This window comes from Chlorocebus sabaeus, chromosome 12 (assembly GCF_047675955.1).
Source record: "Chlorocebus sabaeus isolate Y175 chromosome 12, mChlSab1.0.hap1, whole genome shotgun sequence".
NCBI classification, from domain to species: domain Eukaryota; kingdom Metazoa; phylum Chordata; class Mammalia; order Primates; family Cercopithecidae; genus Chlorocebus; species Chlorocebus sabaeus.
The window spans coordinates 62,068,495-62,210,039 of NC_132915.1; the positions used below are offsets into that span (position 1 = coordinate 62,068,495).

The window sequence follows — 141,545 nt, forward strand, 5'->3', positions numbered from 1 at the left end:
CGTGGTGGTCTTGAACTGAACCCACATCTCTCCAAGGTATACCTGTACAATCATCAATAATGAGTAATTATGGATAGGTTTACCAGTTGATCTGACAAACTAAAGAGAGAATTTATGAATTAGAAAATAAGTCAGAAAAAAAAAACAGAAATAAGTGCAGAGAGACAAAAGTATGGAAAACACAGAAGAGAGGAAATGATTCATAAACAGTGTGATGAGAAGTTCTAACACACATGTAATTCAAGTTCCAGTAAGACAGAAGAGAGATATAATGGGGTAGAAGAAAATCCTGAAGGATTAATGGCTGAAGACTTTCCAAAATAGAAGAAAGATATCAAATCACAGATTCACGAAATCCTAGAAAGCCAGGCAGAATAAATAAAAAGAAGTCTGCACCCGGACACATCATAGTACCTTGGACACATAGTCTACATGGGACGCATCAAAACTGGTGACAAAGAGAAAATCTTGAAAGCAGTCAAAGGAATAAAGATGCATTATCGTCCAAAAAAAAAACCCAACGATTTAATCAATGACTTCTGTTCAGAAATAATGAAAACCAGCAGACAATGGAATTACATATTTAAGGTACTGAAAGAAAATAACTGCCAAATTCGAATTCTACATTCAGCAAAAATACCCTTCAAGAAGAAAGGTAAGATTCTCATTCAAAAAAAACTATAAATAAAAGATGAGAAAAAATCGGAGGATTTTGAATTCTGACTGAATATTTGATATTAAGTAATTTAATTTATTTTAAATTATCATTTTTTTAAAATGAGTACTTATCTTTTAGTGATAGACACTAAAGAATTTACAGATGAATTTTTTTTTTTTTTTTTTTTTTTTGAGACAGACTTTTGCTCTTGTTGCCCAGGCTGTAGCGCAGTGGCACAATCTTGGCTCATTGCAATCTCTGCCTCTCAGGTTGAAGCGATTCTCCTACCTCAGCCTCCCAAAGTGGCTGGATTACAGGTGACCCCCTACAACACCCAGCTAATTTTTTTGTATTTTTAGTTGAGACGGGATTTCACCATTTTGGCCAGGCTAGTCTTGAACTCCTGACTTCAGGCGATCCACCCACTTTGGCCTCCCAAAGTGCTGGGATTACAGGCATAAGCCACCATGCCCGGCCTACAGATGAAATACTATGATGCCAGGGACTTTCTTTAAAATAATCTGGAACTAGGTTGGGACTGTGTGGTGGGAAACAGATTGAATAGGTGATGATAATCATTGAAGTTAAATAATGGATACACAGGTTCATTATACTAGTCTCTCTACTTTTGCATTTGTTTGAAGTTTTCCATTCTAAAAGTTTCTCAAAAAGAATGAAAGTAAAATAAAGACATTTTCAGACAAATGAAAATGAGAAAATCTGTCACTGGTTGAGCCATACTAAAAAAAGTTCTTCAGGTCAAAGGAAAATGATGCCACATAGAAGCTTGCAAATGCAGATAAGAATGAAAAACAACGAAGATGGTAATATGTTTATAAACCTGAATTGATGCTGGCTGTATAAAGCAATAATAATAACATGAGGTTGAAAATGAAATTAAAATGTGTAACAGCAATGACATGAAAGTCAAGACAGTAAATGGAGTAAGTGTTCCAAGGTTCTTGCATTATCTTGGAAGAAGATAAATTCCTATTAGACTTGAATAAGTCAAGGGTGGATATAGTAATCCCTGTAGTATTACTAAAAGAACAGTGAAAGAGTGCATAATTTCCAAGCCAGTAGAGAAAAAATGTAGAAAAGTTGAAAATATATTATGAATTCAAAAGAAGGCAAGAAAGGAGAGAAAAGGGAATATAGAGCACATAAAGACTGCTCTTTCAGCATACAAACGTGATCTGGTTTCTCTCTCAAAATTCTTCCTCGGTCTATATTTCTCTTCGTACTCTACCTCATTTCTCTGCTTTCCTTCACAGCCAAACTTCTAGAAAGAGTTGCCCCCAAAATGCTATTTCTACTCCCTCAATCTGTTCACTCCCACCCTTTTCCAATATGACTTTCATCTCTACCATTCCACAAAGTCTTCTCATGTCAAAGCCACTAATGATGACTGAGGAGACAAATAGAAAGCACTTAGTGCCGGGCGCAGTGGCTCACGCCTGTAATCCCAGCACTTTGAAAGGCCGAGGCAGGTAGATCACAAGGTCAGGAGCTCAAGACCAGCCTAGCCAACATGATGAAACTCCATCTCTACTAAAAATACAAAAATTAGCCGGGCGTGGTGGCATGCGCCTGTAATCCCAGCTACCTTGGGAGGCTGAGGCCAGAGAATAGCTTGAACCTGGGAGGCAGAGGTTGCAGTGAGCCAAGATCACGCCACTGCACTCCAGCCTGGCTCAACAGAGCAAGACTCTGTCGAAAGGAAGGAAGGAAGGAAGGAAAGAAGGAAGGAAGGAAGGAAGGAAGGAAGGAAGGAAGGAAGGAAGGAAGGAAGGAAGGAAGGAAGGGAGGGAGGGAGGGAGGGAGGGAGGGAGGGAGGGAGAGAACGAACTTAATAAAATTATAGATTCAGACTGAAATATACCAATAGTTACAATGAATATAAATGCAAAAGAAATTCTCCAGTTAAAACACAAGGATTAGTGGACAGGATTTAAAAAACAAACAACATGCTATTTACCAGAGACAGAGGTAAGGCATAAGGAGACAGAAAAGATGAAAGTAAGAGGACTGAGAAATATAAAATTGGAAGACTCTAAAAGAAAGCTGATATAGCTATATTATATATATATATCTCTCTCTCATAAAAGTTTGGTTTCCTCCTTCCTTTTAAAGTATATAATTCAATTTTTTTTTAGTATGTTCACAATATTATGCAGCCATCACCACTATATAATTCCTAGAAAAAATTTACTTTAAGGCAAAAATTCTTTTTTTTGAGACCGAGTCTCACTCTGTTGCCTAGGCTGCAGAGCAGTGTCGTGATCTCGGCTCACTGCAACCTCTGCCTCCCAGGTTCAAGCAATTCCCCTGCCTCAGCCTTCCGAGTACCTGGGATTGCAGGTGTGCACCATCATTGCCTGGCTAATTTTTGTAGTTTTAATAGAGACGGGGTTTCACCACATTGGCCAGGCTGGTCTCCTGACCTCAGGTGATCCGCCAGCCTCTGTCTCCCAAAGTGCTAGGATTACAGCCGAGAGCCACTGCGCCCAGTCAAAAAGTCTTAAACCCAGAAGATACAACAATCCTAAATTGCTAAATCTCTAATAACATAGTCTCAAAGCACAAGACGTAAGAATTGATAGAGCTACAAAGACAAATAGAAAAAGCTACAAGCCTAGTGGGAAATTTTCAACAAGCAAAGAGTATAGAAGATTTGATTTCAAAATTCATTAAGGTAGGGCCGGGCATGGTGGCTCACGCCTGTAATTCCAGCACTTTGGGAGGCCGAGGTGGGCGGATCACGAGGTCAGGAGTTCAAGACTATCCTGGCCAACACGGTGAAATCCCGTCTCTACTAGAAATACAAAAAATTAGCCGGGCGTGGTGGCGGGCACCTGTAGTCCCAGCTACTCGGGAGGCTGAGGCAGGAGAATGGCGTGAACCCAGGAGGCGGAGCTTGTGGTGAGCTGAGACTGTGCCACTGCACTCCAGCCTGGGCAACAGAGCAAGACTTCTCAAAAAAAAAATAAAAATATTTGAACAATACAGTTAACAACTTTAACCTAACAGACATACACAGAACACTGTCCCCTAAAATTCTGACTACAGTAGTCCCCTTCTTATCCACAGTACCCTTTTCCATGGTTTCATTAATCCATGGTCAACTGCAATGTGAAAATAGGTGAGCATAGTACAATAAGATATTTGGAGAGAGACACTTTTAGTAGAGACTGGGTTTCACCATGTTGGCCAGGCTGGTCTGGAACTCCTGACCTCAAGTGATCCACTCACCTTCGCCTCCTAAAGTGCTGCGATTACAGGCCTGGGCTACCATTCCCAGCCTTTCTGTTGTTGTTTTTAGACAGGGTCTTCTCATTCTGTCACCCGGGCTGGAGTACAGTCGTGTGATCATGGCTCATTGCAGCCTTAAATTCCTCGGCTCAAATGATCCTCCTGCCTTGGCCTCCCAAAGTGCTGGGATAATAGACATAAGCCAGTGTGCTTGGCCACAAAACTTTTTTCTTTGAACATAATTATGACATTGAAATAAAGAAAAAGACTTTTTCAGAGATGTGAAAATCTAAGGAGGATTATGAGTAAGGAAAATTACCTACTAATTTCACTCATGAACATAGATGTAAAACTCCTGAATAGTAGATTAGCCAACCAAATCTTGCTATACATAAAAAGGTCACTACATAATGAGTAAATTGTTTCTATTCTAGGAATGCAAGTTTGGCTTTACACTTGAAAACCAATCCAAGAAATTTACTCCATTAAAAGAATAAGGGAGAAAAATCATATGATCATTTTAATAGATGCCAAAAAGCATTTAATAAAATTCAACATCCATTCATGATTAAAACAAAACAATACAAAACAAAAAAACTTATCTCTTACTAAACAAGGAATAGAAGGGAATTTTCTTAGTATGATGAAGGTCTACATAAAACTATATCAAATATTCTTAACTATATCAAATACCATTCTTAATGGTGAAACTTTAGTTTTCCTTTAGAGACCTAGACTTAGAATAAATGAAAATACCTCTACTACTTCCATTCAACATTGCAATGAAAGTCCTAGACAGCACAGGAAAGTAAGAAATAAAAGCTTTGAGACTGGAAAGGAAGAAACTTTTTTTTTTTTTTTTTTTATTTTGAGATGGAGTCTTGCTCTATTACCCAGGCTGGAGTGCAGTGGCGCGATCTCTGCTCACCACAAATTCTGCCTCTCAGGTTCAAGCGATTCTCCTGCCTCAGCCTCCCAAGTAGCTGGGATTACAGGCACACGCCACCATGCCCGGCTAATTTTTGTATTTTTAGTAGAGATGGGGTTTCGCCATGTTGCCCAGACTGGTCCCAAACTCCTGAGCTCAAGCGATCTATTCACCTTGGCCTCCCAAAGTGCTGGGATTACAGGTGTGAGCCACCGTGCCCTGCCAGAAGAAACATCATTTAAAGATGACAGGAAATCTTTGTAGAAGATACTTAGAAAATCCAAATGAATGTGGAGAAAATTATTAGAATTAATCATTAAGGTTACTGAATACAAGGTCAATATATGAAAATCGTGCTTACATATATGAGCAACAAAAGAAAAATGTATTTCAAAAGGCTATCATTTATTTAAAAATAGTAAAACTAGACTGGGCACAATGGCTCACGGCTGTAATCCCAGCACTTTTGGAAGTTAAGGCAGGTGGATGACTTGAGCCCAGGAGTTCGAGACCAACCTGAGCAACATGGTGAAAGCCTGTCTCCACAGAAAATAGAAAAAAATAGCCAGGTGTGGTTCCATGCACCTGTAGTTCCAGCTACTCAGGAGGCTGAGGTGAGAGAATCACTTGAGCCTGGGAGGCGGAGGTTGCGGTGAGCCGAGATCATGCCGCTGTACTCCCCACTGGATGACAGAGCAAGATCCTGTCTCAAAAAATAAAAAAATAGTAAAAATATATACAATACCTAGGAAAAAATAATAAAAATGTGTAAGATCCCTGTGAAGAAATGAAAGAAGACCTAAACCAAAAGAGGATTCTATCTTGGTTATAGGTTGAAGGCTCAATGTTTTAAAGATATCAGGTCTCTTATAGTGATCCATAGACTCACTGGCATTTCAATCAATATCTCAAAAAGTTGGGTGATTGTGGTGGGGTTTTTTGGTGGCTCTTGACAGGCTAATTGTAAAGTTCATATGGAAATGCAAGAACCAAGACACTCAATAAAAAAAGAACAACATTCATTAAAAAGGTGTACTAATGAATACAATGTGGTAGCGAGACAACGATAGATAAATGAATCCATGAACTAGAATACAGTCCAGCGACAGACCCTCACAGGAAAGGACACTTGCTTTATGACCAAGGTGGCATTGTAGTACAGTGGGGAAAGGACAACAGCTTTCAATAAATAGTACTGGGTTAATTGTGGATGTCCACAAAAAAGCAATCTGCCTACAGTTCCCCAGTGGCTATGTGGTGAAGCTGTCTTTATTTTTTATTTTTATTTTTTTGTTTGTCTTGAGACAGAGTCCACGCCCGGCTAATTTTTATATTTTTAGTACAGACATGGTTTCAACATGTTGACCAGGCTGGTCTCGAACTCCTGACCTCAGGTGATCTGCCCGCCTCAACCTCCCAAAATGCTGGAATTATAGGCATGAGCCATCATGCCCGGCCTGAAGCCAAGACTTTAAACCCAAATGTAACTGGCTCTAAAGTCCATACTCTTTACATTCAGCCAATCACCATGTCACCTCCCAAAGATGTCGTTAGCAACAAGCCTCCCAAGTTATGGAGGTGTTTTGTGACCCAGAAAATGCTGTGAATACCTGTGGAGGAGATAATTACTGCCTTCCAGGTTAGTAGGGTCTCCTTGGCCCATAGCCCTAAAACTCCTACTGGGTCCCCCTCCTCTCTGGTAAAGTACAGCGGGCACCTGACCACCAAGTCCCCTTGAAAAAGAGTGGCCCTCTGGTTGACTCTGGGAAGGGGGACTTCAGCAGGGGGCTGGCCTTACAGCCAAAGTACTCAGGACTGAATACCCCCAGGGCGCTGTGATAGGCTGATGCTCTGAGGTTCCCTTGGGGTCAGCCTCAGGCCAGGTTTGAGAGGAAACCAGAGCCAGGTCACCAGAGACCCTTGCAACACATTTTGTGTTTTACTTTTTAAGCTGAACTTTGTGTTTTTGTGGCTTTGGTCTGGGGTAGAGGCCAGCTGAAGAAGGAAAAGCAGTAAAGCCTTCCAGGAAAACATGCAGCTGAGGCCTAGTTCCCTTTGGCCTCTTGGCCATGCCCTGGGGGATCCCTGGGAACTAGCAGGGGCTGCCCGTCCTTCCTCACTTCTCTAGTTTCCTGGATTGACAAAGTAGACCTTTGTTTCTGGCTTTGAGGCCTTGAGGGAGGATGGGAGTTCTGTCTTAGCACCCTAGCAGTGACTGTACTCAGGCTGAAGAGTTTTCTTAGAAATACAAAATGGCAGCTTTGAAAGGCCCTCGCAGACTCCTGACCCATGTCCAGATGGGGACTAGAGAGATGATCTTGTTACAGGAAAGGGATCCCAATCCAGACCCCAAGAAAGGGTTCTTGGATCTCGTGCAAGAAGAAATTTGGGGCAAGTCCATGGAGTAAAGTGAAAGCAAGTTTATTAAGACAGCAAAAGAATAAAAGAATGGCTACTCCACTGGCAGAACAGGGTGTGGGCTGCTTGACTGAGTATTATAGTTATTTCTTGATTATATGCTAAACAAGAGGTGAATTATTCATGAGTTTTCTGGGAAAGGGGTGGGGATTTCCCTCAGAACTGAAGGTTCCTCCCCTTTTTAGACCATATAGGGTAACTTCCAGACATTGCCATGGCATTTTTAAACTGTCATGGCACTGATGGGAATGGGAGTGTCTTTTAGCATGCTAACACGTTATAATTAGCGTATAGTGAGCGGAGAGGACACCAGAGGTCACTTTCATTGCCATCTTGGTTTTGGTAGGTTTTGGTGGCTTCTTTACAGCATCCTGTTTTATCAGCAGGGTCTTTGTGACCTGTATCTTTTTTTTTTTTTTTTTTTTTTTTTTTTTTTTTTTTTTTTTTTTTTGAGATGGAGTTTCACTCTTGTTGTCCAGGCTGGAGTGCAGTGGCGCGATCTCGGCTCATTGCAACCTCTGCCTCCCAGGTTCAAGTGATTCTCCTGTCTCAGCCTCCCGAGTAGCTGGGATTACAGGCACCCACCACCACGCCTGGCTGATTTTTGTATTTTTAGTAGAGATGGCATTTCACCATGTTGGCCAGACTGGTCACAAACTCTTGATCTCTGGTGATCCGCCTGCCTTGGCCTCCCAAAGTGCTGGGATTACAGGTGTGAGCCACTGCGCCTGGCCTGTGATCTGTATCCTATGCCAACCTTCAGTCTCATCCTGTGACTAAGAATGCCTAACCTCCTGGGAATGCAGCCCAGTAGGTTTCAGCCTTATTTCACCCAGCCCCAGTTCAAGATGGAGTCACTGTGGTTCAAACTCCTTTGACACTCTGACCTTGGTCATCCAGGAGTCAACCCTAGACTCCCAGTACAGCACTTTCTCAGTTCCCTCAACTAATTGTACTCCCCCAAATTGAGGCATTTCCAGCAGTATGCTAGGATGTGTACTGACCTCAGGATTGGAGAGAGGCCAGGGAAAGGCCTGGCAGGCCTTGTCTCCCACAAATAAAACCCTTGGAACAGTCTCCTGGAGGTTGTGGGCAGTGAACCTGCATGATAGGGTAGACCCAAGACAGGAAGAGTGCCCATAGACCCTGGGAGCCAGCAGGGCCAAGATCTGCCAGCCAGACTCACAGAGGCCACCAAGCCCAGCGCCCCTGAGACACACACAGCGTCTGAGTCAGACACAGAGCATTCCAAGCTGGTAGGAATGGCCCAAGCTGACATCTGAGATGTCTTGCTCAATAGACAAATTGTTCATGGGGGAGATTTCTCCTGTCCTCAGCATGCAATTCTTCTCTCCCTGTTCCATAGTCTCATTGTCACTAGGTCAGCATCTATCCAGAGCAAACCACATGAAACACAAATCATTGAGGCTTGGAGCTGATGAAGTTAAACCCAACAGCCTGCTTTTTAGCACTCCTGATTCAGCTTGTCATCAAAACAAACCACAGCCCCTGGCTTCGCTTAGGAAAATGCCTTTGACTGAGAACTTACAGGGGGTCTTGGAACAGTGTGGCAATTGCCCTCCTTTGGGAAAACGGTGTACAGTCAGGGAGGAAAGTTGCCCAGAAGAGAAAGGGAGAACTGAGCAGGCATCTAGGCCTTATTGGGGAATCCTAGGTCTCCACCTGGCCTTCTGGGTCCCCACAGTCTTGAGACAGACACTGTGCTGAGCCCTCCTGAGCACCAGGTGTTGGCCCAGGCAGGGCAGGTCCAGGAGGATTAGGAAGCTGTGTTGCCCATGAAGCAGGAACTGGTTGTTGCCGCCCAGAGTGATGCTTCAGAGGCAGAAAGTCCCGTGTCTTCAGGTCCACTTGCATCCCCAGCCCCCAGGAGCCTCCCTCCCTCTTCCCCACGCCTCAGGCCTCCTTGAATCCTCATGGATTATTTGAATGTTAACCATTCCTGTACATCTCCCAGACGGTGCTGACACTGACGCCTCTGGTATACGGAACTGCCGTTGTCAAGTTTACTAGGCTCCTAAGTCCTCTAAAACAGTAAAGGGAAAACAAAACAAAACACAATCTCATCCCAAAGGTGCTCTTGGCTCCAACCCTGGATCCCGGTTGTACTTCTCTTAGCAGTGCTGCTGAGGCCACAACTTCCGTGGCTGGGGCAAGACACCTCACAGCCTCCATCCCCCTGCTTCCACACTGTGTGGATGAGGACCTGGGTCATGGTCCAGTGGCCAGAGCCCTGGCCTGGGACTCAGAAGGTCCATGTCAGACCCAAATTCTGTGTGACCTTGTGCAAGTCATGTGAGCTCCCTGAGCCTGAGTTTCCCATGCTGGGATGATGGTAAGGAGCAACACACGGTATGTGGGAAAGCACCAAGTGTGCTCATGGAGGGTGAACACGGGGGAGGGGTTCACGAGTCCCCCTGCGCCCTCCCTGCCCCACAGGCCCACCTTGGAGGAGAGTGGGAACTAAGAGCTGGGCTTTCTCCTGTGCTTCTGTCATTAGGGGAGACCAAAGTCACTGCGGCCACTGCAACGGGACACAGGGAGCGCTCCAAAGGCCCCGGCGACGTTTGATTGTCCAGCATTCCACATCTGTCCCGGAAATGAGTTTCCAACAGCTCCAGGCTCAGGTCTGTGTCAAAATCCAGATGTCAGGGCCTCCCTCTGCAACAGGGCTCCTAGATTCTGGAGTCAAAGATCTACTAGAAAAGGGGTCCCCCTCATGTCCTCCTGGGCTCCCCAGAGGGCTATGATCAGGCACCAGAGGAGAATCTCGCCCCTCCGGAGCCAGGACAGTGTTCCTCTCCTACTCCATTCTTTCTATTCTTTAGTGTCTTGAGGCATGACAGTTCAATTGCACTCACAAAAGAGTGGCAAGAAATGTTGTAACTATTTTTCTGAACTGAGAGAATTGCCAGAAGCTCCCCCAGCCTGTCTTGAGCTCCTCTTCTGCCTTCTCAGACCTTCCTACAGCCATGCCATATCCCACCACCTGTGAACAGGGTTCAGGCCTCCACCATTCCCCCAGGGGAGGAACCCTGCATCACCCTTCCAAGGCTGGGGGACTTGTGGGGAATGCAACTCCTCCCAGAGGACAACCCAGCATGCCCTCTGAACACGGCCAACTCTCTGAACAAAGGCCTCAGCCCGGGGTGGGGGGGCGAGGATCCTCAGAACAGGGGCCTGGCCCCAGGCTCTGTAGAGAAGGAAAATCATCGTCAATTTTTGCTCATGCATCTGCTCCCACAAACAATTACAGAGTAATTTCTGCACTAAATTATTCATACATTTCCCTGCCTCATATGGAAAGACCATTCTGTAGTTTCCTTTGTTTCCTTAGGCCTCTTTCCAATCGATAAATATAGATCCACTTCATCATTCTCAATGGTTGCATAGTACTTGATTGTTTGGATGTACTTCGTTTTACTTAGCACAGTCCCCTGTTGATGGTGGCTTCTCATTTTCCAGGGCTACAAGCAGCAGCAGGGCAAACATTGACGCACATACATCTTGGGGTGTTACTTTGTTTTCTTAGGATGAATTCCTAGAAGCTGACTTGTGAGGTCAAAATATAGGTCCACTTTTAAGATTTATTTCTCTATAGTCCACTCCCAGAATGGGTGTGGTAGTATCCTCGCCAGTACCAAGTCCTTGCCAGTGTCTCGCCTGAGTGTCCTGCCCACCCTCCAATCCAGGGTCTAACACGGAGCTCAGGCTTTCCTTCCTGACACCAGGGGACCCTCCTCTCCCTCTAGACATAACCTACCTAGCTGACTCCATTTTCACCCCCAGGGATAATCCAGCTCCCAGCTTCTCACTTCTTCCTCTAAAAAGCCTCCAGCTCAGCGCCTAGTTTCCACCAACAGTCAGTGGGAACCAAGTGGGCACCCTGGGAGTAAGGGGCTCCTTGCTCTCAGTCCTGAGATCTTGACTGAGTCCAGGCTTCAACTTCTGCACCTAAGCCCCACCTGGCAAAAGGACAGTGGTACCTATGTCATAGCTTTGCCACAGCCTGGACTCCTTAGGGGAGGACAGCATTTGTTTTGAGAGCAGGTAGCTGCTGAAAAGCCAGTCACTGGGGGCAGGGTCCCCAGCCGGATTCAGCAACTAGGCTGAGTCCCTAGGACTGGCCAATCGTCCTCAGGAGGCACAGCTCACATGGCCAGCATGTCTCATGCTCAAATCTCCAGGAGGATGCCGGGACTAACCACCATGCTCTGCCACCTCCAGAGAGGAAGAGACCAGGCGAAGCCCTCACCCCAGGGAGCCTTCTTATTTTCTCATACTGTGGGAAAAAACGCATAACATAAAATGTGTCATTTTACCTTTTTTTTTTCTTTTTCTTTTGAGACAGTCTCACTCTGTTGCCCAGGCTGGAGTGCAGTGGCGTGCTAAGTAAATGAACTGCAACTTCCACCTCTTGGGTTCAAGCAATTCTCCTGCCTCAGCCTCCCGAGTGCCTGGGATTAAAGGCATGGGCCACCACACCCAGCTGATTTTTGTATTTTTAGTAGAGACGGGGTTTCACCATGTTGGCCAGGCTGGTCTCAAACTCCTGACCTCAAGAGATCTGCCAACCTTGGCCTCCCAAAGTGCTGGGATTACTGGCGTGAGTTACTGTGCCCAGCCTCTACATTTTAACCTTTTTTTTTTTTTCAAATGGCCCAATCTTGGCTAACCACAACCTCCGCCTTCCAGGTTCAAGCGATTCTCCTGCCTCAGCCTCCCGAGTAGCTGGGATTACAGGCATGCACCACCATGCCTGGCTAATTTTGTATTTTTAGTAGAGACAGGGTTTCTCCATGTTGATCAGGCTGATCTCGAACTCCCAACCTCAAGTGATCCGCCCACCTCAGCCTCCCAAAGTGCTAGGATTACATACAGACGTGAGCCACCATGCCGGCTCATTTTAGCCATTTTTAAATGGGAACAGGTAGCAACTGAAAAGCCAGTTACTGGGGGCAGAGTGCCAATGTAAAGTTCTGTGGCATTAAGTACATTTATATTGTTGCACTACCACCACCCATTTCCAGAACGTTTTCGTCTTCCTCAACTAAAACTCTGTACTCATTAAACAATAACTCCCCATTCCCCCTCTGTCCCCCTGCCCCTGACAACCAACATTCTGCCTTCTGTCTCTGTGAATTTGACTATTTTAGCTAACTCGTCTAAGTGCAATCATACGATATTTGTCCTTTTGTGACTGACTTATTTCAGTTAGCATAATATCTTCAAGGTTCATCTGAGTTTTAGTACATGTCAGAATTTCCTTCCCTTTTAAGGCTGACTGATATTCCACTGTATGTATATACCACCTTTTGTTTATTCATCCATCAAAGGACTCGTGGGTTGTTTTCTTTTGTCTACTATGAATCATAGTGCTGAATAGTATCTGTTCAGGTTCCTGTTTTTATTTCTTTTGGGTATATCGATAAAAATGGACTTGTTGGATTCTATGGTAATTCCATGTTTAATTTTTGGAGGAATTTCCATACCATTTTCCATAGGGGTTGCACCATTTGACATTCCTACCAGCAATGCATGAGTATTCCAATTTCTTCTTTTTTTCTTTCACCCTGAATCAACAATGGCTAACATTCCAATTTCTGCATATCTCTGCCAACACTTATTTTGTGTTTCTGGTTTTTAAAATAATAACCATCCAAATCTGTGTACCTCTTTGTGGTTTTTATTTGCATTTCCACTGGGAGCCTTCTTAAGGTCAGGAAATCCTAGATCCCTTTGTCAAAGGACAGATGGCCCAGCTGAAAGGAGCCTGGGTAGGGAGGTGGCTCCTATGCTCCTCTTAACCCTATCTCTTACTCCTGGGAGCTGAGCAGAGGCACAGCCGCCCCATTCGCATCCCTGTGCTTCTCCCTCAGGCCCCGGGTACTCTTGACCCTGCTGAGCTTGGTAGGGGATGATCAGGAAGCCTGAGTTTTGGAAGGTTAGGGAAGAGCAGGTGAGAGGGAGGATGGAGACAAAGAAGCACTTCTGAGGGACAGCAATGGAGCGTGGATGGCATTGGGCAGAAGAGGGAGATGTCTCCAACGCCATGCCAGCCCTCCCTCACCAGGTAGAACTTGAACAGCTTACGCCGTGATGCTCCAGGAAGCCCTGGGAGGGAGCAAGGGAGAGAGGAGAGCAGGAAGGGGTGATTCTGCTGTTTTTACAAATGATGACCCAGAAATAAATGGATGTCCCTCAAGAAGAAAGAGAAGGTTAGTCTCAGGGCAAGAGGAAAAGTCAACCCCAGGGCACTTCCTACTGGAGGAAGGGCAGAACTATGGGGAGACCAAGGGTGGATTCTGAGAGCAAGTCATAAAACAAAAGAGCAAACAGAGACACAGAGAGGGGAACCAACTTGCCCAGAGTCACACAGTAAGTGGGGAGTCAGAGACAGCCAGACATAATGGTCATTGTATGGCTTCCTCCTGGCTCCCTGCCTGGTGACCTGGCACTCATTCTCCCCAAATACACCGTGACATCATTGTGCCCTGTCTCTATTCTTGGTGACCCTGGCACACATCTCGCTGCAGGGCAAATGTCCTTGGGGTGCCACGTTCCTCTGGTTTCCGGTCTATTGACTCTATCACTCCTAACAGCCTCCTCTGCACCCGGGGTTCCTCTGCCTCACACCCTGGGTACAGGTCATGAAGCCCAGACAAAGGCAGTAACCACGTTCCCTGCCCGGGGACACTGCCAAAGACAGAAATGAGGCTTGCCTGCCACGACCGGCTCAGCCAGACAAACCTCATTTCCTTTCTGACATGGTAAGAAGTTCCAGCTTTAAGAAGAAACCAGCCCCTAGGAATGTCTGAAATCCCACCTCCTGGAAGAAACAAGGAGCCTGGATATGTGGCAGGAACTTGGTAACCTTCAGAATGTGGTCAATGTGATCATCCTCATCCCCTCCCCTCTCCTCCCACCACCCCCACGCTGCTGGCCTCGGTCGAGAGCAGCAAACATGTCTCGCCCAGGGAGGTGCCACTCATTCACCCCCAGAGGCAGCCGCCTCCTTGGGCCCCTTGGCTCTGCCTCCAAAGAACAGCTGTAGGCCAGTGACTTGGCACCTGGGCCACATTCTCCCATGGAAAAGAGGTGGTATGTGGGGGGTCTGGTGATTACTCTCATGATTACAGGGCTCTGCTTGGCTCAGACTTGGTTCTTCTGGGCCCTGTGTGAGACTAGAAACAAAGCATTTCTTGAGGAAATGGCTGAGCCCAGGAGCCTGTCCTTGGCCCCCTTTCTCCTACCTCCCTCCCTGGTCCCTTGGAGCCCATGGGGAGGGGGTTCCACCTCTCTTCCTCTCCAAGGCTGCCATCCTAAACACCTTCACTCAGGTGGGACATGGAAGGGTGGGGGAAACACTGTTGGTGAAGTCCTGGGTGTCTCCAGAATAGGAACAGTCACTCGCCCTGAGGTTTACTCACCCGGCTGCCCCATAGTAAAGTTCGACATGTGCCCTAAAAGAGGAAAAGGGAAGATTCCCCAGCACCTGAGTGTGTGCATATGTATATCTGTGCAATATGTACATGGCAGTCTGCATGTGTATGTCAACACATGTGCCCACATGCATTTTAAACAATTAAACAAGCATAACACTTGTCATACTTATCATGAGCCAGGCATGTTCTAAGTGCTTATAAGTATGGTATTAACTCATTTAATCTTCATAACAGCGCTATGAAATAGGTTCTGTTATAACTCCCATTACACAGAACAAGAAACTGAGGCAGGATTGCTTAGGCCCAGGAGTTTGAATCCAGCCTGGGCAACATCGTGAGACCCCGTCTCTAAAAACAAACAAATAATAGAAAAACTAGGGGCCAGGTGCAGTGGCTCACACCTGCAATCCCAGCACTTCGGGAGACTGAAGGAAGAGGGTTGCTTGAGACCGGGAGTTTGAGACCAGCCTGGCCAACATATTGAAACTGTGTCTCTTAAAAAAAAAAAAAAAATCTGAAAGGCATTTTGTGAGAAACTGAAGCACAGAGAGGCCAAGTCATTTGCTCATGGTCACAGAATAAGAGGCAGTGGCAGGATTTGAATGCAATCCAGGTATTCTGACCTCTCATAGGCACATGTCAGATGTGTTATGCATGTTAGTGTGCAGGCATGTGTGGAGGCGTGCGTCCGGGTGCAGGCATGCGTCCGGGTGGAGGCGTGCGTCCGGGTGCAGGCATGTGTCCGGGTGGAGGCGTGCGTCTGGGTGGAGGCGTGCGTCTGGGTGGAGGTGTGCGTCCGGGTGGATGCGTGTGTGTGGAGTTGTGCATCTGGGTGGATGCGTGTGTGTGGATGCATGCGTCTGGGTGGATGCGTGTGTCTGTGTGGATGTGTGTGTGTGGATGCGTGCGTCTGTGTGGAGGTGTGCGTCTGTGTGGATGTGTGCATCCAGGTGGATGCATGTGTGTGGATGCGTGCATCTAGGTGGATGCGTGCGTCTGTGTGGAGGTGTGTGTCTGGGTGGATGCGTGCATCTGGGTGGAGGTGTGCGTCTGGCTGGATGCGTGTGTCTGGGTGGATGCGTGCGTCTGGGTGGAGGTGTGAGTCTGGGTGGATGCGTGTGTCTGGGTGGATGCGTGTATCTGTGTGGAGGTGTGTGTCTGGGAGGATGTGTGTGTGTGGATGCATGCATCTGGGTGGATGCGTGTATGTGGATGCGTGCATCTGCGTGGAGGTGTGCATCTGTGTGGATGCATGCGTCTGGGTGGATGCGTGCGTCTGGGTGGATGCATGTGTGTGGAGGTGTGCGTCTGGGTGGATGCGTGCGTCTGGGTGGATGTGTGCATCTGTGTGGAGGTGTGCATCTGGGTGGATGCCTGTGTCTGTGTGGATGCGTGTGCGTGGATGCATGCATCTGGGTGGAGGTGTGCATCTGGGTGGATGCGTGTATTTGGGTGGAGGTGTGCATCTGGGTGGATGCGTGCATCTGGGTGGAGGTGTGCGTCTGGCTGGATGCGTGTGTCTGGGTGGATGCGTGCGTCTGGGTGGAGGTGTGAGTCTGGGTGGATGCGTGTGTCTGGGTGGATGCGTGTATCTGTGTGGAGGTGTGTGTCTGGGAGGATGTGTGTGTGTGGATGCATGCGTCTGGGTGGATGCGTGTATGTGGACACGTGCATCTGCGTGGAGGTGTGCATCTGTGTGGATGCGTGCGTCTGGGTGGATGCGTGCGTCTGGGTGGATGCATGTGTGTAGAGGCGTGCGTCTGGGTGGATGTGTGCATCTGTGTGGAGGTGTGCATCTGGGTGGATGCCTGTGTCTGTGTGGATGCGTGTGCGTGGATGCGTGCATCTGGGTGGATGCGTGCATCTGGGTGGAGGTGTGCATCTGGGTGGATGCGTGTATTTGGGTGGAGGTGTGCATCTGGGTGGATGCGTGCATCTGGGTGGATGCGTGCATCTGGGTGGAGGTGTGCATCTGGGTGGATGCGTGTGTCTGTGTGGAGATGTGCATCTGAGTGGATGCGTGTGTGTGGATGCGTGCATCTGGGTGGATGCGTGTGTCTGTGTGGAGGTGTGCATCTGGGTGGATGCGTGTGTGTGGAGGTGTGCGTCTGGGTGAATGCATGCATCTGGGTGGATGTGTGTCTGTGTGGAGGTGTGCGTCTAGGTGGATGCGTGTGTCTGTGTGGATGCGTGTGTGTGGATGTGTGCGTGTATGTGGATGCATGTGTGTGGATGCGTGTGTCTGGATGCATGCATCTGGGTGGATGCGTGTGTGTGGAGGTGTGCGTCTGGGTGGATGCGTGCGTCTGTGTGGAGGTGTGCGTCTGGGTGGATGCGTGTGTCTGTGTGGATGCGTGTGTCTGTGTGGAGGTGTGTAGCCGGGTGGAAGCATGCGTCTGGGTGGATGTGTCTGGGTGGATGCGTGCATCCGGGTGGATGCCGTGTGTGTGGATGCGTGTGTCTGGAGGTGTGTAGCCGGGTGGAAGCGTGCGTCTGGGTGGATGCGTCTGGGTTGATGCGTGCATCTGGGTGGATGCGTGTGTGTGGATGCGTGCGTCCGGGTGGAGGCGTGTGTCCGGGTGGAGGCAAGTGTCTGTGTGGGTGCGTGTGTCTGTGTGGATATGTGTCTTGGTGAAGCGGAGCACACAGTGAAAGATTAAGTTCACCCTTTGACTGGTGTGCTCCACTTCACCCAGACCTTACAGCTTGCAAAGTCCTGTGTGGCACTGTGATATAATAAAATCTATATATTTGGCCTCTGCCCTGGGTTCCTGATACAGAGCCTCTAAAACTAATAATTTCCTGAGCAATAGGGGTGCTAGGAGAATCATTTGTTCTAATATTTGGTGTTTGACCCTGGTTCCTGATGGAGCTTCTAATCCCTTGGAATGTCCCGGGTGACAGGAACATCTTTTGTTCTAATGAAATGATTCTCTGTGAGCTCCTGGATGGGGACTGGTCACCAGAAAGACCAAGCCATGATGAGAAGCTTGGCACTTTCAGCCCCTCTCCCATCCTTCAGGAAGGGGAGAGGGGCTGAAGGTTGAGCTGACTGACAATGGCCGAAGATGTAATCTATCAGGCCTATGTGATGAAGCTTCTATAAAAACCAGGACAGGGTCAAATGAGCTTCCAGATAGCTGAACACGTGGAGGTGTCTGGAGGGTGGAGCCCCTGGAGAGGGCATGGAAGCTTCTCTCCCCTTCCCCCATGCCTTGCCCTATGCATCTCTCCATCCGGTTCTTCATTGGTATCCTTTCTAACGTCACTTATAATAAGTCCAGTAAACGTTAAGTGTTAGACTGAGTTTTAATTAAACACTAAGTTCTAATTAAGCTGTCCTAGCAAATTAAACCCAAGAAGAGGCTCATGGGAACCCCAATTTATAGCTGGTTGGTCAGAAGTATAGGTCACAACTATAGCTGGGTGAGTGGTATAAGCCTGCAGCCCAACTACTTCTACTTGGTAAGTTATGGCGGGAGGATCGCGTGAGCCCGAGTTTGAGGCCAGGCTGGGTGACACAGCAAGGCCCTGTATCCAAAAAACATTTTTTAAAAGTGTAGGTCACAATCAACTACTTGTGACTGGCATCTGCAGTGGAGGCAGTCTTGTGAGACTGAGCCAACCTGTGTGATGTGACGCTATCTCCAGGCAGACAGTATCAGAATTGAGTTAAATTGTAGGACACCCAGCTAGCGTCCACTGGAAAACTGCTTGTTGGTGGGGAGAAATCCCCACATATCTGGGGGCAGAAGTGAAGTGTTGTGAGTGGTGGTGTGTGAGAAGGAAAAAAAAAACAGTTTTTTTTTTGTTTGACATGAATAGATGGAGACAGCCAGATGGCCCTGGAGTGGCTAGAAGAGGCTGCCCTTCCTGCTCCTGTTTCCCAGCTGATGTCCCACATTCACAGCTTTGTCCTGGCAAGGCCTGCAGCTCCCTCACCCTGGAGGGCAGGGGTGGCTCTCCTGCACACTGGTTTCCTGTGGCCCCCTTCTTCAGGAGTGCTGATTCAATCCAACCAGCCTGACCCAGGGCCACCAAGGAGGAGGCATCTGGGGCATTTACTATCTCAAGCACCTGGGTAACAACTAAGACCCTTTAAAGCTTCTGGTTACATTTCCTGAGACTGACAAGAAACTTCATTTTGGATAATTCCCTTCAAGTTACACTGTGAGCACCTGGTGCAAATGGCCCTGAGATCTACATCTGAACGATCCTGGTATCTGCTGAAAATAGCAGAATGTGGCCTGAGAACTGCTAGGGGAAAAAAATTCTACTTTGAAATGGCACTAGCTAATGTAGTGAGTACTTGTGAGGCATCAGTCATTGTTTTAGAAATATCGTCACTTTTAAGCCTCAAAAAAGTTCCTATGTGTTGTTATTCCCATTTTACAGATAAGAGAATGAAGTTCAGATGGGGAAATGTCTGATTCCAGGGAGCATGTGTATTTGTGTGGGTCACAGGCCGGGGAAAGACCCTGACCCCACCCCATCCCACAGCCATGACACCCCTTACACCTGGCAAAGAGAAACCACCTGCAGTTACAAAGATAGGGTCATTTATTCACGTTATATTATTGAATTTTAAAGGCAAAAATACAGTTCTGTTTTGAACGCCAAGGTCAGACACAGCCCCCTTCACAATGGTAAATACACACATTTGCATACACAGGAAATCAAAATACACAGCACAACAGGTTTCTGGGACATGAAAGCCACCATCCTGGCTATGCGGAGCCCCTGCCACCAGCCTGGCAGTCAGCAGAGACCCTGTCCGGGCTGAGGGCCAGCACAGCATCTCCTTTACCCTCCTGTGCCACCTCTGCCCTCTCTGATCTTTCCCAAAGGCCAGTTCACACAGGGTCACCAGCAATAGCATGCACAGAAACAGAGAAGGGCGCAGTACACGACAACTTCATGGTCATAACTCCCAGGAGAAGGAAATGCTCCCTGAACCCCCAGCCCTGGAATCCCCAGTAAGGAAACAGGACCCGCGGCATCTCACAGACCAGGCAAACGTGTAGGCCTCACTGGGCCCTGGCTGTGCCTTGGGCCCATGTGGGCCCATGGGAGCACTACGTCAGCAAATGGGGGGAGCAGTATTTCCCTTGGTTCTGAGAACGAACCACATACTTGACTACTTGACATAAATGAGAAGGTAACAAAAAAAAAAAGAAAAGGTAGATTTGGTTTTAAGAGTAAAGTAACACAGAAGTTACCACTCAGGGCATTTGTTTGCTTTCTTTTAAGGCACTTTGGAAAAGTCAGGATCTGTGGGCAGAAAGAGAGGCCTTCATTCTTTGTATTTCCCAAAACTCCCTCTCAGTGCAGTCATTTCTAGTTTTAATAACATCCTTGGTATAGAGTGGGGAACTGACAGAGAAATACTTTTTGCATAGTCCAACTGCTTCTGCAATGGAAAATAATTTTTAACCGATACAAAGCTTCTGGAAAAAGAACCAAGTTAGCATCTGAGATGTTCAAAGCAGTAAAGGCACAGATAAGACTGGGGCCAGGCACCAGCACAGCCTCCACACTGAGGGCTGGTACCCAGGAGGGCAGTGGTTTGGGGTCTGCCACGAGCACAAGGCTCAACCCTGGGATTAGGCAGCTGAATCTTGGGAACTGAGCCCAGGCTGGACCTGGCAAAGGCGCTCAGTGGTAGGAAGTGTCTGCGCCATCTCATCCCAGGTCGCTCAATAGCTCCCAGCAGAGGTGGGTTTGTGACAGACAGCCCCGTGGGTGGGAGCCTCAACTGGGGTGGGAGCACCTGCTGAAAACCTGAGGTGGAACAGGAGGCTTTACGCACCAAAGTTCTTGGGAGGGCATCAGGGTGTGGGTTCGGCTGAACTTCTTTCTAGATCACTAATTAAAAGGCACATTCATGCTGGGAAATGGATAGTCTGTTTGACCCTGAGTGCCACAGTCAAGTTTTAGGGGACAGGCAAGAGGCAAAGGAACAAAAAAGGGAGAGAAAGGAAGGAATGAGAAAGGCAGGGGAAAAGAGGAAGGAGGAAGAAGGAGAACTGGTAACATAGGGTGGGCCAGAGAGTGTGGCTAGCAGAGCCTCTGAGGGAGGTGGCCCCCACCAAACAGAGGCTCCCTCCGCCTGGGGAGTATAAAGGGCTGGTAAACAACCTGACTGCTGTTATTTACAACCCCCCAGCCTAGGGGCCTGAGGGTCAGTCTAAGGAGGCTGAGGCTCCCTCCGCCCTGCCCACCTGGGGAGGGTTGGGGAAGTGGGGAGCTGCACAGTAGGGGCAGAGGCTCCTGTCTGCCAGGTATCCGCCCTGAGCTCTGGCGGGATAATGCTGACCGCGAGGCCTTGCCTGCCAAGGGGCCAGAGGGTGATTTCGCTCTTGAGAAGACCTGGCCTGCCAGCTAAATCATAGGCCTATTTGTGGCCACTACAGCATATATTTATTTATTTTTCCCTAAAAAATGCTCAATCCCCTCCCCATATTTAAAACACTACAATAAAAATACATAGGAAATTCAAGTTTACATAGCATGCCAAGAAAAATAAATGTCATGACTTAACATTAAACAGCTATGCAAATTTGGATCAACACAAAATCAAGCTAGATCATAATTAGAACTCGATCTGTTCTTTCTTTAAAATACTACAAACTGCTATTAAAAAAAAAAGAACAAAAAAACTTTACATTCAGAAATCAGACAATCTGGAGATCGGTCACTGAATGTGAGAACACCCAAGGCTTTTGCTCTGATGCTAGAGTTGCCTTGGAATCCACACATTAGTAGGACAAAAGGTCCAAGGCTCAAGTTTTAAAATTCTTTTGCTAAGAAAAGACATATGCACAGTGATTGTAATAGTTGCATACCACTGAAAGAAGTGGGTGAGGGGAGGACGTAACATTAAGAATGGTTGAAATTTTGTGTTTTTCTGTTAGATTACAACTACCAAAAATATCACACCAATTCAATTTTAGCAGCACTCTCCAAATTTTCACGAAGTAATAAGAACCATAATTTAAAGAAAAATTCTAACCTATTTCACAACAATTTAGCAGTTCTATCACCGGGAATGTATTCCACGGCCACCAAATTTTGGGATGTGTACAGTTCTGACTCTGGGGTGACACTGCGAACACACCAAGAAACCCCCAAAGGCACAAACATCTTGCAGAGCTAAGAAGTCACAAGCCGAGCCAAGTTGGGGGCAAAATGTCCCACTCGTCCTGGTCATCTGGAAAGCCATCTGAATGATGAGCGAAGGGGACTTATCACTCAGACTGGTAAAAATGAGAGGGACCAGCCCAGCAGATTGGCAGAGACACACAGCAAAGGTCCCTGGCTAATTTCAGGTCTCTTATCCGTGTACTGAAACGCTAGCTCGGTGTCCCGATGTCCACTGTGATTTGGGTATACAATGGGTATCTCTGTACGTCCAGCACCTGGTAGGTGAGTGAGTTCAAACCATCGGAGAGCATTGTCTCCTTTGTGTGTGCAATTCGGTCAAACCTACAAGGAAAAGAGCACAAGGAGATTGTCTTAAAACAAAAATCTTAAGAAGAAACCATTACACGTACTTCCTCCTCCCTCTCCACTGTAACCTGACCACCTCAATTTCCCTCTAGGCCCAGAGCCCTCTGCAGAGCCTCAGACCTGCAGCCTACCTCATCCTAAAGGGGAAAGGAGTATGAATAAACACAGAACGCACCTCTGAGGATTGGGTTCATTTTTCTTGTCTCTTGAGTGGCGGATCATGCGACACCTCCCGACCACAGCATTTGGGCGAGATATAGACATGCCTCTAAAAACTAATCTGCAAAGAGTAAGGGGAAAGTCATTATCACAGAGCTGCCATACACTTGGCCTGACAGCCCTGGCTGCAAGACTGTTGCTCCATCCACCATCATCCTTGCTGTTCTCACTCAGCCACAACCCAGCATCATGCCAGAACCCAGCCCAGCATGACCCTGGTTAAAACTCACATTCCTACTCCATGGCCTTTTACAACTGGTTCTGCAGTTTGTGGTGTTGACTATCATGTGCCAGACACTGGCGGCGTCTGCCCCACAGAACATACAGGGTGAATGCCTCAAACATAGGGCCTTCAGGACAGGATGGAGGTGAGAAGAGGAAGATGAGGTTGGCGACACAGAGGAAGAAGCACAGAGTTTGTAAACTCTGCCGGAGCAAGCCTAGGCAGAGTCCAGTTGAGGACGAACAGGTGTCTGCCAGAGCATTTTGGGCAGCCAGGATGACACAGGCAAAGGCATGGAAGTGAGAGCAAGCCTAGCGCCCTCAGGGAGCAATATAAGGAGCAATGTAAGCTCCTAGGTGACAAGGGTCTGGGGTAGGATGTGGCAGGTGATGGGCTGAAAAGGGCAAGGCTAAATCACAGAGGTCTTCTCAGAGCATCCCACAAACAGTTGCCAGTATCTGAAAGGGGCCTAATATACAATATTTCCAAAATGTTTTTAGTCATGGGGAAGTCTCTCTGGAAAGTAGTATAAGAATGGAGGGCTTCCGAACATGTGGGAAAAGGCAGAAAAAAACTAATGGAGGGCTGAGAACAAGATTACAGGCAGCCGGAACAGGGTGGAGGATTCTGTGTTGGTCCAAGGAAAAGGAATGAGGACTAAAATGAAAGCCTGGAGAGCAGGAACAGCAAAGTTAGTTAAGGGGCAGAACTGGTTGATTTCAGACCACTTAAACATTCCTGGCCTTGCCTGGCACACAGTAAGTAGGTGCATAATAAGTGTTAGGTCCTTTATCTTTCAAGAAAGTTGCTCCATACACCACCCATCCTTCTAGTGCCACCACCTTAGCATGGGACTAGATGCCTGTGGACGCTCCCTTCCTCCCCCCAGCTGTTCTGACCATCAGCCCTGTGGTATCCTGTCAGCCCTGCACACTGTCATATCGGTCCAGACCGTCTGCCCAGGAGTGCCTCCGTGGAAGCAGGTTTGCTTCTGTCTGGACCCTATGTCCAGGTTTTCAGTGTCCTAGGCCTGCCTGGCACAGTGCTCTGTATGCAGCAGAGATTCAATATGCACACACTTAATACCCCATCTACATACTCTAAAACTGGAGTTTTCTTCAAGGTTTATATTGAAGATGTGGGTCTCTATTAAGTTTGCACACAATGATAACTTGAATGACTTGGGTGTTGCTCTGACAGACACTTTCTGTTAACTGGTACTCCAATTCAGAAAGGCTGCACCAAGGTATATTCTGATATTAAACTCAGTAATGAGTTCAGACTGGCTCCTGGAGGGAGAAGGTGCTCATCGGTGGCTGGTGGGGTTGAAGCCTCTACGGCCAGAGGACTGAGCAGAATGTTCTTTCAAATGCTACTGATAGATGTTTTTTAACACTGTAAATGACAACCCACATCATAAAGATTTATCAGCTTAAAATTCTGTCCCAGGATGTGGATTATACTACAGTATCGCTTTTGTATATGTGAAAAATACTCCAAAATAAAAATATAACACAAAGCTTCTGTGAAGACAGTTAGGATTCTGCTCAAGGAAACTTGTTTCACAGTGAAAGGGGACCACAATGAGATAAGGGATTTTTACAAAGGACATTTGTTTACTCCTTGAGTATAAAACAGCATGTGGCAAGTCAAAGTAAACTTGCCCCGTCACTTGGTTCCCATTTGACATTTTTCCAGGCTGATACAAAAATCTCAGAAACTCATTTTCCTACAGATCCCGTTTAGCACCTACAAGACCTGTAGGAAGCCACACCTAAGAATGTGGGCTGAGTGGGGGTGCATCCCATCTGAGGGTCAGTCCTTGCGGAACAACCAAGCATTGATTCAAAAACTGGAAGTGAAGGATGACAGAGGAGAAAGATATCTAAGTTATGACCATTACCTGTTAAAAATGTCATCATCTTCTCCTCCCCAGCCCCAATAATTATTAGGAAATCCATTGATGGTGAGAAACTGTTGTTTACTTAGAGCAGAGACACCTCCAAAATACTGAACATAAGGTAGGCTGGAGGAAAAACATACACACAGAAGAAGCAGTGGTTAGTTAAGTTCTGACATCCCCAAAATAAAGCTTGCTAAGAACATAAACACTTTTAAAGTTATTCTTTTTGCTTCTGGTTTTTTTTTTTTTTTTTTTTTTTTTGAGATGGTCTAGCTCTGTCGCCAGACTAGAGTGCAGGGACGCGATCTAGGCTCACTTCAACTTCCACCTTCTGGGTTCATCAAGTAATTCTCCTGCCTCAGCCTCCCGAGGAGCTGGGACTACAGGTGCCCACCACCACGCCCAGCTAATTTTTGTATTTTGAGTAGAGACGGGGTTTCACCATGTTGGCCAGGACGGTCTTGATCTCTTAAACTCATGATCCGCCTGCCTTGGCCTCCCAAGTGCTGAGATTACAGTTGTGAGACACCAAGCCGGGTCTTTATTTTATTTTTTTTGAGAGAGAGTGTCTCGCTCTGTAGCCCAGGCTGGCGTGCAATGCCTTGATCTCGGCTCACCGTAACCTCCGCCTCCCAGGTTTTCAAGCGATTCTCCTGTCTCAGCCTCCCAAGTAGCTGGGACTACAGGCATGTGCCACCACGCCTGGCTAATTTTTGTATTTTTAGTAGAGATGGGGTTTCACCATATTGGTCAGGCTGGTCTCCAACTCCTGACCTCAGGTGATCCACCCACCTTAGCCTCCCAAAGCGCTGGGATCACAGGCAGGAGTCACCACGCCCAGCCTCTCTAGAGTTTTTTGGTGGTGGGTGGGGTGGGAGGGAGCAGTTACGAGGGTTTTGTCTGTTTTGCTTTTGTATCAGGGCTCAGATGACCTTATATTAGACACGGATATCAAAAAGTATGATCTTCCTCTTTCCACAACACAGTGCTGTTTCTGTGGTTATGTAGAAAGTCAGTCAGTGACAAAGGCAGGCCTAAGCCCAGTTCTTCCTGAGTGGCTCAGGCATCTGCTTCCCCTGTGCTCTGTTCCTGCACATGAAGTCCTTATCCGGGAGCTCCTGGAATCTGAGATTGTTTTAGAGCCTCCCTGTACCCACCCAGTCACGGCCCCCCTTCCACACCCATCCTATCGACCAATCTAGCTGTCATGCTTGTGAAGGCATACTGACTAGAACACCGACCCTAACAGTTGAGGCAGTGTTTCCGGAAATTTGCTAAAATAAAAATTCTTTGAAACTTTGGACTTTATCCTGATTTGGCAAAATGTATAATGATGAACGTACGTTTTACCATATTTTCAAGTAGTAGAGCATCTGGGCTCTCATCCTTCCAAAACTTTTTGTATTTTAATATTTCAGTGGTTATGAATTGTGAACTCCTAAGGGATACAAAGTCAGCACTGATGAGAAATGTCAAGAATCAGGACGTGCCCCAAAGCCTTCCTGTGGGTTCTCTAAAGGCTGTGGTTTTATGTGACTCTGAGTGCAGCTCCAAACCACACCCAGCTCTTTCTGGAATCCAAAAAGACCAAACCCATCACATAAATCAAGGAAAACTCTAACTCAGACTTTGAGGAGGAAGTCAGCCAAACCATATAGAACATATGAAAATAAAGATGCAATTATTATTTTCAAATATATTCAGGAATTCTGACTGCAAGGATCATCAAGCAAAGGTCCCCAGGGAGTCTGCTTTAATGAACCTATTCATAATTAGGTGTCATCACTTAGGTGCCGAGTCATCCACCTTTGGCACACCTCGTACTACTGTCCACATTATTAATGTGAGGGTTTGAACCAGAGGTGGCCAGGCCAGTAAGGTTTTTTGATAATCAGTGCTTTTATAGAAATGGCTTCTTAGCTATTTCAAGGGGAAGTACATGCCAAGCTGACATGATTTGGTTTCGCTGTCTCTGCTGCTTTCTCTTCCCTATCTGCCCCAGGCTCAAACCTGCCAGGCTCCTTGTGAAACAAACATGGTGCTGTGGCAAAGAATTAGGGCATCACGGGCCCCTTCGTGGTTCACCATCATGCTTCAAGGGAGGAATCAAGAGGGGTCAGGGTATAAATCTGTGTGTTTCAAGAGAAGAAGAGACACACACAGAGAGGGAGGAAGGGTGGAAGCAGGGATGGAAGGGTATAGAAGGACTTCTGAAGAGCCTAAAAGTAAGGTTACATTCAAATTTTCCTCCCTTTAAGAATAAGACAACAAGTTAGGAACTTTGATCTGGGAGAAAGATTTCATACATTCCTATATTCCCATCACAGCTCTCACGTTCCCAGCAAGGGAGGACAGGAAGAAATGATGAGAATAAAATGAGTCTGACAGAAAGCTGTTGCATCTCAGTAGGTGCAGTAGTTCATGCCTGTCATCTCAGCACTTTGGGAGGTCAAGGCAGGAGGACTGCTTGAGCCCCCAGGAGTTCAAGACCAGCCTGGGTAACAGTGAGACATCTCTTAAAAAAAAAAAAAATTTTTTTTTTTAGAGTGAGAGGATCACTTGAGCCAGGGAGCTTATGGCTATAGTGAGCCATGATCATGCCACTGCACTCCAGCCTGGGTGACAAGCAAGACTCTGTCTCAAAAAAATAAAAGAAAAGAAAAAGAAAAAAAGTTGTATCTAAATAAAGGGTCTGCTGTCTACATGGGCCAACCACACTGTACTAGTCAGTCTAAACCAGGGGTACCCAACATAGAGGGTACCTGCAGCACAGCTCCTGGATCTTCAAATTCACTTAAAGCAAGGAAGGCAAGGGTTATGTTATTCAACTGATTAGGTTTTGTTTGTTTGTTTGTTTGTTTCCTGAGACGGAGTCTCGTTCTGTTGCCCAGGTTGGAGTGCAATGGCGTGATCTCGGCTCACTGCAACCTCTGCCTCCCGGGTTCAAGCAACTCTCCTGCCTCAGCTTCCCAAGTAGTTGGGATTACAGGCACCTGCCATCACACCCGGCTAATTTTTGTATTTTTAGTAGAGACAGGATGTCACCATGCTGGCCATGCTGGTCTCGAACTCCCAACCTCAGGTGATCTGCCTGCCTTGGCCTCCCAAAGTGCTGGGATTACAGGAGTGAGCCACTGCGCCCGGCCACTGACAGGCAATTTTTCTTTTTTTTGAGACGGAGTCTCACTCTGTCACCCAGACTGGAGTGCAGTGGCGCGATTTCGGCTCACTGCAAGCTCCGCCTCCCGGGTTCAGGCCATTCTCCTGCCTCAGCCTCCCGAGTAGCTGGGACTACAGGCACCTGCAACCACGCCTGGCTAATTTTTTGTATTTTTAGTAGAGATGGGGTTTCACCGTGTTAGCCAGGATGGTCTCGATCTCCTGACCTCGTGATCCGCCCGCCTCGGCCTCCCAAAGTGCTGGGATTACAGGCGTGAGTCACTGTGCCCAGCACTAACAGGTAATTTATAACACTTTTATGTTAATATAAACACGGAGTTAGGAAACAATATGCAAGTTTATTTATATATTTATTTTTAAGACGAAACAATGGACTATAAAGCCATTTTCCACCAATGACAATATGTTTTGGATAATACCCTAGTCAGGCATCTGGGCTGGCCTCTTCACTAACGGCATTTTGGTAGAAAAATTTGGGCTTTGTATTTAAGCAGAAGTTTGTGCCCTGCTGGAAAACAGAATCACGTTCCTTCTTAAAGGGCCAAGGGCAGGAGCAGTTCACACCTATAATCCCAATGCTTTGGGAGACTGAGGTGGGAGGATCACTTGAGCCCAGCCTAGTCAACATAGCCAGACTTCATCTCTACTAAAAATAAAAAATTAGCTGGACATGCTGGCTCCAACTCAAGGGGCTGAGGCTGCCATGACTGTGTCACTGCACTTTAGCCTGGGTGACAGAGCAAGACCATGTCTTGAAAACAAAACAGGCCAAGGAACATCTGCTGAGGTATACAAGCTAAATAATTCAGCGGGGAAAAACTATTCCAATTTGCTTTCCAAAACTTGTGGGGCAACAGAAAGAAAAAAGCAAGAAAATACAGTATCTGTTTGGAGCCTAAAGATGAGAGCCCCTCCCAGATGCTAAAAACTGTTCTTAGGCCAGGCATGGTGCCACATGCCTGTAATCCAGCACTTCGAGAGGCCGAGGCAGATGGTTTGTTTGAGCTCAGGAGTTTGAGACCAGACTGGGCGATATAGCAAAACCCCGTCTCTATAAAATATACAAAAATTAGCTGGGCATGGTGGCACATGTCTATAGTCCCAGCTACTCGGGAGGCTGAGGTGAGAGGATGGCTTGAACCCTGGGGGCAGAGGTTGCAGTGAGCCAAGATCACGCCACTGCACTCCAGCCTGGGTGACAGAGCCAGATCCTGTCTCAAAAAAAAAAAAAAAAAAAAGAGAGAAAACTTGTTCTTGTCTGGATATGCAGAGACTATAGGCATCTCTGGTCTCCTCTTTCCATCTCAACTAATATAAAACACCCATTTCTCAGAGGAGGCATTCTGCTCCAGAGCTTACAGAGGCCACTCCTGGGCTGCCAGGACTGCATTTCCTAGTCAACACATGACAGAGAAACATGGTTACCACAGACTCCGACTCAGAATTTCTTACCTGAATCCAAACTTATCCATTGCAACGGAAATGTGCCGTGGCTGTGAAAAACACCTGTAGGCATTATGGTCATTCATTGGAATGAGGTCCACATCACTAAACACAAAGCAGGTGTAGTCATAGTCCTTCAAGGCTTCTCGAAAGCCAACATTGAGGAGCTTAGCACGATTGAACATAGTGTCTCCGGCCTGGTGCAGAAATAAAAATAGTGTTATCAAATGCCTTAAAGCCTTTGGGCCAAACACTCACAGGGACTGGTGACTTATCCACTATACATGTCACTAGTAAACCCTTGGGCCTCACTTTTCTGCCCTCACTCTACAATCAACACAGAGTACCAAAACCTCTGCGTCAGCAATTCCCCTCTAGGAATCTATCCTGCAGAAGGACTTGCGTGTGTGTGAATGACTATGAACAACATTGTCACTGTGGAAGGTTCCTCACAACAAAAGACTGCAAAAAACAGAATTAGTAGGGAACTGGTTCAATAAGCCATAGTACATCCACACAATGGAATGGAACTGTTAAAAAGAGGCAGCTCTAAAAGAAAGGTGAAAAAGGTATTTAAACACATACATCATTTATTTATATACACTATAAATAAACTCCAGGACAGGTATCCAGGAAACTGGTGACATTAGTTGGGTACCCATGGGACTTTTCAATTCTACCTTCCTTATATGGTTGACTGAGGTTTGATGACCACATTGTGTGCCTTCCATCTACCCGTCAAGCACAAACCTAGGTACCTGAGAAATACAGCAAACCCAACTCAACCTCTGTCCTCACAGTGCTCACCAGGGAGTGTAGGAGGCCATCCCATACACACCAGGATAGAAGCAAGGTGCGCAAGACAGAAGACGGACACCTGCTTCAGGGTGCCAACCACGAGGTCCCCAGGCACCAAGTGTGCTGGTGCAAAGGGATTGCATATTTTTATTTTTTATTTTTGAGACGGAGTCTTGCTTTGTTGCTGAGGTTGGAGTATAGTGATATGATCTTGGTTCACTGCAACCTCTGCCTCCAGGATTCAAGCAATTCTCCTGCCTTAGCCTCCTGAGCAGCTAGGATTACAGGCAAGTGCCACCACGTCCAGCTAATTTTTTTTTTCTTTAATTTTCAGTAGAGATGGGGTATCACGTTGGCCAGGCTGGTTTCAAACTCCTGACCTCAAGTGATCTGCCCACCTCGGCCTCCCAAAGTGCTGGGATTACACTGTATGTTTTATTTGTTTTCTTTCAGTAAGAATGTAAGCTCAATGAAGGCTGGGATGTTTTGGTTTTTTTATTCGCCCAGTTCCTTGAATACTGCTTCTCACACAATAAGAGCTCAGTAAATAGTTGCTGGTTGGCTGAATGAATGAATGAATGAATGGGGTTCAACATACAATGGTAGATGGTAATCCCTTCTGGGAAGCTCAACCAAAGAGCCCTGTGAGGGGTCACCACAGGGATCACATTGTGGGGTAAAGTTGGGAATCTGGTCTTATCAACTCCCATGGCCCCAGGTTAGTAAGGACAGACCCAGCACTGACATTGCCACCCCTCACTCTCAGCAATTCACAAAGCCGCCTGCACACACGCTGTCATCCTAAGGGAATCCTCACAACACAAACATGAGGAAACGAACCAAGGCCCGATACTTTGGAATTATTCAATGCTCTTTCCCATCTCTTGGGATCAACACAATCAGAGCCCTCTACTTTGGGGAAAAAGTGTGTCATAGGGGCTTCTGACTGGTACACAATCTCAAAAGTGAGATGCTCAAAGTCTTCTCTCCATGCCCTCAAAAGATGACCTGGGCTGGGTGTGATGGCTCACACCTGTAATCCTAACACTTGAGAGGCCAAGGTGGGCAGATCACTTGAGTTCAGGAGTTCGAGATCAGCCTGAGCAACGTGGTGAGACTCTGTCTCTACAAAAAATTACAAAAATTAGCCAGGCATGGTGGTGCACACCTGTAGTCCCTAGTACTCTGGAGGCTGAGGTAGGAGGCTCACCTGATCCCGGGGAAGTTGAGGTTGCAGTGAGCCATGACAGCACCACTGCACTCCAGCCTGGGCGGCAGAGTGAGACCCCCATCACACACACACACAAAACAAAACAAACAAAAAACCAAGACTTGGAAACTGGCACTCCACAAGGTTGCCTGTGTGCGTACAGAATGCACAGATGTGCCACAGCCACCCAGCCTCAGGTGGGGAACTCAGGGAAGCAAACTACTTAGAGAAAGAGAGGCACCAGGAAGAGAATCAAGGAAACATTTCACACACAAGAGCTCCTTTTTTAAAGCCCCTGACAAAGTTTTCTAGCCCCGCATGGTGAGTGAAAAAGGAGCCCAAAGGCACACTGTGTTCTTTGGCTGTCCCACAGGCTGAGTTGATTTGGAATTCTGCGTTCAGCTAATTCTGTGTAAGTCATGGGTTCAAAGAAATTCAAAGTTTGGGCTGGGCATGGTGGCTCCCGCCTGTAACCCCAGCACTTGGGGAGGCTGAGGCGGGCGGATCACTTGAGGTCAGGAGTTCAAGACCAGTCTGGCCAACATGGTGAAACCCCACCTCTACTAAAAATACAAATAATTGTTGGGCACAGTGGCTCACGTCTGTAATCCCAGCACTTTGGGAGACCAAGGCAGTGGATCACCTCAGGTCAGGAGTTTGAGACCAGCCTGGCCAACATGGCAAAACCCCATTTCTACTAAAAATACAAAAATTAGCTGGGCGTGGTGGTGGGCGCCTCTAATCCCAGCTACTTGGGAGGCTGAGGCAGGAGAATCACTTGAACCTGGGAGGCGGAGGTTGCAGTGAGCCGAGATTGCACCATTGCACTCCAGCCTGGGCAACAGAGTGAGACGCTGTCTCAAAAAAAAAAAAAAGTTCAAAGTTTAGAAATTGCATATGAAAATTATGAAGTTGTTGGAATTATTATAATAGAGTATGAATATTCACTGGTGGGGATACCGTACACAAGGCATGGATAAGTGTTTCAAATGGCATTTCATTTAATCATCTTGACAATCTTATAACAACCCTAACCCCAACCCAGACTTACACTGTCAAACACGATTCAGCCCCATTGAGCACTTTCCAACAAGCAAAGGGAGGTATACCAATAGAGCCTTTCTACATCTGTGCACTAGGCCCCCAGGGCTGGCTGCCCAGCTCAGGATAAGGCTCCCTTCTCTTGGTACACTCCCCAATAACTGGGGCAGAGCGCTCTTTGAGGCCAGGTCTCTACCATAGGACTGGGCCTACTGGCCTTGGCAGTTTGATCTAAGCGGGGGCCTAACTGAGACTGAACTAAGCATTTTTCCTCTCCCAGGAACGGGAATTTTGGAACCATGAATGAGCACCTCTAGAGCCAAGGCCCATGAGCAATGGCACCCTGGAGGAGAAGCCCAAGAAGCAGACCTGGTTCCAGCCCCTTTCACTGCGGGGGGTGCCTCGGCCCTTTCAGCGCGGTGAGATGCCCCAGTGTCCGGCCCAGACTTAAAACTGGTCAGGCAGTTTTCCAGAGTAACCTGAACTACATATCCCTCCCTTTCTCCCTCCTCCCAGCCTGGCCTCATCTGTGGGATGCAGCAAGACAGAAGGGCCTGGTGCACTTTAGCAGGTGCTCTCACCTATTGGGGGCTGTGGGAATACCAAGCCAGCAGAACAGTGGAGGAGGAAAGTGTCCTCCCCAGGAATGACAGAAAAGTCAAGCATTTTCTAGGCTTCTTTGGGTGAAATGCTGTAACACTGGGGCACACACCTTCTTTGATAAGAAAGACAGGCCCTGGCAAGCTCACCAAGCCCCACCACTCGCAGGAGGTGGGAAGATGCCCAGCCTCACTCCTGCCCGCCTCACTGAGCACAGTCGTCTGGTGCATCTGCCACTCCATTTGCTCAAGTAAACATCGATCAAGCACCAAATACACCACGGTGACAGACACATGCATTTTTAATCCTGGGAATGCTGGCTTCTTTACTTATTAGCTATGTGACTTGGGACATATCACACCTCCAGGCCTCAGTTTCCTCTTTTGTGTCATGGGGACAGCATGTGCATTGTATTAAATGAGACAATGTTGGTAGACAATGCTGTCTACCAACATAAGATTAGGTCCACCCTTTAAAAGCTGGGTTTTTCAGAATTAAGAAGACCCAGCCCGAGGAGGCTGAGGTTGCAGTGAGCCATGACAGCACCACCACACTCCATCGTGGGTGACAGAGTGAGACCCCATCTCAAAAATGGGGCCTGTGGCTGCCCCACTGCCTGGCAACAAATGTCGGCTACTATCATTATTACAGGAAGAGGCTTTCCCATCCGTCTTGAACAGTCAGACCATTCCAAATGTCTCTTAGCTATCCTACCTGGAGACTATGCCTTCTGTAGTGTTTGCTTCAAAATTCCTCCCAAATCCTGCTTCTCTGATGAAGGGGAAATTACTAAAAACATTTAAGGTTCAAAGGAATTAGCCTGTGGCTTATATGAATAGAGTTTCTCACAGCAGAAGAGAGTCAGGGGGACCTCTGGAGGCCTGTGAAATGCGTAGGAAGTCACACTTGGTGAAGAGGAGCCAGCATGCTGGGTGCAGGTGTCCCTTTGAAAGACCCAGCTTTTAAAGGGCGGGCCTAATCTTATGTTGGTAGACAAGAGTTACAGTTATCCCTTCCTTCTAGGTCAACTGGCTGCTTTTAAAGGGAGAAGACAGGCCCCCTAAAGAAAGGCCAGAAAACATATAAAATCTCCAAATGGTTGAGCAGAGACTGATACAGGACAGGGACTGGAGACAGCAGACAGAAGACACTCCAGAGACATAGACTCTGGAGGCGGTGGTGGGAGAGAAGGCAACTGTAGGAGTAGAGAAAAGCATGCATGGTGAGAGCATTTGTAAAGGCTGTTAAGGAAAAGAGAACAGTCAAGGAACTAGAAGAAATTCCGAATGAGTGAAGCCAGAATGAGACACGAAGGCAGACATGAGCCAAATCACAGAGGCCAGGGAGGAGGGTTAGGTGCTTGTTAAGATACTTAAGCTTTATCTTTACTTAGGTCACAGGGAGCCTTAAACCATGGTTTGTATGTCAAGGAGGGATCTGTGCCCCAATCCAACTGAAGGCGAGGAGACCAGTTACAAAGCTGTTGTATGATTCCTGTGAGGCAACAACCCTGGGTAAGTAGATAGTGCCTCCCCCAAGGGCTAAAGGCAGGGGCTCCACTTCCACTTCCCCTTCCACGCCTCACCTGCTCCCTGTGTACGTACACTACACTTGCAAGCAGCCTTTGTAGGGGCAGGGCAAGGTTCAGGACAGGTGCTAGAATCTGGTCTAATCCCCAAGAAAATCCTAACTGTGGTTAAGGAAGGCAAGTGTGGCCTTTCCCTGATTGCAACAGGGGACAGATGACCAACTACAGAAAGTCACGGGCCCCTCTTGTCCAAGTCCCAACAGTTTCTGGAAGAACTGTTCTGTCCAATCACCCTGCCTTCCTTGGATGTCAGGTCCATGTGTGTACATCAGCAGACACATCCCTTGTCCATAACAGCTGAGGGATCAACTGCACCCAGCCTCTCCTGCACCAAAAGACACAGCAGCAATGTGGTTGGAACCATCAACCCAAAGCCAAGACTCAGAATGAGTCAGAATTTCTACATGATAAGAGAGACACTGTTGCTCCCATACACATGCCCTGGCTCTTCACAGAGACACACCCCTCTCCGCCATGCAAGAATATAGCACTAAGCTCTCAACATGACAGATCCAACAGATCCGGGGGCAGGTCTGCAACCAGTGGCAATGTTTGCTGAAACACCCTCTGTACGCTTTTCTGTGCCCACTGAGACAGTAAGAGGAAGGAACTAGGCCGAGTGGGTTGCATGAAACAGTGACAGATCAGCGGCAGCAGAAGCTCTGACTGGGCATTCCTACAGGCCTAAGTGTGGATCCTGGAACAGTGGACAGCCTGGGAGGTGATCCCCAGAGAATTACTGGAAAGAGCCTGGGATTATACAAATGCTGAGTTTGTGGAGGGCTAATAATATCTACTCACCCATGAGTTCACAGTAGTTGGGCTCTAGTTTTGCTTTTGTTGTTGTTGGTTTTTTGCAGGGGATACAGGATCTCGCTATGTTGCCCAGGCTGGCCTTGAGCTCCTGGGCTCCAGCAATCTTCTCACCTCAGCCTCTAGAGAAGCTGGGACTGTCAGCACATGCCACCATGCCCGGCTGGGCTCTAGTTGTTAACCATAACAATATGGTAGCTCAGAGTTCTCAACAAAACTTGGATCTGAGATTTAAACTCTTCACCCCAGTAAGTGAGAGAAATGGGCCTTCGAGGGTTAGGGACCAGGCTATGGGAGTGGTTCTCAGTCAACCAAAGTCACCACTCTCAAGAGTGAGCATACCCTTGGCCCCTGCCACACAGGAACACAGACTGGACTGAGGCTATAAAGTTGCTTTCAGAGAGAACTGAGCTCCTTGAAGAGCCCAACAGGGATTCTGGGTGAAGTGAGCACAAAGGAGACTTTCTTTTTTTAAAAGGAGTCTCGCTCTGTCACCCAGGCTGCAGTGCAGTGGCGCGATCTCGGCTCACTGCAAGCTCCGCCTCCCGGGTTCACACCATTCTCCTGCCTCAGCCCCGCGAGGAGCTGGGATTTTCAAGCGCCCACCACCACGTCCGACTAACCTTTTGTATTTTTAGTAGAGACAGGGTTTCACCATGTTAGCCAGGATGGTCTTGATCTCCTGATCTTGTGATCCACCCACCTCGGCCTCCCAAAGTACTGGGACTACAGGTGTGAGTCACCGTGCCCGGCCAGAGGAGACAGTTTTACACCAAGCTCCAAGAAGCCAGCACAGGATGCCTGCCTCTCCCAGGGCCTGACACACTGAAAACTGGAGACATGGCTTTCCGCAGATACATCAAGACAGTGGTGCTAAGCACGTTCAGGATGTTTAAGACACAAGTTGAAGAAAAATACTTAAGAAAAGCTTCTCTTTCAGAAAGCAATTTGGCCATCTGTATTAAAACTATAAAAATGTGTAAACCATATCTGAACCCATAATCCCACATCTGAAAATCTAGCCTGGGAAAATGATCCTAAATGTGGAACAAACCAACACAGAACAAACTTCAGACTCCAAGATGTTCATTATGGTATTATTTACGCTCATGGAAAATTGGACATTATCTAAAGGACTTCTAAGAGAAAAGACAAGTTAATTATGATGGAATTCTATGATCAACTACTATGAAGGTATGGAAAGTGATGATGATGAAGATGATGAAATAACATGGGAAGATGCTGATGATAAAGAATTTAAGGAAAAAGCAGGATACAAAAGTTTATACACACACAGCATGAGCTCAACTGTAGTTTAATTTAAAAGAAGTTAAACTCTCAGACCCTGTACGACAGGCTGGCTTCCAGTAACCTCGGCATTTCCAAGAGAGCCTATAGAGGCCCTGGTCTTGCCTAGGAGACCCCAGGGCCTGAGGATGACACACTCATGGGATTATTTACATAGCCTCCCCCTGACCAGTAGGGCCCTGGCTCTGGGTTGATTTGAGGACATGTGAACATTACCAGGGACTGGTGGTGGCAGCGGTGGTGGCAGCAGCAGTGGCAGCGGTAGTTAGGTCAGCATTCCTTTCTCTCTCTCTCTCTAGGAGGCGGAGAGTACGGAAGAGAAGGTAGGTGGAGCATAAGAAGCAGATCAGAGAGGAACTCCTCCTTCCACTTGTGTTTTTACAAACAGGATTAACAAGTAAAGGCAAAAGGCCCCTGCTAGAAGGAAAACAAAAAAGAAGAAAAAGAGAAAAGGGTGGATGCAAGGGAGAGAGGTGAGGAAAAGAGAAGCAAACGTCAAAGCTGCAAAGGAAAAGGGGCCCATTCTGATGACCAGTGTTCCAATGCAAAAGCAAATTCCTAATAAGCTGTCACTCCTTGTCACAGAGTCATGGGTGAGCAGAAAAAATGGTGTTTCCCAGAACAATATCCATGGAAGCAATTCACCAGCAAATCGAGTTCCCAGGAGAAGAGAGAGACACACATACTAGGTGGGGCACATAGCAAAGGGACAACACTCAAACAGTGATGGCACAGAGACACTCCCTGGCCTTCCCACTCCCACTCCTCACCCCTGGCAGGCTCCAAAGGGTCCAAGTGCCAGAAGGAAGGGGAGGCTGCAGGACAGGACCAACTCTACCCCACTCCTCCCGAGCCCCGTTCCCACACACATCAATCTGCGCACTGACAGCTCAGGTAGAAAATGGAAGGCAGGGATGGGGGGATGGTAGAGATGATCAAGATAGAAACCAAACCAATGGGGCCATAAGCCCAGGCAGCTGTCCTCACTAATGGGACAGACCCAGGGGTCTGCTTCTCCCCAGTTGATCTTGACCTTGTATAGGAATCAGCTGCTTGGACCAGTGACAGAGACAACTGCTGAGGTAGGGTGACAGATGCTCTTACTCACTGAGGGTACAAAGGACTATCTCCAAATCCATCCTCAACCAGCCTGGAACTATCACCCCATCATCCTAAAACAGTGCATAGAAGAAAAGGAAACAGGAGAAAACTTCAAAGCCAGACAGAGTCCTCCGGGCAGCTGGCTGAGCCCCCACTCCATTTCTCCACAGCCTTTCAGGCAGGCTCCGGCTCTGCTTCCGAGCCATCACCTTTGGAGCCTTCCCTCCGCAGGCACAATCAGAAGACCATTTGCCTCACTAGGGCGGGGGCGGGGGCGGGGGCGGGGGGGCGGGTGTGTGTGTCAAAATTCAAAGTGAGACCCTAAAGGTGCTGAGTCCAAAGACCCTAAAGGAGTTTTGTGACCATTAACAATCACAAGGCTAAGGTATTAATAGGTTTTCTGCATTTTTCCTGATAAGGGAGGTCACCCCAAGGACTGTCACAGGCAGCCTGTGCTCTGGTCAGCATTGAGCCGGAAGCTTCAGGGGAGAAGTTTAAGGGAGGGGCCCTGCAAATTCCCAAGGGTGATGACCTGGCCCCACTGGGAACGGAGGCTTCACTTCCAAGAGGCACAGATCTAGGTAGAAGACCAGGAGTAGGGCTCCTGAGACTAGGTATAAACAAAGAGGCAGGAATCCCAGGAAAAAGCCCCGTGCTCCACTCACTGACTACATCTGTACTGACTATGCACCAGCTATGTGGTCAGGGAGAAAGAAGGGAGGCAGACATGAGGGACTGGGAGTCTGGGGGCTGGGTTGAGGCTGGAACTTAGATAATCATCCATTTCCAGAAAGTTCTGAACAGCCTGGGAGCAGCAGGGAGGGAGAAGTCAGCTCTATTCCAGGGACTCCACAGAGCTAATGAGGTTGGGGAGGGAAGCTTAAAAGATGGCCAGAGACACACCAGGAACAGAAGGGACAGCATAAGCAAAGGCACAAGGAGGGGAGAAGAGAGGTATCTGGCTGGAGAGGGGGAGTCCAGTGAAGTGGAGAGGAGGAAGAAGTGGCTGGAGGTAGGTCGGGGTCTCAGAGGCTAAGCTTGGGCCTTCCGACCATTTAGACCCTTGCCTGTGGGTAGTCATGAAATGCTAACATGTTTAAAAGAGTAAGTAACATGGTCAGAACTAGAAAAATCCTGGGCAGCTGAGGAAGAACAGAAGTGCCAGAAGATACGCAATCAGAATTGGAGAGACCAGTTCCGTGTACTGGCTGTGGGGCAAAGGGCTGCCATGGTTGTGACAAACACACCTGGCCAGCTGTGCCTGCATTCCTTACTCATTTTGTAATTTTTATGATGGGCAACCCACAAACATCCTGCATTCCTTAATTTAAGGCTAGTGCTGCCAGGTGGCGAACTGCCCTCCCTTCACCTTGAGTGGCTTTACAGTCTCATTTCCGGGTTCGAGTATTAGGAAATGCAGTATACATCCCTGTTTGCTATGATATCTTCTCCTCCTCCTTCTTTTCTCGCTGCCGTTGAAGTTGGAATGCTGTATCTTGACATCCACATCTCAGAGTACAAGGAGCCAAATAGTATTTTCCCATGCTGGTGAGCTAAGGTCAGGGATGGGAGGAGAGGCCTTGAGGACAAAGAGAAACTCTTGCTCTTCTCTATCTCAACCAGGAAAGCCTCTCTCCACTCATTCCTTCAATATCCTTATTTTGAGATATAAGTTATTACGGTAATTACAGAGGCATAAGCCAAATGGGAGGGGTTAACAGCTTACTAAAGACAGAGTATGAGTCATAACAACTTGTGAAAGTTCATGCCTGTGTGTGGAGCCAGATAAGTGGCCCCACTCTGAAGAGGCCTACAGGCCCAGGATGGCCTCTGAGTCCTCTGAGATTCTGCCACCTGGCTCATTCCACTATCTGTTATCCTCTGACTCCAAGGAGTCCAAACCAATAGAAGGAAGGGTCCTGATGCCGGCCCTGAGTGGGGGTGCAGCAGGAGGTGGTGGGAGTCATGAAGAACTCACCACCACAGAAGCAAGCAGAGGAAACAGGCAGGACGAATGGAGAGTGCAGAGGCAGGAGTGGACCCTCCCAGTAACGGCTGGTATTTACTGAAGGTTTACCATGAGAAGAATGCCTCACAGCCCTCCCCACCAAGGAGGAAACTGAGGCCTGCAGAGCTTAAGTAGCCTGCCTGAGGTCACTGACTGGAAAATGGCAGTGCCAGGGCTGAACCCAGGCAGTCTGAGCACACAACACACTCTTGGCCCTGGATACTGGACTGTGAGCAACACTGAGGGCACCCTGGCCATGAGGAGCATCACTGATGCCCTGAGAAGGCACTAACCTGGAATCAGATGCTGGGGTTTGAGCCGCAGCCCTGCTGTTGTCTATGAGACTTTCAGAGCCTGTCCCTCTCTGAGACTGTTTTCTCACCTGTGACATGGAGCAGAAGTTTCTACATTGTCTGGCCTCAGGGGTCTGGGCAAATCCTAGAAGAGACTGAATGGGAAGCTAAGGAAGTGGAAATGGGACATGGCCCCTACTTCAAGTAGAATGAAACCCTTGTGACCTGCTATAAGCGGAAGGTTGTGTAGCATTTCAATGGGCAGAAAGAAATTCGATACTGAAAAGCCTACTTGGGAACCCCTGTACTAAATGTCTTAGAAGCCACTGCTATTTTGAGCATTCTTTCTGTCTAATCTTAAATGGTGTGTGTGTGAGTGTGTGTGCATATGTATGTGTGCGTGTGTGTGTGTGTGTGTGTGAATGAAGAGTCAAAATGACAGCAGGGTGTCTGGGCCAGGGAGCAGCTGAGAGGCTATAAAGAGGGCTAACAGCCCATAAGGTTTATTTGCTCAACAAACAGGGCAGAAAGGTCAAAACCAGGTGCTACAAGATCCCTTTCTTCTTCTAGAATATAACCATAAAACGGAGAACACAGGCAGTTCCTAATTTGTAGACAGGATGTGCTCCAAATGTTTCTCCTTCCACCTCTTTTTTTTCAGGGCTCAGGTTTCCCATTACCATTTTATTATTTATTAGGTAATATTCTTTACTGGAAAGGTAGGGCAAAGTTTAAGCATTTCTTGACTTAGTCATCTGGACTCTGATCATATTTTCCCAAAATGATCAATTAGGGTGAGATTGGAGCAGATGATAAGAGAGTAGCTGGGGAAGTGGGAGAAAAAGAGGAAAAGATTCTCCTAAGGTAGAAAGTTAACCCTTGGAGGAGAAGGAAAGGATGAAGAGAAAAAAAAAGTATGAGGAAAAGAAAAGAAAAAGAAAAGATGATAGTGACAAGATAAGAAAAAAGGAGGTATATATGTTTGAAAAACCAAAACTAAAATATTCCTGATGCTAAGTTGTGAAGTGGAAAGAGGAGGGAGGATGGGCAGTTCCTAGTGTTCCAGGGAAAGCAGAGAGGCAGTTGGGAGGAGACGCTAACTTAGGCCCGCTTTCCCCAAAGTGTGACTCACAAAACACTCATCACTTGAGACAGTTCTTGGAAAAGTTTTCTAGTCAGGCAAGCTCAGGAAACACTTCTGGGGTTACAGTGTACACCAGGGTACTGAAGGCTCTGCAGAAATGAGACCTGCTTTACATGGTTCAACCCAGCAATCCTCAAGCGTATTTGGCTCCATTTGGGGAAGCATACTTTTAGAGGAGCACTCTCTTAGATGGTGTCCAGTGTTAGCCAGCACAGCTGTGCCACCAGTCTGAGCTGGCTTGGTTAGTTGTTCCGTCTACTTGGATTGAGGAGGGCAGGAGCATGTAGCTGGTAGAGGACATTCAGAAATCTACTGTGTTGAGCCTGAGGAGTATGTAAATTGTATCACAGGAATTTAAGCTGGTGGCCAGATTTTACTGGTCCAATATTTGTTTTGACTTCAAAATAGGGAAGTCTCACATTCACCTAAACTGCAACATATCTAGATGCAGCATCCCACGCTCCAGTCTTCATTGAAAACAGCTACCTCAGTTCAAAAATTCAGCATCATCACTAACTCTCTTTTACCCTCTTTACCCAAGTATGTATTTTATTTATTTATATATATATATATATATTTTGAAACAGAGTCAGTCTCACTCTGTTGCCCAGGCTGGAGTGCAGTGGCACGATCTCGGTTCACTGCAACCTCTGCCTCCTGGGTTCAAGAGATTCTCCTGCCTCAGCCTCCCGAGTAGTTGAGATTACAGCCGCCCACCACTACGTCCAGCTAATTTTTGTATTTTTAGTAGAGAAGGGGTTTCGCCATGTTGGCCAGGCTGGTCTCAAACTCCTGACTTCAAGTGATCTGCCGGCCTTGGCCTCCCAAAGTGCTGGGATTACAGGCATGAGCCACTGCGCCTAGGCCCAAACATATATTTTAACCTACCTATATGGCACCCAGACCACAGCTGTCTGCCTTCTACTCAGGCAGATTTGTGGGATGCTGTCAGATGCCCTGCTGGATAAGATATGACAGCACTGTATCCACAATACATCCCTCATCTACTGGCATAGCAACTGTCAAGAGAGAGAAACGAGATGCAGCTGGCATGGCTTGTTATTAGTCATCCCTGCTGTCTCCTGGTGATGGTGGCCGCCTCTTCCAGGTGCTCGCTGCCACTGCTTTAGTAATAGGCTCCTGAATCTTGCCGTCACTGGTATGTGTTCACTGGCATCAGACAAATGTTTCTCCATCACAGGGCTTTTCTTAAATGAATACTTGTTGGGTTACAGTGACCTGCACTTTGCAGGACATTTACCTATTCTCTCTTGCATTCTCCAATATTCTTTCAAGGTGACCCATAACTGCGTGGCTGACTTGCTTGCAGGTGTTCATAGGCCCCCGGTCTGTACCTCACTTGGTCAAATAATTCAAACAGCCTCAAGGGGTTTGCCCAACACCTGCTGTCCTGCTTCAGTTTCCTTATAACAGGGCTTGTTCTGCTCTCTCCTGCCTCACAGGCTTAGCTCTGACACCTGGCCTCAGAGCTTCTGGTGCTTTCCTACCTCAGCGGGCATCTCGATTTCCAGGAACATGCAAGGCTCCTTTCTGCCTTGAGGTCCCTGCTCACTGGCCCTAGCTGAGAAGCCCATCTCCCTGCAGACTTTAGAACCTAGTTTATATCCTGGTCCTTCCAAGCCATTGCTCTCTCTCCTTCCTCTGAGCTTCCAAAGCATTTGGCAGTCACCATCCAATTACAGGCTATTTGGGACTGTTAACAAATCATTCCCTGGGAGGGTCCCACTTGCCAGAAGCGGGTTGGAGGCTTCGGGACAGGGCAGGACCAAGACCTTACACTTCTTCAGAATCTCCCTGCAGTGAGTGATGCGGCACAGTGCCACAGCAGTCCTCAAGGGCTTCCCCTGGGGTCCCAGGGAAGGTGCACAGAGTCCCTTGACTTTGATGGAAGCAGTAAACTGCCAACAATCCTCCTACGTAAAGCAGAGTTTATCTCAAAATGAAATGGACATTGGGCTTTGTAGAAATGGGCATACTCAGACTCTTCAAATGAATTTCAATGAAATTGGGTGCCTAGATAAGTTGGATGTGTCATTGCACCTAGGAGGTTACAGTCTAAAGACATGAATTTTAGGGATAATCTTGAAATATCAAAGTTATACTCTTGGAAAAATAATGCTCCTCAAATACACTGAAAAATTCACTTCAATAAAGATGCCTCTTAGATCAATCTGATCCTCCATGCCATCGTGATGAAAGCTGACCTATCCTTAGCATTACTTTCCTAAGCAGGGCTAAAGTCCAACATATATGGATCAGATGAGCAGTGAGAAACTTTTTCTCAGACTCGGCCCAGTCCACATGACTCTCAGATGGCCCACGAATCAGACTTCTCCAGATATTTCACCAGGGGCTGGCATGCAGGCATGCGACCTGAACCAAGGGCACTGTCTCCAGGTGCCCCAGGAGACACAGTCTGACTGACTGGATAAACTTTGAAGTTACCTAAAAGTCTGATATCTAAATGATGGTTTTATTTTTAAAAGGAAAATACACAGCTACACAAACCCAGGGAATAATCAGTGTTTACTTTGGAATAATTAGGGTTGTCTTTTTTCCCAATTTTGCTAGAAGGCTACTTCCAGAAAACAAAAACAGAACAATGAAAACACACCAGCATTTCCCGTGGCTAACAGAGTTGACAGCAATAGGCAAGCACACTGTTTGGCGTTTAGCTCATCTGCACTGGTGGTGGTTGGGGGACTGGCTCCTCGCTGTAAGTGCCAGGTGTCTGTGAAATCACTCCCCTTCCCCTGCCCTCATTACACACACATCTGATACGCAGCTGCACGCACACACACCCTCTCTCGTTCCACCTTCCCCGGCCTCACCTGGTTGATAACATAGATGCCGTAGTCCAGCTGCTGGCGCTGCAGGATGGGGTGCAAGTAATACAGCCAGTACTTGAGGTGCTCCTGCCGGTTGCGGAATGGAATGATGATGGCCACCTTGTGAGGAGAGACGCAGTCCCTGGGGGTGTAGCGGCCACCCATCTTCACATTTGGGTTCTGCTTCGCCACGAGCTCCAGGTCCACAGGCATGTTAAACTCAATCAGCATGGGGCCCACTAGAGAGGTGGAGGGAGGGAGAAGTTAGCAGGCCACAGGACTTGCCACTGCTCCACAGGCTGCATCAGACGGCCAGGCTGCAGCTGCAGAGGAAAAGTCTCCTCCTGGGAGGCAACGTGGCCACGGAGAGGGCCCTCTTGCCCAGCATCAGGCACCACATCCAGCACTAGGTGACCAACCATCCCCAGAAACCCCCTTCAGTGTGGGGCAAACCTAGATGGTTGGTCAATCTGTGAAGCACTCGCCTGCCCAGAACCCTCCCCGCTCCGACTCCACTGTAAAATGGAAATAATTTCTACCCAGAGTTCCTGATAGGCTGTTGTAGAAATCAGTGATCATGGATGAGAAGGCAGTTTCTCAAAACCCCTGAGATTAAGACTTAGCTCTGCCACCTCCCAGCTGCGTGGTCTTGAACAAATGACTGACATCATCTCTCTGATTCTAGCCTAAGAATGGAGAAGGATGTATGTGTGTGTGTGTGTGCACGCACATGTGCACACATGTACGTTGGAGACATCAGTGTGGAGGGAGTTAGCTTCAAAGTGGAAGGTAGCAGGAGTGGCATGAGTGACCATGTCTCAGGAAGGGACTCGATGGAAGGTGAACCAAGCTCTGGGAGGGATGGAGGCAAACAGATCCCAGAGGAGACTGAGGGAAAATAAAAGAAATAGCTGGAAAGAACACAGAAGAATGCTTAGTAACAGAGGGGATAAAGCAACAAAGAGGAAGAAGAAGTAACAAAGAGGGAGGGCTGACTCCCAAGTTTCTGGCCTAGAAGAACATGGATGCAGATGAGGGAAGTAAGTTAGTATGAGAGTGCTTGCCTCCGAAGAAAACTGGATGAGGTGCAGATTGTGGATTGTGAGGTAATGGCAGGTGGGAAGAGGGACGAGGAAAAGGTCACATACAAGGTATGTGGTACGCATGGCACAGTCCAGGCAACACAGGGAACCAAAGCTTTGCTGAGAGTCAAGAGCCAACACTTGAACCCAGGCTCCCCACACTCTCTGCAGACTAGACCTCCTCAAAACGAGTTCCAGAAAACATTAGACGCAGCAAGATGCTTAATGGAAAAACACGTCCTGTGGTCAAATAAGAAAGGGAACGCTGCATTTTAAATCCTGCTTCTGCAAAGTCACGACACACACCAAAGGCTCTGAGAAGTTGTGCAGTCAAAAAAAACCCCTCCGTTATATTTAACCCACCATTTCCCAAACTTATTTGGCTACAGAACCATTTTTCCAGGGAACACACTTTGGGAACTGTTACTCTAGTGTAACCGGCTTCACCTGTGAAGCAAATGAGCCACAAGAACAAAGGAAGGAACCCAGAGAACAGGTAGGAATACCAACCAGAAGCACAGATCAAAACCTGAAACCCGCCCAGGGCCAGTGAGCAGGCCTCAGCCTGCCCTGTTTATCAATAATGTGTGGCTCTCCGAGCACCCCCTACTCCCGGAATCACTCACCCTTCTGAATTGAACAGGCTGAGAAAAAAAGCTGTGGGCCTGGTTCCTCTCACCAGATAGCTGCCTCTTCCATCCCCTTCCCCAGTACACAACTCACATCTTCCCTCCCTCCACAGCTGACCCAGGTCCACCATCACAGGACCTGTTCCCATTAGTCCGTTTTCTTCTGAGATACAGCCCTGACCATGTTACTTTCCCACTAAAACCTCCAATGGCTCTAAGGCTGTGTGACCCTGCACAAGGGAAGGCCAAGGCCCACAGCTGAGCAATAGGCCCTTCAATGTCAGCTCTGTCTGTCTCCCTCCCCATCCCTTAAGCCATGCCTATCCACACTTTTCTCTTTGCCAGAAATGCTCTTCCCCCTCTCCTCTAACCAGCAAACTTTTGCATTGAGAGGCCTCAACCAAGCTTGGTCCTTTTACTCTCTGTGCTATCACAGAGCTCAGGCAGCAGACCCTCTGGGGCAGGGAATAAGATCCTCAGGGCTCCCTCTATGAAGCCCTGCTCCCTCTCTCTGGCCATGCACCTACCTCCTGGAGGGACAGGGGCCTTGAAGCTCAGTCCCCTGTAAGACTGCCTGCTGAGCCAGCTCCCACCTCCCAGGGTGCCCTGAAGTGAGCAGGCATTGTGCTCTTCAGAGAAGACCAGGACTCAGCCAGCGATCACCCTGGACAGGTTTTTCCCAAACCTATCACCAGAATTGCTTGAGGAAGTTAGTACAAATACAGAATCTCAGGCCCTTCCCTTAGAGAGTCTGTGGATTTTGGGAAAGACCTAAATGGCTACCTAACAAGGAGTCCAGATGATTCTCACTGGGCAAGCTGGGTAGTAGGGCTCTGATGGGCCATGTGATGGGCATCTCTGATGTCAAGCTTTAGAGCTTTCGGGCAAAGAGGGCCCTCGGGGATTCTCACCATTCACACCCTTCCCCACAAGGTCGGCCAGGCCTGGGCTGCCCAACACCCAACCCTGGGCAAAGCCCCCTGGGGGGTCCTGCTGCACAGTGAACTTGTGAAAAACATGAAGAAAAGATCTGTCACAGGGCTCTTTTCACTTCAGAGGGCCCCCACAACATCTACAGCCCCCACCCCACCTTTGGTTCTGAGGATGCTGCTAAACATAACCCCATTTTGGGGAACCCAAGAAGCACCTGGGCTGTCACCCTGCCAACTTACTTATATCTTCTGAAACCCACCCAAGAAACAGGAATTCACACGTGGCCTGCCTCGCTTCCGCGGGACAGACACCTGCAGGCTGGAAAGTGTCCTGGTGTTGCCCCATCATGCGTTTCAGAAAGGTGGTCCTGAAGTCAAGAGCCCCGGACAGGAGAAGAGATGCCTGGGCCCTGGTCCAGCTCCACCAGTGACTTTCCAGATGATCTTTGGTATCCTGAGAGTGGAGAGTACAGCCACTCTCAGGGTACTGGTTTCCTCATTTGTAAACTGCAGGGATTGGACTGGATGATCTCTAAGGTCTCAGAACGCCCTGAGGTGCCCAGTGACCCTTGGTAAACCAGGAGGAGTGCAGGTATCCAAAGCGAGACCTTTAGACAAATCCTTGCTCTCACCTTCCCTACCCTCAGCATGAATGTCCAGGCAGACAGGAGACGTAAGTGTCCCGCACAGGAGAGGTAGAAAGAAGCCTTGATCACCAAGCGTCACACTTACCTATGCCTCCTCTTACTTCAATTCCCAGGCTTTCTCAGCCTCTTTCTTGGATGTCCATCTTTGCCCCTTCTCTTCTCACTCTCCCTACACCCAGGTATTTAGTTTAAGCACATGACAGTTCCCAAACCTCTGTTTCCATCTCATGTCTCTCTCCTGACCTCACAGCCAATAGAACATGGCTAGCCATATGCCATGGGCACCTTAAACTCAACCTGCCCCAAATGGACTCTCATGCAACCCCATCACCATCGCCACCTACAGCCAGACCTGCTTCTCCTCAGGATTCCCTCAGCAACTGACACCACCATCTCCCCAGGGCAGAAGCTGCTACCCTGGTGGTCCATCTTCTATTCTTCCTCCTCTCTCCCCAACCCCAACACACACACTAACACTCTCACCCTCGCATACACACACACGCCCACTCACTCCCATGCCGGGGGTGTCCACAGCATGCTGACAATCCACAGAAGCTGATCGAGTACCAAGCCAGAGAGTCTTTACTCTGAAATGTCAGTTAAATGCAAATTTGCCCTGTGATATGTGTCAAGACCACTTTCAATTTGTTTCAATTGACACTTTCTGGGTACCTACTGTGTGCCAGTCCAAGGAGGACTGGGTTGAGGTAGGGAGGGAGGATGAACAAGACAAATCCTGCCTTCCAGGAGCTCCCTGCTGAGTGTGTGGCAGAACCTAAATAAAAATTACCCTGGTTTAAGGATGGTCAAGGAGCTTACTCCTCCAATGGCTCTGTGCAGAGCTTTATCACTGAACAGCCTCTTCTCGCTCTCCTGCTCCCTTCTGAACTCACTGTGCCTCTTGCATAACCCCCATCGTGCTTCCAACACATTGAGACACCTTGACTCCCAATTCTGCCCTTCTTGCCCAATCTGGTAAGTTTTTCTCCACCTTTTCTCTCTGAAGCCTCTACAATTCTAAGGATCTTACAGCTTACACCTCTGAGACAACAGACAGCAGCCCCAGACCTGGAATTGAATGACTAATTGGGTCGAGTGCCAGCCAGGAGGCCCTCTGAGTGAACTGCACACCTCCTGCCACACTGCAGGGGCCATGGTCTGCTACACACCTGGCTCTGTCCCAGTGAGAAACTCCAGAGAGCTGAGACTCCAGGAGGGCAATGACTACCTCTGTTCAGAATCATGCAGACCTGCGACCAGGTTTCAGAGCCACTGCCTGGGGTCGCAAGGAGAGGCTCTGGGAGGAGGCAGAGTGCTGAGGACTTCATGACAGTCCTCAGGATGAGCCAAGGCGCCCTTGCTGTGTGGCGCATGGCGTGTGCTACCACAGGCTCTCAGCCCCGCTGGGCTGGCTTGTGTGTTTTCTTGGCTCTGGAAGCTGGGAGGCAGGGTTACGTAAGCAGATGAGCAGATGTAAGCTGTCCTCGGCTCCCCCAGCTCAAGCCCCGCCACGTGGGCCTCTCGGCTGGGAGTCCAGGTCATGGCCTTGCATGTAAGTCGCTCAATAACTTCAATGTGTGAGCTCAACTCAGACCAATTCCACCGCTCCCCTGCCTGGTACAGCAAACCCAAACACAAATATGCCCCTCCATCAAAGGCCCTGCTAATCTAAGCCAACACCAGCACAGACTCCTGACTGGTTTTCATGCTGGCTGAAGCACTAGTTCAATCCTTTAGCCTCAGCAAAACAGGCTGAAACATCTAGTCACTGCTTGTCAACTGATTGGCCAGTGGGTGGAAAGAAGCATTGGCCTGATGCTTTATTGTGACAATGTTTCACTAGCCCAGGAAAGAAATCATAAAAGTAAAGACCATGTAGGTGTTTTTTCATTAAACTAAAGGTAATAATGTATAGGAATGCCCTTTCTTCCAAGATTAAGTGCTTCTTACTCTTTGAATATTAAAATGTCCTTTCTCTTATGAAATCATCATGGTAGATTTTCATACTGGACTGATTTTTTAAATTTAATTTTTAAAAAATCCTTCTTTGGCAGCCATGGGGTCAGGACTCTAAGTTTCTTTTGAAAATTTCCTGGACAGGAAATTCAAGTATTCAGGAAACATTTGGGAACACGTGGAACTAGGCAGTGCCTAGAGCTCTGTGGTTCTGAAAGCTGGGATGTTGGAATTTCCTCCTGGGTCTCAGACCTGACAGTACACTGCACAGTCCCTCTTCACAAGCCAGCTCCCCCACCAGTGCTGCTCCACAGGCTCACGTGGGTGGGCCGCTTCTCTCTGTACCAATCTTCCAAAGGCCAGGTGCGCACCGCAAGCTGAGCCAGGCATTACCACCAAATTCCCCAGCTTCAGAAAAGATTTGCTTGCAGCATTCTCGTGAAATCACGGTGCCCCTTGAGGCCCCTTGGGCTAGAAATGAGAAGCACCATTTACTGTACGTGGCTCACCCGTCATTCTGGGAAGAGTGCAAGCTCTCTAAGTCTCCAAGGGCTTCAGTATCACCAAATCTAACAGCTGCCTGGCCTTAGTTCAAACATCACCTCCCCTAGGAAGCCTTCCCAGACCTCTCAAGGTTCGTTCTTAAGCACTTCACCCACATCCCCTAAGCATTCACAGCACCACATTCATTCATATTCAAACATGTACCCAGTTAGTATGTATCATGTGCCAGGTGATACAGGGCATGCGGGGCTGGGAGTGGGGGAGCAGGCAGGCGGCCGGGTGAGCAAGTAAAGAAGAGGTCTTTGAGGCTGGGTGTGGTGGCTCACGTTTGTAATCCCAGCACTTTAGGAGGCCGAGACAGGCAGGTCACCTTGAGATCAGGGGTTGGAGATCAGCCTGGCCAACATGGTAAAATCCTATCTCTACTAAACCCCATCTCTACTAAAAATACAAAAATTAACCGGGTGTGGTGTAGCCGTAATCTCAGCTACTTGGGAGGCTGAGGCAGGAGAATCTCTTGAACCTGGGAGGTGACGGCTACAGTGAGCCGAAATCACACCATTGCACTCCAGCCTGGGCGACAGAGCAAGACTGTGTCTCAACAACAACAAAAAAAGGTCTTTGCCCCCAGCAGTCAAGGAGACCAGCAAAGCCAACAGTACTGGGTGAGTGTGACAGGTAACAAACAACAAGCTAAAACTAGCACAGAAGAAGGGGAATTGGCCGGGCGCGGTGGCTCAAGCCTGTAATCCCAGCACTTTGGGAGGCCGAGACGGGCGGATCACGAGGTCAGGAGATCGAGACCATCCTGGTTAACACGGCGAAACCCCGTCTCTACTAAAAAAATACAAAAATCTAGCCGGGCGTGGTGGCGGCGCCTGTAGTCCCAGCTACTCGGGAGGCTGAGGCAGGAGAATGGCGTGAACCCGGGAGGCAGAGCTTGCAGTGAGCTGAGATCCGGCCACTGCACTCCAGCCTGGGCGACAGAGCGAGACTCCGTCTCAAGGAAAAAAAAAAAAAAAAAAAAAAAGAAGGGGAATCAACCAGGGGTCAGGGAAGAGAGTCAAGGAAAGCTTTGCAAAGAAGCAGCCTCCATCAGGGCCCCTAGTCCTCTTGGGAGGATTCATCACGGAGCTGTGTCCACTTGGCTGCCATGCACATGGGAGTACATCAACAAATCCTAGTTGTGTGGGTGACACGCAGCTATCCTCTCCGCTTCTCTGCTACCAGCACAAGTAACAAAGGTTTCCATAAACCTACAAGAAAACTTGACAGAAGAGCAGGGGATGGAGAGTCACCAGAAGGGACTCTCGATTCTCATGTGAAGCATTTCTCACTGAGTTTCAAAATCTAACTCATGAAGGTTTCGAAGGTGCAGGAAATGATTTCTTTTTTTTTTTTTCTTCTTTTTGAGACGGAGTCTCACTCTGTCGCCAGGCTAGAATGCGGTGGCGCAATCTCGGCTCACTGCAACCTCTGCCTCCCGGGTTCAAGCGATTCTCCTGCCACAGCCTCCCGAGTAGCTGGGACTACAGGCATGCACCACCACGCCCAGCTAATTTTTGTATTTTTAGTAGAGACGGGGTTTCACCATGTTGGCCAGGATGGTCTCGATCTCTTGACCTCATGATCCACCTGCCTTGGCCTCCCACAGTGCTGGGATTACTGGCACGAGCCACTGTGCTCGGCTGATTTGTTTCTTAAATCAGATGTTTGTAGTATTTTTCTTTACACATTAGGTTATATCTTTAAACTTGAACAATAAATATTTTAAAATATGACCCACAGATGGGAAAGGTGACCCCCTCCTTAGTCCCATTCCTAATAAGGAAGTATCTTCCAAAATAAGGATGTCAAAACATACAATTCAGTGACTAGAAAACAGAATTAGTTTATTCTTAATGCTGACATGATATCTCTTGGGTACACCACACACAAACACAAGTTCAACACCCCCAACACCCACTGTTCTTTCCACCAACTCACCATCCAAGCCACTATTAGGTCCCAGGGAAAGAAACCCTTTTTCTTCCTTTTTTTTTTTTTTTTTTTTTTTAAGAGACAGTGTCTCGCTCTGTCACCCAGACCGGAGTGCAACGGCATGATTATCGAACTCCTGGGCTCAAGCAATCCTCTCACCTCAGCCTCCCGTGGGACTACAGCACGTGCCACCACACCCAGCTAAGTGAGAAACGCTTTTTCAACAGGAAACAGAACACATCTGTGGTCTCAGTACCCTGCATTTGGGAACAGAGAGAAAAACAAAGAATTTGCTGTAAAAAAAAATAGTCCAGGTGCGGTGGCTCACACCTGTAATCCCAGCATTTTGGGAGGCTGAGGTGGGCAGATCACCTGAGGTCAGGAGTTCGAGACCAGCCTGGACAATATGGTGAAACCAAGTCTCTATTAAAAATACAAAAGTTAGCCGGGCGTGGTGGCACTTGCCTGTAATCCCAGCTACCTGGGAGGCTGAGGCAGGAGAATCGCTGGAACCTGGGAGGTGGAGGCTGCAGTGAGCTGAGATCACACCTCTGCACTCCAGCCTGGGCAACAAAGCAAGACTCCGTCTCAAAAAGAAAAAAATAATAAAAAATAAAAAAAAATTAAAGGAGACTGCCAGACAAGGTCCACACAGCACAGCGTAGGTGGCCAAGTGGGAAGCTGGACCAACTGGGCACAGTGGGGCCAGCTGCTCATCCATTCATCTGTGCTCAGGAACAGTCCTGCCACATGCCTGAACTGCCACACTTGGTAGTTCTTCTAAAACATGACTTAAAAGTGACCTCGTCAGCAATGAACCACTGACTGACCTCAGTGGAACTGCCATTTCTCATGCTTTGCTCTCTCCCTCATTAAAGCCCCACTCAACCTTCAAAGGCCAAGCACTCAAGCTTGCTTTCAAATGGTGGTAGGTTCCCGTCTATTGCAGGGGCTTTCACACTGTGGAGTGCAGGAAGAAACATCTGCAGAAGTATGTGAATTTGCAGATTCTTGGGTCCTACTCACCAGATTGATTTGATAAGCCTGGGGGCAGGGGCCCAGGAATCTGCATTTTAAGAAGCACTCTAGGTAACTGTAATTTTGATGCAATTCCCTGGACTACATTTTGAGAAACACTGGTTTACAGGTTCACTTATTAACTACCACTTCCTTCCCACTCCCATGAAGCTATTTAAGAATGAGGTCAAGAAAAACAATATACACTCAGGAACTACTGTGTATTTTCCTCTCTGACAATGTGTAACATGTTTTGCTTTCAGCTTTTGCAAACGGTCAAATACAGTAACTATGTTGGGACCCATGGTTTGAATATCTTTTTTTTTGAAACTGGGTCTTGTTCAGTAACCCAGGCTGGATTGCAGTAGTACCAGCTCATTGCAGCCTCAAACTGCTGGGCCCAGGCGATCTCCTGGGCTGTGGTCTCAGCCTCCTGAGTAGCTGGATCACAGGCACGAGCCACACAGCTCAGCTAATTTTTAAATTTTTTGTAGAGATAAGGTCTCACTTGAGATGTTGCCAGGCAAGTCTCAAGCTCCTGGTCTCAAGAGATTTTCCTGTCTTGGTCTCCCAAAGTGTTGGGATTACAGGCACGAGCCACCGTGCCTGGCTCAACATCTATCTTTTCACTCTTCCTGTTAATTTTCTAAGTTCCATTTTCTCTTTATTTATTTATTTTTGAGGAGTAGTCTCACTCTGTCACCCAGGCTGGAGCACAGTGGTGTAATCTCGGCTCACTGCAACCTCCGCCTCCCACGTTTCAAGCGATTCTCCTGCCTCAGCCTCCCGAGTAGGTGAGACTACAGGCACATGCCACCACACCTGGCTAATTTTTTGTATTTTTACCAGAGCCGGGGTTTCACCATGTTGGCCAGGATGGTCTTGATCTCCTGACCTCATGATCCACCCACCTTAGCCTCCCAAAGTGCTGGGATTACAGGCATGAGCCACCTTGCCCAGCCCATTTTCTCTTTTTCTGAGTTTAAATTTATATTGGTCCTTTTTATGGTATGTGTTCTTATAAGCCACCTCAAAAACTTTGGGAAAGAGGTAAAGCAACAATTTTTTGAAGTTCAAACCAAATGTCATCCCCTCTTCAAAGCTTTCCCCAGTCCCCTCTTGGGACCAATCAGTCCCCATTCCATAGGCCTGCAAAATCCTTCACAAACCTTGGCTGCAGCCCTGCAGTGATAAGGTACCAGTTGACCTGCCTGCTTCCTCCCTTAGACATCTTGAGGGCAGGAGTTGTGTCCCATTCCTTTCTATGCTGGGACAATTCCTGGCAGCAAGAGCAGCAATCGTGTGTTGAGCCACACTGCACCTGTTCAACTAAGAAATGAGAAGCTGAGCTCACAGAGCTGGGAGCCATCTTGCCTTTGATGCTTTAGAATCTAAGATTTTAGTCCTAAATTACAGTTAAGATCAAGGTGGGGCAAAAACACTGTCATTTCTGCCAGACGAGGTCTTCACAGCAAGCCTAGGTGGCCAAGTGGAAAGCTGGACCAACTGGGCAAAGTGGTGCCAGTTGCTCATCCATTCATCTGTGCTCAGAAACAGTCTGCCACATGAGGCCTTTTGTTTCCAGGTTTAGCACCTGATTCATGAGCTACAGCCACCACCCCCCCCATCAATTTTAAAATAAGTTTTCTCCAGGCTCTAGGCCTAGAATCTGACACTTTGTGGCAATGGATGGCCTAACCTCCTAATAAAACGGGCGGATCACGAGGTCAGGAGATCGAGACCATCCTGGCTAACACGGTGAAACCCCGTCTCTACTAAAAATACAAAAAACTAGTCGGGCGAGGTGGCGGGCGCCTGTAGTCCCAGCTACTCCAGAGGCTGAGGCAGGAGAATGGCGAGAACCCGGGAGGCGGAGCTTGCAGTGAGCTGAGATCCGGCCACTGCACTCCAGTCCGGGCTACAGAGCAAGACTCCGTCTCAAAAAAAAAAAAAAAAAAAAAAAAATGTTGCATTTTTTTGGCTAAGCCTCACATAGCCACAGCAAACAGGTTCTTCACCAAATGTCACTATTTCCTTGAGAGAATAACCCTAAAGCTCAAAGTCTTACATGGGTCACAAAATCACCAGAAAAACCTCAGGTGGTCACTCAGCCCAGGACGCTGTCACCAAGGGTATCAAGGCCTAAATCTAAGGAAACAGGGCCATGATCAGATTCTGCCACCTCGAAGGGCCAGGATCCACCTTGAACCAGACCCTAGAGAATCCTGGCAGACCAGGCCAAAGGAGCCTTGGGAATTATGTGTTGGCCCCACGGTTACACAGGAAAGAAACTGAAGGCCCGAGAGGAAGACAGACTTCCTCAAGAACACTCTTGGATTGGCAAAAAAGCTGTCCTCGCTTCTCCTTGAATAATCTTCCAGGGTTCTGATATTCCTGGACCCACACAGTGGACAGCAAATCACAGCACATGTGACTTTACTGTCCCTGCACTGTACCCATGGGGATTCTGTCTCAGCATCTTTCCCAATTTAGGGGCCTGGGAGGCCTCCAACTGATGAAGGTGACATAAAAGTGAATCTTACTTGACATCACTGATCTAAACCATTCTCAAGCATTACTTCTGTACCATATGTGGTCACAGATCCCCAAGTCTGTAGGGCATTAGAAGCAAGGAGAGGGCATGGGAAAACCTCTGGGAGACCCCAGAACAGGCAGCATGACAGTTCCACTTCTGTCCAGTGGGGAAGCCACGGATTGCAAAGCCTTGGGGTCAAGAAAGAGTGACTGGGGGTCACAAGCTTTTGAAGTCCAGTAAACAGGCTCCTAAGTGTCTGGTCTCCAGAGGAAAAAGTCCCAAGAGGAATTTCTGCTTTCTTTGGTCCTCACTCAAAGGCAGATTCCTCCTTCTCACTACTTCCGCTGGAATTTCTGGAAACTGTGGAAACTGTGCCTGCCCACAGATATCACTACCAGGAAAAGGCTCTGAGGCCTACTTGCCTGCAAACCCCATATTAGCCCCAGGAAGATCTTGCTGTGTATCTGTCCTTTTAGAACTACAGCACTTCCAGCAGGGGTAATTTCAGCTTCTCAGAAAGGATTAGAATAGTATAGTATAGGCATCTGGCATTTTATTTTAAGACTTTCACCTCCAGGCTGGGGCAGCCACCTGCCTCCTCTGGGCTCTCCTCTCCACCTGGAGCCAGTCACTGATAAGTAGCCCGGGGGCTGCCACTGGAGAACTCCAGAGTCACACTTACCACTACTCCCTCCAGGGTCCCATGCCTCACTGCCAACTCAGGATGCTGGTGAGGATGCTTTGCTTTGCACCTCCTTAGGCCATTTGTTAGAAGAGATTTAGACATTTGACACACAGTCTACAGGAACTAAATGCAATTTTTTCTTTTTTGAGACAGAGTCTCGCTCTGTAGCTCAGACTGGAGTGCAGTGGTGTAATCTCAGCTCACTGCAACCTCTACCTCCTGGGTTCAAGCGATTCTCTTGCCTCAGCCTACTGAGTAGCTGGGAACATGGGTGCGTGCCACCACATCCAGCTAATTTTTGTATTTTTAGTAAAGATGGGGTTTCACCATGTTGGCCAGGCTCGTCTTGAACTCCTGACCTCAGGTGATCCACCCGCCTCAGCCTCCCAAAGTGCTGGGATTACAGGCGAGAGCCCCCGCATCTGGCCCCCAAATGCAATTTTCAAGGGAAGGCAACACAGTAGGAAGGAATCACAGGCTAGGTTTCGAATCACTCCTCCACCTCTGAAGAGCTATAGGCAAGTTTTATAACCTCTCTAAACTTCGTTGGTGACAGCATAGTTCCTAACACACAATAGGCCTATGACATACATTTGCTGAATAAATATAAGAATAATATTTGTATGTAGACCTCATACTCTAAGAGGAAGACAAGTCATTCTTTTTTCTCCCCCCCAAGATGGAGTCTGTCACCCAGTCTGGAGTGCAATGGTGCCATCCCAGCTCACTGCAACCTCCCTTTCAGGTTCAAGTGATTCTCCCGCCTCAGCCTCCCAAGTAGCTGGAATTACAGGCACCCGCCATCATGCCCAGCTAATTTTTGTATTTTCATAAAGACGGGGTTTTACCATGTTGGCCAGGCTGGTCTTGAACTCCTGACCTCAGATGATCTGCCCACCTTGGCCTCCCAAAATGCTGCGATTACAGGCGTGAGCCCCCATGCCCAGCCAAGTCATTCTTAATAGACAGAATTCAGTAGAGGATAACGTGTCATAAAAAGAGACTGTTTGCTGAGGAGGGTCGGCAGAGTTCAACTATACCAGCATACCTAACATATGGAAGAACAAGGGGCATTAACATAGTTACAGAAAAAGAAGAGTGCTGGTGAGAGATTGCACAAAACAATGGGGAAAATAGTTTTATGTTCCAACAAAATACAGCATGAGCAAAGTGAACATATATATAATAGATGCAGAAGGCTGAGGTGGAAAGATTGCTTGAGGCCAGGAGTTCAAGATTGACCTAAGCAACATATTAAGATTCCCATCTCTAAAAAATAAAATAAAATTAGCCAAGTCTGGTGATGCACACCTGTAGTCCCAACTACTCAGGAGGCTGAGGTGGGAGGATCACTTAAGCCCAGGATTGTGAGGCCACAATAAGTCATGATCACACCACAGCACTCCAGTCTGGGTGACAGAACAAAACCCCAACTCTTTAAAAGAATTGTAAATAAATAAGTAAATAACAGATTCAGAAGATACCTGCAATGTCTGAGACCAGGAAGGGATTAATATCCAGGATGTATAAGGAATTCCTGCATATCTTCAAGAAAAATATAAGAACTCCAGTGAAAAACAGGCAAAGGATTATAATGAATAAGCAATTTACCTAAGCGGAATCCCAAAGACCATCAAGCATACGAAGAAATGCTCCAGTTCATTAGTAATCAGAGAAAAGCAAGTTAAAACAAAGAGTTATCCTAGCACATCTATTAGTTTGGCAAAAAATAGGAAGCTGGTTAATGCTGATTATTTACGGAGACACAGAGCCTGTTATGCTCTGCTGGTGGAAATGTAAACTGGGGCAGCCATTCTAGAGCTGTGTCTGGCACCCCTGAATCAACATAAACATGCTCACGGGTTGCCCACAAAGGAAATGTCTAAGGATGTTCCTCACAGCAATATTTGCGAAAGTAATGCTGGAGGCAGTCCAGGAGTCCCTCATTACAGAAGGGAAAAAGAAACACTGGGATGGATGACAATCATGAGGTATTATTCAGCAGTTAGAATCAACATGCTGGACATATACACGGCAACGTGGATGGACCTTAAAAACAAAGGTGCACACTTGGCACCCAGTTCTTGTTTTCTAATTATGATTCTCTACTAAAAGGAACTAGAGCTCATTGGAGAAGTAACTGACTCTAGGACTGAGTTGGGGAAAGAATAAGAGGACCATGGAACTTCTTGCTGTGCCTGAAAGTAAAAAAAAAAAAAAAAAAAAAAAAAAAAAAAAAAAGCTCAAAGAATAATAGTGTATGTCAAAAGAAAACAGGAACCAGGAACCTCTAAAGAGGAATCCCAAGGACCGTCCCCCTGAAGGGGACCTTATTGGCTAAATCTGGGATAGTCTGAACATCAGAATACATAATGATAGTAAAGGATTATGATTTAATGAAGAATCCATAGGTCTGCATTAATATATGAATTAATTAATAGGGGAGAAGGGTAAGCTCTTCCTTACAGAAGAATGCCAATTAACAAACATAGAAGGAATAATGGAATCAGAAAACCATCAACTACCATAATAACTGATTCAAGCAAGAATCATTTTAGATGCTAAAACCCAGTGGATATCAAGAAAACAATGAAAGGTAAGAAAAAAAATTTTTTTTAAAGTGGATGAAAGTTTGAGGAATAACAGGATATTTACATAATCTCAAAGTATATGCCCATAAGATACTTTTTAAAGTTTTTTATTTATTTATTTACTTTTTTTTTTTTTTGAGACAGTCTCACTCTGTCACCCAGGCTAGAGTGCAGTGGCACCATCTCAGCTCACTGCAATCTCTGCCTCCCAGGCTCAAGCAAGTCTTGTGCCTCAGCCTCCTGAGTTGTGCACCACCACGTCAGGCTGATTTTTTGGATTTTTTATAGCGATGGCGTTTCACCATGTTATATTGGCCAGGATGGTTTCGAACTTCTGACCTCAAGCAATTCACCCACTTCAGCCTCCTAAAGTGCTGGGATTACAGACATGAGCCACTAGGCCAGGCCAGATAGTTTTAATTTAAAATGGTAAAATAGTAACTATAACGGAGTAAAGGCAAATGCCACTATAATGAAATGCTCAACGTTCACACTGCCAATAAGGAACAAACTGACAGTGTGTGTCTCTAGATCTGGTTACAGTGAGAAGAACTCAGCATCATTTCAGTGGTGTTCCTGTCAAAAGTGAATAACCTGAATCTGATCATGAGGAAACATCAGACAGATCTAAATTGAGAGACCTTCTACAAAATAACTGGCCTGTACTCTTCAACAATATCACTGTCATGAGATCCAAAGGACTTGGGAATTATTCCAGATTACAAGACACTAAGAGACATGACAACTGAATACAATACATGGTTTTCTTCTACAATAAAGGTTATTATTGGGGCACCTGACAAAGTCTTCCTAAGGCCTGTAGTAGAAATGTTTCAATGTTGATTTCCTGATTGTTTATTACACTACGTTTATATATATATTTTAAATTATCTTGTTAGGAAATATATACTGAATATTTAAGGGTAAAAGGATATATATATATGACATCTATATATATCTATCTATAATCATATTAATATCTACCTATCTACAGGTAGATATACACACACACAGAGAGAGTGAGAGAGAGAGAGAGAGAAGGAAAAAGTAAATATAGCAAAATGTTAACATTTAGGGACTCCAGAGGATATCCAGGAACTCTTTGTATTAGTCTAACAATTTTTCTGTAAGTCTGAAGTTACGTCAAACTTTAAAAAAAAACAAAAAACAAAAACAACCGGATGAAAAACATACAATCAAAATGAGCTATAAAATGCCATTTACATGTATTTTAAAAATGTATATATACTGTGTGACTCCATTTATGTGACATCTTCAAAAAGACAAAACAATAGTAATGAAGATTAGATCAGTGGTTGCCTGGGATTAAGAGTGGGAGGAGAATGTGACTACATGAGGGATTCTTTTGGGGTGATGGAACTGTTCTGTATCCTGATTGTGGTGGTGGATACACAAAAATATATATGAGTTAAAATTTACAGACTATATGCCAAAAGGTCAATTTTATTGTAGCTTAATCTAAAAAAAATTTTTTTTTAAGAAGACATCTATATATAAAGCAGTGGCTTCCATTTTGGCAAGAGGAAAAACAGATACACAAACTATAAATATATTAGAATAGTTGCCTATGATATACCTGGGAAATAGAAGTGGGAATAAGGACAAAATAAAACAAATACATAAGGCAAGAGAGTCCATGAGTAGACCCCAATGATGATTATCGGCCATGAAAGGAAGCTTGATGGCTGGATGGAAAGGAAGAAAGAAGGAAATAAGTAAGGGAGAGATGGCAGATGGAGCTGGATATGTCCTTCCAGGGCTGTACAAAGGAGGGGGGAACCCAACCCCTAGTCCAGACAAAGGTCCCTAAAGCAGGTATACAGTATTGTGGGGATGCATTCATCAACCAGACAGCCTGAACTATCTAATGTTAAATTCACTTCCCTGCTCTGACTGCTGACTCACCAGCTGTTAGCTTATCCTGTGGCTTCCCTTGTAGTGCTGCCTTCAGCCAGAGAATTCTAAGCTACTCAACAACAGTTCTAATCTTCCCAGTAAAGCAGCAATTTTGCATTCCAGCATGTAAGTAAGTCTCCTGGGAGTTTTATTACTGAGTCAGCTGCCCCTCTAATCAGTTTTGGAGCCCTGACAGATTTTCTGGAGCTGCAGTGCTGATTAGGAGTACATCCTCCTCTCTCCAGCTAGAACCAGACCTTGGGCTGTGGAGGGCCCACTGCCCCTATGGGCCATCTGGGCACTCAGCCAGCCATGTACTCCTAGCAATACCTCTCTGGTGTCAGGACTACTTTAAATGTAGCCAGCTCCAATTTCCTTCTCTAAGGAGTGGGGATAATTATGCCTTCCTTTCAGATGTAAGTGAGATAATACATATACATACTTATTGCAGTGCTTGGCACTAATAGATGTTCAATAAATGTTACTTTCCCTTCTCCCAACTCCTCAGAACTTCAAAGCTTACAAATTACTACAGCTGCATCAGCACACATGGCTAAATTTTCACATTTCTACTCTTAGCCACTAGAATCAGTGACAGGTTTGGAGGAAAAGTCTGGGACCTTAAAGGGTCCCTGGAGTATTACATAAAGCTTCTTGCAGCATGAGAGTTGAACAGAAATTCTGTTCATCTTTTGCTGTCGAAGCCCAGTTGGTGGCTTTTAAAGAACGAACTTAGAAGAAAACTTAGGAGAAAAATTTTATTTTGGGATGGTGAAGACCTGCTTAAGTATGAAAGCAACCTGAAGTCATAAAGGAAAACATAGATTTAAACACATAAAAATTCAAAACTTCTGGCCGAGCGTGATGGCTCACGCCTGTAACCCCAGCACTTTGGGAGGATCATTTGAAGTCAGGAGTTTAAGACCAGCTTGACCTACATAGTGAAACTCCGTCTCTACTAAAATACAAAATTAGTCAGGCGTGGTGGCAGGTGCCTGTAAACACAGCTTCTCAGGAGGCTGAGGCAGGAGAATCACTCAAACCCAGGAGGCAGAGCTTGCAGTGAGCCGAGATTTCACCACTGCACTCCAGCCTGGGTGATAGAGCAAGACTCCCTCTCCAAAAAATAAAATAAAATAAAATAAAATAAAATAAAATAAAATAAAAACTTCTATATAGCTAAAGATATCAGAAATAAAGAAGAGTGACAGACCATATTTACAAATGATGTATAATAAAAAAGTAAAATCCACAATATAAAAAGCTACTGCAAACATATTTTTAAAACTAATAGAAAAATGGGTTAAAAGAAAAAGGGTGAAAAAAAAGGGGGACAAAAAAAGGGTTAAAAAAAGAAAAAAAAAAAGTCAGCTGGGCACAGTGGCTCATACCTGTATTCCCAGCACTTTGGGAGGCTGAGGCAGGTGAATCACTTGAGGCCAGTTTGAAACCAGCCTGGCCAACATGGCGAAACCCCATCTCTACTAAAAATACAAATATTAGCCAGGTGGTGGCACACACCTGTAGTCCCAGCTACTTGGGAGGCTGAGGTGTGAGAATCGCTTGAATCTGGGAGGCGGCTGTTGCAGTGAGCCAAGATCAGACGACTGCACTCTAGCCTGGGCGACAGAGTGAGGCTCCGTTTAAAAAAGAAAAGAAAATGTATTCACATAAGAAATACAAATGGCCAAGCCAGGCATGGTGGCTCATGCCTGTAGTCCTAGCTACTCAGGAGGCTGAGGTGAGAAGATCATTTGAGTCCAGGAGTTCGAGTCCAGCCTGGGCAACATGGCAAAGACTCCCATTTTGAAAGAAAGAAGGAAAAAAGAAAGCCAGCCAATAAACACATGAAAACTTGCTTAACTTCATCAGTAATCAGAGAAACATATTGAAACAAGATACCATGTCTGAATACGATACTGGCAAATATATAAAGGTTAGTAACATCCAGGGCTGGTATGAGTGTGAGGAATAAGCACTCTTATACACTGCTAATGAGAAAAAGCCAGAGGGCAAACTGACAGTATCTATCAAAATGTTTAAAGTGCATGATCTTTAAATCTCAAATCAATAACCTAACCTTCTACCTTAAGACACCAGAAAAAGCAAACTTAACCAAAAGCAAGCAGAATGATAGAATTAATAAAGATTAGAGAAGTTAATGAAGCAGAAAAATTAGAACAAAGGGAACAAATAATGAACTCAAAGTTGGTCCTTTGAAAAGATCGATAAAAATGACAAGCTTTTGGCTAGACTAAGAAAAAAAGAAAATAATCAGTAATGAAAAGGGGACTATCCCTACACCAACTTTAACAGAAATAAAAAGGATCATAAGGAATCACTATGACATGTATGCCAACAAATTAGATGACTTAGATGAAGCAGACAAACTCCTTGGAAGACACAAACTATCAAAACTGACTTAAGAAAAAATAGAAGGTCTTCATAGACCTATAAGAAGAAACTGAATTAGGAATCAAAAAGTTTCCCATAAAGAAAAGAGCAGGCCCAGATGGCTTTACTGGTGAACTCTACCAGATATTTAAAGAATTAATAAAAACCCACCACAAACTCTCTCAAAATACAAAAGAGGAAGGAACACTTCCCTACTCATTTTTTGAGGTAGTATTACCCTGATACCAAAACCAGACAAAGATCTCACAAGGAAAGAAAACTAACAGACCTTTTCTGACAGTGGTAAACAACTATGAGAGAAGAAAGGGAAGGGGAGGGAAGGGTAGGGGAGGGGAAGGAAAAGAGAGGGAGGGAGGGAAGGAGGGAGGGAGGCAGGCAGGCAGGCAGGCAGGCAGGCAGGCAGGAAGGCAGGCAGGCAGGCAGGCAGGAAGGAAGGCAGGCAGGCAGGCAGGCAGGCAGGCAGGCAGGCAAGAAGGAAGGAAGGCAGGCAGGCAGGCAGGCACCACAGACCACTATCTGTTATGAACAGAAATCAACAAAATACTAGCAAACTCAATTCAGCAACAAATAAGAAGAATTACACACCATGACCAAGTGGGATTTATCCCAGGTATGCAAGATTAATATCTGAAAAATCAATGTATAATATACCATATCAAAAGAATAAATGACACAAAACACACAATCATCTCAAAAGACACAGAAAAGTATTTGACAAAACCCATTATCTTTTCATGATAAAAATACTCAGCCAAACCAGGAATAGAAAGGAACTTCCTCAACCCGATAAAGGGCACCTAGGAAAAACCCACTGCTAACATCATTCTTAATAGTCAAAGACTAGATATTTTCCCCCTAAGAAGACAAGTATGTTGTCTCTCAGCGTATCTATTTAACACTGTACTAGAGGTTCTAATGGGGCATTTAGGAAGAAAAAGAGCTGCTGTGAGAGTTCATGAAAACAATGCATCTGAAGTATTTTTCCCATGGTTGGCAAGTAATAAGTGCTGAACAAGCACTATCTTTTGTAGGGTGATGTAGCTGGTTGTTGATGGAGCCTAGAACCCTGCATCTACAGTGACTCCCGCTGATTACTTTTTCACACTGACCAACTTATCTATTCATCTTGACTTCTGATTTCCTGTTTAGAGACTAGAATTGTTGGAAGGTCTAAAGCAAGCGTGTCCAACCCATGGCCCATGGGCCATATGCGGCCAGGATGGCTTTGAATGCAGCTCAACACAAACTCGTGAACTCTCTTGAAATCTTGAGAATTTTTTTTAAGCTCATTGGCTATCATTAGTGTATTTCACATGTGGCCCAAGACAATTCTTCTTCCAATGTGGCCTAGGGAAGCCAAAAGATTGGACACCCCTGGGTCTTAAGTTTAGGTGGTGTGGATTTCTCCAGTAAGACAAATCCTGGCTCTTAGGGCCCACTGACAGCCACCCCAGCATTACATAGCTGACCCTAATGGAGGCACTCAATGGTCCTACCACAAAGCCATTTAGCGATGCTGAGCAGGAGTACATGGCTACGTCAGAACTCCAGGCAGGAAGAGACTCCGGAGAGCATCCAAGTCAATCCTTCATCTCATTTTATACATGGGCAAACTGAGGCCCAGAGAGAAGACATGTTTTCTCTCGGATTATTCAATAGGTTGGAAAGAGAGCTGGACTTTAGGGTCTGGCATCCTGGATTCCAACACCAGCCCGGAGGGAGAATAAAGTAGGTTATCTACAGGCTTGTGCTTTAGTTTTTCTACCAACACACCAGGCACACAAGACTGAGCCCGCCTACATCCATCATTTTGTTTTAATGACATATTTTCTCACCTAAGACTCAATCAAACATCTAATGCTCCCTCTTCAGCTCCTCTTGCTAATCATTCAGCTGTCTATAGTTTATGATGGCCTCTTGCCCAGGATACTAATGAACAACGTCCACCTGAAGGGAAGAATGTGAGCAGCCATAAAATCCCAGCGTAAATGACACAGGGAAACACACACTCCAAGTTTCCAGTGCTGTGGATTCAACAAGATAGCCGCCTTCTCCTTGTGGCCTGGGGTACTTGTTTTGGGCTATACTCTGTCCCTAAGTTGTGGTCACAGCCTCACGCCTCTCCTTCTTCTTTCTCTTGACTCTGCCCCAAGGCAGATGAAAAATGTGCATTTGGACGAATTTTACTATGTGGCCTAAGGGTGCTGACTGCATGCCTTTTGTGCCCAACAGGATGAGTTAGCACTGATCAAAAGACATTCAGAGTACTGATATTACCATATAACTAATCTCATTCACTCCTCTTACCAACTCCTTGAGGTAAGAAATTATCTCCCTCATTTTAAGTAGTAAGAAAATCTTGCCCTATAGGTCTCTAGGAACAATATACTACTAGCAGCTCTGACTTAATTCAGTGGGCCCAGAGTGCCATATTAAGTCACAACTGACTGCTGCAGAATGCAGTCAAAGGAGAGGACACATGACATAGCTATAAGGTGAAGGGGGTGCCTGTCACAAGTTGAATATGCCCCATCTGCTGGATCTGTAAACTTCTTTTTTTGAGGGGGCAGCCGGGGCGGGGGCTGGGGGGGGCGGTGGGGGAGACAGAGTCTCACTATGTCACCAGGCTAGAGTGCAGTGGCCTGATCTCGGCTCACTGCAACCTCCACCTCCCGGCTTCAAGCCATTCTTCCACCTCAATCCCGAGTAGCTGGGATTCAGGTGTGTGCCACCACACCTGGCTAATTTTTGTATTTTTAGTAGAGACGAGGTTTCACCATATTGGCCAGGCTGGTCTCGAACTCCTTGCCTCAGGTGATCCACCCGCCTTGGCCTCCCAAAATGCTGGGAGGACAGGTGTGAGCCACTGTGCCCGGTCAGGATCTGTAAACTTTTAGTCACGGAAATCACTAACTCTAAAATCATTCCATCATTTATGCAATTCAGTGGGCTTCTGAATCTACAAGAGTCTACAAAAGAGGCAAGTACATGGGAGATGACCACAAGGACAGAACTGGCAATTCATATTTGCAGACTTCGGGCTATTGTAACAACTTATTTTTATCCAACATAATTTAAAAGCCTTTCTTCATTAGGGCCCTGTTTCTTGATCCCATACACCAGGGCTATCACATAGAAGTTCATCCACATGAGTTAAATGATCAGGCGCCCAGGCTAGCCCAACAGAATATAACAGTTTCTATGGACGGCTACCTGCAGTGTTTCCAAAAACCGATCCACAAACTTTTTGATCAACACCATTATTTTTAAGTCAGGTTTTTAAAGCCAGAGCCTGCCTGCCCCATGCTATAGGTTTAGTGCCACATATCAAGGAAGAAGGAAAGAATGATCTTACTTTCAGGTGGGGTGTTGAAAGAGCCACAGTAAGGCTCCTTTTGTGGACACAGAGTGAATTCAACAGGAACTGCCCTGAGGCAATCACTTACAGGAAAACTCTAATGTCCAGAAAGGCCACATGGTATCCAGCATAGGGAACTACAGACACACACACACACACACACACACACACACACACACAGGCTGGAAGTGTCAGTGTGAGGCTCCAGCTAGATCCAACTCGCCCTTAGAATCCACATACTTCAAAAGCCAGGAATTTCCAATTTAGAACCTGTGAATGATTCCAAACCTCTTGGAAAGCAATGCGGCAATGTGAATCGGTATTGTTAAGATGACCATATCCTCTGGCCTAGAAATTCTTCTCCAGGAATTTATCCCAGGAAAGTAATTCAACTGAAGCAAAGAGCTATGCACTACAAAAATGTTCATCTCTAGATTATCTACAGTAGTGAAACCTGGAATAGTGTATACTAATGGAATATCTATAAGGATACTAGACAGCAAGAAAAGATAATTAGGATAATTAAGAACATAACATTTTATAAGATAATGTTGGATAAAAATGGTTGCATGCAAACAGTTTCACTCTACAACTGCATTGGAATATATGCACTGGAATATGTATGCGTTTGAAAAGTAATAGCAAGTTCTGTTACAGGAATGGGAGCATGTTCTGTTACAATGGTAAGTAGAATTTTTTTTTAACATTTAACATGGTAACATTGTATTTTCAACTAAAAAAAAAAAAGGTCCTATAAAGCAAAAGCCAAAATCTTCACAAATAAGTATTATACTACCAATAATAAATAACATATATTCACAACTTATTCTGTGTTAGGCACTGCTTTAAGCCCTTTCGTGGCTACTACCTATGAGGTGGATACTGTTATTGCCATTTTACAAGTGAGAACACCGAGGCACAGAGAGGATAACAACTTTCTTAAATACCATAGCATGATAGAAAGAAACATTCCTTGTGCCATTTCTATGGGTCATCCACCTGCTAAAATTTTTATGTCTGCTTAGACAGACATGAAATCCTTAGCAGAAGCCTCATGGGTAGTGAGCTTCAAAAGGAATTTCAGAGGCCTTTCATGTTGCAGATACAACCAGGTTTTCCCCTCACTCGCCAAACTGGAATCTAGGAGGTAGAGAAAGACAGAAGCTAAAGACCAGCAGGCCCAGCCCACTCAAATTTCAGAAAGACAACAGAGACCAAAGGAGTTAGGATTTGCCTAAAATGATGTAATGAATTAGAAAAATGAAGACCAGAGCTCGGAATCCTCACTCCAGCCGCCTTCAAGGCTTGCTCCTACCCTCTGCAGACCACAAAATTCCTCTCTGCAGCTCTCTTCCCTTTCAACTGCCTCCCTTTGATCCCTCAGTCCAGCTACCCTCAGACTTCCTCTGTCCAGAACAGTCGCAACTGCACCTTCTCTTTCTTTCATCATCTTCAGCTCACTCTGCCTCCACTTCCTTTCCTCTCCTGCCCTGCTGGGTAACGGTATGCAACTTTTGGAATTTCAGCTATAGTGTTCTTCCCATATGACAGCAACGAGAGGAAATTGCAGGTTTCTTTTAGCAGTAGACCCCTGCCCTTCCAATAAGGGAGACTGTTCAAACATACTGAGAGACAGAGATGCTAAAATCAGTGTCTGGAAGAGAAGTCCTTCATTCTGACTCTGGCCCTGGCCCACACCACCCATTTGGCTCCCTGTACCTCCTCAGTACCCTCAAAGCACCCAGGCTTGCTCCCTCTGACCACACCATATTGCCAGAGTCTGTCTACTACTACTAAGGGACTGCCCAAGAGTGGGGGCCTTTCTTGTTCATGTCTATCTCTCGCACTTCACATAGTGTAGTTACCAATAAAAGTTTGCTGAATGAGGAAATGAGTCCCTATTCATTCTCTTCCTGAGGGGTCTCTCCTGACTTTAGTGTGAAGACTCAATTCTACCTATTCTTGGGCAGGCAGAGACTCTGCCCAGAGTACTCCTCTAAATGTCAGGCGCTACCCAACACCTCAATGCCACGTCCCCACACTCCCATAACACAAATACCAGCTTCCCTAAGACACAGCCTTAACTCCACATCCTTTCCCTTTTTTTTTTTTTTTTGTTGTTGTAGTTGATTTTTTTTCAAACTGGCAGTGTCCTGCAACACCAATGATAGCTCTGCGGTTTCAGGATGTCAAAGTCAAAGGCCATTATGCAAAACAGGAAGAAACTTTGAAAGAAAAAAACTTAAGGCATTTTTAGAATATACCCTGTCATGGGGCCAAGCAATGATTGAATCTCCTGCCAGAGACCCTCCCCATGACCTCTAGGCCCCCGTGGTGGGGCAGGAAGGAGCCTGACCTCATACCATATCCGTCACACTGCTGACATAATCCTGCCCCTTCCCTCAGTGCAACCTCGCCCTTCTACTCCAGGCTCTGTGCCAAATGACCCCGGCAGGCAAAACTGCTCCTCAGAGAGAATTTAGCTCCAGTGAGGACATTCTAAAGGGAGTAACTTCAAAGTATACTCCTTGGGAATAGCCTGGCACATTGGCCTGGGGCTTTATTGATCTAACCCACCTGAACCAGCCCCAACTGACACTCAGGCTCTGCCTCTCCCTAAGAGAGCTTCTCCCTAAGAGAATTCCTAGAAACCTGAAGTTGCTCACTATGGTCCCTCCCTAGATCTCAGGACCACCTGGAGGTGGGAGAGCTGTGTGCTGTATGTTTCAGAATCTGATTTGCAAGCTTGCTCCCACCTTCCTGTGCGTCACATCTCAATGATGTCAATAGCACTGGTTTAGCTAGCTGTTGTTCACCCACCACCACAGCCCCAGAGCCATAGTCGTCCACAGAAGTCCAGCACAGGGACTTGGCTGCTAAGGAAACAAATAGAGAAGTTACTGAGAAAGTATCACCCCCACCGATTCTGTTCACAGCAGATTTCTGCTAAGCCAGATCCTAAGAGCCTATCCTGCAGCCTGGCCCTTTGCCCCTGCCCCCAGGCACTTCCTGGACCTAGTTTCTTTTTTAATCAGAATTCTAGACACATCATTCAGCAATAAGCGATACTCATCTGCCAGCACTAAGCAAATCTGGAATTTCCAGTGAGTCTATCCTTTTGTAAGACTGGCTTGAAAACCTAGCCCTTCTCAAAAAACTTCAACACTTTTTTTCCTTTTTTAGAAAGCTCTCCTACAGAAACAATCCAAAAAGTACATAAAGCTTTCTGCACAAGCATCATCACTACATCACTAAGAAAAAGCAAAAACTATATATGTGTGTGTTCGGCAATGGTTGAATGATTTTTTTTTAAGTTATACCATATTCAGGTAACAGAATATGATACTGCCTTTGTGATTTTTAAAGGTATAGGGTCAAGTCTGTGACAGAATCTTAAGTGAAAAATGCTGAACACCAGGTTATCTACATGAATCTATTTCAATCTATCTGTCCATCTATAAAGAAAACAGCTATAACACTGGATGTGGTGACTGACACCTATAATCCCAGTGCTTTGAGAGGCCAAGGCAGGTGAATCACTTGAGCTCAGGAGTTTGAGACCAGCCTAGGCAACATGGCAAAACCCCATCTCTACAAAAAAATACAAAAATTAGTCAGGCATGGTGGTATGGTATGCACCTGTGGTCCCAGCAACTAGGGAGACTGAAGTGGGAGAATCGCTTAGCCCGAGAGGTCGAGGCTGCAGTGAGCTGTGATCACTGCACTCCAGCCTGGGTGACAGAGCAAAAACCCTGTCTCAAAAAGAAAAAAAAAAAAAAAAAAAGATATTAGCTATATTCTTAAACATGAAAAAGACTAGTAGAAAATATGCCAGTATGTTTCTTTTGGGTGATAGGAATTTGGGTGTGCTTTTATGTCTCTTTCAACTTTTCAAATTATTTTCAATGAGCCTGCATTACTTTTTACTTTTAAAAAGAAGGAAGAGATTATCCCCCCTCAAAAGGCAAAGACCCATACCCCTATCCCCAACATCCCTGCGAGGCAAGCTGTTCTCTCTCTCTCTCCCCCCCTGGGCTTTGTGAGGGGCTCTGGAGAAGCAGCAGGTGGGGGGAGTGGATAGAGAAGCAGCTACATAACACACCCAGACCAGACTTTAAAATCACTGCCAAAGAATTCAGCAACAGCCAATTATATAGCCCCTAGCCTTCATTTGTGTAGGGAAGGGGCGGGCTGAGGTTGAGCTACAAAGTGGAACCTGAAACACTGAGAGTGTGACTCACCCCTCCGTCTTCTAAGGACAAATCCCTTTAGGCCACATTCACCCAGAACCAGCTCCCCACTGAACCCTGTCCCCCACCCCCAAGCCCCACTCTCCAACCTGGAAGTCTCTGACTTACAGAACAATGTCCTGAGATCACTCCTTGAGCTAGTGACCGCCTCACCTCACCCTGCAGTGGCCCAGTCAACACAGAGGCCCCTACAACTCAGGTCTCAGGTCTCTACAGTCTCAGTCACAGTCTGGCTCCCAGGAACCCTCACCAAGTTTAGGGACAGGAGTGGACCCTGTGAGTCTAATCCCATGCCTTGTTAATTCCCCTAGGAGCCAGGCTCTGGCTGGTTGGCCTTACAGTGACCTCACTGCCCAGGGACCATACCAGTCTATACCAAAGCCAAATGTAAAATTGTCACCGTGCCAGGCCCTCAAAGGATTTAAGCTTCAAGGGCAGACCATTTGTCCTAAGAACTGGATTGCTGCTCCACTGGATAAGAAAAACTGGAATTTCCAGGTAGATGTGGGTTCAAGCAGAATTCCAGTCTCTGCTTCTTCACAGTAAGAGCAGAGAACAAAGAGTAAGAAACAAGGTACAGGAGGCACTGGGTAAACAGATAGCGGGGAAATCAGCAGGTATAACTATTGAATAACCTCTTTCACAAACACACACACATAGCCCAGCTGAGTGCAAAGGGGATGAGCCTGCCGGCCCTGTTCCCTAAGTCTGGATGGTCCCTAGGGTGGAATCTGTGGAAGGCTCAGACTGCCTTGCCATTAACTGCCCCATCATTCCCAACCCATAAATTAACTTAGTCCCAGCCTCGAAATCCCTACCCTGCTGCTACCCAAAGACCATAATACCCAGTGATATCTCATTATAATCATTATAAAGCAGCAAGTTAAAGATTACCCAGCAGAGCTAATGCATAGCTTCAGAAATTAGAGGGAAATTTTCACAAAACCAAATAAAACCAGGGCTGGAGAATTTTGATATGAACTTGGAGTTTCTGAAAGAAGAAAGGAAGAAATGAAGGAGGGAGGGGAGTGATAGGGAAAGGGATAAACACACACTTTGGTTCCCTTACATGACATCAGCACTGTTTAATTATGCTTTCCCTGCCTAAATTAAGAGTTCCTGAAGAGGAGGCATTTTGTTTTCTTCTTTGTAGCTCTAGTGCCCAGCATAATACAGGAACATTGCTGGAACTGAAGGAATGAAGTTATCAGATGCCTTAGCCATCATGAACATCCATACAAAACCACCATACAAGACCTTCAGAGGGACCCAGAGACACACCTTGCAGGGATCTTCCTCTGAAACTCTAGGGCATATCAGGTCACCTCTGAACCTGTGCACTAGCCAACTACTGAATAGTAACCTCCAGGAAGAGCACTAGAGAATCCCACCATGGGATGCTACAGTTCTAAGAAGCTGCAGTTTGAGACCAATCCCACATTTGGCTCTTGTTCCCCATTCCCCAAGGAGTTTCCACTTGGGCCATCAGAGGCTCCACTGCAGGTGGAGGAGGCTCCTTGTGTTTGCTCGAAGTCTGGAATGAATTACAGCAGCCAGGGATCACTTTTATCGCCATAGGCTGTGTCTAAGAAAGCGACCAAGTTTTACCATGAAAGCAAACCAGATAGTCATGGAGGGTATTTCTCAATCTCAGACTGTTAGACAAGGAATGTCTGTGTGTATGTCAATACATTATTTTCCACGAAAAAAAACAACAGGACAAAACTGGCTTACAAGACTAGTTATCTAAGCCTAAAGCTTCAACCCCCAGGAAGACGCTCCACCCTAAGCCGGAAGGTGATGAGGTTCCAAGGCTCATCCCCAAAGGGGCGAGAGAGAGTCCTTTCCCAAGCCTCAAAGTACACTCTGTCCTGGGCAGCCTGCTTGTGTCCACATGTGTGCGTATGAGGGAGGTGGAAATGTGCTGGTAGAGAAACACCTTAGAGCCCAGCAAAGACCAGCTAGGGCACAAACCCTGGCAGAGGCTCAGCGACAGCCCCCATAAAAGCCAGGGAAACTGGCTCACGGGCAAGTGCTCCTCAGGTGCCCTGGCTACCTGTAGCTGCTGTTTGCTGGTCCAAGTGCCCATCTCTAGATCAGAGTCTTCCCTTTTGAACAAATGAAGAGGATCTCCTCAAAGCATAGGTGGGCAAGAGCGGCCTCTGAGGCTTAAGCAGTCTAACACTCACTCCCCTGCCCCCTGAGGGGACTGCACTATCCATCCCAGGCCCCAGCTGAGCCTCCAGGCCAGCCATGCCTCTCTCACTAGTTCAGCCTCAGGTACTGCCCACCTCCCGCATCACCCAACTCATCTCCGGACTGGCCATGCCATAGCTGGTCAAGTCCCATTGAGCGGCTGCCCAATCTGAGTAGAGATAAACATGACGGGGGAAGAAACCCAAGGCCACTGTTCCTCCCATCTCAGCAGGCAAACACCCAGGTGGCCAGAAAAGAAGGCCTTGCTGCAGGGTTATAAGTAGATGCTGCATGGCCCCCCTGAGGACCTGAGACAGTGTTAGGAAAGGATAGCATAGCACCTGCAGGCCTAAACTGCCTGGGAGAATTCCCTGGAGAAAGCTGCAGAATCCTCAGGAAAGGCCCACCTTCCCACTGCATCACTCACTCCTACAAGCCTCACATTAGCCCACAGCAGGGTGCCCGGTGTGAGGGCAGGGGATACTATGGCTCCAAACCTGCAGCCTGCCCCAGGTCACACTAACCCAAGTCTATCTGAAGACTATTCCAAAGCCTTGACAGCTCCAACAGCAACCCATCAGCAGTCCAATCCGGTGCCTTATGTCCTCCAGGGTAGGGCCTGCCCATAACCCACACCTGTCAGCCGAAAGGAATCTCAGCATCTGGCCCAGACCCCTGGACACCAGAAAGTAAAGCCAAGTCGGGGAAAGGAACTGCAAGTAGTGAAAAGGCCACAGCTCTAAACCCCACGGATGCTTTCTCCCACCAACCTCAAAACCACCCGCAAGGGCTTTGGCTGACACCTGCCCATGAACAGATGGGCTCAACTCCCCCCACCAACAACTCCCAAGGAGACTTTCAGCTTTCTCAAGGCCTCGTAGCCAGGAACCTCCACTCTGAGAACTGTACCTAACCATCCAAACCTACAGGCCCTATTAAAATGAAGAGAAGACCTCTCGACCCCCATTTCTGGGGCTGCCTCAGCAGCAGCCTAAACGTCATGGTCCCTTGCATGTCACACGAAAGCAGCCAAACTAGAGAAGGCACTCTCTCCTCGTCCTCCAAAATGTTCTCTCAGGAGGTCCTTTCAACTAGGCAAATACAGTCCATTTAGAAACACCAGTAACTGGTGACAAGCCGATCACTAGCAACACCATTACAAAACAAAACTAAGCAGAGCTATGGTCACCACCTTGTCTCTTACGCTTCTGAGAGGAAGATGTGATACTCAAATACCAATCTAATCAACTCTGCAGTACTTTTCTTTAATTTGCTAATTATTTTTTCTTTCTGTGCAATATCCAGGCAACAACCAAAAACAAAAGCAAAAAACCTGGCCTTTTTCTGGCCTGGAGACTCGGTCTCTCTCCCACTTCACTCTGCTCTTCAAAGCCATTTCCGTGGAAGTCTGAAAAAATGGAATTTTACAAAGGTCCTAAGCAAATATTATTACTATATTATTATTACGCGGTGCATTGAGTGCCCGTACTTTTTTTTTTTTTTTTTTTTTTTGAGACAGAGTCTTGCTTTGTCGCCCAGGCTGGAGTATACTGGCACCATCTTGACTCACTGCAACCTCTGCCTCCCAGGTTCAAGCAATTCTCCTGCCTCGGCCTCCTGAGTAGCTGGGACTACAGGTGTGCGCCACTACCCCCAGCTAACTTTTTTGTATTTTTGTAGAGATGGTGTTTCATCATATTGGCCAGGCTGGTCTTGAACTCCTAACCTCAAGTGATCCACTCCCCTCAGCCTCCCAAAGTGCTAGGATTACAGGCATCAGCCACCGTGCCCGGCCTGAGTGCCTGTATTTAATGTACACAATCTCATTTAGTCTTAAAAATAACCCTGTAAGAGGCCGGGCGCGGTGGCTCAAGCCTGTAATCCCAGCACTTTGGGAGGCCGAGACGGGCGGATCACGAGGTCAGGAGATCGAGACCATCCTGGCTAACACAGTGAAACCCCATCTCTACTAAAAAATACAAAAAACTAGCCGGGCGAGGTGGCGGGCGCCTGTAGTCCCAGCTACTCGGGAGGCTGAGGCAGGAGAATGGCGTAAACCCGGGAGGCAGAGCTTGCAGTGAGCTGAGATCTGGCCACTGCACTCCAGTCCGGGCTACAGAGCAAGACTCCGTCTCAAAAAAAAAAAAAAAAAAAAAAACCCTGTAAGGTAATCATTGACAATCACATTTTACACATGAGGAAGAGATTTTGAGAAACTTGATAGCATGCCTCAAGTCAGACACTTAGCAGCAAGGCAGAGTCCATTTCATTTTATGGGACTAGTCTGCTTCCCAGAATCATCATCAAATGCAAAGGAATTTAATTATCTGCTTAAAAAAACACGCCCCCATCATTACCACAGTTCATGTCTGACCGATTCCAAGATGTCCTTCCCAAACTTGATATGAACACATTGACGTAATTATTGGCGAAATTGAGCAAGAGTATGTAGTAGCCAGGGCTCTGTGGGAAAGTGACAGAAAACTCCTGTCGACAGGATGTCATCCTGCCTCCCAGGGCCCCTCACTCACAACAATTCTCTAAAACCTAGCATTAGAAATGAGAGAGGACCTGTGTGGTAACCCTGGAAGCAACCTGTGGATGCCTTGGGCCTGTGGGCCTGTAGGTTACAGGTCAAAGAGAAGTCTGGACTAGGCTCAGCCTCCTGCTATGAGGAATGCAAACCCACCTACTCAAGCTATCTGCCTAAGCTGAAACGCAGGCTAGAGGTCAGAGTTCAGATCATCTGGGCAAGATAATTGAGACTCAGGCTGCTGCCGGAAGTACCAGAAATGGGCAACGTGGTGTTGACTGGTTATATTTTAGCCCTCTAGCCCCTGGGGCACACAAGCTCTCTGCCCTTGGGAGAGATTCCTGCTCACCTAGGTTTTGGGTACCCATACTGGGAGGAGGCTAGAGGGAAGGGCCCTCGGTGACGATCCACACAGAGGAAGAAATGAACACACAGTGACAATTTACTGAGGGCTTACCCTCATCAATTAAGCCCTTATTTACATTGTTCACATAATCTTCCAAAACAACTCCTTGAAAGGGTGACCATTTATTATCCCAGAAGAGAAACCTGAGGTTCATAGAGAAGTCACTTGGCACAAACGATCAGGAGAAAACCCCACTCTCAGGAGAGTGGCTCTATGGCAAGACACGTGAACCGAGAGGTCAGTCTCCTTCCCCACCGGGAGCCTCACGTCAGTCTCCAAGAGGGAGTGGATTACTCGAGGTCCCTACCAGAGTTTTTAGTGCAAGGCTGCTCCAAGCCCTAAACAGATCCAAACTCCAAAACTTCCTGAGCCTCGGGCCAGAGCAGGGAAGTCTCCAAGGCCTTCTCTGGTTCTGGGGCTAGAGGGGCCTCGGGACTTCCCTGGGCGGTCCTGGCCCCAAGCCGCCTACATGACTCCCCAGGGACCCACTTCCCAACCCTTCTCTCCCATCGAGTCCCGAGCCTCTGGGATTTAAAACTCTAATCCAGAACAGGGAGGCTGGCTGTCGTAGAAGAGCCAGCCTGAGGGAATGTCTGGGGGATCCTGTTGGGGAAATCCGGGGGAGTCTCAATCCTCGCACTGGCGCCGACCCGAGTCCTTACCGAGCAGCGGGGACTCCTCAGGGCAGGCGGGCAGCGGCAGCGAGGTGGTCTGGGGCACTGGGACCGAGGTCAAGTTGCTCGCGGGGCCGGGGCCAGAAGCCGCGACTGGACTGGAGTCGCCAGCCGGGAGCGGCTGGGAGGAGGCGCCTAGAGGAGGCGGCGGCCGGGCCCCTCTGGTCCCCAGTTCCCCGGAGGGCTGCCCGATGGCGGCGGCACCGATCGAGCCGCCCTGCAGCGATGTGGAGACTCCGACCAGCTGGGGCAGGCGGCTCAGGTCGCGGCCAGCCAGGTAGTAAACTAGGGTGACGCCAAGGTGCAGAGCGCAGACGGCCACGAGCAGGCGGCAGGCCCGCTGCAGCGACGCGCCAGGCATCGCGGCGCTGCCGCCCAGGAGCGGCTCCCGAAACCTCATCTTCCCGCCGCCGCTTTAAGAAGCGTGTGGGCTACAGGAGGGGAGGCGACCCGCCCGCGGGCCGCCCGCCAGGCGCTGCCCCACAGCGGCGACCGGGGGAGGGCCCGGAGGGAGGGCGGGCAAGCACGGCGCCAGGGGGCGAGCGGCTGAGAGCTGAGACTCCTCCGGCCGGCCCGACCTGGGAGCGGCGAGAGGGCGCCCGAGGCGCGGGCGGGGAGGGGCGGGGCCCCGGCGGAGGCGGGGGCGGGGCCGGGCGCGGGGTTTTCGGGACGAGGGCGGGAAGGCGGGGCAGCCCGTGGCGGGACGGGCGCGCTGGGCGGGGCCTCTGGAGGGTGGGCAGCGGGCGGGGCGGCCTCGCTGGGTACCCGGAGTCTGACTCGAGCTCCGACGTTTGGCCGCGCACCGCCCTCTTCCTCCTGAGCCTTTGCGGCGGAGCTTCGGTCGCGTTGAGCCGCGCCTTCTCTTCCTCCTCCACGCTGCCCTTAACAGGCCGCGCCACTTCCTGGGGTGTGAAGGACTCGGGTGCGAGCCTGGGCCTGCAGCGCGGCGGCGGAGAGAACGGAGAGGACAGCTGGCGGGTGGTTGTGTGGGGTGGTTGGGGCCGCGGCGGCGTTCCGGCCAGTGGGCATTGGTGGGCAAGGAAGAGAGGCAGAAAAAGGTTACCCAGGAAACGGGCTTCGACGTCGGGCGAGAGGTGGCACGTTCGAAACCCCCTCCCTAACTCAGCCCGGCTGGACCCCGCTGCTTAACGAGGGGTCGTGCGGCAAAGAAAGTGGACAGGTTGCCACTTCTGTGCCTCCCCATCAGGGAACCTGGGCTATAAGGGGTTCGCAGACCAGACCAGCTTGGTTCCAGGTGTGTGTGTGGTGGGAGCCCTGTATACTTTGAGGAAGCCTCTAACTCCCAGGCCAGCGTGCAGGAGAGCAGCCGGCGTTACAGTCTACACTGGGCTACACACGGTCCCATGAAGTAGGAGTTCTCCCCATGTCATAGAGTGGGGCCCCGGAAGATGAAGAAACTTGCCTAAGAGCCCACAGCTGGCAAGAGGCAGAATTGTGGCTCCAAAACCCGAATTTTTCCACAGGTTTACCCTTTGTTGATTTGCAAGTAAGGGCTGAAGGCTGTGTGGGTCAGAGACTTAAGCACTGAAGCCCCTTGACCTCGATTTGACCCAGAGGCCTCAGACCCTGAGTGAGCAGACTCCTCACCCAGGAGAAAGACTCATGGAGGTGCTGTCAGTAATGTGGATAGGGAAGCTGTGGGCTCTGGCAGCCAACCAGCAGGGAATAACAGTAGCTACCTTATTTTGAGAGTTTACTATGTGCTAGTACTATCCGCCATGAAGTAGGTGGTGTTGTGGTGTCCATTTCACAGATGAGAAAATGAAGGCATATGAGTTGACACTACGGTTGTGATCATACAGAATCAACTTTCCTCACTTGACTTCCTGGACACCAGATCTTTCTGATCTTCCTCACTTCACTGGCCATTTCTGTCTCCTCTCTGGAGTTCTTCCCCAGTTGTTGAAGGCCCTGGCCATAGTCCATGATGTTCTTTTGTGTCTACACTCCCTCGGAGTGATTTATAATATCCATATGCTGATCACTGATCTGTCTCCAGCCCAAATCTCTTCCCTGACCTCCAAATTCAACTGCTTATTTTACTGGCATCTCAAACACAATACATCTTGCCCCCAGCAACCTACTCCTTACACTCCTTACGCTCCACTCCCGTTCTTACCTCCTTCAGAGAGTGATACTCTTGTTCATTCAGTTCCCCAGAATCTAAAAGGTGTCCTTGATGTGCTTCTCTTACTCTCAAATGCCATTTGCAAGCCCTCAGCCAGCCTTGTCTGTGCTACCTTCAAAACATCAAAATTCACCAACTCTGATGTAACCATCCTCAATCAAGCCACCATCATCTTGCCCTGGATTATATAGCAGATACTAATTGGTCACCCTGCTTCCACCGCCTCCATTCCTCTTCCCTAGTCTGTTTTCCACAGAGCATCCAGGAAATCTTTGTAAGCATAAATCAGATCATGCCATTTGTTCAGAACCAAATCCATAGAAGCCCTGTTCAATCTGGTTCCTATCTCCCTCCCCACCCACATCTATCACTACCATGCTGGACCTGCCTTAGCCACACTAGCCTGAGAGCTATTCCTTGAACTTGCCATATTTCTTCCTGCCTCAAGGCCTTTGTACTTGCTATTCACTTTGCCTGAAACACTTGTCCCCAATATTTCATTCAATTCAGGTCTCTTAAATGTCACCTTATGACAGAGACCTTTTAGACTACCTTATGCAGAATGGCCTCCTGCCTGAATCTGCTTAACCTGCTTGTTTTGTTTTTTTGTTTGTTTTGAGACGAAGTCTTGCTCTTGTCCCTCAGGCTGGAGTGCAATGGTGCAATCTTGGCTTACTGAAACCTCTGCCTCCCAGATTCAAGCAATTCTCCTGCCTCAGCCTCCCGAGTAGCTGGGATTACAGGCACCTGCCATCATGCCGGGCTAATCTTTTGTATTTTTAGTAGAGATGGGGTTTCATCGTTGGCCAGGCTGGTCTCGAACTCCTGACCTCAGGTGATCTGCCCGCCTCGGACTCCCAAAGTGCTGGGATTACAGGTTTGAGCCACCGTGCCCAGCCTTAACCTGCTTGATTTTTTTCAGAGTGGGTATCAACTACCCAACATTATGCATTTCTTTTCTGTTGTCTTGCCTCCCTCATTAGAAGATCAGCTTCATGAGAACGGGAAATTTCTGTCTTGTTCACTACTGTATCTTCAGCCCCTAAAACTGAGCCTGGCACGTACTTGGTGCTGAATCGATATTCTTTTGGGTTTTTTTCTTTGTTTGTTTTTTGAGGCAGAGTCTCACTCTGTCGCCCAGGCTGGAGTGCAGTGATGTGATCTCAGCTTACTGTAAGCTCCGCCTCCCAGGTTCAAGCCGTTCTCCTGCCTCAGCCTCCCAAGTAGCTGGGACTACAGGCGCCTGCCACCATGCCCGGCTAATTTTTTTTTATTTTTAGTAAAGATGGGGTTTCACCGTGTTAGCCAGGATGGTCTCGATCTCCTGATCTCGTGATCCACCCGCCTCAGCCTCCCAAAGTGCTGGGATTACAGTTGTGAGCCACCACATCTGGCTGATATTTGTTAAAATACTTTTTAAATACCATGATCATCTTGATGTGGGAAGGGGAGAAGGGAAAAAATATTGCTAACTTAGTTCAGAACATAAAGTGGAGTTCTCCAAGGAGTTGGTAAAGGTGAAGCTGACCCCAGCACCCTGTATTTAGGGGTAAAGTCGGCCTGGCCCATGAGTGAGGGTGGGTCAGATTAGTTCCACAACTGAAAATTAAGTGCAAGGGGAAATGGGGATATCTTCCACTGGTATAGATGATGGCTAGGAAATAGGACTGCAAGGGGTATTAGGAATCACAGACCTGTCCCAGGACACTCTGTGGCCAGAAATCGAGGAAAAGGAACAACACTTGCTGGTTGCCTATCCCTCAGGAACTTGCAGAGTCCATTGAGGCCCGAGCACTAGTCTCAGCAGCCCCTGATCCACAGGCAACTAGAATTAGTAAATTACAAATAATACAGATGGCCCAGAAACCTTTGGGACAACATTGTCTAGCAGTCCAGACATGAACTGGTGCTGGTGAGACAGACCCAGACAACCTTCCTCCCCACTGTCTCCAGCTCTTTTCCACTCTCGACTTCGTCAGGTGAAAAATTAATCCCATCCAGTGAGACAAATGGAGGAGGAAGTTGCAGTGCTGATTGGCCAAAAGCTGGCAAGGGGGCTTGGCTGTTGGCCCATCCATGTGCTCATCTGCCCAGAATCACCAGCTCCCTGCCTCTCCCTGCAGCTGGCCTTCCTCTGCCCTCCCCTGGCGCCCTCTTCTGCACCTGTCAGGTTACATTTCTGTTTTTACCCTCATGGATCAGAAGGGCATCAAATAGTGCCTGGCACATAGTAGACAGTTATTTCAGTCATCTATTGCAGTGTAACACCTACCCCAAAACTTAGTGTTTTAAAACAACACTTTCGGCCGGGCGCGGTGGCTCACGCCTGTAATCCCAGCACTTTGGGAGGCCGAGACGGGCGGATCACGAGGTCAGGAGATCGAGACCATCCTGGCTAACACGGTGAAACCCCATCTTTACTGAAAATACAAAAATTAGCTGGGCGCAGTGGCGGGTGCCTGTAGTCCCAGCTACTTGGGAGGCTGAGGCAGGAGAATGGCGTGAACCCAGGAGGCGGAGCTTGCAGTGAGTGGAGATCAGGCCACTGCACTCTAGCCTGGGTGACAGAGCGAGACTCCGTCTCAAAAAAAAAAAAAAAAAAAAAAAAAAAAACACTTTCTTGCAGTTTTGCAGTTGACTGGGCAGCTTTGGTTCACATGGTGTCAGCTGAGGCACTGGTACAGTTGGAAGTTCCAAAATGGCTTCACTCATGTGCGTGGTAGTTGTTGCTGGCTGGGGGCTGGAAGCTCAGAATGGGTTGGGTCATGGGGCTTTCTTTCTCCACTTGGACCTCTCCACAAAGGACTCTCCATGTGGCTGCGTGGGTTTCCTCACAAACTAGAGGAAGCATTCCAAAAAGGAGCATGTCAAAAACACAGAAGATGCAGATCCCTTAAAGCCCAGCCTTAGCATCACTTCTAGGGCATTCTTTTGCTTAAAACAAGTTTATAGGGCAGTCCAGATTCAAGGGGAGTAAAACTGGCTCTGCCTCTTGTTTTTTCTTTTTTTTAGATTAGATCTTCATTTGTCAACCAGCCTGTAGTACAGTGGTGTGATCATAGCTCACTGTAACCTCAAACTCCTGGGCTCAAGTGATTCTCCTGCCTCAGCCTCCCGAGTATCTGGGACTACAGGGATGCGCCTCCATGTCAAGCTAATTTTTAAATTTTTAGTAGAGATGCGGTGTTGCGATATTGCTCAGGCTAGTCTCGAACTCCTGAGCTCACACAGTCCTCCTGCTTTGGCCTCCCAAAGTGCTGAGATTACCAGCATGAGCCATTTCACCTGACCAACTCCATCTCTTGATGGGAGGAGGGGCAAAGAATTGTCAGGCACCTTTAATCCACAGTAGTTTGCCCAATGGCCACAAATTAGGTAGATTCTTCCCACAGGTAAAATACATTAGTGTCTTCCTAAGATCCCCCCAAAGGTTCAACTAATTAAGACTTCAGGTCCAAAGTATTATCTAAATCAAATCCAGGTGTTACTGACCAAAGAGCAAAAGCACTCACTCACTGCCCACTGTTCTAGAAACCAATACTGTGACACCAGGTTTTTGAGAAAAGAAAAGCTTTGTATTGCAGGTAGGCCAACAGGGAGATAGAAGAGTCCAGCTGAAATCTCCTTGTGGTGACTTTAGGTCTCCCTGGGCTGTCTCAAGTCTCCCTGGGCTGGCTTTAAGGTAGTGTTTTTATCAGAAAAATTTTTGGGGGTGGATTCTGAGATTAATAAGTAACTGGTGGAAGGAAAGGGGAGGTCTGGAAAGTCCTCAGGCATGCACAATTATTTCTTCATGCCTCTTCATGAGTCACATGTGCAATTCGGGGGGATTTAGAATGTAACATGTGGTGGAAATTTGTGACACCAGAAAGCTCTTTCTGTGCAAGAGCCCAGTTGCCCTATTGGTTCCAACTAATTTCAGCCAGTTCTTTTATCTCAAGCAGAGGGAGTTTTGGCATTTCAGCACATTGATTCTTTTCTTATCTGCCATCCTGCAAACTCAGGAATTTCTGTTAGTCATTGGTTTCTTTAACTCTTTGGGACACAGTTTCACAGGTATGTTCCTCAGGTTCAGGGACGGGAGGTATGGATAGCCGGGTGCAGTGGCTCACGCCTGTAATCCCAGCACTTTGGGAGGATGAGGTGGGAGGACCACTTGAGCCCAAGAGTTTGAGACCAGCCTGGGTAACATCTCTAAAAAATAAAGATAAGGCCGGGCGCGGTGGCTCACGCCTGTAATCCCAGCACTTTGGGAGGCCGAGGCAGGCAGATCATGAGGTCAGGAGATCGAGACCATCCTGGCTAACACGGTGAAACCCCGTCTCTACTAAAAATACAAAAAATTAGCCAGGCATGGTGGTGGGCGCCTGTAGTCCCAGCTACTCGGGAGACTGAGGCAGGAGAATGGCGTAAACCCCGGAGGCAGAGCTTGCAGTGAGCCGAGATCATGCCACTGCACTCCAACCTGGGCGACAGAGCGAGACTCTGTCTTAAAAAAAAAAAAAAAAGATAAAAGAGGGACCCGTGGATTATAAAGACAAATTACCTTATTCCTTTTTTTCTCTCTCTCTCCCTTTTCCTGAGAAATTTAGTTAAAAAGTCACTAGGTAGGGTTGAGCAACATAAGAGTCCAAACAGCATAGACAGGGTGTCAAAGCCCAACCAGGATAGGGAGCGGTAAGGGGGTGGCGGGGAGGATAATAGCCCAGCAAAGAGAGTCAAAGCTCAGGAGAGTAAAAAGGTCCTCAGGACCTGAGCATGGTAGGAAGTCTCCTGTGAAGGGCAACTGAGTACAGGGTGTTGAAGCCAAGACGTGATGAAGGGAGTGTTGAACACAGGAACACTGATTAAAAAGTAAGTATATGGCCGGGCATGGTGGCTCACACCTGTAAACCCAGCACTTTGGGAGTCCAAGGCAGACAGATCACCTGAGGTCAGGAGTTAGAAACCAGCCTGGCCAACGTGGTGAAACTCCATCTCTACCAAAAATACAAAAAGTAGCTGGCCTGGGTGGTACATGCCTGTAATCCACAGCTGCTTGGGAGGCTGAGGCAGAAGAATCACTTGAACCTGGGAGGCAGAGGTTGCAGTGAGCCGAGATTGTGCCATCGCACTCCAGCCTAGTCTACAGAATGAGACTCCATCTCAAAAAAAAAAAAAAAAAAAAAAAAAGTAACTATATATAGATGAGAGTTACCCAAGTTTCTGACAGTCAGAGGAGTTACAAATATAGACAGGGAAAAAACTAAACTGAATCCCTTGATACATTATTTAAAGTTGAGAAATTTGTGTGAATTCATGATTTTTGATATAGTGAAAAATGATGAAATAAGAATGGTGTGTGTGTGTGTGTGTGTATTGTCTGGGAGCAGAAATTTCCCAAGGCCATGAGCACATCTAGCAGCCAAGTCTTGGTTTCTAAACACCATTCTCTAATAAAAGGACTTAGGTATTCTTGGAGAAAAGGCTGATTGCTGATTCTAGGGATTGGCTAGGAATATTACAAGATGAACTTGGAAAGTCTTGTATCAGAAAGTGGGGAAGAACTCAAAGAATGATAAGATTATGTCAAAAAGACACAGAAATCAGTTTGAAGGGGCTCCTATTGGCCAAATATAGAAAAATTTGATCATGAAAATAAATATTGATAGATACAATTTATTACCAGTTGAACAAAGTAAACCATGAGTCCATAGTGATATAAATAAATGGAATTTGATGAGTAACAATATATTTACCTAATTTCAAATACTGCCTTAAGAAATACTAATAATTTTAATGGGAAACATTAGAAAAATCCAAATTGTGAGACATTCTAGGAAACAACCATCCTGAAATCTTCCAGAATGTCAAGGTCATGATAGTCAAAGATTGAGAAAATGTTCTCATCACAATTGAAGGAAAATAAAGAGAAATAACAACTAACTATCCTTTTCTTGGGGTTACACTACTGTCCAAAGAGCATGTAGTGAGGGCAGTACTGCCAATGTCTACACAACACACCTGCATCAACTAGAGCTTTGCTTTAGCTTGGTGCAATTTTTGGAAAAATGAAAAACTGAAGGAAAAAAACTAAATGCAACATGTGATTCTAAAGTGGATCCTTCTATTATAAAGAATATTCTCTGGGCATGGTGGCTCACATATGTAATCCTAGCACTTTGAGAGGCCGAGGCAGGCAGATCACCTGAGGTTAGGGGTTCAAGACCAGCCTGGCCAACATGGCGAAACACCATCTCTACTAAAAATACAAAAATTAGCCAGGCGTGGTGGCACATGCCTGTAATCCTAGCTACTCAGGAGGCTGAGGCAGGATAATCACTTGAACCTGGGAGGTGGAGGTTGCAGTGAGCCGAGATCGTGCCACTGCCCTCCAGCCTGGGTGACAGAGTGTGACTCCGTCTCAAAACAAAACAAAACAAAACAAACAAACAAAAATATATATATATATGTATATTATTGGGGGCCAGGAGCAGTGGCTCATGCCTGTAATCCCAACACTTTGGGAGGCCAAGACAGATGGACCACTTGAGGCTAGGAGTTCAAGACCAGCCTGACCAATGTGGTGAAACCCCATCTCTAGTAAAAATACAAAAATTAGCTGGGTGTGGTGGTGTGCACCTGTAATCCCAGCTACTTGGGAAGCTGAGGCAGGAGAATCACTTGAACCTGGGAGGCGGAGGTTGCAGTGAGCCAAGATCATGCCACTGCACTCCAGCCTGGGTGACAGAGCAAGACTCTGTCTAAAAAAAAAAAAAAAATTATAATCTTATGGACCCATAATCCTATATGCTGTCCATTGTTGACTGAAATGTTGTGTGGCACATGATGGCATTTGAGAGTAAATTTCTCATGTATATAATTAGAGTCCTAGTGTGGTTCATAACTCATGCCTATAATCCCAGCTCTTTGGGAGGCCAAGGCAGGAAGATCGCTTGAGGCCAGAAGTTTGAAACTAGCCTGGGTAACATAGCAAGACCCCTGTCTCTACGAAAATTTTTAAAAATTATCTAGACATGGTGGTGCATACCTGTAGTCCTAGCTACTCGGAAGGCTGAGGCAGGGAGATCATTTGAGCCCAGGAGTTTGAAGTTATAGTAAGCTATGATCAAGCCACTGTACTCCAGCCTGGATGACAGTAAGACCCTGTCACTAAAAAATAAAAATTAAGTTAAAAAAAGAATATTATTGGGATGACCAGTGATACTGGGATGGGGACTAAGGATAAAATGATAATAATGTAGCCATGTTAACTTCCTGTTTTGATGATTATATTGTGGTTACACTGGAAATATACACAAAAGGGTTTTGGAGTAATAGGGCATCATATCAGAAATTTACTCACAAGTACCATCATGTGCCAAATAACACTTCAGTCAACAGTGGACAGCATATAGGATGATGGGTCCATAAGATGATAATAAAGCTGCCCTGTACAGGTATACTATTTTTTATATTTTACACTGTATTATTACTGTACCTTTTCTAGGTTTAGATATGTTTAGTTATACACTTACCATTGTGTTACAGTTGCCTACAGTGTTCAGTACAGTAACAAGCTGTGCAGGTTTGTAGCCTAGGAGCAATAGGCCGTACCATATAACCTAGATGTATAGTGGGCTGTACTATCTAGATTTAGGCTCACTCTATGATGTTTGCACAATAACAAAATTGACTAATGACACATTTCTCAGAAAAAAATCCTTATGATTAAGCTGTATATGACTGTAGTCTAAAAAAATTATTTGTACTAAACTTGCAACTTCTCCTTAAGTGACTTTTTCCCCACACATCTAACATATAATGGAAATACAAGGACAAGAAAACCACAACAGACACTCCCATTTAGAATAGGAGATTAATAAGAGGCACATAGCAGTCATTAGCAAATCTGAGAACTAACCATGCACTTGTCACCAACTCCACCTGCTCCAGGGGCAGGGAATGTGATTCTCTGTGGCTCTTATCTCTACCCTTCCTTTGAGTCATTCCTCCTTTTCCAAAAGAAATAGGCTTTGTTCACAGTCGTTAACTTGTTCAAGATGCTTCACTGGGTACCCAGTGTGCTCTTTTCATGTTGAACTATTGTCTGTTTTAGCTCAAGCCACTACTGCTTACACTGGTACAATTCTTGTAGGGGAAAAAACTGGACTTTCCATGAATTTTATTTTTAATCAAACCATACCCCCAAATCTCGAGATAAGCCCTTCCCTCCTTTAGGCTGTGAATTACAGTGCTGTGGACCAAACCTTTAAGACTCTTAGAAGCACTTTAGTCTACATGAGAGGTTTAGAAGGCACTGTTTTAAGTCTTTCTGAGATCTCAACAGTCTTACAACCATAAAAAAGAACAAAATTATGTCCTTTGCAGCAATATGGATGCAGCTGGAGGCCATTATCCTAAGCAAATTAATGCAGGAACAGAAAACCAAATACCACATGTTCTCACCGATAAGTGGGAGCTAAACATTGAGTACACACGACACAAAGGTGGGAACAATAGACTCTGGGGACTCCAACAGAGGTGGGGGGACAAGAGTTGAAAAACTACCTATCGGGTACTACCTACTGGGTGATAGGATCAATAGAAGCCCAAACCTCAGCATCATGCAATATACTCATATAACAAACCTGAACCTGTACCCCTGAATCTAAATTTCTTTTTAAATTGCTACCCATATATTAGTATATGTCAATAATATACTAATAGAGTACAAAAAATAACTAATATAACATTTGAGAAACAACAACAAAAGTCTTACAGCCACATCCTTGACCTTAAGTCCCCATTTTACAGGGAAGGTCTTGGAATTAATATTTCCTCAGGTTTTAATTTACTTTGAGCATTTTTTTTTTTCTGGCTGTAGATAATGCCCTGGACCCTCTATAGTTTCTCAAAATTTTGCTTGAAACAAAATAGTTTCTTCTTCCTGTACTTCTTCACAGGCAGCTAAAAGGAGTAAGTTGGCATTTTGAACATTTTGCCTAGAAATCTCCATACCAAGGCGGCAAGTTCAATTCTTTTATCCGCGTTACTACGTTACCACTATGTCACTTAGGTCCTGAATAACCTCCCAACAACTTCCTCACTGTGCTGTCATCCTCCTTCCTACACTTCAGGATTCTGAAGCTTCCTGATTCCAAAGTCAATGTTATATGTTTTAGTTTTTTGTTATGGAAGCTACCCACTTCTGGGTGTTAATTTGTTTTAATTATCTATTGCAGGGGTTGGGAAACTAGTTTGCATGGCCAAACCTACCCCACCATCTGTTTTGGTAAGTGAAAATGCATTAGAACTCAGCCATGTTCTTTTGTTTGTGTATTTTCTATGGTTGTTTTCATACTGTGATGGCAAAGTTTAGTAGCAACAGAGATCATCTGGCCTGCAAAACCTAAAATATTGACTATCTGATCTTTTACGGAAAGTTTGCCAATGCCTGATTTATTGCTATGCAAAACAAAACAAAAAAAAACCTACTCAAAATGAATCTCTTAAAACAACAATTTATTATTTCTTACAATTACGTGTGTTACCCATTAACCCAATGGTTTTCTGCTTCACAGAGTGTTGGCTGGGGTGGTAGAAAGTCTGGAGGTACAAATGACCTCACGCACATGGCTGAAAGTTGGTGCTAGTTGCCAACTGGAAGCTCAGCTGGAACTGTTAGCCAGGTGTCTCACTTCTCCTCCTCCAGGTCTGCCCCCACAGAGTTGGTTGGGTCTCTTCACAGCTTTGCAGCTGGGTTCTCAGAAGGAGCATTCTGAATGCATAGGAGAGAACAGAATACTTTGTTGTTGTTGTTGTTTTGAGACAGGATCCCACTCTGTTGCCCAGGCTGGAGTGCAGTGGTGTGTGATCTCGGCTCACTGCAACCTCCACCTCTTGGGCTCAGATGATCCTCCTAACTCAGCCTCCTGACTAGTTGCTACTACAGGTGTGCGCCACCCTGCCCAGCTAATTTTTGTATTTTTAGTAGATATGGGGTTTTGCCATGTTGCCCAGGCTGGTCTCAAACTCCTGGGGTCAAGTTTTCTACCCACCTCGGCCTCCTAACGTGCTGGGATTGCGGGCGTGAGCCATTGTGCCTGGCCGAGAAGATCTCTTCAGGCCAAGCCTCAGAAGTTATACAGTGATACATAGCTACATTCTATTGGTCTGCATAAGTCACAGCACCAACCTAGGTTCAAGGGGAGAGGAAATAGACTCCACATATTGATAAGAGATGTAGGAAAGAATTTGTGGCCGTTTTTAATCCGTCACAACACAAATAAACTGCCTGTCAGGATAGTATTACCATCTATATTTTGTTCTGAGTGCTCAACTATACTTGTTCTCATGACCCGAAGTGGATCTGCTTCCTCCTCTCACCCCTTTATCCCAGCCTGTACAAAGGTACCATAGCACTGGGCCCAGGCCCTGCTCAGTGACTTTGGTCATCCATTTCCAGCAACATCTATACCTAACATATGTATCGAGACTGTAGACAGGATACATCTACAGTCTGTTGGGATGGGTTATTTGCCTCAAGTGCTGCTTTCTCAGATCCTAGAAAGGCCAACAGAAGCCTGGTAACTGCCTTCAATTGCTGTATCTTAAAAATGTTGGAATATCCCATAACTAATTGCTAATTAGTTATTGCCATAATAATGCTGCTTAGCAAATAACCACCAAATTGAAGTGCTGTACAATAATAAAGCATGTATTTCTCTCTCAGGTGTCCATGGATTGGCTGGGACAGCTCTGATTAAGGATGTAGTAGCTCTGTAGGTTGGCTAGGTTAGTCTATGCCATGTGTCTCTATATCTTCTGTGATGCCCACCAAGGGCATGTTTTTCACATGGCACAAGATGGGTGAGCAAAATGCCCCAATATTTCATAAGGCCTGTGGTTGGAGTGGTCACTTCCACCCACATTCTATCAGCCAAAACAAGTTGGCCAACCCAACATTATCATCTTCTGCCTCTAGTGGGAGAAATTTCAAAGTTACATGGCAAAGGGACTGGATATAGGGAGTGGTAAAGAATTAGGAATAATGCAACCCTCCATGACTTTTTCTTTTTCTGGAGCTAGAATGGTGGTTGGGAATTGTGCTCCAGAACAATTCACAATTTGTAGTATCTCTGGTCTCTTTTCCTCCAGTTTCCTGCTGTTCCCAACCTGCACTATGGACTTCATCAGATTTCAGCATTAGAGAGAATATGGAAGGACATCAACCTAACTTCATCCAGTGAGGATTTCCACACACCATACACTCTCTGAGAGTTCTCCTGGCTTTGTGTGCACACCTCCAGTGACAGGGAGCTTGCTATGTCATGAGGCAGCCTGCTCCCTTGTGGCTATCACTGACCCAACTATTAAGCCTTCTTATACAGACAGTCCCTGACTTGCCATTAGACTTACGACTTTTTGACTTTACAGTGGTGAAAAAGCAATATGCATTCAGTAGAAACTGTATTTCAAATTTTGAATTTTGATCTTTTCCCAGGCTAGCAACATATGAAGGCCAACCTTTTGTTTTTAAAATAGGCTTTGTGTTAGATGCTTTTGCCCAACTATAGGTTAATGTAAAGGTTCTGAGAATATTTAAGGAAGGCTAGGCTAAACTGTGATCTTTGGGAGCTTAGACATGTTAAGTGCATTTTCAACTTACAATATTTTCAACTTACGATGAGTTTATTGGGATGAAGCCCATTGTAAATAAAGGAACATCTGCATTAAGCTAAAATTCATGTCTATAACTTCGTCAGTAATATCAAGTCTGTTCCTCAGAGCCAGAGAATAAACTGAATCATTTTCCACGTGATGGTCTTTCTGCTGTTTAAAGAGATCAGCCATGTACCTTCTCCCAAGCTGAAGACAACTCCTCACCAGGCTACCTATCAATTCTACCTTTTTTTTTAAAGAGATGGGGTCTCACTATGTTGCCCAGCCTGGTCTTGAACTCCGAGCTCAAGTGATCCTCCCACCTCAGCCTTCTGAGTAGCTGGGATTATAGGCACACACCACCATGCCCAGCTCCATTTCCATTGTTCTTCATGCTTCCTTGTTGAGTTCCTTCCCTATCCTGATTATTATTCTTTGATTGGGCTTTGACTCCCTGGGCATTTAGTAGGGTCCATAACTGAATGCAGCATTCCAGCCAGGGTCTAAGCAACAGAATAGAGCAGGACCATCATCTCCGTAATGTCAAATATCATACTTTCATCAGTGTCTTCTGAGACAATGGTTTTGACTATGAAAACAGTCAGTTATAACACTGCTCTGCCATGGCCACCACTGCCCATGATTATTTAACACCACTGCTACAGGACCGTTCATGCTGCTGCTGCCTCCATGAATAATTTCTACACCACTCCTGCCTCTTAGAATCGCTCCTCAGAATTCAGAGTCTTCAGTGGGAATGACTGAGCCAATTCACATGCTTGAGCCCTAGCTGCCAGGTAGGGGAGGAATGAATCTTCCCCTTTCTGCCTCCATGGTGGGAGCTAGGGCATTGCAGCCCTCCAGTACTACATACACTGGAAAATTCTTCCTAAATAAGATGGGGGATTTCATGCTGAGTGGACAAGTATAATGGCAAAGGTTCGCTCCAGTCATTTTAAAAAGTTCAATTTCCCTTTAATTGTACTATTATCCAACCCATATTTTCCTCTTTAGTCACAGGAATAATATGCCACAGATTGTAAAAGGCCGGCTCAGTTTGCCAACAGACTATCAAATGCAGCTCTGTGATCTGGCAGTTTAGGGACCTGTTAAAAAAGGAAATATGATAGTCTTTGCTCTGGCTTGTTCTGAGAAATCTCCACTTCCTTTACATCTTTAAAAGTCTATTCTTGGCCAGGCACAATGACTCACGCCTATAATCCCAGCACTTCAAGAGGCCGAGGCAGGAGGATTGCTTGAGCCCAGGAGTTCAAGATCAGCCTGGGCAACATAGTGAGACTTTGTCTCTATTAAAAATAAAAAAATTAGCCAGGCTTGGTGGTGGTATGTGTCTGTAGTCGCAACTAGTCATGAGGCTGAGGTGAGAGGATTGCCTAAGCCCAGGAGGTTGAGGTGGCAGTGAGATGTGATTGCACCACTGCATTCCAGCCTGGGGGGCAACAGAACAAGACCCTGTCTTACACATTACACACACACACACACACACACACACACACTATTCTTAGATAAGAGTGTAGTTTGCAGAATCAACTTCTTCCTGTAATGGACAGGTATTGATTTTGTCTGCTTCCTCCTTAACATTACTCCTTCTGTTAGAGATTCCCACTCTTCCCCATGTGATTAGAAGAGGCTAACTATGGGGTCGCTATGGCCTAGGTGACTTATATCTGGCCAATCAGAACACTATACCCTTCTGGCCACAATTGATTGGTTCAGGGATCAACATATGGCCCAAGAAGGACTAATGAGCAATGTCCCTTCTTCTCCCAGGACTTCTGCTGCAAATGTTGAGTAAAAGACTTTTCCTTTCATCTGGAATGGCCAGTCTGGAGTTAGCAAGGGTGCTATATTAGTTTCCAAGGACTCCTCTAACAAATTGTTACAGACTTCGTGGCTTAAAACAACAGAAATTGATTCTCTTACAGTTCTGGAGGCTAAAAGTCCAAAATATCAAGGTGTCAGCAGGGACATGTTTCTTCTTCCTTTTCTTTTCTTTTCTTTTCTTTTTTTTTTTTTTTGAGATAGGGTCTCACTCTGTCACCCTTCCTAGTAACTGGTATCACAGGCATATGCACCATGCCCAGCTAATTTTTTAAAAAAATGTTTGTAGAGACGAGGTCTTACTCCGTTGCCCAGGCTGGACATGCTCCTTCTGAAAGCTCTAAGGAAGAATTATTTCTTGCCTCTTCTAGCTTCTGGTGGCTCGCAGCCATCCTTGACATTCCTTGGCTTGTAATGGCATCATTCTAATCTCTGCCTCCATCTTCACATGGCCTTCTCTCTGCCTATGATTTTCTCCTGTTGATGTGTCCTCTCCTCTTATAAGTAAACCAATCACTAGACTTAGGGCTCACCCTAATCCAGTATGACCCCATCTTGACTTAACTAATTGCATCTGCAAAGACTATTTCCAAATAAGCTCAATTCTGAGGTTTCGGATAGAAATGAATTTTGGAGGTACGCTATCTGTCTCATTACAGCCATTATGTGGAAAGAGCCTGTCTGAGAATTAAGCCAACAAGGAAGCTAGAGGGTTGCACCCTGGTGTGCTGTATCAGACTCCCCCTGGGCTGACCAGTTATGTGACCTGGTGAATTACTCCTCCCTTTTTCCCCCCATAAGCTGATTTGAAGTGACAGAAAGAAACTGATTACCACTCCTTTTGCAAAATTAGAAAAGCATTTACACATGACTAATGTTCCAAACTTCTCCCCACTGTATTCATCCTCCAAAAGTCTCTGACAAGGATTGAGCAATTTCATTTGGAAATTCTCTTAGTGCCTTAGATTTACTTCATTTGGCTAGGAAACTAACTTATTTTGAGAAGCGAGATGATCTCTTACAATGTCTTCAACCATTCCTTTCTTATAATTTTTATTGTGGAAAATTTTAAAAATATACAAAAATAGAGAAAATAGTGTAAGTCTCCAAGTTCCCATCACCTCACTTCAAAAAAATCAATATTTAGCCATGTTTATTTCATCTATAGCCCCAACTTCCCTCCACCTCCTGCAGGATTAGTTTAAAGCAAAATTCAGATAACATGTACAGTAGTACCTGCTTATCTGTTGCTTTCTGATGTCTCAGTTACTGGAGGTTAACCGTGGCCTAAAATATTAAATGGAAAATTTCAGAAATAAAAAATTCATAAGTTTTAAATTGCACACTGCTCTGAATAGTGTGATGAAATATTGCCCCATTCCTTGCCATCCTACCCAGGACATGAATCATCCCTTTTTCCAGCTTATCCATACTGTGTACCTTTCCTGCTTATTAGATAGTTACCCATTAGTAGCTATCTGTTTTGGTTATCAAACAGATAACCAAATTTTGGTTATCAAATAAAAAAACATAGGATGTATGTAGGGTTCAATACAATCTGCAGTTTCCAGCATCCACTGGGGGTCTGAGAACACATACCCAAGGATAAGGGTGGACTCTTGTAATTAATTTACCCTCTTCAACCACCATCCTCAGCTTAAAATTCGCTCATAACTGCATTTGATAAGCTCTGTTGCCTGCAAGACAAAGCCAGGTACTTTACACATAGGAAGTGGACAATTGAGGTTTGCTAAGTAGAGTCCTTGCTCTCAGAATTTTCAATCTAATAAGAGAGAAAAGACAAGAACCTCCTCCAGGTGCTCACCAAACTTTAATGTGAATCACCTGGGGAGCAGTTAAAATGCAGATTCTGCTCAAGTAGGTAGGAACTGCATTCTGGAGTTCCAACAAGCTTTTGGGCAATACCAGTGATGCTGATCCATGGATCACACTTTGAGCTGCAAGGCCCTAAACCATCATGCAAAGGAGATAATGATTGAGTGCTGTATAAGGTAGAGATAATGGGCCATACTGTTTAAGACCTGGCTTGTTAAGTAGCTTACCACAGTTATCCAAATTAATTTTTTAAATATTCCAGAGTGAGACTAACATCGAGCCAACCACCAGGGAGCCACAAAAGAAATTTTATAAACTCTGGGAAGAGAAGGCACAGTTACCTACCAGCTCAGGAAACATATATGACAGACAGCGAACATGTCTAGCCAACTCAGGGCGACTCCTTTCTCCACAAACTTGCCCCTCTTTAGGAAGGGTCCTGTGTAGCCATGTCAGTACTGCTTGCTCCCAGCCCCCAGCCACAGCTGTCTGAGCCAGGGGTGAGCATCTGACCCAAGTTGGTCTAATCAGATGATTTCTCCTGAGAATTTAGATTTGAGATTCTGGAAAGCTAGTTGGCCCTGGGTGTGGCTGGAATTGAGATGATGTAAACATTCCACCTTCTGCCAATGCACAGAGAAGCAAAGAAAGCTGAGAGAACGAAACAGACCACAGAAAGAGAAGTGGACATAGAAATGAAAGAGAAATGCCCACGTTCCTAAGGCTTCCTTGCCCCCATTCTGGTCTTTCCTGAAGCCTATCAGCATTTCTTCCCATGGTTTCTGTGCCTTAGAACTCAATCCCCTTATATTAAAAATCTTCCAAGTGTTGCACCAGTGAGTTTCAGATCTTCAAAAGCAAAGAGACTGGCTGGGCGCAGTGACTCACGCCTGTAATCCCAGCACTTTGGGAAACTGAGGTGGGCAGGTCACTTGAGGTAAGGAGTTCGAGACCAGCCTGGCTAACATGGTGAAACCCCGTCTCTACTAAAAGTACAGAAATTGGCCGGGGGCGGTGGTGGGCACCTGTAGTCCCAGCTACTCAGGAAGCTGAGGCATGAAGATCGCTTTAACCTGGGAGGTGGAGGTTGCGGTGAGCCGAGATTGGGCCACTGCACTCTCCAGCCTGGGCGACAGAGTGAAACTCTTTGTCTCCAACAAACAAACAAAAAGGAAAGAAACTGAGAAATAAACACAGTTCTACAAGCAGGACGAAGTCAGAGAGGAAGAGAAGGGTAAGAGCCTAGAAATGCAGGTCAGTGTGGGTCCCCCAGGTGGGTAGGTAGGAGGCAGGCTATTCCTGATAGGAATGAAGTTTCAGGAACCAGCAAAGAAATTTCCTTTCTGCAGGCAGAGTGGAAGCCACCTGGTTCATGCTCCCTGCCTGTCTGGAGAGCCTTACCTGGGAATTCCCCTCAGCCTTCCTGTTTGTGTGGGATCAGCCATGCCAGAATGAACCTTGTTCCAGTCAAGCTCTGGGGCCCTGGTAGCCCTGCTTTCCTGCCACCTGTAGTCACAGCCTGGCCCTCCCAAGTGACTTGGGGAGCTGTTCCCAGCTGGCTGCCACTCTGCCATTTCCCTAATCAGCATGCCACTCCCCAGGTCCCCAGCCTGGGGATGTGTGGCTTGGCTGAGCTGCAGGTGGGTCCTGAAGTCCATGGCGATGATCTGTGCCTGGTCCTTTTGTTCCAGGTAGACGACCAACTTGTCCTGCCTTTTCCAGGACCATCCCAGTTTTAAAACAAAAAGTCCCAAATCCCAAGAACCCTCTCAGTTCTGGGGAAACTGGTAGGGTTAGTCACTCTAATTATAGAGACCCCAGGTCCTCAGTGGAAACTGCCTGAGCATTGTGCCCTGAAGATAGCATCCCAACCCTGAGGACCCCAGACCTCCAAACCCTACCCTCTTAAGGATTCCCACACAACCAGATATTCCTGAAACCCCCATATCTCTCCATAGGCCTGTGTGCAATATGAGTCAGATTAGATTCTGAAGCCTCCCAGTCTTGAACTGGGTGACCTGGGCATGTTGTCTAACTTCACAGTGTCTTATCTGGAAAGTAATACCAAAATAGCACATGTGCCTCATGGGATCATGGGAGTATTGCCTGGGAATTCCCCTTGGCTTCCTGATTGTATTAGGACCAGCCATATGCCAGAAGGCACCTTGTTCCCATCAAGCTCTGGGGCCACAGAGTCCCTGCCAGCTGAGGCTATAGTCTGGCCCTATAGAAAGTTTTATTCTCTCAGCTTTAATTTTTAAAATATTCTGACCATATAAAAGTCAGCAGTTACTTTCACACCCTTACCCTAATCTAGTCATTGCCTCCTCCTTCCCATGGCCCACCTCCCACTCTGTTGGGTACATGTCAGAGCACCAGTGGTATGGCCCAGTTTCTGCACAGGCAGTGGGAGGACCCAGGCTGCCTGCAGAGGCTTCACCTAGTCCTTCCTCTCTCTGGCCGTAGACCAGGGCCTGACTTCTGTAATCTCCAGGCTGAATCCCTGCAGGGGAAAGCTCATGGAGCTAGTTTGAAGGGCCTAGCAGGAAAGGGGCTGTCAAAGGACTTCAGTTACTTGGCCAGCCCTCTGATATGAGCAGAGGACCCTGTGTCTCTGGTCCCCATGTTCTTACACTTGTCAGCAAGAAGTTCCAGGCCAGGAGGGACTGTCCCCTAAGAACCCTGCAAATACGGAAGAGGCATGAGCACGTTTTGTGCATACACAGTGGGGGCAGCTGATGGAGTCCTTGCAGCCAGCTCTCCCACCTGACAATTGTCACATGGGGGTGAGGGCTGTCTGCTCACAAAGGCAACCTGGCCCACATAGATTTCTTAATCGCTGTTCACCACAGAGAAGTGTATACACTAATGTGGGCATTGTATGTCCCAATGACAGCAAATCCCAAAGCCCCGGTGCTGGGTTTCAGGCCCTCTACGGAGAAAACCCCAGGAGTGCATGGAAGTCTCACCACCTCTTCTGCACCAGCCACACTGAGTTGGCTCTCAAAGGCCTCTTGTGACTGTACTTTCTCTCATCTTTCCCCACTTTGATAAACGTCCTGGGATTAGCCCTTCTGTGTTCATTAGATGCGCAATTTGTGTCTGTCTGAAAAGCTACGTCTGAATACTATTTGGCATGAACTGAAGAAATGTGATCTGCTGCGTTCCCCTCTAGCCAACTCTCTGGAGCTAGCCCGCCTCCTGCCAGCAGGGCCTACAGCTCTTCAGCGGGGTCTGGCAGCCTCACACATTTGCTGAGGGGAGTGGTTGCACGCAGGAAGGTGGAGGAGGTGCCTGGGGTGGGACCAGGAACCCAGAGAAACAGAGGCAAAGCACCTTAGCAAATTGGCCAATAGATCTAGAGCCCCTGTAATAATTTAGGGACATCACAGATGCCTGTAGTGGGCCCCAAACCCTAGGGACAGGAAAAGCAGGTCCCCCACGCAGCTCAGGAGCCTGAGTGGTTACCTGAGCCCAGTGTCCTGGGTATAAACTGCAGCAGAGGTGATTCGAGAGAGTCCAGGGGGTAGCATTCCAGATCCCAGGTCTGGGAGGGATTAGTGTTGAGCTCTTGAGATGTGTGTGTTTCTGTGTGATGAAATAGGAGAGAATGGGTAGTAGGGTTGGGGAGGGCGGTAGAATAAGCTATACTGAGGCTATTCAAATGTTTCCTGACTCCATCAGCACAGGTCCTGGAATTGGGAAGCCAGAGCTTGCAGCTATGGCAATCAAGGGCCCAGTTAAAATATGCTGAGGAGCGTAGGGGAAGAGAGAATTTAGTTGGTATGGATGTGGGTGTGTCAACAACTTTCCCTAGCCCATATTCTCCAACCCAAGCCTTCTGCTGTGACCCCCTCAGCACTCTCCCTGCTCTTCTCTTAGGGCCACATCACTTCTCCTTGTATCTCTTCACTCATGTCTTCATCTTCTCTCCACCTCATCCCGACCCTTCCCAAGTCAGGGATCCCAAGGCAGGACACCAACCTTTTGTTCCTGAGAGTGAGCACTGAACTGGCCACCAATGAGGCATCAATAATGGTTTCCTGAATAAAGGAATAAATGAGAGAGGCTGGGAATTCAAACTTCAGTGGACACAGGTTCACAAGAAGATGGCAAATGACAGATTAGACAGAGGTAACAATGCAGGAGATCAGCTCAGGAGTGAAAACACCATCCTCAGAGTGCACTGGGCAAAGGAGTAGGTAAAGCCAGCTCATGACAGGAACTCGGGCATTTCAGCAGCCAGAATCTATCTGATGAATGGCAAACGGTGTTTCACATTGTTCCAAATAGTCAGCAAACAGCTTTTGAATCCCTACTTTGTACCATACTCCATAGGATGCCATCTGTTTCCACAAACAGAAGAAAAATATGTGCACTCCTAAAAAGGTAGGAGCAATCTGTGCTCTAACAGAGGTATACAGAGAGGGTTATACAGATTCAGAAAGGAAGAAGTTAATTTCACTTGGAGAAGCAAGGAGGGTTCCCGGGGATGGGGGTGATGTTAGACCTGAACCTGGAACAAGGTCTGCAAATGCATCCCAAGTGTGCTGTTTCCCCTACACACACACACAATCTGTGTGTCTATGGTGGATTTTTGCAAACTGATCCTTTTACTTTTTACTCTTTAGACTTGTGAGTGAGGTTTGTGAATGGAGAACAGTGGATGGTGTGGCTGAGAAAATAGGTTGAAGCAAACCTGGATTAGGATTTTGTCAGGCTAAAGAATGTGGGCTCAGGCCTGCAGAGGGAGAGGGACTTGCATAGCTGTGTTCAGGAAGACATTCTGGCAGCAGCGCACAGGGAGGGCTGGGGTGGAAGGCAGGCAGACCAGTCAGACATCTGTCCCAGGCAACAAGTGACGAGGCCTCCTCGGAGCTCCTGCCACACTTGGCTGAAACATCTGTTCAACACTCATCCCACTGTCTCTCTTGGAGCTGCCTTTTGACAGACAGCATGACAGCCCCACAAGCCTGCGGGTTCCCCACACACCAAAAGACAGCAGGAACTGTTTGTGGCCCCAGGCCTGACATGGTTCTTGGCAGGTGCTCATTATATATTTGTGGAGTTACTGAATAGGGCAGTGAAAAAAGCACAAGAGGCATACGGAGAAGGGCACCGATTTCCGGGATAACATCCTGTTTAGCAAGCGCAGTTCCCGAGGCCTGGGCATTGACACAGCTGTCTTTTGGTGTGTGTGGAGAAGTAGAGGCATGTGCAGGCAGCTCAGGCGGAGCAGGAGCCACAGCTCCCTCCAGTTGGAGTGGGAACTACTGTCATTCTATGTGTGTGTGTGTGCCTGTGTATGTGTGTCTCAGAGACGGGCTTGGACAAAGTGTTTGGCTCTTCAGAGAGACCTGGACAGACAGATGGGAGACTTCGTGACTTACTATCCTAAGATGTCTTAAGAGGTATATTAAAACTCTCCTTTTTTTTTTTTTTTTTTTTTTTTATGAGACAGGGGGTCTCACTATGTTGCCCAGGCTGGATTCGAACTGCTGGGCTAAAGCGATCCTCCCACTTCAGCCTCCCAAGCAGCTGGGGTTCAGGCACATGCCATTGCACCCAGCAAAAGCTCTTTTTTGGTTGCAAATGAGTAGAAACTCAACACAAGCAAGCTTAGGGAAATTTGGATATTTATTGGCTGGCCCATAGGATGCATTTGCGGGTAGCTGGAACCAGCAATTTCAACAATGCCAGACTCTAGCATCTGCTTGTCTCTCCACCCATTAGCCTCATTCTTGCAGCCTGGCTTCCTCAAGGCTGGAAACACGGCAGCCAGTAGCCTGGGTCTCACATTTGAGAACTTCCTCACCCAAGAGGCACCAAAAGCTTCCTTTCTCAAGTCCCAATGTCAAAAGTCCCAGGAAAGGACTCTGGTTGACTCTCCTTGTGTCAGGGACCTGCCCTTGGCCTAGGACTAAGAACAGTAGATAAAGAAGCAGGGTCATGTAAGAAGGAAGTATCTTCCACCAAAACCTCATTATTGGGGTGGGGAAAGGAGCATTTTCCAAAGGCCTCTGTCCTTTACTTATGTTAATTTGCAAAACTCCAATGGGTATTACCATTGTAATCTTTATTATCCTTGAGAATTATTACCTCAGAAAACCAAGGCACAGAGAAGGTTAAGCAACTGCCATAGATCACCCAATTAGTAAATGACTAGAACTTTTTTTTTTTTTTGAGATGGAGTCTTGCTCTGTCACCCAGGCTGGAGTGCAATGGTGCAATCTCGGCTTACTGCAACCTCTGTCTCCCGGATTCAAGCCATTCTCCTGACTCAGCCTCCGAAGTAGCTGGGATTACAGACATGCGCCACCACACCCAGCTAACTTTTGTATTTTTAGTAGAGTCGGGGTTTCATCATGTTGGTTAGGCTGGTCTTGAACTCCTGACCTCAGGTGTTCCACCTGCCTTGGCCTCCCAAAGTGCTGGGATTACAGGCGTGAGCCATCGCGCCTGGCCAAATGGCTAGGGTTTGATAAATGGCTAGCTAACAAATGGTTAGGCATTGATGGAGGTCGGAGTTGAATTCATTCAATTGAGCTTCCCCTATATCTTCCTGTTGTGTTATAGTGCCTATTCACTATGGGAGGGGAAAAAAGCAAGGTGCAGGGATGTGAGGAAGGGACAAAGATAATTCTCCTAGAAAAATACAAGGACTGGACTGAGGAGCCTGTGGGAAGTGATTGATTCAGTGTCACCAGGGGAATCAGGAATAAGAAACCCCACCACCCATCAATCTCATTGGAGAGATCTGAAAAGGGAAATTTCTTGCAAACTTCATCCTTCTTCCATCTTAACTTACTTAAAGTAAAATTTGATGAAGCCAAGAAAAGCAAATAAAAGAACAATGAGGTCCCATTTTCACCTATAAAAATTTAAGCAGGAATATAATAGTCGTGCTGGCAGGGGTGGGGAAATGGCTTGCTTCTAAATGGCTGGTGACAAGATAAAGTGGTCCAACATGTGAAAAACTATTTGATCATGAGGGTTAAGAGCTACAAAAACTTTCTTTACCTTTGACCCAGTAATCTTACTTTTTAGAAACAACTCCTGGAGTCACAAAATAAAATGCAATTAGTGTCGCATGCAAGAGATACATCTAAAACAGTGTTCCTCAGATAGAGCGAAAGTAAAAGGACAGGAAAAAATAGAAAACAAAAATAAATGCTGTACATGCAAATACATGCAGCAAGAAAACAGAGGTTACTGCCAGGCGCGGTGGCTCACACCTGTAATCCCAGTACTTTGGGAGGCCAAGGCGGGCAGATCACCTGAGGTCGGGAATTCAAGACCAGCCTGGCCAACATGGAGAAACCCCATCTCTACTAAAAATACAAAATTAGCTGGGTGTTGTGGCGCACGCCTATAATCCCAGCTACTTGGGAGGCTGAGGCAGGAGAATCGCTTGAACCCGGGAGGTGGAGGTTGCAGTGAGCCGAGATTGCACCATTGCACTCCAGCCTGGGCAACAAGAGTGAAACTCTGTCTCAGAAAAAAAAAGAAAAAGAAAACAGAGCTTACAATGTTAATATCAGACATGGCTGAATTCACCAAAAAAAAAGAAAAATCAGAAAACAAGACACAGAAGAACACCTTGTAATGATAAAAGCTGAAAGCTATGATGTAGATGTTATGCATTTTTATGCATAAAATAATATAGCATCAGAATTCATAAAGCAAAAAATGGGAAATACATGGAGAAATAGATATATAATAATAGAAGGAAATTTTAATTCATTTCTCTTAGCACATGACTCATCAGTAAACCATACAGTAAGTAAGGCTATAGATGACTTGATTTGTTAATTAATAAGGTAGATTGAATTAAAATATATTAAACTTCAAGGTCAGGCTTGGTGGCTCTGGCCTGTAACCCCAGCACTTTGGGAGGCTGAGGTGGGTGGATTGCTTGAGCCCAGGAGTTTGAGACCAGCCTGGGAAACATGGTGAAACCCTGTTCTACAAAAAAATACAAAAATTAGCTGGGCATGGTGGCACCACTGTGCCGTGACACCCTCAGGGGGTCTACATGGGCAGCAGCAACTCCATATCCTTTGGTGTGTTTTTCCTCCTGCACCTGGCAGATGGCACCCTTCATGCCTGATAACTTAATCAACTAATTCATTAATCCGTGACAGACCTGTCAACAATTACAAAAATAGCTCTAGAGAAACATGCAAAAATGCAGTGAGGGCCCAGGAAGAGGAGCATCTAATCCTCACTGGCTTGGAGCTGGACTTTGAGTGAGTAGGAAAATGACTTGGGGCTGAAGAAAGAAAAAGGAGTTTAGAGTAGAGCTTGAGGCTCCTGCAGCTTCTTGTAAGGCTGAACCACTATTTCCCCCAAGGCCATGCCCAGTGGCTGGAACACAGCAACTATGAACCTCCTCTAGAAGGTTCTCTGCAAATCCTCCTCTCTGCCTCAGCCTTCCCAGCCTTAAATCATTGGTCAGAGCGTTTTCCCTAAGGAGCACTGAGATTTGCCAGAGTCCTAGAGTGAGCAGTAATGGAGCAGAAATTAGGAGCCAAATGAGTTATAGTCCTAGCTTTTCTATTCTTAACTCCTGGGCTTTTATGGAGCTCTTAGGGTTGAGCTGCATTTTAAAAGCCCACACATGGAACACATGGTGGGTATAAGTGACTCACCATTAGAAAAAATTAAGTTAGGGCCCCAAGTCATGGCTGACACTAGAATAAATTCCAGATGGCTTAAAGATTTGAATGTAAAACATGAAATTGTAAAAATAGTAAAATAAGAAGATAGGTGAATATTTATAATTTTGGAAGGGAGGGAGAGTACAGAAGATCATTTTAAGTTTAACACCAAAGGCAGATAAGAAAGAAAAGATTGACAGCAGTGCAAAAAAAGTCCTGCACCAGAAGGCTATTTCAAAAGTGCAAAAATAAAAGTAGAAATAGAGTTAAGAAAGAACTGTACCCTAATGTTAGAGTTATTGGATACAAAGAAAAGAGGGACTTGGGCTACTTATTGGGGTGGTTAATTGAGCAACCGTATCTAGAGTATTTGTGTCAACTATCCCCTTACTTCTGACACTTGCACTAATCAGCCAGCTGCAGTGGGGATTTTCTCCACACCAAGCCAGCGAATGCCCCAGTAAGAAACTGGATATGCTCAAAGACACGACGGGTTCTCTTCTTCCCGACATACATCCCCCATGTATTTGTCCAATCAACACATTCTTCTTCCCACAAAGTTACTTTCTTTTTTTTTTCCTTTTTCTTTTTCTAGTTAGAGACAGTATCTCACTATGTTGTCCAGGTTGGTCTCAAACTGCTGAGCTCAAGTGATCCTCCTGTCTCAGCTTCCTTAGTAGCTGAGATTTTGAGCACGCTACTGGCCCAGAACCTCCCACAAAATTATGACATTCAGGCTCAGGAAACAGAACAGATGAGAACAGGAATGCACTAGATTCATACAGTGACTCATACCTGTAATCCCAGCATTATTGTAATCCCTCATAGCTGTAATTCCAGCACTTTGGGAGGCTAAGATAGGAGGGCCACTTAAGCCTAGGATGTCGAGGCTGCAGTGAGCCATGATTATGTCACTGCACTCCAGCCTGGGTAACAGAGTAAGACCCTGTCTCAAAATAATAATAATAATAATAATAATAATGCACAATTTAAAAATGAGCAAACAGATTGGGCACGGTGGCTACCACTTGTAATTCCAGTACTTTAGGAAGCCGAGGTGGGCGGACCACAAGGTCAAGAGATCGAGACCATCCTGGCTAACATAGTGAAACCCTGTCTCTACTAAAAAAAAAAAAAAATTAGCCGGGCTTGGTGGCATGCACCTGTAGTCCCAGCTACTCAGGAGGCTGAGGCAGCAGAAATGCTTGAACTCGGGAGGCAGAGGTTGCAGTGAGCCAAGATCGCACCACTGCACTCCAGCCTGGCAACAAAGCGTTACTCCGTCTCAAAAACAAAAACAAAAGCAAAAAACACAAATATCTAGAGTTACTAAGTGATTGGGTAAAATTAACACTGTGAAACAGAGCCATCAAAATCCATCTGTAGGCCGGGTGCAGTGGCTCACACTTGTAATCCCAGCACTTTGGGAAGCCAAGGTGGGAGGATCGCTTGAGCTCAGGAGTTTGCAACTAGCCTGGGCAACATAGGGAGATCCCATTTTTACAATTCTTTTTTTTTTTTTTAATTAGCCAGGTGTGGTGGCACACACCTCTAGTCTCAGCTATTCAGGAGGCTGAAGTAGAAGGGTCACTTGATCTCAGGAGTTTGAGACTGCAGTGAGCCACAGTCTCACCACTGCACTCTAGTCTGGGCGACAGAGTAAGACCCTGTCTCAAAAATGAAAAATTAAAAATCCACTGTGGGAAACCAGAATATGCCATCCCAAAACATGCCACTTTGATGTAAGGATTATTTTGAGTTGAAGGCACTTGAGAAGATTTACAAAGATAAAGACCCGCTGTATCAGGAAAGACAAAAGTTAACCACCAGAGACAACTTTAGAGCTTAACAACCTGGAGATGGCACCAAAGGAATCTACATAGCAAGCTCTACTGAATAGCCTGTAACTGCCATTTATTTGCTGTTCCACAATTTGCTGCCCTTAGAAATTCAATGTCCTTGTCCCTTGTCTTGCCACTTCTCTAAAAATTACGGTTCTTTGCTGAAGATGCTATATGAGCTGGAATTCCAAGCCATCTCTTTGAGGCCTATTCATTCCCTGGGTATTTCCCATGTGTATGTGAAATATACATGCTAATACACTCATTTGTTTTTCTCTTGTTAATCTGTCTTTTGTTATAGGGGTTCATTCCAACTAAGAATTTATAAGAGTTGCTGAAAAAATTAATTTTAGTTCCCTACACTGCCATCTGAAAAATAAACACCTAAGAATGAGAATTAATGAGTACTTACAGAGCAAGGCTTTAGATTAAGCATAGTTAATATCTTGACAAGATATGTGAAAAGATATTTCATTTACTAAAAGGAATTAAGCCAGGCATGGTAGCTCAAACCTATCATCCTAGCACTTTGGGAGGCCAAGGTAGGAGGATTGCTTGAGTCTGGGAGTTTGAGACCAGCCTGGGCAACATAGCAAGACTCTATCTCTACAAAAAATTTAAAAATTATCTGGGTGTGGTGGTGTGTGCCTGTAGTTCCAACTAGTCAGGAGGCTGAGGTAGAAGGATCACTGGAGCCCAGGAGTTTGAGGTTGCAGTGAGCTCTGATCTTGCCACTGCACTTCAGCCTAGGTCACAGTGCGAGATCCTGTCTCAAAATAAATTAAAAAATAGAATGAACTAAATATTGATTTAGAATTCAGTCTCCCAAATAAAAATTCAAAGGGCTTAATAACAAAATAGATACAACTGAAGAGTGAAAAATAGAGTTGAAAGATCAAGCAGCTAGGAAATTCAGGAGACTAAAAAACAGCCAGGTGTGGTGGCTCACGCCTGTAATCCCAACACTTTGGGAGTCTGAGGCGGGCGGATCACCTGAGGCCGGAAGTTCAAGACCAGCCTGGCCAACATGGCAAAACTGTCTCACTAAAAATTAAAATTAGCGAGGCATGGTGGTGGTACATTCCTGTAACCCCAGCTACTTGGGAGGCTGAGGCATGAGAATTGCTTGAACCGGGGAGGCGGAGGTTGCAGTGAGCCAAGATTGCACCACTACACTCCAGCCTATCTCAAAAAAAAAAAAAAAAAGAGAAATTCTCATAAAATGTAGTTCGAAAGAACAGAGGTGAGAAGTATAAAAGAAAAATTAGGAAGTATGGAGGATGAATTCAGAAGTTCTATCATACTATTTAACAGGAATTCCAGCATAACAAAACAGAGGAAATGTAGGGGAAAAAAATAAAGAAATAAATAATGAAATATTTTCTGGAGGTGAAAAAACACAAAAGCTTTCACATTGAAAGGACCCCCTGAAGACCAAGAAGAATAAACAAAACAAAACAAAAAAGACCTACACCCAGATTAACTATGATTAAATTTCAGAATACCAAACATGAAGGGAATACCAAGCAACTTTGTTTTATTCCCTTACATTTGTAAGTGAATTTTTCTAGGAAGAGGATTCACAACAATTACTCAATTCTCAAGTAAGTAACCAAAAGGAAAGTTTCAGAACCACTGCCCTCCCTGAAGCTCCGCCAGCCGCCGCCATGAGTAGCTTTGGAGCTGGCAAAACCAAAGAAGTTATCTTCAGTGTGGATGATGGCTCCGTGAAAATGTTCCTGAGGGGCCGCCCTGTGCCCATGCTGATCCCACATGAGCTGGCACCCACCTATAGCCTGGACACACGCTCGGAGCTGCCTTCTTGCTGGCTCAAGCTGGACTGGGTCTATGGCTACCGTGGCCGAGACTGCCGGGCCAACCTTTATTTGCTGCCCACCGGGGAGATAGTATACTTTGTGGCCTCCGTGGCTGTGCTATACAGCGTGGAGGAGCAGAGGCAGCGACACTACCTGGAACACAACGATGACATCAAATGCTTGGCCATCCACCCGGATATGGTCACCATCGCCACGGGACAGGTAGCAGGCACCACTAAGGAAGGGAAGCCGCTGCCACCCCACGTGCGCATCTGGGACTCAGTTTCCCTCTCCACCTTACACGTGCTGGGCTTGGGGGTGTTTGACGGAGCCGTGTGCTGTGTGGGCTTCTCCAAATCTAATGAGGGCAACCTGCTGTGCGCAGCAGACCAATCCAATGATCACATGCTCTTGGTGTGGGACTGGGCCAAGGAGACCAAGGTGGTGGATGTTAAGTGCTCCAACGAGGCTGTATTGGTGGCCACCTTCCACCCCACGGACCCCACTGTGCTTATCACCTGCGGGAAAGCTCACATCTACTTCGGGACCTTGGAGGGGGGCAGCTTGAGCAAGCGGCAAGGCCTCTTTGAGAAACATGAGAAATCGAAGTATGTGCTGTGTGTGACCTTTTTGGAAGGTGGCGACGTGGTCACGGGGGACTCTGGGGGTAACCTCTATGTTTGGGGCAAAGGTGGGAACCGTATCACACAGACGGTGCTGGGCGCCCATGACGGTGGCGTGTTTGGGCTCTGCGCCCTGCGGGACGGGACGCTGGTGTCCGGAGGGGGCCGTGATCGGCGGGTGGTCCTCTGGGGTTCTGACTACAGCAAGCTGCAGGAAGTGGAGGTCCCCAAGGACTTTGGCCCTGTGCGCACTGTGGCAGAGCGCCACGGAGACACACTGTACGTGGGGACCACCGGAATTCCATCCTGCAGGGCTCCGTGCACACGGGCTTCTCGCTGCTGGTTCAGGGCCATGTGGAAGAGCTGTGGGGCCTGGCCACACACCCCAGTCAGGCCCAGTTTGTGACCTGCGGGCAGGATAAGCTGGTGCATCTGTGGAGCTCAGAGTCCCACCAGCCCCTGTGGAGCAGGATCATCGAGGACCCTGCCCGCTCAACCGGCTTCCACCCCAGTGGCTCTGTCCTGGCTGTGGGTACAGTGACTGGCAGATGGCTGCTGCTGGACACGGAGACCCATGACCTGGTGGCTATCCACACAGACGGCAATGAACAGATCTCAGTGGTCAAATTCTCCCCGGACGGGGCATACCTGGCCATGGGCTCCCACGACAACTTGGTTTATGTGTACATGGTGGACCAGGGTGGCCGCAAGGTCAGCCGCCTGGGCAAGTGCTCGGGCCATTCCAGTTTTATCACCCACCTGGATTGGGCCCAGGACAGCAGCTGCTTTGTCACCCACTCTGGGGACTACGAGATTCTGTACTGGGACCCGGCTACCTGTAAGCAGATCACCAGTGCAGATGCTGTGAGGAACGTGGAATGGGCCACAGCTACTTGTGTCCTGGGGTTTGGGGTGTTTGGGATCTGGTCCGAGGGGGCGGATGGCACTGATATCAACACTGTGGCCTGCTCCCATGATGGGAAGTTGCTGGCTTCAGCTGATGACTTTGGCAAAGTTCACCTGTTTAGCTACCCGTGCTGTCAGCCTCGAGCCGTCAGCCACAAGTACGGTGGACACAGCAGCCACGTGACAAATGTAGCCTTCTTGTGGGATGACAGCATGGCCCTGACCACGGGGGGCAAGGACACCCGTGTGCTACAGTGGTGGGTGGTCTGATGAGGCCAGGGAAGAGTCAGGTGTCAGGGCAGGAATTCTATTTTCAGGAGATGTCTATTGCCGAGTAGAGTAATATATACCCAGAGTATGTCTACAGCAGAGGGGTTTATGGGGGCGGGAGGGTAGACTGACAGAAGTCTCTATTTATCTGGGTGGGATGAGGGAATCACATTGCTTTGGGGATCCACTGGTGTTTGGTTTGGGGTGTTTTTTAAGTTTTTTCTTTTATATCATCCAGAAATAAAGACACGTGCACTATGGTGAAAAAAAAAAAAAAAAAGGACCACTGCCCTCTATGAAGTCAGCTTCTCCAAGAAGGTTATCTGGAAAGAAGCTTAACCCCTAAGTGAGACCTTCCCCCAAAGGTTGCAAAGGTTACTCCACACATCTAGTTCTGTTTACTCATTTTTTTTCTTCACACCTGAAGAAGGAAAGTTTAGCCACACTCAAAACCTTACTGTCCTTACTTCAGACAACACATTATTACACTTTCTTCTTTGTGGGAAAAACATGTGCAAAGATTTTCCCTCAGAAATGTGCCTGTTTTTAAAAGTCTCTAAAACTCAAGAGTGCTAGCATTTGCTACTCTGAAGATCTAGCCAGGAAAATGGGGGCAAAGGGAGGGCCATGAAAGCCCACTGTGTCCTTTTAGTGTTGGGGACCTGAAGACATGGGCCTGATCAGTGTACAAGGCCAGGACTAGGAGGCTGGAAACTTGGGTTAGAGCCCTGGCTCCACTACTTCCAACTGTGTCATCCAGGCCAATCCCTTTTACTATTTCCTTGTCAGTGAAATAGGAACATACTTGTTCTGTCTCTGAGAATAGTTCTGGGGCTAAGATGGTAAAACAATGAAGACACTCTCTGAGACCTCAAGTTCTAAACCAATGGTCACTTAGGCAAGTGCCTTCCAGAGCCAGATAGCTAATGCAACTTTGTGAATTGGCCACATTAGAAAATGGTGGGGATCCACAAGTGATTTATGATATGGTTTGGCTGTGTCCCCACCCAAATCTTGTCTTATACTTCCCATATGTGGAGGGAGGGAGGTAATTGGATCATGGGGAGCAGTTTCCCCCATGCTGTTCTCATGATAATGAGTGAGTTCTCATGAGATCTGATGGTTTTCTAAGCTTCTGGCATTTCCCCTGCTTGCACTTCTCTCTCCTGCCACTATGTGAAGAAGGTCCTTGCTTCCCCTTCACCTTCTGCCACGATTGTAAGTTTCCTGAGGCCTCCTCAGCCATGTGGAACTGTAAGTCAATTACACCTCTTTCCTTTATAAACTACTCAGTCTCGGGTATTTATTTATGGCAGTGTGAGAACGGACTACTACAATTCATTGTTGGACATGCCGAATCTAAGGTGCATACAGGGAAATATGGTATTTCTAAAGTATGCTCTAGGAACCTTAGTTCCAGGAGACATTAATATCCCAGGAAAAAAGGTGGGGGACTGTTGAGGGTTGTTCAGGTTCCCTAGAAAACAAAGCCTGGGGCAATGATTATATGCTGATGCTTTAAATGAAGGCACAAATCCAGAGCCTCAAGAGTGATGTAAAAGGAAGGGCTGGGAAATGATGCAAGATGCTTGGAGGAGCCAGAGGCTCCTGACAGCAGCTGGCTAGCCACAGAACGCCAGAGTTGGCTGCAGTGGCAACAGTTAAGGAAATGCAAAAGGCTAGGATCTAGGACTTAGGCAGGCTAAAAGAACCTATGAAAACACATAGAATGTGTCCAACATAAATGTCAAACAAGATTAAGAAACTCTAGGTACTACATGCCCCCTCTTAGAAATCTGCAATGCAGGCCGGGCGCGGTGGCTCAAGCCTGTAATCCCAGCACTTTGGGAGGCCGAGACGGGCGGATCATGAGGTCAGGAGATCAAGACCATCCTGGCTAACCCGGTGAAACCCCGTCTCTACTAAAAAGTACAAAAAATCTAGCCGGGCGAGGTGGCGGGCGCCTGTAGTCCCAGCTACTCGGGAGGCTGAGGCAGGAGAATGGCGTGAACCCGGGAGGCGGAGCTTGCAGTGAGCTGAGATCCGGCCACTGCACTCCAGCCTGGGCAACAGAGCAAAACTCCGCCTCAAAAAAAAAAAAAAAAAAAAGAAATCTGCAATGCATATTAGCACATTAACAGTTCTAGAAGTATCTCAACAAGGAAACCAATTTCATTCTATTTAATCCAGCATATCCCAAGCTTATTTGACCGCAGAACCTTTCTTTCATGCACTGCTCATCTGTAGAACTCAGTTCTGGTCAGCTATGAATACTGGAATTTGGGGCTCAGGAAAGAGGACAGATTGTAGATATGAATTTGAGATTAATAGTGATTAAAACCAGGAGAATAAAGGAGATCATCCTGGAAGAGTTTCTAGAATGATCCTAAGCTTGAGTCCTGGCATACATCAATATTTAAGGGACGAACATGGGAAGAAGATCCCTGAAGAGAGAAAAGGGAGAAACCATTGTAGAATTAGGAGAATCAGAAACCATCACTCGGTAGTAATGATGGTTAATTTTAGGTGTCAACTTGACTGGATTAAAAAATTCCTAGAAATCTGGTAAAGCATTATTTTGGGATGTGTAAGTGTGTGAGTCTGAGTGAATTCGGTGGAGAAGATCCACCCTTAATGTGGGCGGGCAGCATTCAATCTGCTGAGAACCCAGAGAACAAAAACAGAGAAAAGGTGAATGTGTTCATCTATCTGCTGGAACTGGGGTACACTGTTCCTCTCCTCTCCTTGGACAACAACTCGGGGGCTCCCCGACCTTTTGATTCCAGGACTTACACCAGAGGCCCCTGGGTTCTCAGGTCTGTGGCCTTAGACTAAGAATTATGCTTTCAGCTTGCCTGGTTCTGAGGCCTCACCAGCTTCCCCAGTTCTCCAGCTCACAGACAACCTGTGGCAGGACTTCTCAGCCTCCATAATCATATGAGACAATCCCCCTAATGACTCTCCTCTCGTATGTCAATGTAAACTAAAAATAAAATCCTAACCCCCCCAGCCCACTGAACAGATCCCCTCTTGGCCAAGGGGACACCAGAAAAACCTTAAAAATGGAGTTCCCGGTCATGACAGGATAGGTCAAACAGGCCTCATTATAACCCCCCCTCTTTTGCAATGTAGATAGAACAACTGATCCGCATTAATATCAAAATTGAGACCATAAGGCTCACAGAATGGACTCTTTGTAGGAATAAGAGACCTGACAGGTCACCCTGACCCAGTGTATTGTGTCTTGCTCTTGCAGCCCGACTCTGGCATAGCATCCCATGATGGTTAGCAGACTTCTTAACTAATGTATGTTAAAATTAAACCTAAACATTCCTTCATGCTGACTCCAAGATTTTAAACAAAGCCTTACTCCTTTACCCAAATGCAAATTAAAGAATCTCTCAATCTACTTACGACCTGCAAGCCCCCACTTCAAGATGTCCCACCCTTTTGGGCCAAACCAAAGTATAATCTCCATGTATTGATTTATGACTTCGCCTGTAACTTCTGCTTCCCTGAAATGTATAAAACAGAGTTGCATTCTGAATGCCTTGGGAGCACTTACTCGAGGCTCTGGGTTGGTGTTTTCCCCAGGCTGCAGTCACTCATACTGGCTCAAAATAAACCTCTTTAAAATATATTATATATTACAGAGGTTTTTTTTTCCCATTGACAGTTTCTCTCTATAGATACAGATATAGATACAGTAGACATTGATATATATTGATTCTGTCTCTCTGGAGAACACTGACTAATACAATAGTTAAAGCAGAAAGGAATTTATGACCAGGTATATGTGAGCACAGGACACCCCAGGCTTGAGTTACTAAGAAATCCATCTTCCCAATCAGGCATTACCCTAGAGCTTGTTAGAGATGTAAAATCTTATATGTCATGGCAGATCTACTGAATCAAAATTTGCATTTTATCTAGATTTTTCAGGCCATTCATTCATATGAACATTAAAGTTTGAAAAGTTCTGGCCAGGCGTGGTGGCTCAAGCCTGTAATCCCAGCACTTTGGGAGGCCGAGACGGGCGGATCACGAGGTCAGGAGATCAAGACCATCCTGGCTAACACGGTGAAACCCCGTCTCTACTAAAAAAAAATACAAAAATCTAGCCGGGCGAGGTAGCGGGCGCCTGTAGTCCCAGCTACTCGGGAGGCTGAGGCAGGAGAATGGCCGGAACCCGGAAGGCGGAGCTTGCAGTGAGCTGAGATCCGGCCACTGCACTCCAGCCTGGGCGACAGAGCGAGACTCCGTCTCAAAAAAAAAAAAAAAAAAAAAAAAAAAGTTCTGGCTTACAATATTACTAGAGGGCTGGAGGAGTAGACTTAAAATGGAGCTTCCAGAAATAATTGCAAACCCTCAGAATCATCACGGGTCTGCCATCACTGATCATGAAAGAACCTGCCACCACTCCTGCCACAGGAAGCTACTGGGCCAGAAACCAGTACTGGTTGGGGACTACAAAATCAATCCGCCACAATCCACATCAGCAAAACTAATGCCCTACCTGCATCTTCTCTCTCCACTTAGTTTCAGATTCAAGTCACACGCAAGTTTATAGAATGACAATTCCTAAAGCTCATTTGGAATGCCAGCTGCAACGGAGTCTAGGAAGTGTTGCATCCCAGCGCTAATGCACTGGAAGGAGATGGGAAGGGATGTTATGTGAACCGGTCCATAGAATCCACCATTGGTGGTGTTGTGGAAGCTCTAACATGGGCCTCTTGTTATCCCTCCATATCTGTTCTCCCCCTCATTCATGGTAATCCAATTTTTAGCTAAATAAGGACTACATTTCCCAGCCTCTCTGCAGATAGATATGACCATGTGACTGAGTTTGGGTCAATAATATAAAAGTGGAGGCCGGGCACAGTGGCTCATGCCTGTAATCCCAGCACTTTGGGAGGCCGAGGCAGGTGGATCACAAGGTCAGGAGATCAAGACCATCCTGGCTAACACGGTGAAACCCCGTCTCTACTAAAAATACAAAAAATTAGCCGGGTGTGGTGGTGGGCGCCTGTAGTCCCAGCTACTTGGGAGGCTGAGGCAGGAGAATGGCATGAACCCGGGAGGCACAGCTTGCAGTGAGTCAAGATGGTGCCACTGCACTCCAGCCTGGGTGACAGAGCCAGACTCCGTCTAAAAAAATAAATAAATAAAGGGGAAATGTCCCAGCACTTTGGGAGGCCAAGGTGGGTGGATCATGAGGTCAGGAGCTCGAGACCTGGCTAACACAGTGAAACCCTGTCTCTACTAAAAATACAAAAAAATTAACCAGACGTGGTAGCACGTGTTTGTAATTCCAGCTACCTGGGAGGCTGAGGCAGGAGAATGGCGTGAACCTGAGAGGCAGAGGTTGCAGTGAGCTGAGATCACACCACTACACTCCAGCCTGGGCGACAGAGTGAGACTCTGACTCAAAAAAAAAAAAAGGGCGGGGGGAAATGTCACATAGCAGCTTCTAGAATTCTTTGAGAGAAAGTAGGAGCATGTCTTTTACATTCGTCTTTTATCCTCCCTCCATTGTGCTGTTTGGAGCATGAGATGGAACCATCTTAGACTAGGAAGTTGAGGGCTACACCCTAGGAGCTGGCAGAGATTTGAGTTAGAAAGAACCTGAGGCTAGGTACAATGGCTCACATCTGTAATCCCAACATTTTAGGAGATGAAGGTGGGTGAATCGCTTGAGTCCAAGAGTTCGAGACCAGACTAGGCAACATGGCAAAATCCCATCTCTACTAGAAATAAAAAAAAAAAAAAATTAGTCGGGCATGCTGGCACATGCCTATAGTCCCAAATACTTGGGAGGCTGAGGCGGGATCGCTTGAGCCCAAGAGGTCAAGGCTGCAGGGAGCCATGATCACACCACTGCACTCCAGCCTGAGCAACAGAGTTAGACTTTGTCTCCAAAAAAAAAATAAGAGTATAATTAACAGGCAATAGCTGATAGAAAAAGTAAAGGCTGAGAAGTGGCCCCTGGATTTGGCCCCAAACTGTTGATGACATTAGCAAGAGCAGTTTCAGTGGAAGGGGCAGGGCAGAAGCTAGACTAGAGAGTGCTGGGGGAACGAGAATCAAAAAAGTAGAGGGAGCAAGTACTGTCAACCATTTTGAGCAGCATGACATGGTGGCCAGGAGACAGTGAAGGCTGTGGGCTCCATGGAGGGTTTTCCTGGCTTTTCTCTACTTTTAGGACCAGGGCAGACAGAGCAAGGGTGGCCTGGGATATCCAACGTCATTCAGTGTTGCAGCCCATCTGGTGGCCTTGGCCTTCATAATCCTGGAAATGCTGATGCTGTCTCAGAAACAAGGGGAGAGTGGGAACCTGAAATAGAAAACACGTCTGAAGAAAAGGAGGCTGGAGGATGATTTAGGCTCAGTCAGAGTAGATGCTGTTAAGTCCTTCCCTTTGGGCTGCTCCACACTGGGGCGCCTCTGGGCATCCTTCAGCGAGAGGCCCCTACCATCCCCTACCTCCCTGCCTCTGGTGCTGCTGTGGCTTCATCCCAGGCCTGGAACCAACATGCCCAACAGCCTCAGCACATCTGCATAGCCGACGTCAAAGCAGACCACAGTTTGTCCTCTGGGGAGGAAAGGGAACCACAGTATGTGTATTGGTTTCTCTTGTATCCTGAAAGCTCTTTCGCCCTTTTCTGCGCTCAGTCCCCTGGCTAGCTTTCCTGGTGTGCCTCTGGGATTCTTCCCCTTGGCACCTCCTCAACCACGCCCTGCGATCCCAGGCTTATCCATTTCTTGTCACCCTGTGCTCAGCCGGGACCCCCTCCCTGCCTTTTCACATCCCTTGCATTACTCCCTGAACACATTAGTCACTTACGTCCTCTCCTTCTTTAACTTTCTTTCCTCTCAAATGATAAAACCACCTTCCCAATCAAAGATTTATTGTGCAGGGAAGCTTGCCCAGCTCTCCACGGTAGTGAGATTAGACAAAGGCGAATCACATGGGGGAAACTGGAGAAGGCAATGGTCCAGATTTACACCAGAGCTGTGGGGAGCAGAACCAGCAGTCAATCACAGAGGATCCTCCCTGAGTGGCTGACCCTTTATGGGGACACAAAGTGTCCATTTATCTCCTATCTTGGGAGGAAGCCCTCACCAGGGCCTGGCACTTGCCAGTCTGCCAATTGCTGGGATGGATCTCAGGTTTTATTAGCCCCTCAATGGTCTCAGGTATCCAGGGAGAAAGTGAGGGTCCCAGGTCTGAGCCCAAGTAGGGGTTGCTCTCGCCTTGGCAGCTCCCCCTCTCCAGGATGTGCTCTTGCTACTCTGGAATATGGCAGCCTCTACAAGGAATACTGGGCTTACAACATGGAAAGTGTCTCAAAAAACTTGTAAACATCCCTCAGAAACCTCTCCTGCTCCCCACTCCTGGGCCCTATCAAAACCCAGCTTCCAGCATTTTAAATAAAAATATAGCAGCCACAGAAAGCCTTCAGGATTGATAAGAGTTGAGCTGAGCAGATTCAAATAGCAGTAGGTCTGGTACCCTACAATGGTCTTGTCCTCCTCTGACCAGTATGTCCTGGATGAGGAGGAAGAATTCAGCAAAAGGAGCAAACTTCCCTCAAGGTGCTTAGGAAAAAAATACATACTCTGGACACTGAAAAGCTTGGGGCCAATCCTATCCCTGCCACTGCTGACTTTGGGTTCTTTTTTTTGAGACAGGGTCTCATCATGTTGCCCAGGCGGGTGTCATGAACTCATGGGCTCAGGTGATCCTCCCGCCTCAGCCTCCTGTGTGGCTGGGACTATCGGCATGAGCCCACTGTACCTGACTCCTCTGGGTACATTTTTAACGTCTTTGAGTTTCCACTTTCTCAATTGTAAAATAAGACTTATAATTCCTTTTACATAAAATTGTAAAAAATTAAATGAAATTATGCATGCACAGTTTCTGACTTTTATTAAGTTACTAACCTGCTTGAAGGTAAAGTTTCTGAGTAACTTCTTATTTCCCATTTCAGAAATTCTCTCCTCTCTACTTTCGGCTTACCTTTCTCTTCTCTTATTATTTTCTTCCCCAGCACCTGGAAGGTCTCTTAGGTCCCTGCTACTCAAAGGTTCAGGGCAAGCAGTATCACTTAGGACCTTTTTGGAAATGCAGAATCTCAGGCCCTGCCCCAGATCCTCTTTGAATCTGAATCTGCATTTGAATAAGATTCCCAAGTTTTTCTCTGTGCATACTGAACTTTGAGACATGCTTATACTAGATCATCCCTTGCTTCTTTAATTTACAACATCAAATAGCACTGGTTTCAATAATTCACACCAGGAAACAGGAGTTTCCCCCCAGTAAATTGCATACTACTTACTAATATCTCCTTAATTATGACACTGGAGTAACAATAAATCATAACATTAATGAAAATAATAGCACAGTGTAACATGTGTTTAATGCTTTTGGTATTTACAACATGCTTTTATATCAACATAGTCTATCTGATTCTAGAATATGGAATGGTTATCAATCAGTGAATGAATGAATGAATGAATGACTTGGGGCTATTTGGTGGAGAGAAACTGGAATACAAGAGAGTTTTGAGGTTATATCAATGAATAATTTTGCTCAGCTGCTAGTAAGAGAGATCCAAGTTAACCGTGGCCTAACTAAGACAGGGTCTTAGTTTTCTCCTAGGAAAGGCTAGGCTGGTATGGGGACTGTATCTACAAGGTCTCTAGATTAGAATTATTTTGTCTTCTGCTCTGCTATCCGTGGCACATGACTTTACTCCTTAAGATCACCTCATGGATAAAAGATGACTGCTAGGGCCTTGCCCATTAAGTCCATGTCCCAGGGAGGGTGAAGGAAGAATGATGGGAGTAAAGATGAAGTGGTACTTGCTACCTGAGTTAGCCTCTTTTGTACAGATTTCTCAAAACGCCACCCAATCACTTCCCCTGACTTCTCACTAGCCATCCCAATCTGCAAGGAAAATGTAGTCTTAGCTAAGACTAGGCACATTGCTGCCCCCGATATAGGAGTAAGGAAGGTGGGATGTGGCTATTAGGAAGAAAGCTAGCATTCTTCCTATGGCATGACTGACAGAAGCATGAATGAAAGGGAGGTATTGATATACAAATCATGTTCAGTGTGCCAAGGCCTTTCTGGAAGTGTTTTATATTTCTCCTTATGTAATAGCTCAACAAGGAATAGAAGAGTCAGGACAGGATGGAGTGGTCTTTGCCAGGCTGCTTCTGGGGAAAAGGAAAGCGTCTTTCACCAATGTATTAACTGAGGGCCCAAAGTGGGGTGAAGTGAGAAACCAGGACCCTCAGCTGGCCCAACTCAGCTGAAGTATTGCTCTCTCTTCAAAGGACGCTGGTTTCATGATAGAGTTATCATCACTCATGCTCTTCTTCCTAGATGGGATGCTCCCCTCACTCTACCTCTGAATTCCCAGCTCCTTCTACCCAACTCCCACTCAGTCCTTCAGTTCTTAGCTTATATGTTCTTTTTTTTTTTTTTTTTTGAGACGGGGTCTTGCTGTGTCACTCAGGCTGGAGTGCAGTGGCTTGATCTCTGCTCACTGCAAGCTCCGCCTCCCGGGTTCATGCCATTCTCCTGCCTCAGCCTCCCAAGTAGCTGGGACTACAGGTGCCCACCACCATGCCCGGCTAATTTTTTGTATTTTTAGTAGAGATGGGGTTTCTCTATGTTAGCCAGGATGGTCTCGATCTCCTGACCTCATGATCCGCGCACTTCGGCCTCCCAAAGTTCTGGGATTACAGGCATGAGCCACCATGCCTGGCCAAAGCTCATATGTTCTCATAACCTTGTTACATGTTCTCATAAACCCGGAATTTGGTAGGGTGTGGTGGCTTATGCCTGTAATCCCAGCACTTTGAGAGGCTGAGGGAGGAGGATTGCTTGAGCCCAGGAGTTCAAGACCAGCTTGGGCAACACAGTGGTATCCTGTCTCTACAAAAAAAAATTAGCTGGGTGTGGTGGTACACACCTGTAATCCTAGCTACTTGTGAGGTTGAAGCAGGAGGATTGCTTGAGCCCAGGGGGTTGAATTTGCAGTGATCCATGATTGTGTCACTGTATTCCACCATAGGTGGCAGAGTGAGACCTTGTCTCAAAAAATAAAAACCAAAAAAACCCTGAAATTTACCTGTATAGCACTTGTTTGAGATCTGTTCCTGCCCCAGTCTTTTATTCTACCTCCAAGTAGAAAGTCCCTGAGGGGAGATACCATATCTACCCTATTCATCGTTGAATTTCAAGCACCTTGTACAGTACCCAGAACATAGTAGTTGCTCCACAAATATTTTCTGAATGAAAAAATATATTTTATAATAAGGTTCATACTATTTCTTAGCAATCTTTGGATTATAATTAACAAAAATCTAACTAAACTAGTTCAATCAAGAAGGGGAACTTAATTATAATGATACTGGAACATCTCATAGAGACAAGGGACTAGATTATAGCCTAGCCTCAGGAATGGAGTAGAATTAGAAACTCAAATGCCACTGGGAATCTTTCTGACTTTTGTTCTCTCTCATAAAACCAGATTCTTCTGCTTGTTACTCCTATATAGTAAGGAAAATATGGCTGCCAAGAGCACCTAACTGTTATATGTTGTTGGGCCAATCAGCTGGAGGGGAGTTAATATAGCCCTGTTTTCTCTCTTTTCAATATTCCAGCATGACTCAGGTGCCTGACCCTGGACCAATCAAGTGACAAAGGGTCAGGGTCATATTGTAGAAACATGGCAGCTCCCACTACAACTTTGTGGTTTGGGTATGGGAGAGTTGATTCCTGGAAAAGAGGTTTTAGGAAGACAAAAAACTGGGAGTCCATTGGAGGGGGCATCACTCATCCCTGCCCCAGCACTGGCTCCTTGACCATAGCTCTAGAATTTCATTAGATTGATGCCTAGATCCCTAGCACCTCCACTGGGTCTTGAGGGCCCTTGCCAGAGGCCTCTGATAGTTTCTAATATCTGGCTTCTAATTCTTTGTTTACTCCCCTGAACCCTTTTCCCCCAACAATGCCAGTATTTAGAGATACCATAGGTGCTTGAGACTTCACACGGAGGAAGAGGCAGCCTGGCCTCCTCAAGATCCAAGAGATCTTGCTGGGCTTTATTGCCTGCAGAAGGTGACAGTGGAGTCAGGAGAGCTGTGGGACAAGGACAGACCTCAGGTGAGGGCAGCTCTCTTCATGATTTCTCTCAACTAGCATCCTACTCCTCTTACATCTGGTCATCATGCAGCTGTGAGGGATTGGCCACCATAACCATCTGACAAATGAGGAAACTGAGGCCCTTAAAGGGGGCAAGACATGAAGATGGTCATTCAACAGATGTCTCAGTTCATTTTGTGTTGCTATAACAGAACATCTCAGGTTGGGTAGTTTATAAAGAAAAGAAATTTATTTCTCACAGTTCTGGAGGCTGGGAAGTTCAATATCAAGGTGTCAGCATCTTGTGAGGGCCTTCATGCTGCATCATCCCCTCATGAAAGGTGGAAAGGCAAGAGGGGTGAGAACAAGAGTGCAAAAGGGTGCTGAACTCACTTTTCTTACAGATCCAATCTCTCAAGAACTAATCCACTCCTGAGATAATGACCTTAATTCACTCATTAGGGCAGAGCCTCCATGATCTAATCACCTCTTATTCAGCCCCATCTCCAACACTGTTGCATTGGATATTAAATTTCCAACACATAAACTTGGGGGACACCTTCAAACCATGGCAATAGATAAATAGCAAATAAAACACTTGAACTTAAGTTTCCCTTCTTTATGCTCCAGCTGTAGGGACTGGATGAGCTTAACATCTCTTCTGCAGAGACAATGCTGTGTTCAACAGATACAGACTACGTTTCCCAGGATCCCTTGCATGTAGGTATGTTGCGTGATTGAGTTCTGCCAATGGAGAGAGGTGGAAAAGATCATACCACTTTCACATTTGGCCATGAAATATTCTACACACTTAGGCTGAGTACAGTGGTTCATGCCTGTAATCCCAGCACTCTGGGAGGCCGAGGCAGGTGGATCACCTGTGGTCAGGAGTTTGAGACCAGCCATGGCCAACATGGTGAAACCCCGTCTCTACCAAAAACACAAAAAATTAGCCAGGCATAGTGGTAGACGCTTATAATCCCAGCTATTCTGGAGGTTGAGGCAGAAGAATCGCTTGAACTGTGGAGGCAGAGGTTGAAGTGAGCCAAGATTGTGTCACTATACTCTAGCCTGGGCGACAGAGCGAGACTCCGTCTCAAAAAAAAAAAAAAAATTTCTACACACTCTCTCCTCTGCCTGTGAGGCTGGAAGCAAAAGGCTCTGGGAATGGTGAAACCTCCTAATGGAAGAAGGCCAAATCTCTGATTTCACCAGTTGGATGAGAGTTACCCAGGAGAGAGTTCCCTATCAAGATCTGCATTGGATTTTGCTGAAGTAAGTAATCGATCTTACTGTTAAGCCACTAAGATTTGAAGGCAATAAGTTCTTATGCCTAGCCTAGCATACCCAGACTAGCACACTTCTTACGGAACCCCTCTTCTCCACAAAGAGTTAGACTTGATCTCCCACAGTACTGTATCTTCCCCAGCCCTCCCCACCTTCTCCCCTGACAAAGACCCAAAGTACAGTTTTGCAATTAGGAACACAGACCTTAAGTCTCCTCAGAACTGAGGCTGAACTCCAGGTCCACCTCAGAAAGCAGGTTTCTTGACCTCTTTAAGACTATTTCTGCATCTGTAGAGAGGGTACCCATGTCAAAATGTGGTTGTAAGGATTAAACGAGATATTATATAATCAATGGTTCACAATAAGATGATGCCACTCTCTGGGGACAGGGGGTTAGACATTTGTAGGGCCACTTTTAGTTGTAATGATGACTGTGGAACCCTTCTGGCTAGGGATGCTAGAGGCACTGTGACACTTAGGGCATTCCCACGCAATGACAAGTTGTTGCTTGGTCCCCACACCTTTCAAATGGTTCATCATTCATTTGTCTGACATTACAATTACGTGAGCCTAGAACCTAACTCTTACATATAATCATAAAGTATTGTTGTGTGGTTTTAATTTACTTTTAATTGATTTATTTTTATTTTTTAATTGCAATGGGGTCCCTCTGTGTTGCCCAGGCTGGTCTTGCACTCCTGGGCTCAAGCAATCCTCCTGTCTCAGCCTCCTGATGCTGCCACACCCAGCTGTGTGGTTTTAAGATTTATTAAATAGTCCAGGAATATCCAAGGGTGTGGACAAGGATGGGGAAGATAGAAGGGATATGGCAGAAACCCAGATCTGGCAGGAGCAGATCTATCACCACCACCATGCCCAAGCAGTGAGGGGAGGGAGATGACTAGAACCTGGAAGAAGAGTGTATGTTGCAGAGTGGGCGGAGTGTTGCAGAGAGTATTCGTTTCCTAGGGCTGCCATGACAAATTACCGCAAACTTGGTGACTTAAGACAAAAAAAAAAAGATTCTCAAATTTCCAGAGTCCAAAAGTTTAAAATCAAAGCAAGGTCACAATCCTTTCAAAGACCCCAGGGAAGAAATCTGCTCTTCCAGCTGCCAAGGGCTCCTTGGCTTGTGGCTGCATAACTCCAATCTGTGCCTCCATCTTCATGCAGCCATCTCCTCTTCTCTGATTTCTCTTCTGCCTCTTATGAAGATACTTGTGATTAGATTCAGGGCCCACCCAGATCATACAGCATGATCTTATCTTGAGATCCTGAATTACATCAGCAAAGATCCTTTCTCCAAATAAGGTCATGTTCACAGGTTCTGGGAGTCAAAACGTGGGCATATCTTTTTGGGGGCTTCCATTCAATCCACCATGGCCACTGTATTAGTCTGTTCTCACATTACTATAAATACCTAAGACTGGGTAATTTATAAAGAAAAGAGGTTTAATTGACTCACAGTTCTGCAAGCTGTACAGGAAGCATGATGCTGGCATCTGCTTGGCTTCTAAGGAGGCCTCAGAAAACACAATTTTGTAGAGACAAGGTATAACTATATTGCTCAGGCTGGTCTCAAACTCCTGGACTCAGGTGATCCTCTGTTTCCACCTCTGGATGGAGTTATGAGTCACCTATACCTGTAGTTCTCAATGTTATGTGACCTAATGCCCCTTTCTTATACTAAACATTTTTGCAACACCACCTTTAGCATACATAGATAATATAACCAAACTACATCATGATTTCATAAAATTAGGCCATAATATGTCACAATTAATGTAAAGGTGAATTAAAAGAAATGTATAACACAAGGATGTATATTTCAACATGTAAATGCTTGGACAGACCCCTGCTAGAAGATATAATAAGTAGTCATAAGCTTGTACCTTACACAGAATCTCCATGAATGTGTAACAGTTACAAGTGCAGACTGATACAGGTGTGTTACATAAACAGGCAAGTCACATGGCCAGCGCAGGAGCAAGAGAGAGAGGGGAAAGGTGAGACACACTTTTAAACCACCAAATCTCGTGAGAACTCATTATTTTTAGAAGAGTACCAAGAGCATGGTGTTAAACCATGCATGAAAAATCCATCCCCATGATCCAATCACCTCCAGGCCCCACCTCCAACATTGGGGATTACAATTCGACATGAGATTTGGGTGGGGACACAGATCCAAACCATATCAGCCACCTTGAGAGCAGCAGTGATCTTAGTTTGAGGTATATAGCCAAGGAGGTAGCCAGAGAAATCAATGTCCCAATCTTCCATTCTTCTGTTGGTCCATCTCCTACATGGGCTCTCATAAACCAGAGGGCATGAACATGGTTGGTGAGCCAGGCTTCCAGGGCTGAGAGCAGAGTAGAAAGGGAAGGAACACGTATCTGGAGGGACAAACAAAAGATAGTAGCCCACCATGTAAATCAAGGGAAGATTGGGTTTTTAATTAGAACTTTAGTAAGAGAGTTCTCTTGCAGTAAATCATAACTGAATGGCAATGGGACTGGCAGTGTTTGAGCCAGTCATGTAACACACCTGTACCAGTCTGTACTTGTAACTGTTGCACATTCACAAGGATTCTGTGTAAGGTACAAGCTTATGACTATTATATCTCCTAGCAGGGGTCTGTCCAAACATTTACATGTTGAAGTATACATCCTTGTGCTATACATTTCTTTTCTTTTCTTTTCTTTTTTGAGATGGCGTCTTGCTGTCTCCTAGGCTGGAGTGCAGTGGCATGATCTCGGCTGACTGCAACCTTCGCCTTCCAGGTTCAAACGATTCTCCTGCCTCAGCCTCCCAAGTAGCTGGGATTACAGGCATGCACCACCACACCCAGCTAATTTTTGTATTTTCAGTAGAGACAGGGTTTCACCATGTTGGCCAGCTGGTCACAAACTCCTGACCTCAGGTGATCCACAGCCTCGGCCTCCCAACGTGCTGGGATTATAGGTGTGAGTCACTGTGCCTGACCTATATGTTTCTTTTATTTCACCTGTACATTAAATGTGACATTTTATGGCCTAATTTTATGAAATCGTGATGTACTTTGGTTATATTATCTGCATATGCTAAACGTGGTGTTGTAAAATTTTTTTTGTAAGAAAGGGGCATTGGATCACATAACATTGAGAACTACAGGTGTAAGTGACTCATAGCTCCACCCAGAGCAAGCACTAAGTGTTCAATGCATAGTATCTATTGTCACTAAGGCTGTTATCACCCTTCACTTCCAGGCACCATTAGGTTTACTATCTTGGAGACCAGTCCTGCTGTGAGTCACCAGAGAGGAGCAGGCACGGCTTGGAGCCAGTTCCCCTGGGGAGGGTGGCACTGAGTGACGCAAGGCTGGGTCCCAAGAAACCCTGGCCCTGATGCTGCTGCCCCCTCTCTAGGAGCAGGAAGTCTCCAGGGGAAAGGATTATTTCTCTAGAGCCCTGGAAATCCCAGATGAACCCTCTTACTAGGTAGATCTATAGTGTTCCCTTTGAGCATACCAGCATCCCAAGCTTTCCCCTAAAGCAGGGGGCTGGGCCAGGCTTGGCTCCAGAGCTGCAAACCAGACAGCCTGGACAGAGCTGACATCAGCGGCTAGGCCAGGTTGGGGAAGGGTAGGTTTAGCCCCCAGCAGCTGGGCTGTCTCACCCACAGGGGAGGGGAAAAGAAGAAGAGGGAGCAGCAGAAGAAGGGAGGAGGGAAAGCAGGAACAGGAAAGTGAGCCCAGGGAAGTTTGCTCAGGACCGGCTTTTGCCGTAGGGTGGAGGAATTTCTCCAGCTGTAGTGTAGCACTACACTTCAGCCTGGGAGCAGGATTCCTCCAGCTGTAAAGTGGAGTAATCCGATGCACGTTATCTCCCTGCTTAACAACTGACATTCAAGACCCCTGCCTACATCTCCATCTCTATTTTATCTCAGGCCATTTCCTGCCATGCACGGACCTTCCCATAGAATCACTTATAGATCCTTCCAAATGCCATGCTAATCCATTACTATATGCCTTTGGGTATACAATTCTCTATTTGAATTGCCTTTCCATGATTTATCTAGCTGGAAATTTCCTTAAAATATCACCTTCTCCATGAAGTATTCCCCTATTCTGATAAAATTATTCTTGCCTCTGTGTTAAAATCTAGGTGTCTAAGATACATTAGACTGACCATTTATTAATCTAGTAAGTGTTCTCAAACTTCAGTGTGCATCAGAATGACCTGCAAGTCTTGTTAAAACACAGATTACTGGGATCCAACCCCAGATTTCTGGTTTCATTTCTGACCTGCGGTGGGGTCAAGAATGTTCACTTCTGGCTGGGCGCAGTGGCTCACACCTGTAAATCCCAGCACTTTGGGAGGCTGAGGAGGGCAGATCACTTGAGGTCAGGAGTTCGAGACCAGCCTGGTCAACATGGTGAAACCCCACCTCTATTAAAAATGCAAAAATTAGCCGGATGTGGTGACGGGCGCCTGTAAGCCCAGCTACTCAGGAGGCTGAGGCAGGAGAATCGCTTGAAACCGGGAGGTGGAGGTTGCAGTGAGCCAAGATAGCGCCACTGCACTCTAGCCTGGACAACAGAGTGAGACTCTGTCTCAAAAAATAAAAAAGAATGTTCACTTTTAACAAGTTCCCACGTATTGTTGATCCCGCTGGTCCAAGGATCACACTTTGAGAACCACTGATTTACCGCAAGACATTCTCAACCCTCAGTATGGTCAGTGCTTACTTATTAATTTATTCAGTGAATGTCTACTGAGGGCCTGCTATGTGCCAGACATGGACCAGGTGTTGATAAGCAAAGCCCACATTGAACTTGCCCACATAGAACTTGCCTCCATGGAGCTTCCAGTCAACTATGAAGACATATTAAGCAAATAAAGATACCATTAAGTATATAATAACAGGCCAGGAGTGGTGACTCATGCCTGTAATCCCAGCACTTTGGGAGGTAGAGACAGAGGATCGCTTGAGCCCAGGAGTTTGAGACCAGCCTGGGCAATATAGTGACACCTCGTCTCTACAAAAAATTTAAAAATTAGCCAAGCATGGTAGCACACACTTGGAGTCCCAGCTACTTAGGAAGCTGAAGTGGGAGGATAGCTTGAGCCCTGGAGGCAGAGGTGTACTGAGACAGCACCACTACACTCCAGCCCGGGTGACAAAGTGAGACTCTATCTCAAAAAAAAAAGTACATAATACTTTGGGAGGCCAAGGCAGGCAAATCACAAGGTCAGGAGTTCGAGACCAGCCTGACCAACATGGTGAAAGCCCATCTCTACCGAAAATACAAAAAAATTAGCTGGGCATGGTGGCATGCGCTTGTAATCCCAGCTGCTCAGGAGGCTGAGGCAGGAGAATCACTTGAACCCAAGAGGTAGAGGTTGCAGTGAGCTGAGATCGTGCCATTGCACTCCAGCATGGGCAACAGAGCAAGACTCTGTCTCAAAAAAAAAAAAGTACATGGTAACAAACTGTGATAATTGATCTGAAAGAAAAGAATATTATGAAAAAGAATAATAACAAGAACCTATTTCAGATTGTGTGGTCAGGTAAGGCCTTTTTGGGAAGGGGACATTTATACAGGTAGACATCCAGCATTGTAAACAAACTTCTATGAGGTGTATTTATTGCACTGTATTGTTACCTAGGTTGAAGTTGTCCAGCTAACCATCAGACTGTGTACTTCTTGAAATCTAGAATCTTGTCAGTATTTGTGCCCTCAGCATGCTGCACAGAGTAGGGCCTTGGTAGCTAGAGAAAGAATGAATGGAAAGTTGGAAGGATCATGGGAAGAATGAACAAATAAATAAAGGAAACATCAGGTGGCTATATGAGTGCATACTTGCATGGATGGATGATAGATAGGTAATGGAGGGATGGGTGACTGTCTCCAGCAGCAACACTGACAACCAGGATTCCTGGTGGTAACAGTGAGACAAGAGTAGAAACTGATAGAAGCTTAGCTGATTCCTTTACTGTATTTCCAAATCCTGTCCATCATTTAAGGTGACCACCAATGGCCTCTCCTCTCCGAAAAGCCCCTTGATTACCATTGCTAAACCCTACTCTATGTGTGAATGAATTGCTGTCACCTCCTGTACTCCCACACACGCCACACCACACTTAACATTGGGAAATATAACCGCCTTGCACTTGCCACCCACTGATCACCTGTGGTGCAGGTTTCTCAGGGCAAGCCATGCTCTCTGTGTCAGTCTTAGAAGGGAAAAAGGATAAAGAGAGGAACGGAAGAAAGTTTCTCTCCTACATCTGAGTCAAAGAAGATACAGAGCTCAGTGGGCAGTGAGGAGATTCCTGCTCTGGTAATTCATCACATGACTTCAAAAAAGCACTTTAAATGACATATTTTCTCTAAATCTGTGTCTTAGGCCTCCTAAGAGGAGTTTATTTAGAGACCCAGTTTGAGTCACAATAAAGAGTTAAAAAAAAAAAAACACCCAGGGTCCCTCTGGGATATTTAAAAAAATGAACAGAGAAAAGAAAATTATACACAGACCACTCTCTTCCCTTTAAACAATCTCTGCCTGAAAATGAACGCTCATCTGTCTTTGCATTCCCCACCTGAGGGTGAACGCTCACCTGGCTTTGCATGCTTTAAGACTCCCATACACTTGTTTGCAGTCTCATTGAAGCTCTTAGCTACCAAAGTCCAGTCCTGCGTCAAAGGATCTCGAATTCAGAAGAGAATTTCCAAAGGGCTTGAAGGAGAGAATAGAGCCCCTCTCTATTCAAAAGAGGGCAAGATAAAGAATCTGGGACATGACAGTCCCCAGAGATTGAAATAAAATACTTAATTGTGAAGGGCCTGAATAGACAATTCCTAAAAGAGGGCAAGGAATTAACAAATATGGGCATGAATATCTAACCCCAAAAGTAACGAAAGAAATGCAAATAAGGCAAGATTGTCTATGTCTCCATGTATATATGTATACACACATACATACATTTTACACCGTAAGACTCTTTGTGTGTAAGGATGTCCTGAAATGGTTTCTCATGTGACTGTAATTGGTAATACGCTTCTGAAATCCTCGGGCAGTAGGTCTTAAGTGTCTCTAAAATGTTCATATTTTTCCCCAAAAAATACAGGAGGAAAGGATTTGATATCAATTTATCCCTAATTCTCATCATCTATCCTAAGGGAATCATTTGAAATACAAAAAAAAAAAAAAAAAAAAAATGGCAAAAAGAATACTGATCATGAACATGAATTACAAAGATGTTCATCTCTGTGTTGTATGTAATAGCCAAAGGCTGGAAATAGCCTTAAAGTCCAGCAATCAGAAAATGGCTATTGGTTAGACATTTATAGAAAAAAAAATTTTTTTTTTTTGAGACAGAGTCTCACTCTGTCACCAAGGCTGAAGTACAATGGCACAATCACAGCTCACTGCAGACTTCACCTCCCAAACTCAAGTGACCCTTTTGCCTCAGCCTGCCGAACAGCTGGGACTAAGGTTATACACCATCATAGATAATTTTTTATTTTTTGTAGAGACGAGATTTTCCTATGTTGCCCAGGTTGGTCTTGAACTCCTGGGCTCAAGCAATTCTCCCATCTCAGCCTCCAAAGTGCTGAGATTATAGGCATGAGCAACCGTGCCTGGTCTTAGAATATTCTTTATCAATGTCCCCTTACGGGTTCTGCAGGGTTCTTCCCTGGGGAATGTGCTAGCAGGCTGTTGTCTAGGGTGCAGGCTCCAGATCCTTCAGGAAAGTGCCTTGATTGAGTCTCTCAAATCCAAAACCTAGTTCTCAGCTTCTCTGGGTCAGAAACTGGATTTTCTTAGTGTACCAGAGAAGAGTGCTGGTTTCCTTTATCTTTTCCCCTTCCGCACAAATCACATAGGCTGGTTATTTTCCACCTGCTTCTTCAGAACGATGGTCCACCGTTTTCCACCCTGCTTTGTGCACTAGGAGGCCGCCTTTCTGCGGAATATACTTACCTATCTGCCTCCCATTTCAGTTCTGCAAATGGGAGGCACTGGAAAGAACATGAGGGCAGGAGAAATATGCCAGGGTATTTATTGCCCTAGCTCCCCCTCTGCCAGACCACAGGTAAGAAATGGCTACATTTCTCCACCTAAATTCCTGTCGAGCTGTCCCTCTCCCATCACTGCAGTTTGTAATATTGCTCCTTTGGGCCTCAGGGTAGCGATGCCCTGCCACATTTCTAGTCCTTGAGTGCTTTGCCATTTCTTATTCACTACCTTAGCCTTGCTGGCACTTTCATAAACAATGTCTTCATTAAACCCTTCAGTGACCACATTGAGTAACCTATCTGTTTTCTGCCGAGAACCTGGTTAATATAGCATCCATGGGGCAAAAGGGAGGGCAGGGATTGGAATTTACTACAGAAAAAATGCAAAGAGAAAGACTGAGGCTTCTGACATACAAAACTGGAATACATAGAAAAACAAAAGCCTTTGCCAGGCGTGGCGGCTCACGCCTGTAATCCCAGCACTTTGGGAGGCTGAAGCAGGCAGATCACAAGGTCAGGAGTTCAAGACCAGCCTAACCAACATGGTGAAACCCTGTCTCTACCAAAAATACAAAAACTTAACAGGGTGTGGTGGCAGGCACTATAGTCCCAGCTACTCAGGAAGCTGAAGCAGGAGAATCACTTAAATCCTAGAGGTGGAGGTTGCAGTGAGCCAAGGTCACGCCACTGCATTCCAGCCTGGGTGACAGAGTGAGACTCTGTCTAAAAAAATAAAACTAAAAAATAAAAACAAAAGCCTTAAATACTGGCTATTTAAGTTATTGCTTCAGATTTTTCTTTAGTTAGGTCCTTTGTCATTTTTCCCTATTAACCAGTGGGTGGGACATTGTGAAGGAGACCACATGAGTTAGGGAGAAAGAATATAGAAATCACAGTTTCTCTGCACATTCTCAGTCGAAGTGTGATAGAAATCTGTCACCACTCTCTGGGATGTGACTAACTAACTTAGAGGATCATAGGGTGGAATATTAATTATGATTACAGCAAACGTTAATGAGTAAGAGCTTATAACGTACTGCTAAGTCAAAAAGTAGGGCATGAAACGTATGGTCATTATGATCTGTCAACTATGTTAAATATGTACACAAATATACATAGGAAAAAAGCTTGTAAGACATTCACCAAAATGTATAAAGTGGTGCCTTTAGATGGTGGAATTAGGGGCAGGATTTTTTTCCTTATATTTTTATGTATTTTCTAATTTTTCTGTAATGAACATGAATTACTTTCATAACTATAATTTTTCTTTTCTTTTCTTCTTTTTTTTTTTTTTAATGAGAGAGGGTCCTGCTGTGGTGCCCAGGCTGGAGTGCAGTGGTGTGATCACAGCTCACTGCAGCCTCGACCTCCCAGACTCAAGCAATCCTCCCCCTCAGCCTTCCAAGTAGTTGGGACCACAGGTGCATGCCAACACATGTGGCTAATTTTTTAAAATATATTTTGTAGAGATGGAGTCTCCCTATATTGCCCAGGTTGGTGGCAAACTCTTGGGCTCAAGTGATCTGCACACTTCAGCCTCCCAAAGTGATTACAGGTGTGAGCCACGGTGCCCAGCCTCTTTTTCCTTTCTGGTTTTTTTTTTTTGGCAGGTCAGTTGTTACACACTCCTTAGCAGATTCAGACTTTCAGACTTATATGGAACACCATCCTGCTTATTTTGTTTTTTGTTTTTGTTTTATTGTTTTTTTTCTTTTTGAGACAGGGTCTCGCGCTGTCACCCAGGCTGGAGTGCAGTGGTGAGATCTCAGCTCTCTGCAACCTCCGCCTCCTAGGTTCAAGCGATTCTCCTGCCTCAGTCTCCTGAGTAGCTGGTATTACAGGTGCATACCACCATGCCCAGCTAATTTTTGTATTTTTAGTAGAGACAGGGTTTCACCACATTGGTCAGGCTTGTCGCAAACTCCTGGCCTCAAGTGATCCGTCCACCTCGGCCTCCCAAAGTGCTGGGATTACAGGCCTGGGCCACCACACCCAGCTTTCTTTTGTTTTTTAAGAAAACACACACATTATGTTATACTCACGTTATCAGGAACAAATGAGACCAACCCTGGCAAGTCCCAGCCAAGCAATCTGCCTCCAGATACGCCTTGGCCAGGTTAGACTCTTGGAGTTAACCCTTCAGAAAGCAGGAGGCAGAGACCCTTCTGATGAGGGCTGCCTCTAGGAGTGGGACTGCTTCAGCGGATCCAGCTGAACTGTCCTGAGCAACTATTGTAGAGGTATGGGGAGTACTTAGTCTTCCAGTTGAGGCCAGGTTGGGCCACTGTGCAGTGGGCTGATGGAAGACAAGTTGAGTCCGAACTAGCCCAGTCCTTGAGGAGCAACCACGTGACTCTATCACCATGATATGCACAAGTTGTGACTGGTGTCCTCAGACTGGAAAACACAGTAGGGCTAGCTCAATCAGGATAGGAGAGGGACGCATACGTTGATGTTTCTCTTCCTATGTGGATGAATGTGGTCCTGCCTTTGGGCCTTTCCTTGGGCCCTCCCTGCTACGTGAAATGCCATCTCTACTAGCCCATCTCTGTCAACTAGATTCCTGCCTAATTTATTTATTTAGGTAGAATAGCAAGAAGTCTACATCCTGGTGATCCTGGGCATTGGGAGCTCACCTCACCTTCTCTTGGACTCTGGAGGGCACGCACAGATGGCCCCTGCTGGGGGATGCTTCACACACAGACCGTCTCCTAGAAGCAGGGGCAGGGCAACTGCTGTCAGGTGGTGTTGGGATCTCTTTATATTTAGTGTTGTGCTGTGGTTATTGATGTTGCGGTTTTCAGTTTCCTTCCCTCTTAGTTACCCCCCACCTGGGCTAGCCACTCTCTACCCATCACAGGCCCAAGTCTATGAGAAGGGGCTTCTCCTAGGTCCTCACCAAGGCCCCTTCCCAAGGCCCAACCTGCCTGCAGTCTCACCAAGGCCAGCAGGTCCGAGGTCTGGGCCCAGGTCCAGTCCCAGGCAAGGGTGTTGTGTCTGCTTCCTGATGGTCAGGCTGCCCTGAATCCTCCAGGTACACTGGCCCTAAATGTGTCTGCTTCCTGATGGGTCAGGCTGCCCTGAACCCTCCCTGCACTTCCTCCTGTGACCAGTGTTGAAGATCAAGAGGAAGAGAAAGAGGCCAAAAATTCTCCACACAGAGCCCTGGGCTCCGAGGCCCCGTGGCTGGTCACTCACCTGGTCCACAGCAGAGGTGGTGTCTCTAGATGAGGATAATGGGAAGCATCCTTTGCCATCCCCCGCTCCCTTCCTCTGAGCCGCACCCATTACACTGAGCCAGTCATGGCAGACATCTAGGCAGGAGGGACCACAGGGGTAGCCTCATTGCCTGTCCTTGCTCCCTGCACTCTGCATACCTGCAGCCTAACCTGCTGAATCACAGTCATTGCTAGGTGAGGGCCAGGACAGGAGAGAAGACGCTTCACTTGTTGCCGCTACCGGTCTTTCTATACCTTATCTTCCTGTTCCTTCTGCCTGGCCTAGTATGGAGCCCACTAGGTCAGCCTTTGACCAAGATACCACACAGAAATATATTTTGGTTCTGTTTACATTCTTGTCAGAAAGCATGCTATTTTAAGGCAGCGCCTCTCAAACGTGAATGCGCATAAGATCACCCGGGGATCTTGCCACAGCATAAGTTCTGATTTGGTAGTTCTAGGTCAGGACATTCTGCATTTCTAACAAGCTCCTGACACTGCAAAGATGGAAGGGGCCCAGGCTTATATTCTAGGTTCAGATGAGGTCTTGCTTGTTCTGTGAAGATTATCAGAGCGCTGCTGTCAGAATTAATCACTTCATCCATCATTTCCTGAACACCTGGCTCAGCCGTTGTCCCAGGTGCCAGCACAGTCTGCCCACACCTGCTCCCCAACTAGTCTGGGGGCTGCTGGGACACGTAGTCTTTGTAGCCTTACTCCCTAGCATGGTGGATGCTCAGCAGTTTTTTCGAGCAAATTAATGAAGAAATTAATAGCATTTGAAGGCTATTTGTAAAAGGTATAGGTTGTTTATATATGTATATATACAGAGAGAGAGTGTGTGTCACTCTGTCACCCAGGCTGGAGTACAGTGGCACAATGTCAGCTCACTGCAACCTCTGCCTCCCAGGTTCAAGTGATTCTTCTGCCTCAGTCTCCTGAGTAGCTGGGACTACAGGCGTGCACCACCACACCCGGCTAATTTTTTGTATTTTTAGTAGAGACGGGGTTTCACCATGTTGGCCAGGCTGGAAGGGTGTTAATATTTAAGACATCTCCGGCTGGGCACAGTGGCTCACAACTGTAATCCCAGCACTTTGGGAGGTCGAGGCTTGTGGATAACCTGAGGTTAGGAGTTCAAGACCAGCCTAACCGACATAGAGAAACCCCGTCTCTACTAAAAATACAAAAATTAGCTGGGTGTGGTGGTGCATGCTTGTAATGCTAGCTACTTGGGAGGCTGAGGCAGGAGAATCACTCAAACCCAGGAGGCGGAGGTTACAGTGAGCCAAGATCATGCCACTACACTCCAGCCTGGGCAACAAGAGCAAAACTCCATCTCAAAAAAAAAAAAAAAATTAAGACATTTCCTAAACCATGTTCCCTGGGACACCAATTCTGATACCAATTCAGATGGGTGTTATTAGATATTTGTTAAATGTGATGGGGGGAGTGGGAAGTTTTTGTAATCACTTAATCTAAGAAATACTGGAAGAAAAATAGACTCTTGAAAAGCTTCTCACAGCCTTTAATAAACTAGTGGTCAGTGCCAGTGTCCCAGAGAGAGATCCAGTGAGCAGCATTTCCCTCACTTCCTTGACCATGGAGAGTATCTCTTGAGAAGTACCTTGCAGAGCTAGTACGCTGGGGAACAAAGGTGAGGGGCACAGTGAGCACTCTAGTGTTCACCCAAGTCTTCTAGATAATTAAGTTACAAAGGTCTAGAGGATTAACAGTCACTTGATGAGGGGAGAGGGATGTCAGAATTGAAAAGAAGAGGAGGATGTTTCCTTCACAGACTGACTCATCACACTTTGGAGTTTTGTTTTGTTTTGTTTTGGGGGGGTTTGTTTGTTTGTTTTTGAGATTTGGAGTTTTGCTTTGTTTTGTTTTGTTTTGGGGGGGTTGTTTGTTTGTTTTTGAGATGGAGTCTCACTCTCTCACCCAGGCTGGAGCGCAGTGACATGATCTTGGCTCACTGCAACCTCCACCTCCCGGGTTCAAACAATTCTCCTGCCTCAGCCTCCCGAGTAGCTGGGATTACAGGCACCTGCCACCATGCCCAGCTAATTTTTGTATTTTTAGTAGAGACGGGGTTTCACCATGTTAGCCAGGCTGGTCTCAAACTCTCAACCTCTGGTGATCTGCCTACCTCAGCTTCCCAAAATGCTGGGATTACAGGTGTGAGCCACCGCACCACACTTCTTCAGAGTTCTTATCACACCGCTGTGGGGCTCTCTCTGCTCTTCTGGGTTCCTCTGGGAGGGCAGCACAGGAGAAATTCTGACTCCTTCTTCCTCTGACATCTGCAGTGGCTGAGAGAGGGGGGTCAGGAAACCTAGAGAGAAGCAAACATTGAAGACTGCTTGATGCTCAGTCTGCTAAAAGATGAAGGACTCCAGAAAGTATCTGGAGATAAAGTGTCTCCAGGAGGAGCTTTATTCCAGCTAGAAAGCAGGGGAGGATGTTTTTTAAATGGCCATGTAATACAAGTCTATAGCTGAGATTAGGATTGAAATGAACTGATTAAAAGAAAGGAAACATTAGAAAAAGACCCCAAATGAATCCCAGACTTCACTTACCTTAAAACAGTCATTCTCAACTGGAGTGAATTTTGGTTTCCCATTGGACATTTGACAAGGTCTGGAGACATTTTTGGTTGTCACAACTGAGAAGAGGTGCTACTGGCATCTAGTGGGTAGTAGCCAGAGATTTTGCTAAACATGCCACAATGCACAGGGCAGCCCCTTATAACAAATAATTATTAGGTCCTAAATGTCAGTAGTGCCACCATTGAGAAACTTTGCCTTAAAAGTTGTTTTTAAATACAAGCTTTAATTTACAACTTACAAAGGTGCACAAATTTAGCTGCTATACCACAAAAAAAAAAGAGAGAAATTTATTCAGTATAAAAAAATCCAGATTAACAATTTGGTCACCTCCTTTGAGAATGTAAAAATATGTGTGTGTGTGTGTGTGTGTGTGTGTGTGTGTGTATGGAGACCTAAATCTTAGTCAACAATACTATTTTGTAAATTTAAAACACATCACAAACAACACTTGCTACTTTGCAAAGAGAGAAGTAAAAAGATTCACAGCAAATATTCCCTTTAATTTAAAAATTGAGGACATTGCTTAAATATATTTGATAACTTTTAGCACAAAGATTTTGAAGGAAATTTATTTTTTATGATGCATCTTTTTCTTTGTAAAAATTTATGGGGTACATGAGAAATCTTGTTACATGTACATATAATGCATAGTGATCAAGTCAAGGTATTTAGGTTGTCCATCACCCAAGTACAGTACATTTTTGTTTAACTATCGTCACCCTACTCTGTTATCAAGCAATGAATGTATTCCTTCTATCTGTTTGTACACTTTAACCCACTTCTCTTCATCCTTCCCCCTCTCCTCCATTCATTCTTCTCAGTCTCTGTTCTCCTTATTTCCTCTCTTTACCTCAGTGTGATCAAATTTTTTTGGCTCCCACGTATGTGAGAACATGCTACATTTGTCTTTTTGTGCCTGGCTTATTTCACCCAAAATAATGACCAATTCTGGAGGAAATGTATTAAGTAGAAGGGGATAAAATGATACAAATAAATAAATATTATGAGTAGGGATGGGGAGGATCCCACTCCTGGCTATATAATTAAAGAGATTCTCATACAACTCCATAGAGACATGTAAGAGGATTTTTTATTTTTTATTTTTATTTTTTGAGGCGAAGTTTCACTCTTGTTGCCCAAGCTGGAGTGCAGTGGCACGATCTCTGCTCACCGCAACCTCCACCTCCCAGGTTCAAGCGATTCTCCTGCCTCAACCTCCCAAGTAGCTGGGATTGCAGGCAGTGCCATCATGGCCAGCTAATTTTGTATTTTTAGTAGAGACGAGGTTTCTCCATGTTGGTCAGGCTGGTCTCAAACTCCTGACCTCAGGTGATCTGCCCACTTCGGCCTCCCAAAGTGCTGGGATTACCGGCGTGAGCCACCGTGCCTGGCCATAAGAGGATATTTTATCACCAAGTCATTTGTGATGGCTGGAGAGCTGGATGCAATGAGGCACTCATCATTGGGGGAATAAATGTAAGTAAAATGTGATATAACCACACTACAGAATATTCTACCACAGTAACAAGCAATGAACTAGATATACACAAAGTCAAGAAATCTTTAAAACGCGGTTCTGTCCGGGTGCAGTGACTCAAGCCTGTAATCCCAACACTTTGGGAGGCTGAGGCAGAACGATTGCTTGAGCCCAGGAGTATGGGACCAGCCTGGGCAAGATGGTGAGACCCTGTCTCTACAAAAAACAAATAAGAGCCAAAAAAAAAAAAAAAAAAAAAAAACCGCCAAAACTCCACGATGCTAAATGGGGTAAAAAAGGAGAAAGGAACAGAAAGAGGCCTCCAGCACAATACCATTTTTTGAAATGAAAAATACCCACAAAACAATGCCACATGCTTTTGAGAACACTCGCAAATAGAATGATTTACGAGTCTTAAAGTCACTGCATAAACTTTACAGTTGAACTCTTGGAAATTATGCATCAGTGCCACCTGGTGGTAGCACTTCAAATTTGTGGCATAATTCAGTTTTGTTTTTAACAAGATAACTTTTACATACAATGAAATGCGCAGATCTTAATTTGATGATTTTCGACAAGTATATACTCCAGTGTAATCCCCACTCTAAATAATATTTAGAGTATTTCCACCACCCCAGAAGGTTCCCTCCTACTCTCCCCATGCCCTACCCTGAAAGCAACAACCGATCCGCCTCTGTCACTAAATTAGCTTCTCCTGTTGTGGAACTTACATATGTGGAATTATACAGTACATACTATTTTGTGTTTGCCTTCTTTCTGGAATCATAATGTTTTTGAGATTCAGTCATGTTGTGGCATGTATCAATAGTTAATTCATTTTTATTGCCAGGTTGTATTCCATTGCCTAGCTATATTCCAGTTTGTTTATCTGTGCACCAACTGACTGACATTTGGATCATTTCCACTTTTTGTCTAATACAAGTAAAACTTCTATGAATATTTATGAATAAGCCTTTGTGCAGACATATGCTTTTTATTTACTGTGGATGGAATTGCAAGTCATAGCATGGATGGATGTGTAATTTTTTTAATTGCCAAAAACAATTCTCCAAATAAGTTGCATCATTTTACACATCCACCAACAATGAATTTATATCAGCAATAAAAGATGAACTATCTAAATAGGTATCTATTTGCCTATCTAAATAGGCAAAAAGCCTTGAATCGACATTTGAAGATATAAAAGTAACTATAAAGTACATGAAAAAGTGCCCACCATTATTAGTTTTCAGGAAAATGCAAACTAAAACCACAATGAGATATCACTTTACACTCACTAGAATGTTAAAATGTTGAGAATGTGGAGAAACTGGAGGCAATTGGAAATCTCTCTCACACACACACACGCTCCATCTCTCTCAGGTTACCAGCTCAATTCCTTCACAAAAGAAGGATTCTACTTGTGACTTGCACATTTCTGCATAGGCTACTATTGGTCAAGCCTGGAAAGTTAAAAGGCAGAAAGACAAATCTGCCACTGTGCATTGGTGCCACAGGAGTGCCAGAGGCGTATACCGGGGCAGGCTCTTGTACCTGACTTTACTGCTGTTCTTCATTCAGTAGGGAAAGCTTTCACAGGGGTCTATTAGTAGAGGTTGGCCCTGACCCTTCTAAGGGAGATAAGAGTGTCCTGAAGTCAAAATGAATGAAAGCCAGGTGAAGAGATGGGCAGGTTTCCATGGGCCTCGCATTGCCTGGGGCTGCCCAGAATATGGGGCTAGCTGTAGCTTCACCACCCAATTTCTCTCTTCCCTCTTCCTCTTTCTGCTTCTCCTCGCCTCTCTCTTCCTCCTTTTCATAACAGCGTCATGTATGAAGTTTTGTCATGAGCCAGGCATTTAATATGGTTTTTTGTTTTGTTTTTTGTTTTTTGAGATAGTCTTACTCTGTCACCCAGGCTAGAGTGCAGTGACACAATCTCGGCTCACTGCAACCTCCCCTTCGGGAGTTCAAGCGATTCTCCTGCCTCAGCCTCCTGAGTAGCTGGGATTACAGGTGCCCGCCACCATGCCAGCCTAATTTTTTTTTTTTTTTTTTTTTGTATTTATAGTAAAGACGAGGTTTTACCATGTCGGGTAGGCTGGTTTCAAACTCCTGACCTCAAGTGATCTGCCTGCCTCGGCCTCCCAAAGCGCTAAGATTACAGGCATGAACCACTGCACCCAGCCCCAATATGTACTTTTTAATACAACACTTCAAGGTAGGCATTATTATCGTTATTGTTATTGTTGTTGCTGTTATTTTTGAGACACGGTCTCACTCTGTAGGCCAGGTGGAAGTGCAGTGGTGCTCACTGCAGCCTTGACCTCCAGGCTCAATTGATCCTCCCACCTCAGCCTACCAAGTAGCTGGGACTATAGGCGTGTGCTATCATGCCTGGCTAATTTTAAAATTTTTTGTCAAGATGGGATCTCACTATATTGCCCAGGCTGATCACAAACTCCTAGGGTCGAGCAATCCTCTCACTTCAGCCTCCCAAAAATGCTGGGATTATAGGCATGAGCCCTGGCACCCGGCCACGCATTATTATTCCTATTTCACAGGTGAGGGAATGTGGACTCCCCGGTTGAGGAATTTGCTTGAGGTCATAGCGCTTGTGGATTCGCGCCCCATGGCTGCAGTCACAAATTACCACAAATGCAGAGGCTTCAGACAACATCAGTGCATTCTGTTCCACTCGGGGATCAGAGTCTGAAACGGGGCGCAGGCTTGCTCTCCCTCTGGAGGCCTTAGGGGAAAAGAACATCCCTTGCCCTTGCCAGCTTCTTGGGGCTGCCTCTACCCTGGGCTCCAGGCCTGCATCACCCCCATTCTGCCTTCATCATCACAGCTCCTTCTCTGACTTTCCCGCCTCCCTCTTATGGGAACCTTATGGCCCAAGCTCACCCAGGTCACCCAGGGCAACCTCCCCATTTCAGGATCCTTCCTTTGATCACAGATGCAGAATCCCTTTTGTCATTTGAGGTAACATATTCACAGGTTTGGGGGATAAGGAGGTAGGTATTTGGGGGATAGGAGCATCAGTCTGCCTATCACAGTGAGTGAGTGCCAAGTAAGGGTTCAAACCCGTTTCTGTTGTATTCCTGAATCTGGGATCTTTCTCCAAACCACACTGCCCCTTCCTTCAGTCCTTCCTCTCCTTGGAGCTGTCCTGGGTTTCCAGCAAGCACAGATTCTCAGAAAGGGACAGCAGAAGACCCTAAGGCTGGACACATCAGGAGGAGGAGCTCCTGGTAAGAGTCCAAGGACTTCTTTTCAAATCTGGGAGGGAAGAGGAGAGGAGACAGCAGGAGGCTCCATGCCCATACTCCATTCACCATAAAAGCAGGGCAAGGTTGGCCTTGAGGGCCAGACAGGAGAGGTTCTGCAACGGGAGCGGTGTACCCTCCGAACAATGCTGAGGACAACACAGGTACTATGTGAATGTTGGTGAGGAGGGTGCAGGTTGCTGGGGTCAGTGGCAGGGTGAGTAGCAGTATTTTGGACCCCATGTCTAAACTCAGCCTGGCCATAGATACTGTCAGTGGCTGTGTCTTGGAAGATGCCAAGCTGGGGTCATGTGGGTCCTGCCTGCTGAACCTATAAGTGCCGTGGGGCATGTGTAGCAGCTCCTCCCACCTTCTGCCTGGACCCCCTGGACTGACTGCCTTCTAGAGAGGGTCTATATTCAGGGACCTCTAGACCTTAGCTGGGCCCAGATGCCAGATGCAAGGAGGTTCCACCTGTGGTCCACACCTGACTATTTTGGCAACTTCCTGCCAAGGCTGGACCACAGAATTTTCCATGTAACTCACTTCAAATTGTGCGGCTCCTTCAGCTCCTGCTATTTCAGTTACTAGGCCAGGATGGGCTTCTGGGTGTATATATTTGAAACCAGAATCTATGGTGGGCAGAGGAATCTGGTAAGTCTGAGATTTAAAATCAGATATTGGTTTGAATGCCGGCTCTGCCACTTACAATGCTGGAAACTTTGAACCTGTCATTTAATCTTTCTGAGCCTTAATTTTCTCGTCTGTAAAATGGATAGAATTATAAGGCCAGGTTAAGAGGCTAAGAGGGGGAGCCCCTGGTGTGGATCTAAGGACCCCTGCCCGAGGCTGGGAAGAAAGAGATGGGCAGGAGGCCCTGGGCAGGAGACCATGCCCAGATCACACCCATCACAGGGAGAGGGGAGCAGAGATCTTCGGGCATCTGGAGGGCCAGGCAAGAGACAATCACGAGGGAGGGGCAGACAAGCCCTGAGGCCTAACCTGTCAACACACTGACTCACCGCAAATATTTACTGGGTGCCTCTGAGCAGGAGAACTGGACCTGTCGCTAGCCTGCCCTGGACCAGTGCCCATGCGCATGTTGAAAGCGCCTGCCTGGAAGGGAGTCTGCCTTGAGAGGGTGGCTACCAACCAGGGCCACCGTGGATATGGAAAGCAAGCGTCATGAAAAGGAAAGAATTTCCAGGGCTCCTGGAACCAACTGAAGACTAGTCTTTTGGGCTCTGAGGTTGTGCCATTTGCCAGGCTCCAAAATCACTAATCATTTTATCCTGTTCCTTTGGCAACAATAGGGTACATGTGACCTCAGCCCAGCCCATCATAGATACCCAATTTCCAGGCCACATTGATTGGTCCAAGAGATGAGCACATGACTTACCCAACCCAATCAGAGTCTTCTGTTGGGTTTTTATACACTGAAGGAGGCTGTGGGGAGAGGAGAAAAGTCACCTCTGTTCTTTAGTTCACAAAGTTGGGAAAAGTGGTCTGCAGTCATACCTCCCCATCCCTAATAGGAAAGAGTAAGCCTGTCTATAAGTGGGAGAGCATGATGACAGCCCCCCAAAGAAAAGTATGAGAATGGAAGATAGTGAACAAAACTTTGGTTCTCCCCAGCACACCCCAGGATCCTTTGGGCAGGTTGCACAGCCTCTGAACTTTGCTGCTGGATACCTTACCTGCCCCGACTCCAATTCAGTGCTCACTACAGCACCCATGGAATCTAAGGGGAATGACACCCCCTGGAGATGAACAGAACACGTTCCACACAACCACATGCAGTAGCCCTGATTACAGATGAGCAACTGAGGCTCAGAGGTGCAATGACACACCCAAGGTCACACAGGCAACGTGTCCAGACTCCAGAGCCCAGGTTTTGATGGCATGGCTGCCTCCTGGCCCACCCCTGGCACAGCCCAGAAGAGAGACAGCACTCTCTCTTCTGCCGTCACTGTGCATAACGGCACCCCTATGTCCGGGAGCCATCAGGAGGCCCTTGTTGGCCCAGCCTTATGAAGCCCCGGGCTCTTGTGAGTGAATTCATCCTACAAGTGAAAGATCAGCATGTGGCCATGGTGAAACCCTGTCTCTACTTAAAATACAAAAATTAGCTGGGCATGGTGGTGCGCATATGTAACCCCAGCTACTTGGGAGGCTGAGGTGGGAGAATCCCTTGAACCCGGGAGGTGGAGGTTACAGTGAGCCGAGATTGTGCCACTGCACTCCAGCCTGGGCAACAGACCGAAACTCCATCTCAAAAAAAAAAAAAAAAAAAAAAGTAAGCATGTGGGGAAGGTTTAGTGACATCTGTGGTTTTTGTCTGACCAGCAACATTCCTCCTTTCGGTAATAGAATCCCGAGTTTTCTTTGGAGACCTACTTACCTTCATTGGATACAAATAAGGGACTGTCCATCAAAATGTCATCACTTCCCTGGTCAGAAAGTAGACACGGGTTGGGCATGGTGCTTACACCTATAATGCCAGCACTTTGGGAGGATCACTTGAGCCCAGGAGCTCGAGACCAGCCTGGGCCACATAGGAAGACCCTATCTCTACAAAATAAAAATAAAAAATTAGCTGGGCGTGGTGATGCGTACCTGTGGTTCCAGCTACTTGGGAGGCTGAGGAGAGAAGATCACTTGAGCCAGGAAGGTCAAGG

The 141,545-nt window shown here is 46.5% G+C and overlaps 1 protein-coding gene, 1 non-coding gene and 1 pseudogene across 3 annotated transcripts; 2 read left to right on the top strand and 1 right to left on the bottom strand.

Moving 5' to 3' along the window:
• Positions 1-10,843: 10,843 nt before the first annotated feature.
• Positions 10,844-76,843, bottom strand: B4GALT1 (beta-1,4-galactosyltransferase 1). 2 transcript variants are annotated; one of them, XM_073021723.1, is made up of 6 exons: positions 76,246-76,843; positions 43,953-44,188; positions 29,206-29,393; positions 24,574-24,696; positions 22,404-22,508; positions 19,262-22,204 (listed from the first exon to the last, which is right to left on the bottom strand). In XM_073021723.1, the coding sequence occupies exons 1-6, from the start codon at positions 76,655-76,657 to the stop codon at positions 22,072-22,074; spliced, it is 1,197 nt and encodes a 398-aa protein (XP_072877824.1). In that variant the 5' UTR covers positions 76,658-76,843; the 3' UTR covers positions 19,262-22,071. The 2 variants fall into 2 exon arrangements, with proteins under 2 accessions (XP_037854256.2, XP_072877824.1); XM_037998328.2 differs by lacking the exons at positions 19,262-22,204; positions 22,404-22,508; positions 24,574-24,696; positions 29,206-29,393 and adding an exon at positions 10,844-11,556.
• A 7,487-nt stretch (positions 76,844-84,330) lies between these two features.
• Positions 84,331-84,456, top strand: LOC119624637 (U4atac minor spliceosomal RNA). The gene has a single exon (XR_005240790.1). It is a non-coding gene; the product is annotated as a U4atac minor spliceosomal RNA (small nuclear RNA).
• A 21,291-nt stretch (positions 84,457-105,747) lies between these two features.
• On the top strand, positions 105,748-108,117 carry LOC103219292 (echinoderm microtubule-associated protein-like 2 pseudogene; annotated as a pseudogene).
• Positions 108,118-141,545: the final 33,428 nt, after the last annotated feature.

Excerpts from the sequence above, each read along its gene's own strand:
- B4GALT1 (XM_073021723.1), bottom strand. The coding sequence starts at position 76,657 with ATGAGGTTTCGGGAGCCGCTCCTGGGCGGCAGCGCCGCGATGCCTGGC. Across the intron at positions 29,394-43,952 it reads GCATCTATGTTATCAACCAG|GCCGGAGACACTATGTTCAA; the intron begins GTGAGGCCGGGG and ends TTTCTGCACCAG. Across the intron at positions 22,509-24,573 it reads GATGATGACATTTTTAACAG|ATTAGTTTTTAGAGGCATGT; the intron begins GTAATGGTCATA and ends TACTCTTTGCAG.